This window comes from Hypanus sabinus, chromosome 6 (assembly GCF_030144855.1).
Source record: "Hypanus sabinus isolate sHypSab1 chromosome 6, sHypSab1.hap1, whole genome shotgun sequence".
Lineage (NCBI taxonomy): Eukaryota > Metazoa > Chordata > Chondrichthyes > Myliobatiformes > Dasyatidae > Hypanus > Hypanus sabinus.
Window position 1 is genome coordinate 110,630,687 of NC_082711.1, and position 144,179 is coordinate 110,774,865.

Genomic DNA, 144,179 nt, shown 5'->3' on the forward strand with positions numbered 1-144,179 from the left:
CTCCCCGCCACTGAAACTTTCACCTGAATGCCCATCTGTTTGAGGAAGCGAACAGCCCCGTGCTCAACCCCGCCACGTAAAGAGGAACAGAGTTAATAAAGAGTTCTTGCCTGAATGAGGAGCTGCACCAGAGCTAAAGGGGAAAAATTGCTCAAAGACCGTCAATGAGTGGCAGTTAAGGAGCTGGGACAGTGATCTGTGAGACTTTGCTGAGGCCCCATTGTGATTCGCGGTACACATGGGTGGCATTGTGAAGTCAGCAGTTACTGTGAGTGCCCTGCAGTGCTGTCTGGCAGCCTGAGGTCACGTCCTCACTGGACCAGATAAATCCATAACCAAAGCTTTTTCTCTTCGTTTTGACCCTCCGTCCACACTGAAACGGCGTTTTCCTCCCCTGAAAATGGAGCTTTTCTAAAACACCCTCTAGAGTGTGTACATTTGAAAACGCCACTTGGGCAGGAGTAATGTGGACGGGGTAACCAGAGATTTCCAGTAACGTCATGACATGCTGGAACAGATGGCAGCATTTCATTGTTTTCCTGAACGCAACTCCCACACAACCTAACAATTTCAGAACAGACGCGACGAGACTGAAGCCAGAAGATTTAGAAATGTTCTCACCAAATACTTTGACCCATAACTTACTGAATAAATAAGTATACTTACTTTGCCCTGTTTTCTGTCCTTGCTCGTATGAAGGTGCTATTTATGTAGGTACTTCTCTGACGATAGATGTGTTACAGCCTACTGTAACATTGTATGGAAATACAAGATAACACTGATGCAGACGTGTTTTATACATTTAAGAAGGATTTATTAATGCAACAGAGTTAGTCAGTTTTTCAATGTTCGTCGTCAGCCGGGTCAATCTGTCCGTGAACTCCCTGTCGGTTGTCTCCGTACGCTCCAGTGTTTGTTTTTTTTTTAGTTTTAAGTCCTCCTGCGCGAGAGCCAACAGCTGTCCGGCGTTTGGCAATTTTGTTTTAAGTTTTTCTTGTCTGTAACTGGACAAAAGCAGACTTTCACAGCGAGATTCAACACCAAACATGTCACTGCTTTCTGTCGATGTGTCCTGTGCATGCCCAGTAGGAGGAGATTCACCCAAATACCTGTTTTAATGTGGACAGAGGTATTTTCAAAAACGCTTGGTGTGGACGCCTATCGTTTTTATGCGAAACCGGCGTTTTCAAGATTATCTAGTGGACATAGCCTGAGCCTGGCTCAGCATATCTGCAACTCAAGGAACACACTGCAGAGCCCATCTTTACAGGGAGAAGCCTACCAAGTATTGAAAGGCCTTGACAGAGTGGACACGGAGGAGTTGGGGAGTCTAGGACAAAAGGGCACAGCTTCTGAATGGAGGGATGTCCATTTAGAACCGAGATGAGGAGGAATTTCTTTAGCCAGGTGGTGTCCGAATCTGTGGAATTCATTGCCACAGATGGTTATGGAGGCCAAGTCACTGAGTATATTTACACTGGAGGCTGGCGGGTTCTTGATGAGTCAGGGTGTCAAAAGGTTACAAAGAGAAGGCAGGAGAATGGGGTTGAGAGGCATAAGAAGTCAGCCATGATGGAATGGCAGGGCAGACTTGATGGGCTGAATGGCCTAATTCTGCTCCTGTGTTTTATGGTCTTTACATCCTCACTCCCCGACACCCGCTAACTCTCTGCCTCGCACTCTGAACCCTGAGTCGCCCCATCAGTCAAAGTTCAAATTTGAAATATATTATGAAAGTACGTGCTATCCACTACCATACACTACTCTGAAATTCACTTTCTCGCAGGCATTCCCAGCAGAACAAAGAACTGCAACAGAATCAATCAATAACTGCAGACAAACAACCAATGTGCAAAAGAAGACAAACACCGCAAATACTAAACAAACCAAATTATATCAAGCATCTCTGTCAGAACCCTTCCAGAGCTTCACTGCACTCAAAGAAGAAACTTCTTGGCACTTTTGTTTCTTTGTTTTATAATTATACTTCCTCATCTGTGATTCTGCCACATGAGCACAAAATGCAGGAGGAACTCAACAGGTCAGGCAGCATCTGCAGAGAGAAATAATGAAGGCCTTGGCCTGAAACATCAACTGTTTATTCCTCTCCATAGAAGCTACCTGGCCTGCTGAGTTCCTGTAGCATTTTGTGTGTGTTACTCTGCATTTCCAGCATCTGCTGAATCTCATCTGTTTGTGGTTCTAACACTTCGTGAAAATATCTCAAAGTTTAAAGCAACACACACAAAATGCTGGTGGAACACAGCAGGCCAGGCAGCATCTATAGGGAGAAGTGCTGTCAACGTTTCGGGCTGAGACCCTTCGTCAAGTTTAAAGTAATTTTTTTATATCAAAGTATACCCTGTGCTACCCTGAGATTTATTTTCTTGCAGGCATTTACAGGGAAGTAAATAAATAAAATAGCATTTATGAAAATAAATATAGTTATTTATGAAATAAATACATGTATTTTATGAAACAGAGATCTGCAAAAAGATTTATAAAAAGCAATAGCTCAACATCTATAATCATTCCTACAGGTCTGATCAAAGTGCTCCATTGCCTGGGCCTCTGTAACTGGATCCTTGATGTCCTCACCAGAAGACCACGGTCTGTGCGAATCAGAAACAGCATATCCACCTCGCTGACGCACCTCAACGACGCTCTACTCTCCTTAACCCATGACTGTATGGCTAGGCACAGCTCAAGTGCCATCGATGAATGTTCTGATGATACAACTGCTATTGGAGAAATTTCAGATGGTGACGAGAGGGTGTCCGGGAGCGAGATACACCAGCTGGTCGAGTGGTGCCGCAGCAACGTCAGCAAGACCAAGGAGCTGATGGTGGACTCCAGGAAGGATAAGATGAGGGAACATAGAGGGATCAGAAGTGGAAAGAGTGAGCAGTTTCAAGTTCCTGGGTGCTCACATCTCTGAGGATCTATCCTGGGTCCAACGTATTGATACAGCTGCAAAGGTGGCTACATTTCATCAGGAGTTGGAGGAGATCTGATACGTCATGAAAGACACACAAATTTCTGCCCTGGAGAGCTTTCTAACTGGCTGCATCACTGTCTGGTATGGGGGGAGGGGGCTACTGCACGAGATAAGCTGCAGTCAGCTCCATCGTGGGCACGAGCCTCCGTAGTGTCGAGGACATCTTCAAGGAGTGATGCCTCAGAAAGGCCATCATTAAGACCCCCAACATCCGGGTCATGCCTTCTTCTCAATGATACCATCAGGGAGGAGGTACAGAAGCCTGAAGACACACACTCAATGATTCAGGGGCAGCTTCTCCCCCTCTGCCATCAGATTTCTGAATGGACAATGAACCATGAACACTACCTCACTACTTCCTCACTTCTATTTTTGCACTAGATATTTAACTTAACTGTATGCCAGTGATATTACCCCTGATACTAACTCCAAACACTTTTGAGGCCCCCTGTTGGTCAGGGTTGCCCGGGAATGCTGTGTCCTAGCTCTCTATCTGACAGGACAGTATGAGATGGAGAGCAAGCTGACAGGCTCCCCCTCTTCTTGCAACGGCAGAGACTGATGCAGTTTGGCACCAGCGGTGTTGCAGGAGTTGCCGGTCAGCACTGAACTCAACGCAGGACTGCCTTAGGGACTTCAGCTCCAGATTTTTCCCCCCCTCAGGTTTTACTCCCAAAGCTCTCCCACGAGTGGGTTTAGCCACAAGGCAGCGGAGGTTTAAGATCTGAATTTCTCTTCTCCTGGACGAGCTGCCAGCCTCGGCTGACAGCCCCATCTGCCCGAAGTGACTGGTTTTAAGGCACCAGTGACCTGGCTTTGCCCCTTCTCCCGTCAGTGGAAATGGCTCCGCCGGTCTTGGTAGCTCAGCCACACATGAAGGCCAGGAGCTGGACTTGGTTGTCAGAGGCTATTTGAGGCGCATGCCATTGGGAGCGTTTAGTAGGATGTGGGAGCAATCATCTTTATATTTTGTTTAAAGGAGGTCACCCCTCATGAGGGAATACAGAGCAAAGCTGTCCAGCTCCTCTTGGTAGGACAGGCCCTCTCATCGGTGTAGTTGGAACATTAGGCAGTACACCTTTCCTTTGTCAGTCTACACCTTCCCCTTAGGGAACTTATTCTAGTCTCTCTAGATGGGGAGATGAAACAAGGAAGAAAGAAAAAGAGAGGGAAATTAAGCACCAATAGCAAGGAAAATGCTGAAATCTGTAACAAAGGATGCAGTGTCACGGCCACTTTATTAGGTACACCCGTACACCTGCCCATTAATGCAAATACCTAATCAGCCAATCACGTGGCAGCAGCTCAATGCATAAAAGCATGCAGACGTGGTCAGGAGGTTCAGTTATTGTTCAGACCGAACATCAGAACGGGGAAGAAATGTGATTTAAGTGACTTTGACCGTGGAATGATTGTTGGTACCAGACAGAATGGGTGGAGTATCTCAGAAACTGCTGATCTCCTAAGATTTTCATGCACAACAGTCTCCTGAGTTAATAGAAAATGGTGCGAGCAACAATAAAACACCCAGAGAGCGTCAGTTCTGTGGGGAGAAATGCTCTGTTAATGAGAGAGGTCAGAGGAGAATGGCCAGGCTGTTTCAAGCTGACAGGAAGGTGACACTAACTCAAATAACTACACGTTACAACAGTGGTGTGCAGGAGCATCTCTGAATGTACGTCGAACGTTGAAGTGGACGAGCTGTAGTTGCAGAAGACCACGAACGTACACTCAATGGCCACCTTACTAGGTACAGCCGTGTGCTTTGTCGGTGAGGAGGCTGTGTGTAGGGGTTTGGCACTGATCAGAGCTCAGACCTGAGATAAGACCATAAAACCATAAGGCATGGTAGTAGAGTTATGCCATTCAGCCCATCGAGCCTGCTCTGCCATTCCATCACGGCTGATTAACTATCCCTCTCAAATCCATTCTCCTGCCTTCTCCCCGTAACCTTTGAAGCCCTGACTAATCAAGAGGCTATCAACCATCACTTTAAAAATACCCAATGACTTGGCCTCTACAGCCGTCTGTGACAACAAATTCCACAGATTCACCACCCTCTGGCTAACGAAATTCCTCCTCATCTCCGTTCTAAATGGACATCGCTCTATTCTGAGTCTGCGCCCTCTGTGGCATGGCCTGAAGACTGACAGTGTGATGTTTTTGGCACTGTTATAATAAAACAAACTGCTGTATAAGTATGTGGAACAGCAGAAATGAAAGATGCAAAGTGACAAGTGTGGGATGAGAGTGTGTTTGTGAGCTGGGGAGTGGGGAGGGTGGCAGGGGGCAAGGGGCACGGGGCATTCAGACAGAGTGTACGTGTGCTGGGTGTAGGGTAATGTAATTGGTGGAAATGTACAGAATTCACAGCCACTGACATTGAGTTGGGCTTCACTGTAAGAGGGTGTCGGACGTGATGACATAATTATGTAAAGTACTTTTATCTCACTGTTTTTGGAGTATAATAAATGAGCTGTTATGGTTTTCCTTAAGCTTCAAATGCCTCACATCATTTCATTTGCAAAAGCCTACACTGGTGACCCTGATGCTCCAGGATGATTCCAGAGTTATTCAATGTGTCAGTCAACATGGTTGCCTTGAAACTGCTGGAGTTTTGGGAACAAAATGCCGTCACTTGGTTGAAACCAGCTGAGGCCCAATCTGCGCTGTGAGAAATCACCATGGATAACACCAAGTTCTACTACATGGTAGCGTTGCTCAGAAACTCCACAGCTGTGAGAGTGGCAGGTCTGTTAGAACACCCGCCTGAACATGACAAATACAAATTGCTGAAAACTCACCTTTTACAGACTTCTGGATATCAGAGTCTGAGCACGCCCAACAGTTGCTGTCCCCACCCAGTCTAGGGGATGCTAAGCTGTCGGAGTTAATGTAGCACGTGCTGTCTCTCCTGGGAAATCACCATCCTTGTTTTCGTTTTAAAGAACTCTCCATGCAGCAAATGCCTGATCCAGTTTGCAAAGCCCTCGCTAATGTATCTGCGAAGGACTATAAGGAGCTTGCTAAACCGGCTAACAGTCTACACTCAGCCAAGCAGTGGCACATCATTCCTCCTCTTTTCTCTTCCTTAATAAGCAAGGCCCTCAACATAAGGACCAAAACAGACTACTGAGACCATGCTGAGAAACCGACATCACTGGGTCTGTGTTTCACCACGCTTGCTCGGAAGTGCCAGCACGCCGGGACGTCAGAGGTCAGTGAGCACCCTAGGTTCCAGCTGCCAGGGTCGACTCTTTTCGTCATGGACACCCCTTCAGGACAACATTTCCTGTGTGACGAGGCTGCTCGAGTGAGTGTGCTGCCAGCATCGCCTAATGATGAGAGGGCAAGAAGCAACAAAACCTCACTGGAGGCCGCCAAAGGCAGCACGATCCAGACTTACGAGGCATGACCAGTGACTCTGCTTCAGAGAGAGATGTTATACGTGCGACCATTTTGGCTAAAGTGGCTGGACCTCTGCTCAGTACAGATTTCCAGTCTGCCCAAGGACTGTTGGTTGATCTTAAGAACTGCCGGCTTATGGATGTCAGGGACTTTGGGTGGTCACCCTGATCCCCCAGTAAGTTCCCTGCAATGACCGTCAAGCCCTGACGTGCACCGCTGCACGTGAGTTTACTCGACTGCTGGGTGAATTCCCAGACCTCACCAAGCCCACATTCTCCACTACAGTCCCAAAACACAGGGTTGAACACCACATTCCCACAACTGGCCCACCAGTCCATACCCGCATGTGCAGACAGGACCAGATGAGCTGGTGACCGTGAAGACTGAATTTACCAACGTGGAAAGACTTAGAATTGTACGTCAGTCAAATAGCCCCTGGGTTTCACCCCTCCCTATGGTCCCTAAGTATAATGGTGGTTGTCACCCATGTGGCAATTACTGATGCCTTAACGAGGCATCCTCTGATCGCAGTCCCCAATCGTATCAGGCTCTGGGTTACGATGGTGTTAGGCCGCATCACACTACAGTGTATCACCCAGAGTCCAATGGCCAATGCGAGCAGTTCACCTCCCCCTAAAGGCCACTGTCCCGTGTGTCCTGTTGGGGCTGAGAACAGCTCCAAAAGAGGACCTGCTGTCATCGGCGGCTGTGTTGGTATACGGGCAGCTGTCACCAGTGCTCAGTGGTTTTATTCCTGACTCCCCGATTGCCTGGTCAGCCTCTCAGTGTTAAATTCAGTTCCTCTGCACTGGTTCCTACCTCCCACCTTGGGCTCCTGTTGACCTATGTTTCCATCCGCCATGATGCACAGCTTATGCCCCCTTACGATGGCCGGTTCTGCATCTTGGAATGGAGAGAAAAGACTTCTATCGTAGAGAAGGAGGGCAAGCCTGAATAGGTTTCAGTAGATCGCGTTGGACAAGTTTTGGAGGATTCCATTACCACACCCCTGCGCCTGTCAACACACCTCAGGACGAGCCAGGGGCACCTTCTGTTACTCCACCCACGGAACATGGGACCTGGGCCAGGTGGCTCACCCGAGCTCCAGACAGGCTCACAGTGCTGGTTTGAGTGAATTCTGGGGTGGGGGGAGCTAAGGGTAACAGAATTAGTGGGAATGTACATAATTCACAAGCACTGACATGGAGTTGGAGTTTCACTTTAGGAGGCTGGTCTGACATGATGCTGTAATTATGTAAACAACTTTGACCGCGCTTTGTGTTTTTATTTACTTCCAGCATCTGCAGATTCACTCATATTGACCGCACTTTGTGTTCAGTTTATTGGAGTTCATTAAATGAGTTGTTACAGTTTGTTTTCTAAGATGCCTCATGTTGTTTTATTTGCCAAACCCTACAGTGGCAGGGTGATACGAAGCCTAACAGCCTGGGGGAAGAAGCTGTTACCCAGCCTGACAGTTCTGGTTCTTACACATGTGCTGCCTGATGTCAGGGATTAAAGAGTTTGTTGGAAGGATGACTGGGGGATGGGGCTACTTGACAATACTGGAGACATTCTGTATCCAGCATTTCTGATACACGTTCCATGGGATCAATGATTACCCCTCCACAACTGACTGACTCACTGCCCTTATCTGGTGACTCCTCTCCCCTGCACTCCCCATTCTGGTTCCCCTCTCTTCTCCTTACCTGAACCTCACCTCCCTCACAATCCTCTCCTATCAGATTTCCTTTTCTTCAGTCATTTACCTTCTCCACTTATCACCTCCCAGCTTTTTACTTCATCTCCCTCCCCCACCCACCTGTCCTCTCATCTGGTCTCACCTATCATCTGCTAGCTTGACCTCCATCCCCTCACCCACCTTCTTATTTGTGCTTCTTCTCCCTTCCTTTCCAGTCCTGATGAAGGGTTTCAGTCTGAAACTAGAAGCACAACAGAATCAAGGAAAGACTGGTGTATTTGGTCTTCCTCTGATTCTGTTGTGTTACTGTGAGTGCTCGTAAGGAAATGAATCTCAGGGTTCTATATGGTGACAGATTTAGACTTTGATTTTAAATTTACTTTAAACTTTAAAGTGAACTTTGGTTGTTTATTCTTCTTCATAGATGCTGCCTGACCTGCTGGGTTCCTCCACCATTTTGCATATATTAATCCTAAATATAATACATTCTCCCCCTCATTCAATTATATTCTAGTATGAGTTGTGCAGTTTCCCTGCCCTTTGCAGTTACTTTCTTTGTTACCTCTCTAAAAATGCCCTTGCAATCTCCACAACCACTTCAAGTTCAATTCTCATTCAACCCTACATGAATAGCAAAGTGAAACAGTATTCCTCTGGGGCCAAGGTGCAAACACATTAGCAACAGTGAACAGCACATTGCACATCTGGTTATGATTTCAGAAAACAGACAGTCACAAAAAATAATTTAGCCCAGACCCCTGAGCGTCTGATCTCCAGTTCCTGCATAACTGTGGATTTTGCCAGTCCAGCTTATTCTTCCACTGAGCAAACACTGGATGCAGCACCGAAATGAGGGACTGACCCTACCCAGCACGATTCCACAGTGCCCAGCAAAGGCCTACCCTACCCTACCCTACCCTACTCTACCCTACCATACCATACCATACCCTACCATACCATACCCTACCCTACCCTACCATACCCTACCTTACCCTACCCTACCCTACCCTACTCTACCCTACCATACCATACCATACCCTACCATACCATACCCTACCCTACCCTACCATACCATACCCTACCCTACCCTACCTTACCCTACCATACCATACCATACCCTACCCTACCATACCCTACCCTACCCTACCCTACCATACCATACCCTACCCTACCCTACCATACCATACCATACCCTACCCTACCATACCATACCCTACCATACCATACCCTACCCTACCATACCCTACCCTACCCTACCCTATCCTACCTTACCCTACCATACCATACCATACCCTACCCTACCATACCATACCCTACCCTACCCTACCATACCATACCATACCCTACCCTACCATACCATACCCTACCATACCATACCCTACCCTACCCTACCATACCATACCCTACCCTACCCTACCCTACCTTACCCTACCATACCATACCATACCCTACCCTACCATACCCTACCCTACCCTACCCTACCATACCATACCCTACCCTACCATACCATACCCTACCATACCATACCCTACCCTACCCTACCCAGCACTACTCCACAGTGCCCAGCAAAGGCCTACCCTACCCTACCCTACCATACCATACCCTACCATACCATACCATACCCTACCCTACCCTACCCAGCACGATTCCACAGTGCCCAGCAAAGGCCTACCCTACCATACCCTACCCTCCCATACCCTACCCTACCTACCATACCATACCCTACCCAGCACGACTCCACAGTGCCCAGCAAAGGCCTACCCTACCCTACCCTACCCTACCATACCATACAATACCATACCCTACCCTACCCTACCCTACCCTACCCTACCCAGCACGATTCCACAGTGCCCAGCAAAGGCCCCTGCTCACTCTCTCAGCCAACAGGCTACTGTGTCCAAGGTGACCCCATGGCCAAGGCCTAGTCCTTGCCACAACAGAGGCAATGCAGCTCCCCTGCCATCAGTCAGACCAATGGATGAACTTGCAGTATTCTATATTACTAATGTCTGTTGGTAACCTCCTTATGACCTCACTTCCCCTAGAAACTCTGACCACTGTCACCAACATCCTCCTTCCCTGAAGTACTTCACCACCCTCCTCCAGCTGCATGACCACTAAGACCTCCCATTCACTGGACATCTTCCCAGACTCCCTAACCTTCCCGGCAACTCTGTTCCCAGACTCCCTATCCTTCCCAGCAATGCTGTTCCCAGACTCCCTAACCTTCCCGGCTATGCTGTTCCCAGACTCCCTATCCTTCCCGGCAATGCTGTTCCCAGACTCCCTAACCTTCCCGGCTATGGTGTTCCCAGACTCCCTATCCTTCCCGGCAATGCTGTTCCCAGACTCCCTAACCTTCCCGGCTATGGTGTTCCCAGACTCCCTAACCTTCCCGGCTATGCTGTTCCCAGACTCCCTATCCTTCCCGGCAATGCTGTTCCCAGACTCCCTATCCTTCCCGGCTATGCTGTTCCCAGGCTCCCTAACCTTCCCGGCTATGCTGTTCCCAGACTCCCTAACCTTCCCGGCAATGCTGTTCCCAGGCTCCCTAACCTTCCCGGCAATGCTTTTCCTGGACTCCCTAACCTTCCCGGCAATGCTGTTCCCAGACTCCCTAACCTTCCCTGCAACGCTGTTCCCAGACACCCTAACCTTCCCGGCAACTCTGTTCCCAGGCTCCCTAACCTTCCCTGCAATGCTGTTCCCAGACTCCCTAACCTTCCCGGCAATGCTGTTCCCAGACTCCCTAACCTTCCCTGCAACGCTGTTCCCAGGCTCCCTAACCTTCCCGGCAATGCTGTTCCTGGACTCCCTAACCTTCCCGGCAACTCTGTTCCCAGACTCCCTAACCTTCTCGGCAATGCTGTTCCCAGACTCCATAACCTTCCCGGCAACGCTCTTCCCAGACTATCTAACCTTCCCGGCAACTCTGTTCCCAGACTCCCTAACCTTCCCGGCAACGTTCTTCCCAGACTATCTAACCTTCCCGGCAATGCTGTTCCCAGACTCCCTAAACTTCCCGGCAACTCTGTTCCCAGACTCCCTAGCCTTCCCGGCAATGCTGTTCCCAGACTCCCTAAACTTCCCGGCAACTCTGTTCCCAGACTCCCTAACCTTCCCGGCAATGCTGTTCCCAGACTCCCTAACCTTCCCAGCAACTCTGTTCCCAGAATCCCTAACCTTCCCGGCAACTCTGTTCCCAGACTCCATAACCTTCCCGGCAATGCTGTTCCCAGACTCCCTAAACTTCCCGGCAACTCTGTTCCCAGACTCCCTAACCTTCCCGGCAATGCTGTTCCCAGACTATCTAACCTTCCTGGCAATGCTGTTCCCAGACTCCCTAAACTTCCCGGCAACTCTGTTCCCAGACTCCCTAACCTTCCCGGCAATGCTGTTCCCAGACTCCCTAAACTTCCCGGCAACTCTGTTCCCAGACTCCCTAACCTTCCCGGCAATGCTGTTCCCAGACTATCTAACCTTCCCGGCAATGCTGTTCCCAGACTCCCTAAACTTCCCGGCAACTCTGTTCCCAGACTCCCTAACCTTCCCGGCAATGCTGTTCCCAGACTCCCTAACCTTCCCGGCAACTCTGTTCCCAGAATCCCTAACCTTCCCGGCAACTCTGTTCCCAGACTCCATAACCTTCCCGGCAACTCTGTTCCCAGACTCCATAACCTTCCCGGCAATGCTGTTCCCAGACTCCCTAACCTTCCCAGCAACTCTGATCCCAGGCTCCCTAACCTTCCCGGCAACTCTGTTCCCAGGCTCCCTAACCTTCCCGGCAACGCTGTTCCCAGACTCCCTAGCCTTCCCAGCAACTCTGTTCCCAGGCCCCCTAACCTTTGTGGCAATACTGTTCCCGAACTCCTTAACCTTCTCTCCAATTTGTCTAGGAATGTTCTCAGTCATCCAGGTCATTATATGTCAAGCAGCAGCAAATCAAGTCAACTGGACTCATTGTGTTGTCTGGAAGATGTTTCTCCACTCATCCAAGAGGCTTCTTCAGTTTGATCTATGGTGGGTAGTTTTCTGGTTTATAAACTCTGTGAGTTGTTTAAAGGTATAGCAACCACATGAGTTTCATTAAGAGTCATTAGTCTCATCTTTACATGAATGTAGGTGTGAACTGTTGTGGAGATACTGGAGTAGAGATGTTAGGACTGTCTTGTACGTAGCTGATTGGTGGTGTCGGGCCCCACCCCTGGGTTTTCCAGTTTGACGAAGATGGCTTCTTTAACCCCTCTTTTAAACCACCTGCCCTCCCTGTCCAAAATGTGCACATTGTTATCACCAAAAGAGGTCTCTTGTCCTTTAGGTGTTGATATACAGTTGGGTCTTGACCGGAGGTGTTAACCCTCCAGATGCCCAGATTCCCTTCATTTATTTGAGCACTTTGCACATAATCAGAGCAGGAGACTGCTGCCAAACTGTTTCTAACTGGTGTCAGACTTGTGCACCTGTGTGGCTGTTAAACATAACACTGTGTTTAGAGAAAACAGTTTCCAAATAGCATCAATTGAATCTGCTTGTGTTCAAACAGCAATGGTTTTTGTCACTGACTGTAGGTGAGAAATAATCAGAAAGGCAATTCAGAACGGTTCTGCTCACTGCGATTTCAATCATTCAGGCTTGGAGATGCCAGAAACAGCGAAACGATTTCACTACTTCAACAAGTTAGAAAGTATGAAGAAATTGAAGGTATTGGCAATCATCTTAAATGTTACAAAGAAAATGAAGATTTGGAGGATGCAATTATCAAAAGCATTGTATGAAGGCAGTCCATTATCTAACTAGGTTTTATTCACTTACGGTCAATCAAAAGAATATGACAGTGGATAAATTCTTCCGTCGGTAAGTATTAGGAACTAATATGTACAGCATTTTTTATAGTACAACAGTACTATTGGTAGTGTTCTAATTTGTTCTGTATTTCATTTAAATACATAATTTGTTATTCAGTTTGTCTTTTTGTTACCTTTTTAACTATTTCCATGAAACTCCAGCTAATTGGGTCACCTATTTAATTGGGCCATAATGTACTAGTCCTGATGTGTCCCAATTAACTGGAATCCACTTTATTTCAACAACAATGAGCGTATAGATGTTCAGCTATAAGCCTCATAAGATATTTCCTGGAATCATAAAGCTATTTCCCTATGCATTAGTAGTTTTATTTTCTATTTTAAGTTTTATGTGCTTTTTCATGACTCAGCAGTACGAGGAAGCCTCGAGGTTCGAGATGTGTTCACACGGGAGTTTTTGAATTGTTTTTTTTATTTACAGCACTACCCAGCAACCGCGATTTTACCTTGAGGAAAACAAAATACAGGAGCGGTTGGGCGATATCTGTGGAGGGAGTATCGGAGTATGTGTCCCCAGATGCTGCAGGAACAACTGAGTGTTTCCGGCTTTGTGGCTTTTTTCTGATTTCTAGCACATTGAGATAAATTCAACTGGACAGGAATATTTTCGGGTGGTAAGGCTCTGCTTTGATGTTTTCATTGAATGACTTCCTGTTGCCAATGACCTCAGTTGGTCATAAATAGTCAAGTAAATGAAAATATAGTCTCGGTGGCCACTTTAGCAGGTACACCTGCTCATTAATGCAAATATCTAATCAGCCAATCACGTGGCAGCAACTCAATACCTAAAAGCACACAGGCATGGTCAGGTGGTTCAGTTGTTGTTCAGATCAAACATCAGAATGGGGAGGAAACAGGAGAATGATTGTTGGTGCCAGACGGGGTGGTTTGAGTATCTCAGAAACTACTGATCTCCTGGGATTTCCACACACAACAGTCCCTGGAGTTTACAGAGAATGGTGTGGGAAAAAAAATAAAATTCAGTGATTCGCAATTCTATGGGCAAAAATGCCTTGTTTATGAGGGAGGTCAGAGGAGAATGGCCAGATTGGTTCCAGCTGATAGGATGGTGACAGTAACTCAAATAACCACATATTACAAAACAGTGGTGTGCACAACAACAGCAGAAGACCGTGACCGTACACTCAATGGTCACTTTATTAGATACAGGAGGGACTGAATAAAGTGGCTGCAGAGTGTACTTTTTCGACCTTCCTTCCGTTGTTTTGATAGGCTGCAGATCACCCTCACTATGAGTTTAATCTTTAGTTTCTGGAAACCACATGGAAGTCCTTCAGGATTGGCCACCTATGTGGAACTTTCTGCATGTCATCCCAATTTGTGTGGAGCCCCTCCCTTACCAATCCAGGCTGATCTGCAGTTTGCAGGATGGCGTTGACTTCCCCCAGCGTGAAAAGAGGGATCGATGCACCCCACACCGAATGAGGCCTTTTTGGTCCTGTTGAAATGGTGGGTTGAACCAGCATCCGTATCGTGCTCTATGAAGTTCCAGTTAGACCACATTTGGAATATTGTGCTCAGTTCTGTTTGCCTCGTCGTAGGAAATGATGTGGAAGATTTAGAGGGGGTGCAGAGGAGATTTACCAGGATGTTTCCTTTGTGAATATGTGAGGCTTTTCCTCCTTATATTCAGCCACTGAGATTCACACCTGGATGTCTGGGCCTGGCATAATTTTTGCTCTATAAACACAAAAGATAGAGTGACTGCCTAAGTAAGAATTCACTCCAGTAAGATTCAAGATTCAAGATAATTTATCACGTGTACATGAAAGCATGTTGGTGAAATTCATCATTTGCATTAACAAAGTGTCACCACACATTACAGCACCAACATAGCATGTTCTCCGTGCTCAGCAGAACAACGCAGAACACAGCAAGCAACAGAACAGCAACCGCAAGACAAGCCCCTTTTCTCCTGCACACTCACCCACATACTCTTTTGGACCCCAGTGGACTTGCAGAGATTCACAGACCCATGGTGCTGGCCCACTGGCCTCGACTTCCAATCGATCCTTGGGCCTCAATACCTGGCAATAACCACAGCAGCTGCCGCCAACTCCAGACTCGGCGATGATGGCCTGAACACCAGCTCTCAAACTCCAGAATCACTGATGATGGGATCCTGAACACATGGCCTCAAACTTCAGACTTGCCGATGATGGGACCCCGAACACCAGACCTCAGACTCCAGACTCGCCAATGACAGGACCCCAAACACTCGGCCTTAAACTCTAGTGTCGACTGCATGAGGCAATCATTGGCAGGACTAAAATATGAAAGATTTTTTTGGAAAATATAGTTTGGAAATGGTGAATTGAAGAAAAATAATCTGGGACACAAATCTACGAGTTATTAAATGAAGCAAGTTAATATTGTTTATTTCTAGACTGATCCACATGAAGAGCAGAAATAATATATTACAAGTTACAAATTTTCAAATAGACCACACTTGGAACTTTGGGAACAGTTCTGGACTCCATTTTATAAATAAGAAATGTCCCAGAGAGGGTGAGAAGTGGACCTCAATTTAAGTTTATAGATTTAATTTAGAGATACAGCACAGTAACAGGTCCTTCCTGGCCCAACGAGCCCCCACTGCCATGTGACCAACTAACCCACTAACCTGCACATCTTTGGAATGGGGAGGAAACCCACATGGTCACAGGGAGAACATACAAACCCTTTACAGACAGTAAAGACAGAGGCAGGAATTGAACCTGGGTCACTGGCCCTGTAATAGCGCTACTCTACCTATCATGCTGCCCCTAATGAGGATGAATGATTGGTTATAACCTTCCTGAGAGACTGATTAAAGGCTGATTTTGTCTCATAAATGGAAGTCTGGGATCTGAACTAAAGGAGGGCTTTGAGTTTGTGGAAAGATTTAATCAAGTAGGCTTAGGGAAGAAGATTCCAAATGTGAGGCGATTTAGTTTCAGGGAACATTAAAAGGGAACACACAATGAAGAACATGGAACTTACCAGCAGTGGAGAAGAGGTGGGATTAAGGGAAAGTTCAGAAACATAAAGGAGACAGGAACTGAATTATGGGCTTATTATCAGAAGTAGAAATAGTGAGCAGGTTCAATTCCTGGGTGTCAACATCCCTGAGGATCTGTCCTGATGCAATTACAAAAAAGGAGCTATATTTCACTAAGAGTTTGAGGAGATTTGGTTTGTTACCAAAGATGCTCACAAATTTACACAGAGGTACCACGGAGAGCAGATTAACTGGTTGCATCCCTGCCCAATGGAGGGGCCACTGCACGGGATCAAGGGAAAAGCTGCAGAAAGTTGTAAACTCAGCCAGTTCTATCATGGGCATCACCCTCCCCAGCATCAAGAACGTCTTCAAAAGGTGATGCTTCAAAAAGGCGGCATCCATTATTAAGGACTCCTATCACCCAGGACATACCCACTTCTCATGTCTACCATCAAGGAGACCTGAAGACACACACCCAAAGATTCAGGAACATCTACTTCACCTCCGCCATCAGATTTCTGAATGGACAATGGACCCATGAACACTACCTCAGTAATTCTTCCCTCTCTTTTTGCACTACTTATTTAACGTAATGTAACTTTTAAAAATATGTACTTATTGTAATTTCTAGTCTTTATTATAATGCATTGCAATGCACTGCTGCCACATAACAACAAATTTCACAACATATGCCAGTGATGCAAAGCCTGATTCTGATTCAAGGACCACGCAGAATGTGGAACTTATCACCCCTGGTGAACAGATGGGTTTAAGAGGATGTTTGAGAAATAGAAGGGAGAGAGGAATAGGAGGACATTTTAGGGAGACAAAGGAAATAAGGACAGTTGTGGACGGAACATTCTAGTAGGTCCTTTTCCTGTGCCATGCATTCCACATAATCATAAACACATTAGATTCCGCAGATGTTGGAAATCCAGAGCAACACACACAGCATGCTGGAGGAAGTCCGTAGGTCCTGATGAAAGCTCTCTGCCTGAAACTTCAACTGTTTATTCCTCTCCCAACTTCCGACTTCCCCTAGTGTTTTGTGGCTGTCACTCCATGCAGCATTAGCTCTTCTGTGAGAAGTTCAGAAGGGGCTGCCCGTTGCTTATCCAAGTTGTGCTGTAGAACTGCAAAGCTTCTGGAAGTATCTCAGATTTTTAAAAAAATGATGCGGCAAGGCAGTTTGTTTGACCAGAGAATGGATCCATGAGGAGGTGCTGCGAGAGAGTGTGAGATGTTGGAGATGCACCAGACTGGTGGGACCATTGCACGCCTTGTGTAGGTGGGCCGCATGAACCATCCCGTCAGTGCGAGCACAGTAAACAGACAAAGTCCAAATCATCAGAAGAGCAGAACCCACAATGGTAGATATATTTACAAGCCCGCAGAGGGTGAGGGTGGAGGCTTCCTCGCAGTGGGGTGGGGGGCGTTGGCGGCATCAGGCTCAATCGCCGTATGACTTGTAGTTGTTGCAGATGTGGCAGTAGAGCGTCATGGCAAAGGACATGCCAAGAACCTGCAACACAGAACATACAACGGTACAGCAGGTGAACAGGCCCCCCAGCCCACCGCATTGTGCCAAACCAATTAAATGGCCAATTAAACTGATCCTTTTTGTCTACGCCATATCCCTGTTCTTCCATTTTCCTCTTTGCCTATCTAAATGTCTCTTAAAATTACCTAATGTTTCTGTCTCTACCATCACCTCTGGCAGTGCATTCCAGGTGTAAGTACGTATATAACTGCATGACTTTTGCCTGTCGATACCAACCTTCTACCCGATCGGTCTCCAGTTTCACTGACCTGCACCTCTGGTGTATTTAATTGCATTTGATCCCAGCCCCCCATGATCCATCACTCAGGCTGGGGAATGCAGGTCATTGTTCAGATATTTGTCCTCCACTTTGGAGGGATGGTGAGAGGCTGATCAGGACTGGTGGCGGCAACAGTATCGAAGGAGATTAGATGATCAACACCTTTTTATTTTGTGGAAACTAAGTCTTCTGTTCTCCTTTCTAAACAGCTTCTCTCTAACTTTGATAGAAGGACTAAAGGCACAGACTATTTTCTAAATGAGGAGATCAGAAATCGGAGGTGCAAAGGGACTTAGGAGTATGTGCAGAACTCTTTAAAGTTCTAGTTGTAGTCTCACCTAGTCTCAGGGGAAAAAGCATGCTTGCATTTGGTCTAATGTTACCCCTCATAATTCATAAATGGAAGGATTCCTTAAAGGTTAATTTGCAGGTTGAGTTGGTGGTAAGGAAGGCAAATGCAATGTCAGTATTCATTTCAAGAGGACTGGAATATAAACACGAGAGTGTAATGCTGATGCTACATAAGGCATTAGTCAGATCACACTTGGAGTATTGAGAGTAGCTTGAGGCCCTTATCTAAGAAAAGGTGTGCCGACATTGGAAAGTGTCCAGAAGTTGTTCATAAGAATAATTTTGGAAATGAAAGGTTAACATACGAGGAGAGATTGACAGCATTTGCTGGAACTGAGAGGAATGAGAGGGAATCTCACTGAAACCTATTGAATGTGAACTTGGCCTTTTCTCCTTGCAGCAATGGAGGATGAGAGGTGACCTGATAGAGGTGTATAAGATGATGAGAGGCATTGATCATGTGGATAGTCAGAGGCTTTTTTCCAGGGCTGGAATGGCTAGCACGAGAGGGCACAGTTTTAAGGTGCTTTGAAGTCAGTACAGAGGAGACGTCAGGGGTAAGTTTTTTTATGCAGAGAGTGGTGAGTGTGTGGAATGAGCTGCGGGTGACTGTAGTGAAGGAGGATGCGATAGGGTCTTTTAAGACTCCTGGATAACTACAAGGAGCTTAGAAAAATAGAGGGCCATGGGTAACCTAGGTAATTTCTAAGGTAAGGACATGTTCCACCCAGCAAACATGTGCGGCAAACACTGTTTCAGATTCTTAGACCACTGGGATCTGTTTTGGGGTAAGGATGAATTGTACAATACCAGTGAAAATCCACATTTCAGTGAGATTCATCAAAGGCATTTAATATTGCTTAATGAAGGAACGTGTGTCAATTTACAAAGGAGACAGGTTGTACCTTAACAGGCGGGGGACCAGCATTCTGGCAGGCAGGTTTGCCACTGTTACACGGGTGTGTTTAAACTAAGTAGTGGGGGGAGGGAGGGGATGAACTGGAAATATAAGGATGGAGTTAAAGGGAAAGAGAGAATAAGAAAAGTTAAGAAAGTCAACAGAATTAACGGGGCAGAAAGCTCAGGAAGGGATCGGAGAGTATGGCCAAGTGCAGTAGGGATCGGTGAGAGAAGTGAGGGGAGTAATGGATTAAAAGTATCATATATGAATGCACGAAGCATAAGAAATAAAGTGGATGGGCTTGAGGCTCAGTTGGAAATTGGCAAGTATGATGTTGTGGGAATAACAGAGACATGGCTGCAAGAGGACCAGGGCTGGGAAATGAATATTCAAGGATGTACGTCCTATTGAAAGGACAGACAGGTGGGCAGAGGGGGTGAGGTGGCTCTGTTGGTGAGGAATGAAATTCAGTCCCTTACAAGGGGTGACATAAAATCAGGGGATGTAGAGTCAGAATGGATAGAACTGAGAAATCGTAAGGGCAAAAAAACCCTAATGGGAGTTATCTACAGAGTCCCAAATAGCCTGGACATAGGATGCAAGTTGAATCAAGAGCTAAAATTAGCATGTCGCAAAGGTAATGCTACGGTTGTAATGGAGGATTTCAACATGCAGGTAGACTGGGAAAATCAGGTTGGTACTGGACCCCAAGAAAGGGAGTTTGTGGAGTGCCTCTGAGATGGATTCTTAGAGCAGCTTGTACTGGAGCCTACCAGGGAGAAGGCAATTCTGGATCTAGAATTTTGTAATGAACTGGATTTGATAAGGGAACTCGAGGTAAAGGAGCCATTAGGAGGCAGTGACCATAATATGATAAGTTTTAATCTACAATTTGAGAGGGAGAAGGGAAAATCGGAAGGGTCAATATTACAGTTGAATAAAGGGGACTATGGAGCCATGAGGGAGGAACTGGCCAAAGTTGACTGGAGAGGTATCCTAGCAGGGATGATAGTGGAACAATAATGGCAGATATTTCTGGGAATAATACGGAAGGTGCAGGATCAGTTCATTCCAAAGAGGAAGAAAGATCCTTAGGGGAGTAAGGGGTGGTCATGGCTGACAAGGGAAGTCAAGGACAGTATGAAAATAAAAGAGAAGAAGTATAACATAGCAAAGATGAGCAGGAAGCCAGAGGATTGGGAAACTTTTAAGGAGCAACAGAAGATAACGAAAAAGGCAATACGGGTAGAAAAGATCAAGTACGAAGGTAAACTGGCCAAGAATATAAAGGAGGATAGTAAAAGCTTCTTTAGGTATGTGAAGAAGAAAAAATTTGTTAAGACCAAAGTTGGGCCCCTGAAGACAGAAACGGGTGAATTTATTATGGGGAACAAGGAAATGGCAGACGAGTTGAACAGGTACTTTGGATCTGTCTTCACTAGGGAGGACACAGACAATCTCCCAGATGTAATAGTGGCCAAAGGAACTAGGGTAACAGAGGAACTGAAGGAAATTCACATTAGGCAGAAAATGGTGTTGGGTAGACTGATGGGACTGAAGGCTGATAAATCCCCAGGTCCTGGATGGTCTGCATCCCAGGGTACTTAAAGAGGTGGCTTGAGAAATCATGGACGCATTGGTAATTATTTTCCAATGTTCTATAGATTCAGGATCAGTTCCTAAGGATTGGAGGGTAGCTAATGTTATCCCACTTTTTAACAGACAGACAGACAGACATAGTTTATTGATCCCGAGGGAAAATGGGTTTCGTTACAGCCGCACCAACCAAGAATAGTGAAGAAATATAGCAATATAAAACCATAAATAATTAAATAATAATAAGTTAATCATGCCAAGTGGAAATAAGTCCAGGACAAGCCTATTGGCTCAGGGTGTCTGACACTCCGAGGAAGGAGTTGTAAACTTTGATGGCCACAGGCAGGAATGACTTTCTATGACACTCAGTGTTGCATCTTGGTGGAATGAGTCTCTGGCTGAACGTACTCCTGTGCCTAACCAGTACATTATGGAGTGGATGGGAGTCATTGTCCAAGATGGCATGCAACTTGGACAGCATCCTCTTTTCAGACACCACCATCAGAGAGTCCAGTTCCACCCCCACAAAATCACTGGCCTTACGAAAGGAGGGAGAGAGAAAACAGGGAATTATAGACCGGTTAGCCTGACATCAGTGGTGGGGAAGATGCTGTAGTCAATTATAAAAGATGAAATAGCGGCACATTTGGATAGCAGTAACAGGATCGGTCCGAGTCAGCATGGATTTATGAAGGGGAAATCACTCTTGACTAATCTTCTGGAATTTTTTGAGGATGTAACTATGAAAATGGACAAGGGAGAGCCAGTGGATGTAGTGTGCCTGGACTTCCAGAAAGCCTTTGATAAGGTCCCACATAGGAGATTAGTGGGCAAAATTAGAGCACATGGTATTGGGGGTAGGGTACTGACATGGATAGAAAATTGGTTGGCAGACAGGAAACAAAGAGTAGGGATTAACGGGTCCTTTTCAGAATGGCAGGCAGTGACTAGTGGGGTACCGCAAGACTCAGTGCTGGGACCGCAGCTGTTTACAAAATACATTAATGATTTAGATGAAGGGATTAAAAGTAACATTAGCAAATTTGCAGATGACACAAAACTGGGTGGCAGTGTGAAATATGAGGAGGATGTTTGGAGAATGCAAGGTGACTTGGACAGGTTGGGTGAGTGGGCAGATGCAGTTTAATGTGGATAAATGTGAGGTTATCCACTTTGGTGGCAAGAACAGGAAGGCAGATTACTATTTGAATGGTGTCAAATTAGAAAAAGGGAAAGTACAACAAGATCTAGGTGTTCTTGTACATCAGTCAATGAAAGTAAGCATGCAGGTACAGCAGGCAGTGAAGAAAGTTAATGGTATGTTGGCCTTTATAACAAGGGGAGTTGAGTATAGGAGTAAAGAGGTCCTTCTGCAGTTGTACAGGGTCCTGGTGAGACCACACCTGGAGTACTGTGTGTAATTTTGGTCTCCAAATTTGAGGAAGGACATTCTTGCTGTTGAGGGAGTGTACCATAGGTTCACGGTGTTGAATCCCATGATGGCAGGACTGTCATATGTTGAAAGATTGGAGCGACTGGGCTTGTATACACTGGAATTTAGAAGGATGAGAGGGGATCTGATTGAAACATATAAGATTATTAAGGGATTGGCCACGCTAGACACAGAAAACATGTTCCTGATGTTGGGGGAATCCAGAACCAGAGGCCACAGTTTAAGAATAAGGGGTAGGCCATTTAGAACAGAGTTCGAGTTGAGGAAAAACTTTTTCACCCAGAGAGTTGTGGATCTATGGAATGCTCTGCCTCAGAAGGCAGTGGCCAATTCTCTGTATGCTTTCAAGAAAGAGTTAGATAGAGCTCTTAAAGATAGTGGAGTCAAGGGATATGGGGAGAGGGCAGGAATAGGGTACTGATTGTGGATGATCAGCCATGATCACAGTGAATGGCAGTGCTGGCATGAAGGGCCAAATGGCCTACTCCTGCACCTATTGTCTAAAAACAGCAGTTACTTACCCCAAACAGTAAGGCTTATCAACACCTCCACCCACTAACACTGCCGTTTACACTCCCAACCACCATGACTTTATCATTTCCTGTCAATCAACCGATGTACAGACTCTCCTGTGCCTAGTGTTACTTTATGCACAATCAATCTACGTATATAAGCTATCTTATGTATTTCTATTTATCGTTTGTTTATTATTGTGTTTTTTATCTTATTGTGCTTTTTTGTGTTGCATGGGATCTGGAGTAACCATTATTTTGTTCTTTACATTTGTGTACTGGAAATGGCACAAAACAATCTTGAATCTTGAATTTAACCCTTCATTCCCGCAAGCTGTGACAGCTTTACCTGGATTATTGACGCACAGATGACAGCAATTCCAACAACTAGGAAGTTTGACTCAAACCATTCCCGGACCAGGTCGTAACAACCCTGTGAATCAGAAGCACAAGGATTTCAGAAGTTGCCTTTCCTCAGCCAACAGCGTCTGCAAAACCCCTGAGATCATCTAGAGAGAGCAAACAACCTGACAGGAAAGTCAAACTGTGCAGTTTTTTTTGCAGGTATAAGAACTCAGAATCAGGTTTAATATCACTGGCATATGTCATGAAATTTGTTGTTTCGTGGCAGCGGTACATTGCAAAACATAATAAAAACTGTAAATTATGATAAATATATGCATATAATAAATTAAGTAAGTAGTGCAAAACAGAGCACTGGTGGAGGGGAAGATCCTCCTATAAACATGCATGTTAGAGTCCTTATCGAGGGACTCGCAGTGGAGCAGATGAACGGTTTCCTGAGCGTCAATATCCTGAGCTCTACACATTGAAGCAACACCAAAGAAGGCTCTGAAGTACCTATATTTCATTCATAGTGTGAAGACGATTGGAATGTCACCAAAGGTGACAGCAAATTTCTACAGATGTGTCATGGAAAGCATTCTAATTGATTGTATCCACCATCTGGTATGGAAGCTGCAATGCACAAGAGCACAAGAGGCCGTAGACTCAGCCAGTCCCATCATGGGCACAATTCTACCCACCACCATGGACATCTCCAAATGGCAGTGCCTGAAGAAGATGGCTTCTATCATGAAGAAGTATCACCACCCAAGACATCACTTTTTGAAAGAGTGCTATCTGTCTCTCCTTTGTTAATGAGAGAGAGAGCGAGAGAGAGAGAGAGCCTGTGTAGACTGTGGTCTCTCTTTGGGGGCTTTGCTGTGGGAGGTGGGAATGATGATGCTTTATGCAAGAATAATTTGGGGGAGGGAGCTTCAGGGTTCTTACATCTTTTTTTCTGTCAGTTACTCTTTGGGGGGAGGGTTTCTTCTATTTCGAGGATGTCTGCGGAGAGTAAGGATTTCAGGTCCATTTCATTTCTCTGAAATGAAATAGACCTATTGAAAACTATTAATTAGGCCATTCAGACCAATGAGTCTGCTGCACATGCCCTCTTCTCATTAATACCAACGGGGATGAGGTACACACTAAACATACACACTCAATGTGTTAGGAACAGCTTCTTCCCCTTCACCATCAGTCTTCTGAACAGTCAATGAACCCACGTACACTACATCCTTACTCCTCTTTAGCTCAATTTATTGTAACTTATAGCAATTTTTATGTACTGCATTGTACTGCTGCCACAAAACAGCAGATTACAAAAGTTAAGTCAGTGACAATAAACTGATTTAGCTCTTTACTCTCCCAGCCTAGTAATTAAATGCCTTAACTCTTCCTTAAGTTTTGTAAGATCAGACAATAGTTTGAAAGCACCACTCATCTGATACTCATTGGCTTGTCACAGAGGCACAAAGCTGGTCCAAACCCAGAAGAGATCATTCGTTCTTCTCACCTTGGAAAAATAGTTCTCGGAGTTGCAGGATTGGTTTGCACAACAGGATTTGGGGATGTTATTGCCCCAGTCTGAAGAGTTCACAACGCCACAGCACTTCAACTAAGAGGAGACAAGATACAACAAAATCAGGGTGACAATAGTATGTGGTTAACTGGATCAGCAAATTTGCAAGGTTGGGGTGTAGTAGACAGCGAGGAAGACGACCAGAGCTTGCAGTGGGTGCCGGACCAGCTGGAAAAATGGGCTGAAAAATTGCAGATGGAACTTAATGCAGACCAGTGTGAGGTACTGCAGTCTGGTAGGACCAACCAGCGTAGGTCTCACACAGTCAATGGCAGGGCACCGATGAGTGTGGTAGAACACAGGGTTCCAGGAATACAGATCGATAATTCATTAAAAGTGGCAACAGAAGTAGATAGGTTTATAAAGAAAGCTTTTGGCACCTTGGCCTACATAAATCAATACACTGAGTACAGGAAATGGGATGTTCTGTTGAAGTTGTATAAGACCTTGGTAAGGCCTAAGTGTGTTCAGTTTTGATCACCTACCGACAGAAAAGATATAAATAAGGTTGAAAGAATACAGAGAAAATTTACAAAGATGTTTCTGGGACTTGAGCTGAATTATAAGGAAAGGTTGAATAATTTAGAGTGCTATTGCTTGGAATGTAGAAGATTGAGGAGAGATTTGACAGAGGCATACAAAATTGTGAGGGGTATAGATAGGGTAAATGCAAGCAGGCTTTTTCCACTGATTTAGGTGGGACTACAACCACAGGTCATGGGTTAAGGGTGAAAGGTGAAATACTTAAGGGGAACATTATGGGAAACTTCACGCACAGGGCGGTCCAAGTGAGGAATGAGCTGCCAGCACAAGTGGTGAATGCGAGGTCGATTTCTGTAATCAAGAGAATTTTGGATAGGTACAAGGATGGGAGGGATATGGAGGACTATGGTGTGTCAATGGGAATAGAGAAATTAATAGTTCAGCATGGACTAGAAGTTACCCTCACACAAAGAGCTGTACACTTCACAACTTCCTCCGATGCGTGCTCTTGACTAACTTAAGTTCATTCCTGTATTTATTCTAGCTTTCAACCTAGTACAGCATTTATGCCCACAATTGCCACTGCCAGAGAGTCTCTCTTCTTGCCGTTGCCACCATGAAGAAAGTACAGGAGCCTCAGGGCTCACACTATCGGATTTAGGAACAGTTATAACCCCTCAACCATCAGGCTCTCGAACCAGAGGGGATAACTTCACTCACCCCAACACTAAACTGTTCCCATAACCTATGGACTCACTTTCAAGGATTCTTCATCCCATGTTCTTGATGTTTGTTGTTTACTTATTTACTGGGTTTTTTTCTGTTTGTGTTTGCGTAGGTTGTTGTCTTTTGCATCTTGCTGTGTGCATTTTTCATTAATCCTATTGCATGTCTTGGTATGCAGTGTGAAAAAATTAATCTCAGGGTTGTATGTGCTGACATATGTACTTTGATAATGAATTGACTTTGAACTTTGGTGGTAGGGACAGATACATTAGAAACATTTTAAGAGATTCGTAGATTGGCACATGGATGCTTATGCCATCATGTTGGAGGCTATCTAGATAGAATATGAGGTGTTGCTCCTACAGCCTGAGAGTGGCCTCATCGTGGCAGTAAAGTAAGCAAAGGACTGACGTGTTGGAGTGGGGATGGGAATAGGAATTAAAACGATGTTGATAATCTTCTTGCATTGTCACTGACTTGCCAGTTAGATATTGGAGGGAGTTTTCCTGTTGCACCCACATTCACTCTAAGTTTTGAGGAAAATCCCTGGGGAATTTGCAGGTTAACCATAGGTACTCCAATTGTAAGCGGACTGTACAAATGTTGAAATTGACTACACTTATTAAAGGTAAAGCTCTTTATTTGTCACATGCACCATCAAAAAATACAGTGAAGGGTGTCACATGTGTCAAATGAAATCAGCAGGGATTGTGCTGAGGTACTCCCGTGTTACGGGTGCCATCATAATGTGCCCACAACTCATTAAAACTAATATTCACTAAACATCTTTGGAATGCTGAAGATCAGAATCTAATGCATTCCCTAACCAAAGCAACACCCCAGACCCTTAACATCCCCTAAAGGTCCACCCATTCCCTGAACAACACCCCATTAACCCTCAGCACCCCTACTAAACAGCTTCTGACCCTAGCCCCTTCTACTTGCACCCCGCACATATATAGTTCTAGGCAAAGTCACGACCCCAAAAACACTGCCCACGCTTCCACACACAAACATTCAACAATACCTAACACCCATCTCCCACTCTTCAGAAGAGAAAGAAAATTGTGTTGAACCAGGTTAATGAAAGTGTGGGCCAGATCGAAGTGGCCACGTCCATTGATACTGAATCTCCAGTAATGACATTGATAAACAAACAAGGGATCATTTTCCCAATGCCTGCATATTTAGCGCCCTGACCCAAACGCTAATGCCATTAACAGTTAACTGCTAACTATAATCCTAACCAGAGCTTCAACCTACGTCAGAAACGGCCATCGTGGTGGAACTCTTTCACAGCACTGCCCAGAGGAATGGCTCTTAGAAGAGTAGTGCAACAGCCTGCAGAATGAGGCAACGACAGAAAGGTGAGAGAGAGAGAGTGCTGGTTCGAGGGAATGGAGGGATATGTGAGAGAGTCAGAGGATTCTGAAGGGAAGTTCTGGAGGCAGTGCCCTCATGGTAGGGAAACACGGCAAAGGGTACTTGTGGTGCAGCTTGGTGCCGCTCAGCGTGAGCACGGTCATGTTCCTCACCAGGGGAAGGGTCCTAGCATGTGACCAGGAGGCATTGAACCACTGCATGCCTCATGCCTCAATGGTGACTGCTCACCAGGACCTCATCTCAAGGTTTTCAAGCTGGTCTTGACTTGCAACAGGAGTATAGTTGAGATTAATTTCATCATTGCAAATCAGACTCCCCTCCACAGACCCAGTCCAGAGACCCTGTCCACACTTCCCCCTTCTCCACGGACCCTGTCTACACATCTTCCCATCTCCACGGATCCTGTCTACACGTCTTCCCATCTCCACGGAACTGGTCTACACTTCCCCATTCTCCACAGACCCTGTCTACACATCTCCCTTCTCCACGGACCCTGTCTACACATCTCCCATCTCCACAGACCCTGTCTACACATCTTCCCAACTCCACGGACCCTGTCTACACATCCCCTATCTCCACGGACCCTGTCTACACGTCTTCCCATCTCCACGGACCCAGTCTACACTTCCCCCTTCTCCACAGACCCTGTCTACACATTTCCCTTCTCCACGAACCCTGTCAACACATCTCCCTTCTCCACGGACCCTGTCTACACATCTTCGCATCTCCACGGAACTGGTCTACACGTCTTCCCATCTCCACGGACCCTGTCTACACGTCTTCCCATCTCCACCGACCCTGTCTACACTCCCCCCTTCTCCACAGACCCTGTCTACACATCTCCCTTCTCCACGGACCCTGTCAACACATCTCCCTTCTCCACAGACCCTGTCTACACGTCTTCCCATCTCCACGGACCCTGTCTACATGTCTTCCCATCTCCACGCACACTGACTACAAGTCTTCCATTCTCCACGGAACCGGTCAACACTTCCCCATTTTTCACAGACCCTGTCTACACATCTCCCTTCTCCACGGACCCTGTCAACACATCTCCCTTCTCCAAGGACCCTGTCTACATGTCTTCCCATCTCCACCGACCCTGTCTACACTCCCCCCTTCTCCACGGTCCCTGTCTACACTTCCCCCTTCTCCATGGACCCTGTCTACACTTCTCCCTTCTACATGGACCCTGTCTACACTTCTCCCTTCTCCGCGGACCCTGTCTACACGTCTTCCCATCTCCATAGACCCTGTCCACACTTCCCCCTTCTCCACGGACCCTGTCTACACGTCTTCCCATCTCCACGGAACAGGTCTACACTTCCCCATTCTTCACAGACCCTGTCTACACATCTCCCTTCTCCACGGACCCTGTCTACACGTCTTCCCATCTCCATAGACCCTGTCCACACTTCCCCCTTTTCCACGGACCATGACTACACGTCTTCCCATCTACATGGACCCTGTCTACACGTCTTCCCATCTCCACCGACCCTTTCTGCACTTCTCCCTTCTCCATGGACCCTGTCTACACTTCTCCCTTCTCCACGTACCCTGTCTACATGTCTTCCCAACTCCACCGACCCTGTCTACACTTCCCCGTTTTGCACGGACCCGTCTACACATCTCCCATCTCCACAGACCCTGTCTACACATCTCCCATCTCCACAGACCCTGTCTACACATCTTCCCATCTCCACAGACCCTGTCTACACGTCTTCCCATCTCCACGGACCCAGTCTACACTTCCCCCTTCTCCACAGACCCTGTCTACACATTTCCCTTCTCCACGAACCCTGTCAACACATCTCCCTTCTCCACGGACCCTGGCTACACATCTTCGCATCTCCACGGAACTGGTCTACACGTCTTCCCATCTCCACGGACCCTGTCTACACGTCTTCCCATCTCCACCGACCCTGTCTACACGTCTTCCCAACTCCACCAACCCTGTCTACACTTCCCCCATCTCCACAGACCCTGTCTACACATCTCCCTTCTCCACGGACCCTGTCAACACATCTCCCTTCTCCACGGACCCTGTCTACACGTCTTCCCATCTCCACAGACCCTGTCTACACATCTTCCCATCTCCACGGACCCTGTCTACAGTTCTTCCCATCTCCACGGACCCTGTCTACACATCCCCCTTCTCCACGGACCCTGTCTACACATCTCCCTTCTCCACGGACCCTGTCAACGCATCTCCCTTCTCCACGGATCCTGTCTACACGTCTTCCCATCTCCACGGACCCTGTCTACACCTCTTCCCATCTCCACGGAACCTGTCTACACGGCTTCCCATCTCCATAGACCCTGTCCACACTTCCCCCTTCTCCACGGACCCTGTCTAAACGTCTTCCCATCTCCACGGAACAGGTCTACACTTCCCCATTCTCCACAGACCCTGTCTACACATCTCCCTTCTCCACGGACCCTGTCAACACATCTCCCTTCTCCACGGACCCTCTCTACACGTCTTCCCATCTCCACGGACCCTGTCTACATGTCTTCCCATCTCCACGGACCCTGTCTACACGTCTTCCCATCTCCATAGACCCTGTCCACATTTCCCCCTTCTCCACGGACCCTGTCTACACATCTCTCATCTCCACTGACCCTGTCTACACATCTTCCCATCTCCACGGAACCTGTCTACACGTCTTCCCATCTCCACCAACCCTGTCTACACTTCCCCCTTCCCCACGGATCCAGTCTACACTTCCCCCTTCTCCACGGACCCTGTCTACATGTCTTCCCAACTCCACCGACCCTGTCTACTCTTCCCCCATCTCCACGGACCCTGTCACACTTCCCCGATCTGCACGGACCCTGTCTACATGTCTTCCCATCTCCACGGAACTGGTCTACATGTCTTCCCATCTCCACGGACCCTGTCTACACATCTTCCCATCTCCACGGACCCTGTTTACACTTCCCCCTTCTCCACGGACCCTGTCTACACGTCTTCCCATCTCCACAGACCCTGTCTACACGTCTTCCCATCTCCACGGACCCTGTCTACACGTCTTCCCATCTCCGCGGACCCTGTCTACACGTCTTCCCATCTCCACCGACCCTGTCTACACTTTCCCCATCTGCACGGACCCTGTCTACATGTCTTCCCATCTCCACCGTCCCTGTCTAAACTCCCCCCTTCTCCACGGACCCTGTCTACACTTCCCCCTTCTCCATGGACCCTGTCTACACGTCTTCCCATCTCCACGGACCCTGTCTACATGTCTTCCCATCTCCACGGACACTGACTACACGTCTTCCATTCTCCACGGAACCGGTCAACACTTCCCCATTCTTCACAGACCCTGTCTACACATCTCCCTTCTCCACGGACCCTGTCAACACATCTCCCTTCTCCAAGGACCCTGTCTACATGTCTTCCCATCTCCACCGACCCTGTCTACACTCCCCCCTTCTCCACGGTCCCTGTCTACACTTCCCCCTTCTCCATGGACCCTGTCTACACGTCTTCCCATCTCCACGGACCCTGTCTACATGTCTTCCCATCTCCACGGACTCTGTCTACACGTCTTCCCATCTCCACGGACCCTGTCTACACTTCCCCCTTCTCCATGGACCCTGTCTACACTTCTCCCATCTCCACAGACCCTGTCTACACATCTTCCCATCTCCACGGACCCTGTCAACACATCTCCCTTCTCCACGGACCCTGTCTACACGTCTTCCCATCTCCACGGACCCTGTCTACATGTCTTCCCATCTCCACGGACCCTGTCTACACGTCTTCCCATCTCCACCAACCCTGTCTACACTTCCCCCTTCTCCACGGATCCAGTCTACACTTCCCCCTTCTCCACGGATCCAGTCTACACTTCCCCCTTCTCCACGGACCCTGTCTACATGTCTTCCCAACTCCACAGACCCTGTCTACACTTCCCCCATCTCCACGGACCCTGTCACACTTCCCCCATCTGCACGGACCCTGTCTACATGTCTTCCCATCTCCACGGAACTGGTATACATGTCTTCCCATCTCCACGGACCCTGTCTACACATCTTCCCATCTCCAAGGACCCTGTCTACACTTCCCCCTTCTCCACGGACCCTGTCTACACTTCTCCCCTCTCCGCGGACCCTGTCTACACGTCTTCCCATCTCCTCGGACCCTGTTTACACTTCCCCCTTCACCACGGACCCTGTCTACATGTCTTCCCATCACCACGGACCCTGTCTACAGTTCTTCCCATCTCCACGGACCCTGTCTACACTTCTCCCTTCTCCATGGACCCTGTCTACACTTCTCCCTTCTCCGCGGACCCTGTCTACACGTCTTCCCATCTCCATAGACCCTGTCCACACTTCCCCCTTCTCCACGGACCTTGTCTACACGTCTTCCCATCTCCACGGACCCTGTCTACATGTCTTCCCATCTCCACGGACACTGTCTACACGTCTTCCATTCTCCACGGAACCGGTCTACACTTCCCCATTCTCCACAGACCCTGTCTACACATCTCCCTTCTCCACGGACCCTGTCAACACATCTCCCTTCTCCACGGACCCTGACTACACGTCTTCCCATCTACATGGACCCTGTCTACACGTCTTCCCATCTCCACCGACCCTGTCTACACTTCCCCCTTCTCCATGGACCCTGTCTACACTTCTCCCTTCTCCACGGACCCTGTCTACACGTCTTCCCATCTCCACGGACCCTGTCTACACGTCTTCCCATCTCCACGGACCCTGTCTACACTTCTCCCTTCTCCAAGGACCCTGTCTACACTTCTCCCTTCTCCACGGACCCTGTCTACACGTCTTCCCATCTCCACCGACCCTGTCTACACTTCCCCCATCTCCGCGGACCCTGTCACACTTCCCCCATCTGCACGAACCCTGTCCACATGTCTTCCCATCTCCACGGAACTGGTCTACACGTCTTCCCATCTCCACGGACCCTGTCTACACATCCCCCATCTCCACGGACCCTGTCTACACGTCTTCCCATCTCCACGGACCCTGTCTACACATCTCCCTTCTCCACGGACCCTGTCTACACGTCTTCCCATCTCCACGGACCCTGTCTACACGTCTTCCCATCTCCACGGACCCTGTCTACACTTCCCCCTTCTCCATGGACCCTGTCTACACTTCTCCCTTCTCCAAGGACCCTGTCTACATGTCTTCCCATCTCCACCGACCCTGTCTACACTCCCCCCTTCTCCACGGTCCCTGTCTGCACTTCCCCCTTCTCCATGGACCCTGTCTACACTTCTCCCTTCTCCAAGGACCCTGTCTACATGTCTTCCCATCTCCACCGACCCTCTCTACACTCCCCCCTTCTCCACGGTCCGTGTCTACACTTCCCCCTTCTCCATGGACCCTGTCTATACGTCTTCCCATCTCCACGGACCCTGTCTACATGTCTTCCCATCTCCACGGACCCTGTCTACATGTCTTCCCATCACCACGGACCCTGTCTACAGTTCTTCCCATCTCCACGGACCCTGTCTACAGTTCTTCCCATCTCCACGGACCCTGTCTACACATCCCCCTTCTCCACGGACCCTGTCTACACATCTCCCTTCTCCACGGACGCTGTCAACGCATCTCCCTTCTCCACGGATCCTGTCTACACGTCTTCCCATCTCCACGGACCCTGTCTACACCTCTTCCCATCTCCACGGAACCTGTCTACACGTCTTCCCATCTCCATAGACCCTGTCCACACTTCCCCCTTCTCCACGGACCCTGTCTAAACGTCTTCCCATCTCCACGGAACAGGTCTACACTTACCCATTCTCCACAGACCCTGTCTACACATCTCCCTTCTCCACGGACCCTGTCAACACATCTCCCTTCTCCACGGACCCTCTCTACACGTCTTCCCATCTCCACGGACCCTGTCTACATGTCTTCCCATCTCCATGGACCCTGTCTACACGTCTTCCCATCTCCATCGACCCTGTCCACATTTCCCCCTTCTCCACGGACCCTGTCTACACATCTCTCATCTCCACAGACCCTGTCTACACATCTTCCCATCTCCACGGACCCTGTCTACACGTCTTCCCATCTGCACCAACCCTGTCTACACTTCCCCCTTCTCCACGGATCCAGTCTACACATCCCCCTTCTCCACGGACCGTGTCTGCACATCCCCCTTCTCCACGGACCCTGTCTACATGTCTTCCCAACTCCACCGACCCTGTCTACACTTCCCCCATCTCCACGGACCCTGTCACACTTCCCCCATCTGCACGGACCCTGTCTACATGTCTTCCCATCTCCACGGAACTGGTCTACATGTCTTCCCATCTCCACGGAACCTGTCTACACATCTTCCCATCTCCACGGACCCTGTTTACACTTCCCCCTTCTCCACGGACCCTGTCTACACGTCTTCCCATCTCCACAGACCCTGTCTACACGTCTTCCCATCACCACGGACCCTGTCTACAGTTCTTCCCATCTCCACGGACCCTGTCTACAGTTCTTCCCATCTCCACGGACCCTGTCTACACATCCCCCTTCTCCACGGACCCTGTCTACACATCTCCCTTCTCCACGGACGCTGTCAACGCATCTCCCTTCTCCACGGATCCTGTCTACACGTCTTCCCATCTCCACGGACCCTGTCTACACCTCTTCCCATCTCCACGGAACCTGTCTACACGTCTTCCCATCTCCATAGACCCTGTCCACACTTCCCCCTTCTCCACGGACCCTGTCTAAACGTCTTCCCATCTCCACGGAACAGGTCTACACTTCCCCATTCTCCACAGACCCTGTCTACACATCTCCCTTCTCCACGGACCCTGTCAACACATCCCCCTTCTCCACGGACCCTCTCTACACGTCTTCCCATCTCCACGGACCCTGTCTACATGTCTTCCCATCTCCACGGACCCTGTCTACACGTCTTCCCATCTCCATAGACCCTGTCCACATTTCCCCCTTCTCCACGGACCCTGTCTACACATCTCTCATCTCCACAGACCCTGTCTACACATCTTCCCATCTCCACGGACCCTGTCTACACGTCTTCCCATCTCCACCAACCCTGTCTACACTTCCCCCTTCTCCACGGATCCAGTCTACACTTCCCCCTTCTCCACGGACCGTGTCTGCACATCCCCCTTCTCCACGGACCCTGTCTACATGTCTTCCCAACTCCTCCGACCCTGTCTACACTTCCCCCATCTCCACGGACCCTGTCACACTTCCCCCATCTGCACGGACCCTGTCTACATGTCTTCCCATCTCCACGGAACTGGTCTACATGTCTTCCCATCTCCACGGACCCTGTCTACACATCTTCCCATCTCCACGGACACTGTTTACACTTCCCCCTTCTCCACGGACCCTGTCTACACGTCTTCCCATCTCCACAGACCCTGTCTACACGTCTTCCCATCTCCACGGACCCTGTCTACACGTCTTCCCATCTCCACGGACCCTGTCTACACGTCTTCCCATCTCCATGGACCCGGTCTACACTTCTCCCTTCTCCGCGGACCCTGTCTACACGTCTTCCCATCTCCACGGACCCTGTTTACACTTCCCCCTTCACCACGGACCCTGTCTACATGTCTTCCCATCACCACGGTCCCTGTCTACAGTTCTTCCCATCTCCACGGACCCTGTCTACACTTCTCTCTTCTCCATGGACCCTGTCTACACTTCTCCCTTGTCCGCGGACCCTGTCTACACGTCTTCCCATCTCCATAGACCCTGTCCACACTTCCCCCTTCTCCACGGACCTTGTCTACACGTCTTCCCATCTCCACGGACCCTGTCTACATGTCTTCCCATCTCCACGGACACTGTCTACACGTCTTCCATTCTCCACGGAACCGGTCTACACTTCCCCATTCTCCACAGACCCTGTCAACACATCTCCCCTCTCCACGGACCCTGACTACACGTCTTCCCATCTACATGGACCCTGTCTACACGTCTTCCCATCTCCACCGACCCTGTCTACACTTCCCCCTTCTCCATGGACCCTGTCTACACTTCTCCCTTCTCCACGGACCCTGTCTACATGTCTTCCCAACTCCACAGACCCTGTCTACACGTCTTCCCATCTCCACCGACCCTGTCTACACTTCTCCCATCTCCACGGACCCTGTCTACACTTCCCCGTTTTGCACGGACCCTGTCTACACATCTCCCATCTCCACAGACCCTGTCTACACATCTTCCCATCTCCACGGACCCTGTCTACACGTCTTCCCATCTCCACGGACCCAGTCTACACTTCCCCCTTCTCCACAGACCCTGTCTACACATTTCCCTTCTCCACGAACCCTGTCAACACATCTCCCTTCTCCACGGACCCTGTCTACACATCTTCGCATCTCCACGGAACTGGTCTACACGTCTTCCCATCTCCACGGACCCTGTCTACACGTCTTCCCATCTCCACCGACCCTGTCTACACTCCCCCCTTCTCCACAGACCCTGTCTACACATCTCCCTTCTCCACGGACCCTGTCAACACATCTCCCTTCTCCACAGACCCTGTCTACACGTCTTCCCATCTCCACGGACCCTGTCTACATGTCTTCCCATCTCCACGCACACTGACTACATGTCTTCCATTCTCCACGGAACCGGTCAACACTTCCCCATTTTTCACAGACCCTGTCTACACATCTCCCTTCTCCACGGACCCTGTCAACACATCTCCCTTCTCCAAGGACCCTGTCTACATGTCTTCCCATCTCCACCGACCCTGTCTACACTCCCCACTTCTCCACGGTCCCTGTCTACACTTCCCCCTTCTCCATGGACCCTGTCTACACTTCTCCCTTCTCCATGGACCCTGTCTACACTTCTCCCTTCTCCGCGGACCCTGTCTACACGTCTTCCCATCTCCATAGACCCTGTCCACACTTCCCCCTTCTCCACGGACCCTGTCTACACGTCTTCCCATCTCCACGGAACAGGTCTACACTTCCCCATTCTTCACAGACCCTGTCTACACATCTCCCTTCTCCACGGACCCTGTCTACACGGCTTCCCATCTCCATAGACCCTGTCCACACTTCCCCCTTTTCCACGGACCCTGACTACACGTCTTCCCATCTACATGGACCCTGTCTACACGTCTTCCCATCTCCACCGACCCTTTATGCACTTCTCCCTTCTCCATGGACCCTGTCTACACTTCTCCCTTCTCCACGTACCCTGTCTACATGTCTTCCGAACTCCACCGACCCTGTCTACACTTCTCCCATCTCCACGGACCCTGTCTACACATCTCCCATCTCCACAGACCCTGTCTACACATCTTCCCATCTCCACAGACCCTGTCTACACGTCTTCCCATCTCCACGGACCCAGTCTACACTTCCCCCTTCTCCACAGACCCTGTCTACACATTTCCCTTCTCCACGAACCCTGTCAACACATCTCCCTTCTCCACGGACCCTGTCTACATATCTTCGCATCTCCACGGAACTGGTCTACACGTCTTCCCATCTCCACGGACCCTGTCTACACGTCTTCCCATCTCCACCGACCCTGTCTACACGTCTCCCTTCTCCACGGACCCTGTCAACACATCTCCCTTCTCCACGGACCCTGTCTACACGTCTTCCCATCTCCACAGACCCTGTCTACACATCTTCCCATCTCCACGGACCCTGTTTACACTTCCCCCTTCACCACGGACCCTGTCTACATGTCTTCCCATCACCACGGACCCTGTCTACAGTTCTTCCCATCTCCACGGACCCTGTCTACAGTTCTTCCCATCTCCACGGACCCTGTCTACACATCCCCCTTCTCCACGGACCCTGTCTACACATCTCCCTTCTCCACGGACCCTGTCAACGCATCTCCCTTCTCCACGGATCCTGTCTACACGTCTTCCCATCTCCACGGACCCTGTCTACACCTCTTCCCATCTCCACGGAACCTGTCTACACGGCTTCCCATCTCCATAGACCCTGTCCACACTTCCCCCTTCTCCACGGACCCTGTCTAAACGTCTTCCCATCTCCACGGAACAGGTCTACACTTCCCCATTCTCCACAGACCCTGTCTACACATCTCCCTTCTCCACGGACCCTGTCAACACATCTCCCTTCTCCACGGACCCTCTCTACACGTCTTCCCATCTCCACGGACCCTGTCTACATGTCTTCCCATCTCCACGGACCCTGTCTACACGTCTTCCCATCTCCATAGACCCTGTCCACATTTCCCCCTTCTCCACGGACCCTGTCTACACATCTCTCATCTCCACTGACCCTGTCTACACATCTTCCCATCTCCACGGAACCTGTCTACACGTCTTCCCATCTCCACAGACCCTGTCTACACGTCTTCCCATCACCACGGACCCTGTCTACAGTTCTTCCCATCTCCACGGACCCTGTCTACAGTTCTTCCCATCTCCACGGACCCTGTCTACACATCCCCCTTCTCCACGGACCCTGTCTACATGTCTTCCCAACTCCACCGACCCTGTCTACACTTCCCCCATCTCCACGGACCCCGTCACACTTCCCCGATCTGCACGGACCCTGTCTACATGTCTTCCCATCTCCACGGAACTGGTCTACATGTCTTCCCATCTCCACGGACCCTGTCTACACATCTTCCCATCTCCACGGACCCTGTTTACACTTCCCCCTTCTCCACGGACCCTGTCTACACGTCTTCCCATCTCCACAGACCCTGTCTACACGTCTTCCCATCTCCACGGACCCTGTCTACACGTCTTCCCATCTCCGCGGACCCTGTCTACACGTCTTCCCATCTCCACCGACCCTGTCTACACTTCCCCCATCTGCACGGACCCTGTCTACATGTCTTCCCATCTCCACCGTCCCTGTCTAAACTCCCCCCTTCTCCACGGACCCTGTCTACACTTCCCCCTTCTCCATGGACCCTGTCTACACGTCTTCCCATCTCCACGGACCCTGTCTACATGTCTTCCCATCTCCATGGACCCTGTCTACACGTCTTCCCATCTCCACGGACCCTGTCTACACTTCCCCCTTCTCCATGGACCCTGTCGACACTTCTGCCATCTCCACAGACCCTGTCTACACATCTTCCCATCTCCACCGACCCTGTCTACACGTCTTCCCATCTCCACTGAACCGGTCTACACTTCCCGATTCCCCACGGACCCTGTCTACACATCTCCCTTCTCCACGGACCCTGTCTACACAACTTCCCATCCCCACGGACCCTGTCTACACGTCTTCCCATCTCCACGGACCCTGTCTACACTTCCCCCTTTACCACGGACCCTGTCTACACATCTCCCATCTTCACGGACCCTGTCTACACGTCTTCCCATCTCCACCGACCCTGTCTACACTTCCCCCATCTCCACGGACCCTGTCACACTTCCCCGATCTGCACGGACCCTGTCTACATGTCTTCCCATCTCCACGGAACTGGTCTACATGTCTTCCCATCTCCACGGACCCTGTCTACACATCTTCCCATCTCCACGGACCCTGTTTACACTTCCCCCTTCTCCACGGACCCTGTCTACACGTCTTCCCATCTCCACAGACCCTGTCTACACGTCTTCCCATCTCCACGGACCCTGTCTACACGTCTTCCCATCTCCGCGGACCCTGTCTACACGTCTTCCCATCTCCACCGACCCTGTCTACACTTCCCCCATCTGCACGGACCCTGTCTACATGTCTTCCCATCTCCACCGTCCCTGTCTAAACTCCCCCCTTCTCCACGGACCCTGTCTACACTTCCCCCTTCTCCATGGACCCTGTCTACACGTCTTCCCATCTCCACGGACCCTGTCTACATGTCTTCCCATCTCCATGGACCCTGTCTACACGTCTTCCCATCTCCACGGACCCTGTCTACACTTCCCCCTTCTCCATGGACCCTGTCGACACTTCTGCCATCTCCACAGACCCTGTCTACACATCTTCCCATCTCCACCGACCCTGTCTACACGTCTTCCCATCTCCACTGAACCGGTCTACACTTCCCGATTCCCCACGGACCCTGTCTACACATCTCCCTTCTCCACGGACCCTGTCTACACAACTTCCCATCCCCACGGACCCTGTCTACACGTCTTCCCATCTCCACGGACCCTGTCTACACTTCCCCCTTTACCACGGACCCTGTCTACACATCTCCCATCTTCACGGACCCTGTCTACACGTCTTCCCATCTCCACCGACCCTGTCTACACTTCCCCCATCTCCACGGACCCTGTCACACTTCCCCCATCTGCACGGACCCTGTCTAAACGTCTTCCCATCTCCACGGAACAGGTCTACACTTCCCCATTCTCCACAGACCCTGTCTACACATCTCCCATCTCCACGGACCCTGTCAACACATCTCCCTTCTCCACGGACCCTCTCTACACGTCTTCCCATCTCCACGGACCCTGTCTACATGTCTTCCCATCTCCACGGACCCTGTCTACACGTCTTCCCATCTCCATAGACCCTGTCCACATTTCCCCCTTCTCCACGGACCCTGTCTACACATCTCTCATCTCCACAGACCCTGTCTACACATCTTCCCATCTCCACGGACCCTGTCTACACGTCTTCCCATCTCCACCAACCCTGTCTACACTTCCCCCTTCTCCACGGATCCAGTCTACACTTCCCCCTTCTCCACGGACCGTGTCTACACATCCCCCTTCTCCACGGACCCTGTCTACACGTCTTCCCATCTCCACGGACCCTCTCTACACGTCTCCCATCTCCACGGACCCTGTCTACATGTCTTCCCAACTCCACCGACCCTGTCTACACTTCCCCCATCTCCACGGACCCTGTCACACTTCCCCCATCTGCACGGACCCTGTCTACACGTCTTCCCATCTCCACGGAACCGTTCTACACTTCCCCATTCCCCACGGACCCTGTCTACACATCTCCCTTCTCCACGGACCCTGTCTGCACGTCTTCCCATCTCCACGGACCCTGTCTACACGTCTTCGCATCTCCACGGACCCTGTCTACACTTCCCCCTTCTCCATGGACCCTGTCTACACTTCCCCCTTCTCCATGGACCCTGTCTACACGTCTTCCCATCTCCACGGACCCTGTCTACATGTCTTCCCATCTCCATGGACCCTGTCTACACGTCTTCCCATCTCCACGGACCCTGTCTACACTTCCCCCTTCTCCATGGACCCTGTCGACACTTCTGCAATCTCCACAGACCCTGTCTACACATCTTCCCATCTCCACCGACCCTGTCTACACGTCTTCCCATCTCCACTGAACCGGTCTACACTTCCCGATTCCCCACGGACCCTGTCTACACATCTCCCTTCTCCACGGACCCTGTCTACACATCTTCCCATCCCCACGGACCCTGTCTACACGTCTTCCCATCTCCACGGACCCTGTCTACACTTCCCCCTTTACCACGGACCCTGTCTACACAACTCCCATCTCCACGGAACCTGTCTACACGTCTTCCCATCTCCACCGACCCTGTCTACACTTCCCCCATCTCCACGGACCCTGTCACACTTCCCCCATCTGCACGGACCCTGTCTACATGTCTTCCCATCTCCACGGAACTGGTCTACATGTCTTCCCATCTCCACGGACCCTGTCTACATGTCTTCCCATCTCCACGTACCCTGTCTACACATCTTCCCATCTCCATGGACCCTCTCTACACTTCCCCCTTCTCCATTGACACTGTCAACACATCTCCTTTCTCCACAGACCCTGTCTGCACATCTTCCCATCTCCATGGACCCTGTCTACACATCTTCCCATCTCCACGGACCCTGTCTGCACATCACTCATCTCCATGGACCCTGTCTACACATCTTCCCATCTCCATGGACCCTGTCTACACATCTCCCATCTCCACGGAACTGGTCTACACGTCTTCCCATCTCCACGGACCCTGTCTACACGTCTTCCCATCTCCACGGACCCTGTCTACACATCTTCCCATCTCCATGGACCCTCTCTACACTTCCCCCTTCTCCATTGACACTGTCAACACATCTCCTTTCTCCACAGACCCTGTCTGCACATCTTCCCATCTCCATGGACCCTGTCGACACATCTTCCCTTCACCACGGACCCTGTCTACACTTCCCCCTTCACCACGGACCCTGTCTACAATTCCCCCTTCTCCACGGACCCTGTCTACACTTCCCCCTTCTCCACGGACCCTGTCTACACGTCTTCCCATCTCCACGGATCCTGTCTACACTTCCCCCTTCTCCATGGACCCTGTCTACACATCCCGCATCTCCACGGACCCTGTCTACACCTCCCGCATCTCCACGGACCCTGACTACACGTCTTCCCATCTCCACGGACCCTGTCTACACATCCCCCATCTCCACGGACCCTGTCTACACGTCTTCGCATCTCCACAGACCCTGTCTACACGTCTTCCCATCTCCACCGACCCTGTCTACACTTCCCCCATCTGCACGGACCCTGTCTACATGTCTTCCCATCTCCACCGTCCCTGTCTAAACTGCCCCCTTCTCCACGGACCCTGTCTACACTTCCCCCTTCTCCATGGACCCTGTCTACACGTCTTCCCATCTCCACGGACCCTGTCTACATGTCTTCCCATCTCCATGGACCCTGTCTACACGTCTTCCCATCTCCACGGACCCTGTCTACACTTCCCCCTTCTCCATGGACCCTGTCGACACTTCTGCCATCTCCACAGACTCTGTCTACACATCTTCCCATCTCCACCGACCCTGTCTACACGTCTTCCCATCTCCACGGAACCGGTCTACACGTCTTCCCATCTCCATAGACCCTGTCCACACTTCCCCCTTCTCCACAGACCCTGTCTACACGTCTTCCCATCTCCACTGATCCGGTCTACACTTCCCGATTCCCCACGGACCCTGTCTACACATCTCCCTTCTCCACGGACCCTGTCTACACATCTTCCCATCCCCACGGACCCTGTCTACACGTCTTCCCATCTCCACGGACCCTGTCTACACTTCCCCCTTTACCACGGACCCTGTCTACACATCTCCCATCTCCACGGACCCTGTCTACACGTCTTCCCATCTCCACCGACCCTGTCTACACTTCCCCCATCTCCACGGACCCTGTCACACTTCCCCCATCTCCACGGACCCTGTCTACACGTCTTCCCATCTCCACAGACCCTGTCTACACATCTTCCCATCTCCATGGACCCTCTCTACACTTCCCCCTTCTCCATTGACACTGTCAACACATCTCCTTTCTCCACAGACCCTGTCTGCACATCTTCCCATCTCCATGGACCCTGTCTACACATCTTCCCATCTCCACGCACCCTGTCTGCACATCTCTCATCTCCATGGACCCTGTCTACACATCTTCCCATCTCCATGGACCCTGTCTACACATCTCCCATCTCCACGGAACTGGTCTACACGTCTTCCCATCTCCACGGACCCTGTCTACACGTCTTCCCATCTGCACGGACCCTGTCTACACATCTTCCCATCTCCATGGACCCTGTCTACACATCTTCCCTTCACCACGGACCCTGTCTACATGTCTTCCCATCACCACGGACCCTGTCTACAGTTCTTCCCATCGCCACGGACCCTGTCTACACATCTCCCTTCTCCACTGATCCTGTCTACACGTCTTCCCATCTCCACGGACCCTGTCTACACCTCTTCCCATCTCCACGGAACCGGTCTACACGTCTTCCCATCTCCATAGACCCTGTCCACACTTCCCCCTTCTCCACGGACCCTGTCTACACGTCTTCCCATCTCCACGGAACAGGTCTACACTTCCCCATTCTCCACAGACCCTGTCTACACATCTCCCTTCTCCACGGACCCTGTCAACACATCTCCCTTCTCCACGGACCCTGACTACACGTCTTCCCATCTCCACCGACCCTGTCTACACTTCCCCCTTCTCCACGGACCCTGTCTACACGTCTTCCCATCTCCACGGAACAGGTCTACACATCCTCATTCTCCACGGACCCTGTCTACACATCTCCCATCTCCACGGACCCTGTCTACACGTCTTCCCATCTCCACCGACCCTGTCTACACTTCCCCCATCTCCACGGACCCTGTCACACTTCCCCCATCTCCACGGACCCTGTCTACACGTCTTCCCATCTCCACAGACCCTGTCTACACATCTTCCCATCTCCATGGACCCTCTCTACACTTCCCCCTTCTCCATTGACACTGTCAACACATCTCCTTTCTCCACAGACCCTGTCTGCACATCTTCCCATCTCCATGGTCCCTGTCTACACATCTTCCCATCTCCACGGACCCTGTCTGCACACCTCTCATCTCCATGGACCCTGTCTACACATCTTCCCATCTCCATGGACCCTGTCTACACATCTCCCATCTCCACGGAACTGGTCTACACGTCTTCCCATCTCCACGGACCCTGTCTACACGTCTTCCCATCTCCACGGACCCTGTCTACACATCTTCCCATCTCCATGGACCCTGTCTACACATCTTCCCTTCACCACGGACCCTGTCTACATGTCTTCCTATCACCACGGACCCTGTCTACAGTTCTTCCCATCGCCACGGACCCTGTCTACACATCTCCCTTCTCCACTGATCCTGTCTACACGTCTTCCCATCTCCACGGACCCTGTCTACACCTCTTCCCATCTCCACGGAACCGGTCTACACGTCTTCCCATCTCCATAGACCCTGTCCACACTTCCCCCTTCTCCACGGACCCTGTCTACACGTCTTCCCATCTCCACGGAACAGGTCTACACTTCCCCATTCTCCACAGACCCTGTCTACACATCTCCCTTCTCCACGGACCCTGTCTACACCTCTTCCCATCTCCACGGAACCGGTCTACACGTCTTCCCATCTCCATAGACCCTGTCCACACTTCCCCCTTCTCCACGGACCCTGTCTACACGTCTTCCCATCTCCACGGAACAGGTCTACACTTCCCCATTCTCCACAGACCCTGTCAACACATCTCCCTTCTCCACGGACCCTGTCTACACGTCTTCCCATCTCCACGGACCCTGTCAACACATCTCCCTTCTCCACGGACCCTGACTACACGTCTTCCCATCTACACGGACCCTGTCTACACGTCTTCCCATCTCCACCGACCCTGTCTACACTTCCCCCTTCTCCATGGACCCTGTCTACACTTCTCCCTTCTCCACGGACCCTGTCTACATGTCTTCCCAACTCCACAGACCCTGTCTACACGTCTTCCCATCTCCACCGACCCTGTCTACACTTCTCCCATCTCCACGGACCCTGTCTACACTTCCCCGTTTTGCACGGACCCTGTCTACACATCTCCCATCTCCATAGACCCTGTCTACACATCTTCCCATCTCCACGGACTCTGTCTACACGTCTTCCCATCTCCACCAACCCTGTCTACACTTTCCCCTTCTCCACGGACCCTGTCTACACTTCCCCCTTCTCCACGGACCCTGTCTACACTTCCCCCCTCTCCACGGACCCTGTCTACACGTCTTCCCATCTCCACGGATCCTGTCTACACTTCCGCCTTCTCCACGGACCCTGTCTGCACGTCTGCCATCTCCACGGACCCTGTCTACACGTCTTCCCATCTCCACCGACCCTGTCTACACTTCCCCCTTCTGCACGGACCCATTCTACACTTCCCACTTCTCCACGGACCCTGTCTACATGTCTTCCCATCTCCACGGACCCTGTCTACACTTCCCCACTTTACCACGGACCCTGTCTACACGTCTCCCATCTCCACGGACCCTGTCTACACGTCTTCCCATCTCCACGGAACCTGTCTACACGTCTTCCCATCTTCCACGGACCCTGTCTACACTTCCCCCTTCTCCATGGACTCTGTCTACACTTCTCCCTTCTCCACCGACCCTGTCTACACATCTCCCATCTCCATAGACCCTGTCTACACATCTTCCCATCTCCACGGACCCTGTCTACACGTCTTCCCATCTCCACCAACCCTGTCTACACTTTCCCCTTCTCCACGGACCCTGTCTACACTTCCCCCTTCTCCACGGACCCTGTCTACACTTCCCCCCTCTCCACGGACCCTGTCTACACGTCTTCCCATCTCCACGGACCCTGTCTACACTTCCCCCTTCTCCACGGACCCTGTCTGCACGTCTGCCATCTCCACGGACCCTGTCTACACGTCTTCCCATCTCCACCGACCCTGTCTACACTTCCCCCTTCTGCACGGACCCTTTCTACACTTCCCCCTTCTCCACGGACCCTGTCCACATGTCTTCCCATCTCCACGGACCCTGTCCACATGTCTTCCCATCTCCACGGACCCTGTCTACACTTCCCCACTTTACCACGGACCCTGTCTACACGTCTCCCATCTCCACGGACCCTGTCTACACGTCTTCCCATCTCCACCGACCCTGTCTACACTTCCCCCATCTCCACGGACCCTGTTACACTTCCCCCTTCTCCACGGACCCTGTCTACATGTCTTCCCAACTCCTCCGACCCTGTCTACACTTCCCCCATCTCCACGGACCCTGTCACACTTCCCCCATCTGCACGGACCCTGTCTACATGTCTTCCCATCTCCACGGAACTGGTCTACATGTCTTCCCATCTCCACGGACCCTGTCTACACATCTTCCCATCTCCACGGACACTGTTTACACTTCCCCCTTCTCCACGGACCCTGTCTACACGTCTTCCCATCTCCACAGACCCTGTCTACACGTCTTCCCATCTCCACGGACCCTGTCTACACGTCTTCCCATCTCCACAGACCCTGTCTACACATCTTCCCATCTCCATGGACCCTCTCTACACTTCCCCCTTCTCCATTGACACTGTCAACACATCTCCTTTCTCCACAGACCCTGTCTGCACATCTTCCCATCTCCATGGACCCTGTCTACACATCTTCCCATCTCCACGGACCCTGTCTGCACACCTCTCATCTCCATGGACCCTGTCTACACATCTTCCCATCTCCATGGACCCTGTCTACACATCTCCCATCTCCACGGAACTGGTCTACACGTCTTCCCATCTCCACGGACCCTGTCTACACGTCTTCCCATCTCCACGGACCCTGTCTACACATCTTCCCATCTCCATGGACCCTGTCTACACATCTTCCCTTCACCACGGACCCTGTCTACATGTCTTCCCATCACCACGGACCCTGTCTACAGTTCTTCCCATCGCCACGGACCCTGTCTACACATCTCCCTTCTCCACTGATCCTGTCTACACGTCTTCCCATCTCCACGGACCCTGTCTACACCTCTTCCCATCTCCACGGAACCGGTCTACACGTCTTCCCATCTCCATAGACCCTGTCCACACTTCCCCCTTCTCCACGGACCCTGTCTACACGTCTTCCCATCTCCACGGAACAGGTCTACACTTCCCCATTCTCCACAGACCCTGTCTACACATCTCCCTTCTCCACGGACCCTGTCTACACCTCTTCCCATCTCCACGGAACCGGTCTACACGTCTTCCCATCTCCATAGACCCTGTCCACACTTCCCCCTTCTCCACGGACCCTGTCTACACGTCTTCCCATCTCCACGGAACAGGTCTACTCTTCCCCATTCTCCACAGACCCTGTCAACACATCTCCCTTCTCCACGGACCCTGTCTACACGTCTTCCCATCTCCACGGACCCTGTCAACACATCTCCCTTCTCCACGGACCCTGACTACACGTCTTCCCATCTACACGGACCCTGTCTACACGTCTTCCCATCTCCACCGACCCTGTCTACACTTCCCCCTTCTCCATGGACCCTGTCTACACTTCTCCCTTCTCCACGGACCCTGTCTACATGTCTTCCCAACTCCACAGACCCTGTCTACACGTCTTCCCATCTCCACCGACCCTGTCTACACTTCTCCCATCTCCACGGACCCTGTCTACACTTCCCCGTTTTGCACGGACCCTGTCTACACATCTCCCATCTCCATAGACCCTGTCTACACATCTTCCCATCTCCACGGACCCTGTCTACACGTCTTCCCATCTCCACCAACCCTGTCTACACTTTCCCCTTCTCCACGGACCCTGTCTACACTTCCCCCTTCTCCACGGACCCTGTCTACACTTCCCCCCTCTTCACGGACCCTGTCTACACGTCTTCCCATCTCCACGGATCCTGTCTACACTTCCGCCTTCTCCACGGACCCTGTCTGCACGTCTGCCATCTCCACGGACCCTGTCTACACGTCTTCCCATCTCCACCGACCCTGTCTACACTTCCCCCTTCTGCACGGACCCATTCTACACTTCCCACTTCTCCACGGACCCTGTCTACATGTCTTCCCATCTCCACGGACCCTGTCTACACTTCCCCACTTTACCACGGACCCTGTCTACACGTCTCCCATCTCCACGGACCCTGTCTACACGTCTTCCCATCTCCACGGAACCTGTCTACACGTCTTCCCATCTTCCACGGACCCTGTCTACACTTCCCCCTTCTCCATGGACTCTGTCTACACTTCTCCCTTCTCCACCGACCCTGTCTACACATCTCCCATCTCCATAGACCCTGTCTACACATCTTCCCATCTCCACGGACCCTGTCTACACGTCTTCCCATCTCCACCAACCCTGTCTACACTTTCCCCTTCTCCACGGACCCTGTCTACACTTCCCCCTTCTCCACGGACCCTGTCTACACTTCCCCCCTCTCCACGGACCCTGTCTACACGTCTTCCCATCTCCACGGACCCTGTCTACACTTCCCCCTTCTCCACGGACCCTGTCTGCACGTCTGCCATCTCCACGGACCCTGTCTACACGTCTTCCCATCTCCACCGACCCTGTCTACACTTCCCCCTTCTGCACGGACCCTTTCTACACTTCCCCCTTCTCCACGGACCCTGTCCACATGTCTTCCCATCTCCACGGACCCTGTCCACATGTCTTCCCATCTCCACGGACCCTGTCTACACTTCCCCACTTTACCACGGACCCTGTCTACACGTCTCCCATCTCCACGGACCCTGTCTACACGTCTTCCCATCTCCACGGAACCTGTCTACTCGTCTTCCCATCTTCCACGGACCCTGTCTACACTTCCCCCTTCTCCATGGACCCTGTCTACACTTCTCCCTTCTCCACCGACCCTGTCTACACGTCTTCCCATCTCCACAGACCCTGTCTACACGTCTTCCCATCTCCACCGACCCTGTCTACACTTCCCCCATCTGCAGGGACCCTGTCTACATGTCTTCCCATCTCCACGGAACTGGTCTGCACGTCTTCCCATCTCCATGGACCCTGTCTACACGTCTCCTCATCTCCACGGACCCTGTTTACACTTCCCCCTTCTCCACGGACCCTGTCTACATGTCTTCACATCTCCACGGAACTGGTCTACATGTCTTCCCATCTCCACGGAACTGGTCTGCACGTCTTCCCATCTCCATGGACCCTGTCTACACGTCTCCTCATCTCCACGGACCCAGTCTACACTTCCCCCTTCTCCACAGACCCTGTCTACACATTTCCCTTCTCCACGAACCCTGTCAACACATCTCCCTTCTCCACGGACCCTGTCTACACATCTTCCCATCTCCACGGAACTGGTCTACACGTCTTCCCATCTCCACGGACCCTGTCTACACGTCTTCCCATCTCCACCGACCCTGTCTACACTCCCCCCTTCTCCACAGACCCTGTCTACACATCTCCCTTCTCCACGGACCCTGTCTATACGTCTTCCCATCTCCACCGACCCTGTCTACACTTCTCCCATCTCCACGGACCCTGTTTACACTTCCCCCTTCTCCACGGACCCTGTCTACACATCTCCCTTCTCCACGGACCCTGTCAACACATCTCCCTTCTCCACTGATCCTGTCTACACGTCTTCCCATCTCCACGGACCCTGTCTACACCTCTTCCCATCTCCAAGGAACCGGTCTACACGTCTTCCCATCTCCATAGACCCTGTCTACACGTCTTCCCATCTCCATAGACCCTGTCCACACTTCCCCCTTCTTCACGGACCCTGTCTACACGTCTTCCCATCTCCACGGAACAGGTCTACACTTCCCCATTCTCCACAGACCCTGTCTACACATCTCCCTTCTCCACGGACCCTGTCAACACATCTCCCTTCTCCACGGACCCTGTCTACACGTCTTCCCATCTCCACGGACACTGTGTACACGTCTTCCCATCTCCATAGACCCTGTCCACACTTCCCCCTTCTGCACGGACCCTGACTACACGTCTTCCCATCTACACGGACCCTGTCTACACGTCTTCCCATCTCCACCGACCCTGTCTACGCTTCCCCCTTCTCCATCGACCCTGTCTACACTTCTCCCTTCTCCACGGACCCTGTCTACATGTCTTCCCAACTCCACAGACCCTGTCTACACGTCTTCCCATCTTCACCGACCCTGTCTACACTTCTCCCATCTCCACGGACCCTGTCTACACTTCCCCGTTTTGCACGGACCCTGTCTACACATCCCCCATCTCGACAGACCCTGTCTACACATCTTCCCATCTCCACGGACCCTGTCTACACGTCTTCCCATCTCCACCAACCCTGTCTACACTTTCCCCTTCTCCATGGACCCTGTCTACACTTCCCCCTTCTCCACGGACCCTGTCTACACTTCCCCCTTCTTCATGGACCCTGTCTACACGTCTCCTCATCTCCACGGACCCTGTTTACACTTCCCCCTTCTCCACGGACCCTGTCTACATGTCTTCACATCTCCACGGAACTGGTCTACATGTCTTCCCATCTCCACGGAACTGGTCTGCACGTCTTCCCATCTCCATGGACCCTGTCTACACGTCTCCTCATCTCCACGGACCCAGTCTACACTTCCCCCTTCTCCACAGACCCTGTCTACACATTTCCCTTCTCCACGAACCCTGTCAACACATCTCCCTTCTCCACGGACCCTGTCTACACATCTTCCCATCTCCACGGAACTGGTCTACACGTCTTCCCATCTCCACGGACCCTGTCTACACGTCTTCCCATCTCCACCGACCCTGTCTACACTCCCCCCTTCTCCACAGACCCTGTCTACACATCTCCCTTCTCCACGGACCCTGTCTATACGTCTTCCCATCTCCACCGACCCTGTCTACACTTCTCCCATCTCCACGGACCCTGTTTACACTTCCCCCTTCTCCACGGACCCTGTCTACACATCTCCCTTCTCCACGGACCCTGTCAACACATCTCCCTTCTCCACTGATCCTGTCTACACGTCTTCCCATCTCCACGGACCCTGTCTACACCTCTTCCCATCTCCAAGGAACCGGTCTACACGTCTTCCCATCTCCATAGACCCTGTCTACACGTCTTCCCATCTCCATAGACCCTGTCCACACTTCCCCCTTCTTCACGGACCCTGTCTACACGTCTTCCCATCTCCACGGAACAGGTCTACACTTCCCCATTCTCCACAGACCCTGTCTACACATCTCCCTTCTCCACGGACCCTGTCAACACATCTCCCTTCTCCACGGACCCTGTCTACACGTCTTCCCATCTCCACGGACACTGTGTACACGTCTTCCCATCTCCATAGACCCTGTCCACACTTCCCCCTTCTGCACGGACCCTGACTACACGTCTTCCCATCTACACGGACCCTGTCTACACGTCTTCCCATCTCCACCGACCCTGTCTACGCTTCCCCCTTCTCCATCGACCCTGTCTACACTTCTCCCTTCTCCACGGACCCTGTCTACATGTCTTCCCAACTCCACAGACCCTGTCTACACGTCTTCCCATCTTCACCGACCCTGTCTACACTTCTCCCATCTCCACGGACCCTGTCTACACTTCCCCGTTTTGCACGGACCCTGTCTACACATCCCCCATCTCGACAGACCCTGTCTACACATCTTCCCATCTCCACGGACCCTGTCTACACGTCTTCCCATCTCCACCAACCCTGTCTACACTTTCCCCTTCTCCATGGACCCTGTCTACACTTCCCCCTTCTCCACGGACCCTGTCTACACTTCCCCCTTCTTCATGGACCCTGTCTACACTTCTCCCTTCTCCACCGACCCTGTCTACACGTCTTCCCATCTCCACAGACCCTGTCTACACGTCTTCCCATCTCCACCGACCCTGTCTACACGTCTTCCCATCTCCATAGACCCTGTCCACACTTCCCCCTTCTCCACGGACCCTGTCTACACGTCTTCCCATCTCCACGGAACAGGTCTACACTTCCCCATTCTCCACAGACCCTGTCTACACATCTCCATTCTCCACGGACCCTGTCAACACATCCCCCTTCTCCACGGACCCTGTCTACACGTCTTCCCATCTCCACGGACCCTGTCAACACATCTCCCTTCTCCAAGGACCCTGACTACACGTCTTCCCATCTACACGGACCCTGTCTACACGTCTTCCCATCTCCACCGACCCTGTCTACACTTCCCCCTTCTCCATGGACCCTTTCTACACTTCTCCCTTCTCCACGGACCCTGTCTACATGTCTTCCGAACTCCACAGACCCTGTCTACACGTCTTCCCATCTCCACCGACCCTGTCTACACTTCTCCCATCTCCACGGACCCTGTCTACACTTCCCCGTTTTGCACGGACCCTGTCTACACATCTCCCATCTCCACAGACCCTGTCTACACATCTTCCCATCTCCACGGACCCTGTCTACACGTCTTCCCATCTCCACCAACCCTGTCTACAATTTCCTCTTCTCCACGGACCCTGTCTACACTTCCCACTTCTCCACGGACCCTGTCTACACTTCCCCCCTCTCCACGGACCCTGTCTACACGTCTTCCCATCTCCACGGACCCTGTCTGCACTTCCCCCTTCTCCACGGACCCTGTCTGCACGTCTGCCATCTCCACGGACCCTGTCTACACGTCTTCCCATCTCCACCGACCCTGTCTACACTTCCCCCTTCTGCACGGACCCTTTCTACACTTCCCCCTTCTCCACGGACCCTGTCTACACGTCTTCCCATCTCCACGGACCCTGTCTACACTTCCCCACTTTACCACGGACCCTGTCTACACGTCTCCCATCTCCACAGACCCTGTCTACACGTCTTCCCATCTCCACGGAACCTGTCTACACGTCTTCCCATCTTCCACGGACCCTGTCTACACTTCCCCCTTCTCCATGGACCCTGTCTACACTTCTCCCTTCTCCACCGACCCTGTCTACACGTCTTCCCATCTCCGCAGACCCTGTCTACACGTCCCCTCATCTCCACGGACCCTGTTTACACTTCCCCCTTCTCCACGGACCCTGTCTACATGTCTTCCCATCTCCACGGAACTGGTCTACCCGTCTTCCCATCTCCTCGGACCCAGTCTACACTTTCCCCTTCTCCACGGACCCTGTCTACACTTCCCCCTTCTTCATGGACCCTGTCTACACTTCTCCCTTCTCCACAGACCCTGTCTACACGTCTTCCCATCTCCACCGACCCTGTCTACACTTCCCCCTTCTCCATGGACCCTGTCTACACTTCTCCCTTCTCCACGGACCCTGTCCACATGTCTTCCCAACTCCACAGACCCTGTCTACACGTCTTCCCATCTCCACCGACCCTGTCTACACTTCTCCCATCTCCACGGACCCTGTCTACACTTCCCCGTTTTGCACGGACCCTGTCTACACATCTCCCATCTCCACAGACCCTGTCTACACATCTTCCCATCTCCACGGACCCTGTCTACACGTCTTCCCATCTCCACCAACCCTGTCTACACTTTCCCCTTCTCCACGGACCCTGTCTACACTTCCCCCTTCTCCACGGACCCTGTCTACACTTCCCCCTTCTTCATGGACCCTGTCTACACTTCTCCCTTCTCCACAGACCCTGTCTACACGTCTTCCCATCTCCACAGACCCTGTCTACACGTCTTCCCATCTCCACAGACCCTGTCTACATGTCTTCCCATCTCCACCGACCCTGTCTACACTTCCCCCATCTGCAGGGACCCTGTCTACATGTCTTCCCATCTCCACGGAACTGGTCTGCACGTCTTCCCATCTCCACGGACCCTGTCTACACGTCTCCTCATCTCCACGGACCCTGTTTACACTTCCCCCTTCTCCACGGACCCTGTCTACATGTCTTCCCATCTCCACGGAACTGGTCTACATGTCTTCCCATCTCCACGGAACTGGTCTACACGTCTTCCCATCTCCACGGACACAGTCTACACTTCCCCCTTCTCCATGGACCCTGTCTACATTTCTCCCTTCTCCACGGACCCTTTCTGCATGTCTTCCCAACTCCACAGACCCTGTCTACACGTCTTCCCATCTCAACCGACACTGTCTACACTTCTCCCATCTCCACGGACCCTGTCTACACTTCCCTGTTTTGCACGGACCCTGTCTACACATCTCCCATCTCCACAGACCCTGTCTACACATCTTCCCATCTCCACGGACCCTGTCTACACGTCTTCCCATCTCCACCAACCCTGTCTACACTTTCCCCTTCTCCACGTACCCTGTCTACACTTTCCCCTTCTCCACGGACCCTGTCTACACTTCCCCCCTCTCCACGGACCCTGTCTACACGTCTTCCCATCTCCACGGACCCTGTCTACATATCCCCCTTCTCCACGGACCCTGTCTGCACGTCTGCCATCTCCACGGACCCTGTCTACACGTCTTCCCATCTCCACCGACCCTGTCTACACTTCCCCCTTCTCCACGGACCCTGTCTACACGTCTTCCCATCTCCACGGACCCTGTCTACACTTCCCCACTTTACCACGGACCCTGTCTACACGTCTCCCATCTCCACGGACCCTGTCTACACGTCTTCCCATCTCCACGGAACCTGTCAACACATCTTCCCATCTCCACGGACCCTGTCTACACGTCTTCCCATCTCCACGGAACCAGTCTGCACGTCTTCCCATCTCCACGGACACTGTCTACACGTCTTCCCATCTCCACCGACCCTTTCTACACTTCCCCCTTCTCCATGGACCCTGTCTACATTTCTCCCTTCTCCACGGACCCTGTCTACATGTCTTCCCAACTCCACAGACCCTGTCTACACGTCTTCCCATCTCCACCGACACTGTCTACACTTCTCCCATCTCCACGGACCCTGTCTACACTTCCCCGTTTTGCACGGACTCTGTCTACACATCTCCCATCTCCACAGACCCTGTCTACACATCTTCCCATCTCCACGGACCCTGTCTACACGTCTTCCCATCTCCACGGACCCTGTGTACACGTCTTCCCATCTCCATAGACCCTGTCCACACTTCCCCCTTCTCCACGGACCCTGACTACATGTCTTCCCATCTACACGGACCCTGTCTACACGTCTTCCCATCTCCACCGACCCTGTCTACACTTCCCCCTTCTCCATGGACCCTGTCTACACTTCTCCCATCTCCACCGACCCTGTCTACACTTCCCCCTTCTCCACAGACCCTGTCTACACGTCTTCCCATCTCCACGGACCCTGTCAACACATCTCCCTTCTCCACGGACCCTGTCAACACATCTCCCTTCTCCACGGACCCTGTCTACACGTCTTCCCATCTCCACGGACCCTGTGTACACGTCTTCCCATCTCCATAGACCCTGTCCACACTTCCCCCTTCTCCACGGACCCTGACTACACGTCTTCCCATCTACACGGACCCTGTCTACACGTCTTCCCATCTCCACCGACCCTGTCTACACTTCCCCCTTCTCCATGGACCCTGTCTACACTTCTCCCTTCTCCACGGACCCTGTCTACATGTCTTCCCAACTCCACAGACCCTGTCTACACGTCTTCCCATCTCCTCCGACCCTGTCTACACTTCTCCCATCTCCACGGACCCTGTCTACACTTCCCCGTTTTGCACGGACACTGTCTACACATCTCCCATCTCCACAGACCCTGTCTACACATCTTCCCATCTCCACGGACCCTGTCTACACGTCTTCCCAACTCCACCAACCCTGTCTACACTTTCCCCTTCTCCACGGACCCTGTCTACACTTCCCCCTTCTCCACGGACCCTGTCTACACTTCCCCCTTCTTCATGGACCCTGTCTACACTTCTCCCTTCTCCACCGACCCTGTCTACACGTCTTCCCATCTCCACAGACCCTGTCTACACGTCTTCCCATCTCCACAGACCCTGTCTACATGTCTTCCCATCTCCACCGACCCTGTCTACACTTCCCCCATCTGCAGGTACCCTGTCTACATGTCTTCCCATCTCCACGGAACTGGTCTGCACGTCTTCCCATCTCCGCAGACCCTGTCTACACGTCTCCTCATCTCCACGGACCCTGTTTACACTTCCCCCTTCTCCACGGACCCTGTCTACATGTCTTCCCATCTCCACGGAACTGGTCTACATGTCTTCCCATCTCCACGGAACTGGTCTACACGTCTTCCCATCTCCACGGACACAGTCTACACTTCCCCCTTCTCCATGGACCATGTCTACATTTATCCCTTCTCCACGGACCCTGTCTACACATCTTCCCATCTCCACGGTCCCTGTCTACACGTCTTCCCATCTCCACCAACCCTGTCTACACTTTCCCCTTCTCCACGGACCCTGTCTACACTTTCCCCTTCTCCACGGACCCTGTCTACACTTCCCCCCTCTCCACGGACCCTGTCTACACGTCTTCCCATCTCCACGGACCCTGTCTACATATCCCCCTTCTCCACGGACCCTGTCTGCACGTCTGCCATCTCCACGGACACTGTCTACACGTCTTCCCATCTCCACCGACCCTGTCTACACTTCCCCCTTCTCCACGGACCCTGTCTACACTTCCCCCTTCTCCACGGACCCTGTCTACACGTCTTCCCATCTCCACGGACCCTGTCTACACTTCCCCACTTTACCACGGACCCTGTCTACACGTCTCCCATCTCCACGGACCCTGTCTACACGTCTTCCCATCTCCACGGAACCTGTCAACACATCTTCCCATCTCCACGGACCCTGTCTACACGTCTTCCCAACTCCACGGAACCAGTCTGCACGTCTTCCCATCTCCATGGACCCTGTCTACACGTCTTCCCATCTCCACCGACCCTTTCTACACTTCCCCCTTCTCCATGGACCCTGTCTACATTTCTCCCTTCTCCACGGACCCTGTCTACATGTCTTCCCAACTCCACAGACCCTGTCTACACGTCTTACCATCTCCACCGACACTGTCTACACTTCTCCCATCTCCACGGACCCTGTCTACACTTCCCCGTTTTGCACGGACCCTGTCTACACATCTCCCATCTCCACAGACCCTGTCTACACATCTTCCCATCTCCACGGACCCTGTCTACACGTCTTCCCATCTCCACCAACCCTGTCTACACTTTCCCCTTCTCCACGGACCCTGTCTACACTTTCCCCTTCTCCACGGACCCTGTCTACACTTCCCCCCTCTCCACGGACCCTGTCTACACGTCTTCCCATCTCCACGGACCCTGTCTACATATCCCCCTTCTCCACGGACCCTGTCTGCACGTCTGCCATCTCCACGGACCCTGTCTACACGTCTTCCCATCTCCACCGACCCTGTCTACACTTCCCCCTTCTCCACGGACGCTGTCTACACTTCCCCCTTCTCCACGGACCCTGTCTACACGTCTTCCCATCTCCACGGACCCTGTCTACACTTCCCCACTTTACCACGGACCCTGTCTACACGTCTCCCATCTCCACGGACCCTGTCTACACGTCTTCCCATCTCCACGGAACCTGTCTACACGTCTTCCCATCTTCCACGGACCCTGTCTACACTTCCCCCTTCTCCATGGACCCTGTCTACACTTCTCCCTTCTCCACCGACCCTGTCTACACGTCTTCCCATCTCCACGGACCCTGTCTACACGTCTTCCCATCTCCACGGACCCTGTTTACACTTCCCCCTTCACCACGGACCCTGTCTACATGTCTTCCCATCACCACGGACCCTGTCTACAGTTCTTCCCATCTCCACGGACCCTGTCTACACATCTCCCTTCTCCACGGACCCTGTCAACACGTCTTCCCATCTCCACGGACCCTGTCTACACCTCTTCCCATCTCCACGGAACCGGTCTACACGTCTTCCCATCTGCACGGACCCTGTCTACACGTCTTCCCATCTCCACGGAACAGGTCTACACTTCCCCATTCTCTACAGACCTTGTCTACACATCTCCCTTCTCCACTGACCCTGTCAACACATCTCCCATCCCCACGGACCCTGTGTACACGTCTTCCCATCTCCATAGACCCTGTCCACACTTCCCCCTTCTCCACGGACCCTGACTACACGTCTTCCCATCTACACGGACCCTGTCTACACGTCTTCCCATCTCCTCCGACCCTGTCTACACTTCCCCCTTCTCCATGGACCCTGTCTACACTTCTCCCTTCTCCACGGACCCTGTCTACATGTCTTCCCAACTCCACAGACCCTGTCTACACGTCTTCCCATCTCCACCGATCCTGTCTACACTTCTCCCATCTCCACGGACCCTGTCTACACTTCCCCGTTTTGCACGGACCCTGTCTACACATCTCCCATCTCCACAGACCCTGTCTACACATCTTCCCATCTCCACGGACCCTGTCTGCACGTCTTCCAATCTCCACCAACCCTGTCTACACTTTCCCCTTCTCCACGGACCTTGTCTACACTTCCCCCCTCTCCACGGACACTGTCTACACGTCTTCCCATCTCCACGGACCCTGTCTACACTTCCCCCTTCTCCACGCACCCTGTCTGCGCGTCTGCCATCTACACGGACCCTGTCTACACGTCTTCCCATCTCCACCAACCCTGTCTACACTTCCCCCTTCTCCACGGACCCTGTCTACACGTCTTCCCATCTCCACGGACCCTGTCTACACTTCCCCACTTTACCACGGACCCTGTCTACACTTCCCCCATCTGCAGGGACCCTGTCTACATGTCTTCCCATCTCCACGGAACTGGTCTGCACGTCTTCCCATCTCCACCGACCCTTTCTACACTTCCCCCTTCTCCATGGACCCTGTCTACATTTCTCCCTTCTCCACCGACACTGTCTACACTTCTCCCATCTCCACGGACCCTGTCTACACTTCCCCGTTTTGCACGGACCCTGTCTACACATCTCCCATCTCCACAGACCCTGTCTACACATCTTCCCATCTCCACGGACCCTGTCTACACGTCTTCCCATCTCCACCAACCCTGTCTACACTTTCCCCTTCTCCACGGACCCTGTCTACACTTTCCCCTTCTCCACGGACCCTGTCTACACTTCCCCCCTCTCCACGGACCCTGTCTACACGTCTTCCCATCTCCACGGACCCTGTCTACATATCCCCCTTCTCCACGGACCCTGTCTGCACGTCTGCCATCTCCACGGACCCTGTCTACACGTCTTCCCATCTCCACCGACCCTGTCTACACTTCCCCCTTCTCCACGGACGCTGTCTACACTTCCCCCTTCTCCACGGACCCTGTCTACACGTCTTCCCATCTCCACGGACCCTGTCTACACTTCCTCACTTTACCACGGACCCTGTCTACACGTCTGCCATCTCCACGGACCCTGTCTACACGTCTTCCCATCTCCACGGAACCTGTCTACACGTCTTCCCATCTACCACGGACCCTGTCTACACTTCCCCCTTCTCCATGGACCCTGTCTACACTTCTCCCTTCTCCGCCGACCCTGTCTACACGTCTTCCCATCTCCACGGACCCTGTCTACACGTCTTCCCATCTCCACGGACCCTGTTTACACTTCCCCCTTCACCACAGACCCTGTCTACATGTCTTCCCATCTCCACGGACCCTGTCAACACGTCTTCCCATCTCCACGGACCCTGTCTACACCTCTTCCCATCTCCACGGAACCGGTCTACACGTCTTCCCATCTGCACGGACCCTGTCTACACGTCTTCCCATCTCCACGGAACAGGTCTACACTTCCCCATTCTCTACAGACCTTGTCTACACATCTCCCTTCTCCACTGACCCTGTCAACACATCTCCCATCCCCACGGACCCTGTGTACACGTCTTCCCATCTCCATAGACCCTGTCCACACTTCCCCCTTCTCCACGGACCCTGACTACACGTCTTCCCATCTACACGGACCCTGTCTACACGTCTTCCCATCTCCTCCGACCCTGTCTACACTTCCCCCTTCTCCATGGACCCTGTCTACACTTCTCCCTTCTCCACGGACCCTGTCTACATGTCTTCCCAACTCCACAGACCCTGTCTACACGTCTTCCCATCTCCACCGATCCTGTCTACACTTCTCCCATCTCCACGGACCCTGTCTACACTTCCCCGTTTTGCACGGACCCTGTCTACACATCTCCCATCTCCACAGACCCTGTCTACACATCTTCCCATCTCCACGGACCCTGTCTGCACGTCTTCCAATCTCCACCAACCCTGTCTACACTTTCCCCTTCTCCACGGACCTTGTCTACACTTCCCCCCTCTCCACGGACCCTGTCTACACGTCTTCCCATCTCCACGGACCCTGTCTACACTTCCCCCTTCTCCACGCACCCTGTCTGCGCGTCTGCCATCTACACGGACCCTGTCTACACGTCTTCCCATCTCCACCGACCCTGTCTACTCTTCCCCCTTCTCCACGGACCCTGTCTACACTTCCCCCTTCTCCACGGACCCTGTCTACACGTCTTCCCATCTCCACGGACCCTGTCTACACTTCCCCACTTTACCACGGACCCTGTCTACACGTCTCCCATCTCCACGGACCCTGTCTACACGTCTTCCCATCTCCACGGAACCTGTCGACACGTCTTCCCATCTTCCACGGACCCTGTCTACACTTCCCCCTTCTCCATGGACCCTGTCTACACTTCTCCCTTCTCCACCGACCCTGTCTACATGTCTTCCCATCTCCACAGACCCTGTCTACACGTCTTCCCATCTCCACCGACCCTGTCTACACTTCCCCCATCTGCAGGGACCCTGTCTACATGTCTTCCCATCTCCAAGGAACTGGTCTGCACGTCTTCCCATCTCCACGGACCCTGTCTACACGTCTCCTCATCTCCACGGACCCTGTTTACACTTCCCCCTTCTCCACGGACCCTGTCTACATGTCTTCCCATCTCCACGGAACTGGTCTACATGTCTTCCCATCTCCATGGAACCAGTCTACACGTCTTCCCATCTCCACGGACCCTGTCTACACGTCTTCCCATCTCCACCGACCCTTTCTACACTTCCCCCTTCTCCATGGACCCTGTCTACACTTCTCCCTTCTCCACGGACCCTGTCTACATGTCTTCCCAACTCCACAGACCCTGTCTACATGTCTTCCCATCTCCACTGACCCTGTCTACACTTCCCCCATCTCCACGGACCCTGTCTACACCTCCCCCATCTCCACGGACCCTGTCTACACGTCTTCCCATCTCCACGGACCCTGTCTACATGTCTTCCCATCTCCATGGACCCTGTCTACACGTCTTCCCATCTCCACGGACCCTGTCTACACTTCCCCCTTCTCCATGGACCCTGTCGACACTTCTGCCATCTCCACAGACCCTGTCTACACATCTTCCCATCTCCACGGACCCTGTCTACACGTCTTCCCATCTCCACGGAACCGGACTACACTTCCCGATTCCCCACGGACCCTGTCTATTCATCTCCCTTCTCCACGGACCCTGTCTACACATCTTCCCATCTCCACGGACCCTGTCTACACGTCTTCCCATCTCCACGGACCCTGTCTACATTTCCCCATTTACCACGGACCCTGTCTACACGTCTCCCATCTCCACGGACCCTGTCTACACGTCTTCCCATCTCCACGGACCCTTTCTACGCGTCTTCCCATCTCCACCGACCCTGTCTACACTTCCCCCATCTCCACGGACCCTGTCACACTTCCCCCATCTCCACGGACCCTGTCTACACGTCTTCCCATCTCCACGGAACTGGTCTACACGTCTTCCCATCTCCATGGACCCTGTCTACACATCTTCCCATCTCCACGGACCCTGTCTACACATCTCTCATCTCCATGGACCTTGTCTACACATCTTCCCATCTCCTTGGACCCTGTCTACACATCTCCCATCTCCACGGACCCTGTCTACATGTCTCCCACCTCCACGGACCCTGTCAACACATCTCCCATCCCCACGGACCCTGTGTACACGTCTTCCCATCTCCATAGACCCTGTCCACACTTCCCCCTTCTCCACGGACCCTGACTACACGTCTTCCCATCTACACGGACCCTGTCTACACGTCTTCCCATCTCCTCCGACCCTGTCTACACGTCCCCCTTCTCCATGGACCCTGTCTACACTTCTCCCTTCTCCACGGACCCTGTCTACATGTCTTCCCAACTCCACAGACCCTGTCTACACGTCTTCCCATCTCCACCGATCCTGTCTACACTTCTCCCATCTCCACGGACCCTGTCTACACTTCCCCGTTTTGCACGGACCCTGTCTACACATCTCCCATCTCCACAGACCCTGTCTACACATCTTCCCATCTCCACGGACCCTGTCTGCACGTCTTCCAATCTCCACCAACCCTGTCTACACTTTCCCCTTCTCCACGGACCTTGTCTACACTTCCCCCCTCTCCACGCACCCTGTCTGCGCGTCTGCCATCTACACGGACCCTGTCTACACGTCTTCCCATCTCCACCGACCCTGTCTACACTTCCCCCTTCTCCACGGACCCTGTCTACACTTCCACCTTCTCCACGGACCCTGTCTACACGTCTTCCCATCTCCACGGACCCTGTCTACACTTCCCCACTTTACCACGGACCCTGTCTACACGTCTCCCATCCCCACGGACCCTGTGTACACGTCTTCCCATCCCCATAGACCCTGTCCACACTTCCCCCTTCTCCACGGACCCTGACTACACGTCTTCCCATCTACACGGACCCTGTCTACACGTCTTCCCATCTCCTCCGACCCTGTCTACACTTCCCCCTTCTCCATGGACCCTGTCTACACTTCTCCCTTCTCCACGGACCCTGTCTACATGTCTTCCCAACTCCACAGACCCTGTCTACACGTCTTCCCATCTCCACCGATCCTGTCTACACTTCTCCCATCTCCACGGACCCTGTCTACACTTCCCCGTTTTGCACGGACCCTGTCTACACATCTCCCATCTCCACAGACCCTGTCTACACATCTTCCCATCTCCACGGACCCTGTCTGCACGTCTTCCAATCTCCACCAACCCTGTCTACACTTTCCCCTTCTCCACGGACCTTGTCTACACTTCCCCCCTCTCCACGGACCCTGTCTACACGTCTTCCCATCTCCACGGACCCTGTCTACACTTCCCCCTTCTCCACGCACCCTGTCTGCGCGTCTGCCATCTACACGGACCCTGTCTACACGTCTTCCCATCTCCACCGACCCTGTCTACTCTTCCCCCTTCTCCACGGACCCTGTCTACACTTCCCCCTTCTCCACGGACCCTGTCTACACGTCTTCCCATCTCCACGGACCCTGTCTACACTTCCCCACTTTACCACGGACCCTGTCTACACGTCTCCCATCTCCACGGACCCTGTCTACACGTCTTCCCATCTCCACGGAACCTGTCGACACGTCTTCCCATCTTCCACGGACCCTGTCTACACTTCCCCCTTCTCCATGGACCCTGTCTACACTTCTCCCTTCTCCACCGACCCTGTCTACATGTCTTCCCATCTCCACAGACCCTGTCTACACGTCTTCCCATCTCCACCGACCCTGTCTACACTTCCCCCATCTGCAGGGACCCTGTCTACATGTCTTCCCATCTCCACGGAACTGGTCTACATGTCTTCCCATCTCCACGGAACTGGTCTACATGTCTTCCCATCTCCACGGAACTGGTCTACACGTCTTCCCATCTCCACGGACCCAGTCTACACATCTCCCTTCTCCACGACCCTGTCAACACATCTCCCTTCTCCACGGACCCTGTCTACACATCTTCCCATCTCCACGGACCCTGTCTACACGTCTTCCCATCTCCATGGAACCAGTCTACACGTCTTCCCATCTCCACGGACCCTGTCTACACGTCTTCCCATCTCCACCGACCCTTTCTACACTTCCCCCTTCTCCATGGACCCTGTCTACACTTCTCCCTTCTCCACGGACCCTGTCTACATGTCTTCCCAACTCCACAGACCCTGTCTACATGTCTTCCCATCTCCACTGACCCTGTCTACACTTCCCCCATCTCCACGGACCCTGTCTACACCTCCCCCATCTCCACGGACCCTGTCTACACGTCTTCCCATCTCCACGGACCCTGTCTACTTGTCTTCCCATCTCCATGGACCCTGTCTACACGTCTTCCCATCTCCACGGACCCTGTCTACACTTCCCCCTTCTCCATGGACCCTGTCGACACTTCTGCCATCTCCACAGACCCTGTCTACACATCTTCCCATCTCCACGGACCCTGTCTACACGTCTTCCCATCTCCACGGAACCGGACTACACTTCCCGATTCCCCACGGACCCTGTCTATTCATCTCCATTCTCCACGGACCCTGTCTACACATCTTCCCATCTCCACGGACCCTGTCTACACGTCTTCCCATCTCCACGGACCCTGTCTACATTTCCCCCTTTACCACGGACCCTGTCTACACGTCTCCCATCTCCACGGACCCATTCTACACGTCTTCCCATCTCCACTGACCCTTTCTACGCGTCTTCCCATCTCCACCGACCCTGTCTACACTTCCCCCATCTCCACGGACCCTGTCACACTTCCCCCATCTCCACGGACCCTGTCTACACGTCTTCCCATCTCCACGGTACTGGTCTACACGTCTTCCCATCTCCATGGACCCTGTCTACACATCTTCCCATCTCCACGGACCCTGTCTACACATCTCTCATCTCCATGGACCTTGTCTACACATCTTCCCATCTCCTTGGACCCTGTCTACACATCTCCCATCTCCACGGACCCTGTCTACATGTCTCCCACCTCCACGGACCCTGTCAACACATCTCCCATCCCCACGGACCCTGTGTACACGTCTTCCCATCTCCATAGACCCTGTCCACACTTCCTCCTTCTCCACGGACCCTGACTACACGTCTTCCCATCTACACGGACCCTGTCTACACGTCTTCCCATCTCCTCCGACCCTGTCTACACTTCCCCCTTCTCCATGGACCCTGTCTACACTTCTCCCTTCTCCACGGACCCTGTCTACATGTCTTCCCAACTCCACAGACCCTGTCTACACGTCTTCACATCTCCACCGATCCTGTCTACACTTCTCCCATCTCCACGGACCCTGTCTACACTTCCCCCTTCTCCACGGACCCTGTCTACACGTCTTCCCATCTCCACGGACCCTGTCTACACTATCCCACTTTACCACGGACCCTGTCTACACGTCTCCCATCCCCACGGACCCTGTCTACACGTCTTCCCATCTCCACGGAACCTGTCGACACGTCTTCCCATCTTCCACGGACCCTGTCTACACTTCCCCCTTCTCCATGGACCCTGTCTACACTTCTCCCTTCTCCACCGACCCTGTCTACATGTCTTCCCATCTCCACAGACCCTGTCTACACGTCTTCCCATCTCCACCGACCCTGTCTACACTTCCCCCATCTGCAGGGACCCTGTCTACATGTCTTCCCATCTCCACGGAACTGGTCTGCACGTCTTCCCATCTCCACGGACCCTGTCTACACGTCTCCTCATCTCCACGGACCCTGTTTACACTTCCCCCTTCTCCACGGACCCTGTCTACATGTCTTCCCATCTCCACGGAACTGGTCTACATGTCTTCCCATCTCCACGGAACTGGTCTACACGTCTTCCCAACTCCACAGACCCTGTCTACATGTCTTCCCATCTCCACTGACCCTGTCTACACTTCCCCCATCTCCACGGACCCTGTCTACACCTCCCCCATCTCCACGGACCCTGTCTACACGTCTTCCCATCTCCACGGACCCTGTCTACATGTCTTCCCATCTCCATGGACCCTGTCTACACGTCTTCCCATCTCCACGGACCCTGTCTACACTTCCCCCTTCTCCATGGACCCTGTCGACACTTCTGCCATCTCCACAGACCCTGTCTACACATCTTCCCATCTCCACGGACCCTGTCTACACGTCTTCCCATCTCCACGGAACCGGACTACACTTCCCGATTCCCCACGGACCCTGTCTATTCATCTCCCTTCTCCACGGACCCTGTCTACACATCTTCCCATCTCCACGGACCCTGTCTACACGTCTTCCCATCTCCACGGACCCTGTCTACATTTCCCCCTTTACCACGGACCCTGTCTACACGTCTCCCATCTCCACGGACCCTGTCTACACGTCTTCCCATCTCCACGGACCCTTTCTACGCGTCTTCCCATCTCCACCGACCCTGTCTACACTTCCCCCATCTCCACGGACCCTGTCTACACATCTCCCATCTCCATGGACCTTGTCTACACATCTTCCCATCTCCTTGGACCCTGTCTACACATCTCCCATCTCCACGGACCCTGTCTACATGTCTCCCATCTCCACGGACCCTGTCTACACGTCTTCCCATCTCCACCGACCCTGTCTACACTTCCCCCTTCTCCACGGACCCTGTCTACACATCTCCCATCTCCACAGACCCTGTCTACACGTCTTCCCATCTCCACGGACCCTGTCTACATGTCTTCCCATCTCCATGGACCCTGTCTACACGTCTTCCCATCTCCACGGACCCTGTCTACACTTCCCCCTTCTCCATGGACCCTGTCGACACTTCTGCCATCTCCACAGACCCTGTCTACACATCTTCCCATCTCCACGGACCCTGTCTACACGTCTTCCCATCTCCACGGAACCGGTCTACACTTCCCGATTCCCCACGGACCCTGTCTACACATCTTCCCATCTCCACGGACCCTGTCTACACTTCCCCCTTTACCACGGACCCTGTCTACACGTCTTCCCATCTCCACGGAACTGGTCTACACGTCTTCCCATCTCCATGGACCCTGTCTACACATCTTCACATCTCCACGGAGCCTGTCTACACATCTCCCATCTCCATGGACCCTGTCTTCACATCTTCCCATCTCCATGGACCCTGTCTACACATCTCCCATCTCCACGGACCCTGTCTACACGTCTCCCATCTCCACGGACCCTGTCTACACGTCTTCCCATCTCCATGGAACTGGTCTACACGTCTTCCCAACTCCACAGACCCTGTCTACATGTCTTCCCATCTCCACTGACCCTGTCTACACTTCCCCCATCTCCACGGACCCTGTCTACACCTCCCCCATCTCCACGGACCCTGTCTACACGTCTTCCCATCTCCACGGACCCTGTCTACATGTCTTCCCATCTCCATGGACCCTGTCTACACGTCTTCCCATCTCCACGGACCCTGTCTACACTTCCCCCTTCTCCATGGACCCTGTCGACACTTCTGCCATCTCCACAGACCCTGTCTACACATCTTCCCATCTCCACGGACCCTGTCTACACGTCTTCCCATCTCCACGGAACCGGACTACACTTCCCGATTCCCCACGGACCCTGTCTATTCATCTCCCTTCTCCACGGACCCTGTCTACACATCTTCCCATCTCCACGGACCCTGTCTACACGTCTTCCCATCTCCACGGACCCTGTCTACATTTCCCCCTTTACCACGGACCCTGTCTACACGTCTCCCATCTCCACGGACCCTGTCTACACGTCTTCCCATCTCCACGGACCCTTTCTACGCGTCTTCCCATCTCCACCGACCCTGTCTACACTTCCCCCATCTCCACGGACCCTGTCACACTTCCCCCATCTCCACGGACCCTGTCTACACGTCTTCCCATCTCCACGGAACTGGTCTACACGTCTTCCCATCTCCATGGACCTTGTCTACACATCTTCCCATCTCCTTGGACCCTGTCTACACATCTCCCATCTCCACGGACCCTGTCTACATGTCTCCCATCTCCACGGACCCTGTCTACACGTCTTCCCATCTCCACCGACCCTGTCTACACTTCCCCCTTCTCCATGGACCCTGTCGACACTTCTGCCATCTCCACAGACCCTGTCTACACATCTTCCCATCTCCACGGACCCTGTCTACACGTCTTCCCATCTCCACGGAACCGGTCTACACTTCCCGATTCCCCACGGACCCTGTCTACACATCTTCCCATCTCCACGGACCCTGTCTACACTTCCCCCTTTACCACGGACCCTGTCTACACGTCTTCCCATCTCCACGGAACTGGTCTACACGTCTTCCCATCTCCATGGACCCTGTCTACACATCTTCACATCTCCACGGAGCCTGTCTACACATCTCCCATCTCCATGGACCCTGTCTTCACATCTTCCCATCTCCATGGACCCTGTCTACACATCTCCCATCTCCACGGACCCTGTCTACACGTCTCCCATCTCCACGGACCCTGTCTACACGTCTTCCCATCTCCATGGAACCGGTCTACATGTCTTCCCATCTCCACGGACCCTGTCCACCCTTCCCCCTTCACTACGGACCCTGTCTACAGTTCTTCCCATCTCCACGGACCCTGTCTACACATCTCCCTTCTCCACGGAACCGGACTACACGTCTTCCCATCTCCATAGACCCTGTCCACACTTCCCCCTTCTCCACGGACCCTGTCTACACGTCTCCCATCTCCACGGACCCTGTCTACACGTCTTCCCATCTCCATGGAACCGGTCTACATGTCTTCCCATCTCCACGGACCCTGTCCACCCTTCCCCCTTCACTACGGACCCTGTCTACAGTTCTTCCCATCTCCACGGACCCTGTCTACACATCTCCCTTCTCCACGGAACCGGATTACACGTCTTCCCATCTCCATAGACCCTGTCCACACTTCCCCCTTCTCCATGGACCCTGTCTACACTTCTCCCTTCTCCACGGACCCTGTCTACATGTCTTCCCAACTCCACAGACCCTGTCTACACGTCTTCCCATCTCCACTGACCCTGTCTACACTTCCCCCATCTCCACGGACCCTGTCTACACCTCCCCCATCTCCACGGACCCTGTCTACACGTCTTCCCATCTCCACGGACCCTGTCTACATGTCTTCCCATCTCCATGGACCCTGTCTACACGTCTTCCCATCTCCACGGACCCTGTCTCCACTTCCCCCTTCTCCATGGACCCTGTCGACACTTCTGCCATCTCCACAGACCCTGTCTACACATCTTCCCATCTCCACGGACCCTGTCTACACGTCTTCCCATCTCCACGGAACCGGTCTACACTTCCCGATTCCCCACGGACCCTGTCTATTCATCTCCCTTCTCCACGGACCCTGTCTACACATCTTCCCATCTCCACGGACCCTGTCTACACGTCTTCCCATCTCCACGGACCCTGTCTACATTTCCCCCTTTACCACGGACCCTGTCTACACGTCTCCCATCTCCACGGACCCTGTCTACACGTCTTCCCATCTCCACGGAACTGGTCTACACGTCTTCCCATCTCCATGGACCCTGTCTACACATCTTCACATCTCCACAGACCCTGTCTACACATCTCCCATCTCCATGGACCCTGTCTACACATCTTCCCATCTCCATGGACCCTGTCTACACATCTCCCATCTCCACGGACCCTGTCTACACGTCTCCCATCTCCACGGACCCTGTCTACACGTCTTCCCATCTCCATGGAACCGGTCTACACGTCTTCCCATCTCCATAGACCCTGTCCACACTTCCCCCTTCTCCACGGACCCTGTCTACATGTCTTCCCATCACCACGGACCCTGTCTACAGTTCTTCCCATCTCCACGGACCCTGTCTACACATCTCCCTTCTCCACGGATCCTGTCTACACGTCTTCCCATCTCCACGGACCCTGTCTACACGTCTTCCCATCTCCACGGAACCGGTCTACACGTCTTCCCATCTCCATAGACCCTGTCCACACTTCCCCCTTCTCCACGGACCCTGTCTACACGTCTTCCCATCTCCACGGAACAGGTCTACACTTCCCCATTCTCCACAGACCCTGTCTACACGTCTTCCCATCTCCACCGACCCTGTCTACACTTCCCCCTTCTCCATGGACCCTGTCTACACTTCTCCCTTCTCCACGGACCCTGTCTACATGACTTCCCAACTCCACAGACCAGAGTCTACACGTCTTCCCATCTCCACCGACCCTGTCTACACTTCTCCCATCTCCACGGACCCTGTCTACACTTCCCCGTTTTGCACGGACCCTGTCTACACATCTCCCATCTCCACGGACCCTGTCTACACGTCTTCCCATCTCCACCGACCCTTTCTACACTTCCCCCTTCTCCATGGACCCTGTCTACACTTCTCCCTTCTCCACGGACCCTGTCTACATGTCTTCCCAACTCCACGGACCCTGTCTACACTTCCCCCTTTACCACGGACCCTGTCTACACGTCTCCCATCTCCACGGACCCTGTCTACACGTCTTCCCATCTCAACGGACCCTGTCTACATTTCCCCGTTTTGCACGGACCCTGTCTACACATCTCCCATCTCCACGGACCCTGTCTACACGTCTTCCCATCTCCACCGACCCTTTCTACACTTCCCCCTTCTCCATGGACCCTGTCTACACTTCTCCCTTCTCCACGGACCCTGTCTACATGTCTTCCCAACTCCACGGACCCTGTCTACACGTCTTCCCATCTCCACCGACCCTGTCTACACTTCCCCCTTCTCCACGGACCCTGTCTACACATCTCCCATCTCCACAGACCCTGTCTACACATCTTCCCATCTCCACCGACCCTGTCTACACGTCTTCCCATCTCCACCGACCCTGTCTACACTTCCCCCTTCTCCACGGACCCTGTCTACACTTCCCCCTTCTCCACAGGCCCTGTCTACACGTCTTCCCATCTTCATGGACCCTGTCTACACTTCCCCCTTCTCCACGGACCCTGTTTACACGTCTTCCCATCTCCACGGACCCTGTCTACACGTCTTTCCATCTCCATGGACCCTGTCTACACTTCCCCATCCTCCACGGACCCTGTCTACATATCTTCCCATCTCCACGGACCCTGTCTACACTTCCCCCTTCTCCACGGACCCTGTCTACACGTCTCCCATCTCCACGGACCCTGTCTACACTTCCCCCTTCTCCACGGACCCTGTCTACACGTCTTCCCATCTCCACCGACCCTGTCTACACTTCTCCCATCTCCACGGACCCTGTCTACACTTCCCCGTTTTGCACGGACCCTGTCTACACATCTCCCATCTCCACGGACCCTGTCTACACGTCTTCCAATCTCCACCGACCCTTTCTACACTTCCCCCTTCTCCATGGACCCTGTCTACACTTCTCCCTTCTCCACGGACCCTGTCTTCTTGTCTTCCCAACTCCACAGACCCTGTCTACACTTCCCCCATCTCCACGGATCCTGTCTACACGTCTTCCCATCTCCACTGACCCTGTCTACACGTCTTCCCATCTCCACGGAACAGGTCTACACTTCCCCATTCTCCACAGACCCTGTCTACACGTCTTCCCATCTCCACCGACCCTGTCTACACTTCCCCCTTCTCCATGGACCCTGTCTACACTTCTCCCTTCTCCACGGACCCTGTCTACATGTCTTCCCAACTCCACAGACCAGAGTCTACACGTCTTCCCATCTCCACCGACCCTGTCTACACTTCTCCCATCTCCACGGACCCTGTCTACACTTCCCCGTTTTGCACGGACCCTGTCTACACATCTCCCATCTCCACGGACCCTGTCTACACGTCTTCCCATCTCCACCGACCCTTTCTACACTTCCCCCTTCTCCATGGACCCTGTCTACACTTCTCCCTTCTCCACGGACCCTGTCTACATGTCTTCCCAACTCCACGGACCCTGTCTACACTTCCCCCTTTACCACGGACCCTGTCTACACGTCTCCCATCTCCACGGACCCTGTCTACACGTCTTCCCATCTCCACGGACCCTGTCTACATTTCCCCGTTTTGCACGGACCCTGTCTACACATCTCCCATCTCCACGGACCCTGTCTACACGTCTTCCCATCTCCACCGACCCTTTCTACACTTCCCCCTTCTCCATGGACCCTGTCTACACTTCTCCCTTCTCCACGGACCCTGTCTACATGTCTTCCCAACTCCACGGACCCTGTCTACACGTCTTCCCATCTCCACCGACCCTGTCTACACTTCCCCCTTCTCCACGGACCCTGTCTACACATCTCCCATCTCCACAGACCCTGTCTACACATCTTCCCATCTCCACCGACCCTGTCTACACGTCTTCCCATCTCCACCGACCCTGTCTACACTTCCCCCTTCTCCACGGACCCTGTCTACACTTCCCCCTTCTCCACAGGCCCTGTCTACACGTCTTCCCATCTTCATGGACCCTGTCTACACTTCCCCCTTCTCCACGGACCCTGTTTACACGTCTTCCCATCTCCACGGACCCTGTCTACACGTCTTTCCATCTCCATGGACCCTGTCTACACTTCCCCATCCTCCACGGACCCTGTCTACATATCTTCCCATCTCCACGGACCCTGTCTACACTTCCCCCTTCTCCACGGACCCTGTCTACACGTCTCCCATCTCCACGGACCCTGTCTACACTTCCCCCTTCTCCACGGACCCTGTCTACACGTCTTCCCATCTCCACCGACCCTGTCTACACTTCTCCCATCTCCACGGACCCTGTCTACACTTCCCCGTTTTGCACGGACCCTGTCTACACATCTCCCATCTCCACGGACCCTGTCTACACGTCTTCCAATCTCCACCGACCCTTTCTACACTTCCCCCTTCTCCATGGACCCTGTCTACACTTCTCCCTTCTCCACGGACCCTGTCTTCTTGTCTTCCCAACTCCACAGACCCTGTCTACACTTCCCCCATCTCCACGGACCCTGTCTACACGTCTTCCCATCTCCACTGACCCTGTCTACACGTCTTCCCATCTCCACCGACCCTGTCTACACGTCTTCCCATCTCCACTGACCCTGTCTACACTTCCCCCATCTCCACGGACCCTGTCTACACCTCCCCCATCTCCACCGACCCTGTCTACACTTCCCCCTTCTCCACGGACCCTGTCTACACATCTCCCATCTCCACCGACCCTGTCTACACGTCTTCCCATCTCCACCGACCCTGTCTACACTTCCCCCTTCTCCACGGACCCTGTCTACACTTCCCCCTTCTCCACAGGCCCTGTCTACACGTCTTCCCATCTCCACGGACCCTGTCTACACGTCTTTCCATCTCCATGGACCCTGTCTACACTTCCCCATCCTCCACGGACCCTGTCTACACGTCTTCCCATCTCCACGGACCCTGTCTACACTTCCCCCTTCTCCGTGGACCCTGTCTATACTTCTCCCTTCTCCACGGACCCTGTCTACACGTCTTCCCATCTCCACGGACCCTGTCTACACTTCCACCATCTCCACGGACCCTGTCTATAGTTTTCACTTCTCCAAGGACTGTGCAATTTCTCACTTGTCCACACACTATCTCCCAGGCCTCGGAGCAAGCACACCAGTAGGTTCTCTGATTGACCAGAACGCTATGTTTTGACCATGTTTTAATAATGAACCAATTCGAATTCCATTCCCTAGGTCCTGCACTGTCTAACCAGGGTAAGGCAGGGTTCCTGCTACACATCTTTTTAGGGCAGGACACAGTTTAGTGATGGATTACAATTGCAGCCCCACCCCCCACCGAAGCTGGCCACTCTTGTGGCAACTTTAGCTTACATTTCCTTGGATTTTATCCCACAGTTCTGTGTTGTTACTTGTTTGAAGTTTATCCAGTGCCTTCTTCATGTCTTCTTCGATGTGTCTGTCGATCTGCAGGACAGAGACAAGATGGTCATGGGGTGACTGGCTCTTTCATTACGTATGTGTGAAACCATCATCAACCATACAGTGCACACTGTTGCAGTGGGTTCAACAGTGAAGTGAGTGGGCAGTCCCTATGCACCACATGGACACAAAGGTGACTGGTCAGGCAGAGTTGGGTCACAGAGTGAATTGTCAGAGAGCGACGGGACAGAGAGTAATAGGATGAGGTTGGAATGATGAGGTGGAGAATGATGGGGTTTCACAAGTAATGAGGTGTGTCTGCGGACAGTGATAGACTGGGACAGAGAGTGGTGTCGAGGGAATGAGGAGGTTATCTGGCCCACTGCACAGTCCCAGAAGTGGATAGGTCAGATCCAGAGTCCCAGAGGAGGGCAATAAATTAAGCTAAAACACAGCCATGACTGAAATGACACTGAAGGGGTAGTCCATCGTGATCTGCCGTGTTAATGCATGAACACATGCCTAAAATCCAGCTGCAGTTGCCTTTGGTGCTAGTGGATTTCCACCATCGATTACTTGTGATTGTTTGGCCACATGGGAGAACATGGCCACTGTGCTGTACCCCAATTACTTGGTATGCCTCCACCCCTCAGACGTACCTGTGCCTCATAGACAAAGAGGATGATGGCAGCCATGACTTCAAACAGAAGGATCAGGAGCAGTATGATGAAGAACTAGAGAGACAAGAGAAATGGGCAGGACCGTTAGTGTCAATTTCACCCTCTCTGAACGTGGCGACACTTTCATTGCAGCAGCCAGGATCTCCCAGTGGTCGCTCATTTTAATTCTACTTCCCGTTCCCACTCTGACACGTCTCCTCGACTACACCACTCGCAGGTTGGAGAAGCCACCTCTCACATTCCATCTGGGTAGCTTCCAACTTGACAGCACGAACATCTGCTTTTCTACCCTTCCCATAACTTCTCCCCTTCCCTCTCCTCTTTTTTCCCATTCCCCATTCTGGCTCCCCTCAAACCCTCTCTTCTCCTCACCTGCCCAACACCTCCCGCTGATGCCTCTCCTCCTTCCCTTTCTGCCACGGTCCACTCTCCCATCAAGTTTCTTCTTCCTCCTCCCTTTACCTTTTCCACCTATCATCTTCCAGCTTCTCACTTTGTTCCCCCTTCCCCACACCCACCCACCATCCCCCTCCCCTGGTCTCACCTATCACCTGTCAGCTTGTACTCCTCCCCTCCACCCACCTCCTTATTCCGACTTCTTTCCAGTCTGGAAGAGGGGCCTCAGCCTGAAACATCAGCAGTTTATTCCTCTCCACGGATGCTGCCTGACCTGCTGAGTCCCTCCTGTGTTTTTTGTGCGTTGCCCTGGACTTCCAGAAGCTGCAGAATCTCTTGTGTTTATCACCTCCTTTGCCCACACGCATCCCGTTTCCAGCCTCCTTCACATGCGTGTGCATGCAAACTTTTACACCTCTGTAGTGTGCACATGCATGATGCATGCCCAGGAAAGAAAGAAAGAAAGAAAGAAGTGTGTGTGTGTGTGTATGTGTGTGTGTGTGTGTGTGTGTGTGTGTGGTGTGTGTGTGTGTGTCTGTGTGTGTGTGTGTGTGTGTGTGTGTGTGTGTGTGTGTGTGTGTGTGTGTGTGTGTGTGTGTGTGTGTGTGTGTGTGTGTGTGTGTGTGTGTGTGTGTGTAAGACGACCAGCACTTGCCGAGGGATCTGGACCAGCTGGAAAATTTGGCTTAAAAACAGTGGACGGGATTGAGTACAGACAAGTGTGAGGCGTTGCAAAGTAGGGTCATGGTGGGCAGTTGGGCCCTGAGCAATGCAGTAGAACAGAGGGATCTGTGAATACAGATCCATTACTCCTTGAAAGTGGGGTCACGGGTAGATTGGGTTGTGAAGAAATCTTTTGCCATATGCGCTTCATAAATCAGAGTATTGAGTCCAGGAGTTGGGATGTTGTGTTGGAGTTGTATAAGACATTACTGAGGCCTAATTTGGAATATTGTGTGCAGTTCTGACTATTTACCTACAGGAAAGAATCAATGAGATTGAAAGATACAGAGAACATTTACAAGGATTTTGCTGGGACTTAAGATTTGATAGAGGTATACAAAATTATGAGGGGTGTAGATAGGGTAAATTCAAGCAGGCTTTTTCCACTGAGGCTAGGTGATACTAGAGGACATAGGGGAAGGGTGAAAGGTCAAATGTTTATGGGGAAACTTCATTACTCAGAGAGTAAGTAGTGAGAGCCTGGAAGAAGCTGCCTTCACAAGTGGTGGATGCAGGTTCAATTTCAACACTGAAGAGAAATTTGGATATGGGATGAGTACGAGGTCAATGGTCCGGGTGTGGGTTGATGGGACTTGGCAGAATAATAGTTCAGCCTGGGTTAAACGTGCGGAGGGGCCTATTTCTGAGCTGAGGCTTTTCTGTGGCTGCAAGCACCAGTCACCTACAAATGACTGAGCTGTGGAACATCAAGGAGTGCAGGGGCACTGCGTGCGTCAGGGATGAGGGTCAACCACTGATCCACGAAACGGCGGTTAAAACCGAGGCCTGTACCCGGCTGGAAGCACGAGAAGTGTTTATTCCTCATATTCGCTGGGAATACACTAAATCCTGTTTCTAGTAGATCTTCTGAACTGTGATCGATGCAGTCCGCTGCCTCTACTTTCCTTTTTTGCGGATGTAATCTGAATGAACCGGTGTGGTTGTGATCTCCTGGGGGACCGGGGGAACTAGACGACAATGCAGTCCAGGCCCGATGGCGGGAGGCGAACCCGTGGTCAGATCCATTACTCCGCACCGATTAAAGTCCTCGAGGGCCGAGAGTGGAAAGCAGACATCTATCTGCCTGCGTTTGAGCGTTGTCCCTCTCTCCGGTTAGGTAGTGGGTGCGGGAGCGCCGGATCGAGCGCAGTTCTCTCCCTGCCGCCATCACTCCCTTCGCCACAAAACTGACCGGGCTCACCTCCGGGGGGGGGGGGGGGGGGCGGGGGGTATCTGCAGCCGCGGGCTCACCTCCGAGGGGTGGGGGGTATCTGTAGCCGCGGGCTCACCTCCGGGGGGGGCGGGGGGTATCTGCAGGTGTGGGCTCACCTCCGGGGGGGTGGGGGGTATCTGCAGCCGCGGGCTCACCTCCGGGGGGGCGGGGGGTATCTGTAGCCGCGGGCTCACCTCCGGGGGGGGCGGGGGGTATCTGCAGGTGTGGGCTCACCTCCGGGGGGGTGGGGGGTATCTGCAGCCGCGGGCTCACCTCCGGGGGGGCGGGGGATTTCTGCAGCCGCAGGCTCACCTCCGGGGGGGGCGGGGGGTATCTGCAGCCGCGGGCTCACCTCCGGGGGGGCGGGGGGTATCTGTAGCCGCGGGCTCACCTCCGGGGGGGCGGGGGGTATCTGCAGGTGTGGGCTCACCTCCGGGGGGGGTGGGGGGTATCTGCAGCCGCGGGCTCACCTCCGGGGGGGCGGGGGATTTCTGCAGCCGCGGGCTCACCTCCGGGGGGGGCGGGGGGTATCTGCAGCCGCGGGCTCACCTCTGGGGGGGGCGGGGGGTATCTGCAGGCGTGGGCTCACTTTCAGGGGCTCTGCAGTTCATGTTCCAATGTTTTTGTTTACTTTTTATTTACTATTTACACAAGTTGTCTTCTTTTGCAGAAAAAACTGGATATGTAGCAGTGCTGTGTTTTTTCAGTGAATTCAATTGTGTTTCTTTGTTTTATGAGTGCCTGCAAGAAGAGGAATCTCAAGGCTGTATATGATACACATATGTTGATAACTAATTTAAACTTTGGATTTGATGGCAGGTAGACTGGTACCACTAGTGCATAGGGCAGTTTTATCTCCCCATCTGCTGCAGTGCAGTTCCTCTGACTCTAGTATTCTGTTTCTCAAAGCTGAGGCTAAGTTGCCACGATCACTGAAACACGGCGTCCTCACTTCCCACTCTATTCCTGCGTGAAGGGCATCGAACAGCGCTTACCGACAGGAGGAGGCATTTGTTTTCCTTGATGGAGCCCGTGCAGCCCAGGAATGCCACCACCATTGTGATACAGCCCACAATGATGAGAATGTTTGCCACAGAGAGCGACGGCACACTGGAGAATAGCAAACTGACCATCTGCATGTTCAGCATGTAGATTCCCAATCCCATGATGACACATCCACAGATCTGGAACAGAGAGGGAAGACTGTTTCTCCGTTGCATAGCAGAAAATCACATCACAGCACAGAAGGTGGCCATTCAGCCCACGGAGTCCATGGTGACCATCAGTCACCCCTGTAGAGTAATCCCCCACTGATCCCATCATTTTTTCCTCATCCACTCCCTCCAGGCCCCGCCATTCACTCCTAGGCCGATTAACCTATTGACCAGCAAGCCTTTGGATTGTGGGAGAGCACCGGTGCACCTGGGGAAGCCCACACAGTCACAGGGAGAGCGTGCAAACTCCACACAGACAGCCGCTGAGGTGAGGTTCGAGCTGGTGTCTCTGGAGTTGAGGCAATGACTCTGCCTGATGGGTCATTGTGACACTAAGAACATGAACACTGAACACAACATAGAACACAGACATTACAGCACAGTATAGCACCTTTGGCCCACAATGCTGTGTCAACCTTTTAATCTTTCATTCTAACCCTTCCCTCACACACAGCCCTCCATTTCTCTATCACCCCTGTACCTATCTAAGAGTTTCTTAAATGTCAGTAATGCATTTGCCTCTACCAGCACCCTAACAGAGTGTTCAATGCAGTCTCTGTAAAAGACCTACCTCTGACATCCCCCAACCCCCTCTATATTTTCTTCCAGTCACCTTAAAATGATGCCCTCTGGTATTAGCCATTTGCTCCCTGGGGAAAATGTATCTGGCTGTCCACTCGATCTATGCCTCTTATCATCTTGTACACCTCTATCATATCACCTCTTGTCCTCCCTCACTCCAAAGAGAAAAGCCCTACCTCACAAAACCTATCCTCATAAGATATGCTCTCTAACCCAGGCAGCACCCTGGTAAATCTCTACTGCACCCTCTCTAAAGCTTCGACATCCTTCCTATAATGAGGTGACCGGAACCAAATGCAGTACTCCAAATGTGGTCTAATCAGAGTTTTACAGAGATGCAACATTACCTCACGGCTCTTGAACTCAGTCCCACAACTAATGAAGACCAACAAAATACAGGCATCTTACCAGTACAGCTCTGCACAAAATGACATCAAAATTACCCTTCAGCCTCCACACAGGAGTCGTCCTTCTCTCAGTGCTACCTAAGTGGTGCACCTCACCCACCTTCTCCTCCCCCTGCCCCCTCCCTCTGATCCTTCCCCTTTCTCTAAACCCACCCGCTGCTCCTCCAACAGCAGGACTGACTGTAAAAGGATGGCTCCGCTTCACTGTTCATTGGCCAGGCTTGAGGCAATGGGAATGTGTGGAATGAGGGAGAAAATGAATCCTGAGATTCAGCAGAGGAGCCAAAGGTATTTTAATTAAAATTCAATCAAAGCTTTGTTCTCTTTGGAGTGAAGGAGGATAAGAGGCAACTTGACAGAGATGTATAAGTGGCATAGATAGAGTGGACAACCAGAGACCTCTCTCCGGGGTGGAAATGGCTAATATGATGGGGCATAATTTTAAGGTGATTGGAGGAACGTATAAGGGAGATGTCAGAGAGCGGTGCATGTATGGAACGCACTGCCAGGGTAGAGGCAGATATTTTAGGGACAATTAAGAGACTCTTACACGCAGTAGGCAGATGGATGATAGAAAAATGGAGGGCTCTGCTGGAAGGAAGGGTTAGATTGATCCAAGGGGACCTTGCTCTTTGGATCCAGAATTGACTTGCCCACTGAAGGCAAAAAGTGACAGATCATATTCTGTATGGAGGTCAGTGACCAATGGTGTGCCTCTGGGATCTGTTCTGGGACCCCCTACTCTTTGTGGTTTTTATAAATGACCTGGATGAGGAAGTGGATGGATGGGTTAGTACATTTGCTGAAGACACAAAGGTTGACGGTGTTGTGGGTAGTGTGGAGGGCTGTCAGAGGTTACAGCGGGACATTGATAGGATGCAAAACTGGGCCGATAAGTGGCAGATGGAGTTCAACCCAGGTAAGTGTGAGGTGGTCCATTTTGGTAGGTCAAATATGATGACAGAATGTAGTATTAATGGTAAGACTCTTGGCAGCGTGGAGGATCAGAGGGACGTTGGGGTCCGAGTCCATAGAACACTCAAAGCTGCTCTGCAGGTTGAATCTGTGGTTAAGAAAGCATAGGCCTTCATCAATCATGGGATTGAGTTTAGGAGCAGAGACGTAATGTTGCAGCCATATAGGACCCTGGTCAGACCCCACTTGGAGTACTGTGCTCAGTTCTAGTCGCCTCACTATAGGAAGGATGTGGAAGCCATAGAAAGGGCGTAGAGGAGATTTACACAGATGTTGCCTGGTTTGGGGAGCATGCCTTCTGGGAATAGGTTGAGTGAACTTGGCCTTTTTTCCCCTGTGGTGAGATGGACAACCACTAATGTTTGGTTTGAGCTGTTCTCCAATCTTGGCAATCCATTGGCAAGTGTTTCATTGCCCTACAAGGAGACATCATCAGTGCGTTGTTAATTTGTGGTGTGTCCTCCTGATGCTTGGCCTTTATTTACGTATCAATCAGCTGATTGGTCGATTACAGAAACTCAATTGTGAGGTAGGGAGGGGCTCTTGTTACTGATTGGCTGCGTGGCAAACACTGGAGTGCCATGGTCTGGAATTTTTGCCTGCATTGGCTTTTAAATGGGATTGAGATATCGATGCATGTTTACAGATTTGTTCACGGAAAGCCGGGCTTCTTGGAATTCTCTTGTGTGCCATGTGTTTGCTTGTGCAGTGACTTTCACTGCTGCCCAGTCAAATTTGTGCCCCTCTTGATCTTCATGGGTGGAGACCAAGGAGAGTTGGTTCCTGCTGCTTTGCAACCCGTGGATAATTTCCTTCCAGTTTGGCTGACATCGTACTTGCTCCAGTCCACACATTGGATATTGTATTGTACTTGTCATGTTCTATAGGTCTGTAGTGCATTCTCCTCAATGTTACTGTTGGTTCATGCATGACCAAAATTCTATGTTCTCAGAGCAATCGGGCTGTCATTTTCGAGATATTACAAGTTTCTAGAAGGACAAATGTTACTGGGAGAAGGCAGGAGAATGGGGTTGGGAAGGATAATGAGTCATCTATGATGGAATGGCAGAGCAAACTTGATGGGCTGAATGGCCTAATTCTACTCCTATGTCATATGGCTCCAGATTAAGGATGCAAATTGGGGATGCTGTTGTAGCATAGCAGTTAGTGTGACACTATTACAGCTCGAGGTGTTGGAATTCTGAGTTCAATCCCAGTGTCCTCTATATGGAGACTGTACGTCCTCACCGTAGAATGCTTGTGTTTTGTCCTGGTGCTCTGGTTTCCTCCCACATTCCAGAGAGGTACCGGGTAGGTTAATTGGTCATTGTAAATTGTCCTGTGGTTAGGCTAGGGTTAACTTGTGGGTTGCTGGGCCAGGACACGGGATACAGAGTGAAGGGAGGGTGACACGACTCTGGGTCAGCAGGAGGGGTGGAATGCTGGCTAACTGTGCCTGTGGGACATTAGTTACACTATTGTAGATGCACACAGCATCTACTCGAGTTGAGTGTGGGGTTGTCTATTGGTAGGCCCTCAGAACTCTATTCAGGCCAATCCAGGATCCACATATTCTGATAGGTTTCCTTAAAGGAGAACGCCTGTGTGTGTGATCTTGCTTAACATGGGGAAGGTGAAGCACGGGCTGCTACCACACGGCCCTTGATAGATCGGGGTCAGGGTCCAGTGGCATGGAGTGCAAGACAACTGAGGGTCCTTCACCCGCCTTCACTGGCGTGATGTGGCATCACCTTCTGCCAGCTCCACCACTGAGGCCTTCGTTGGATTGCTGGAAGCTCTCCCTTCACCTTTCCACCATGGGTGACCCTACCAGGAGCTAAGCTCCAGGAACCATCGATCTCGGGAACTCACCAGCCCCTCCACCATGGCAAGGTGACAATCGTCAAAGAGGGATCGGCAGTAATGGTGTCTGGGGCTCTCCTGTGACTCGAAACAATGTAGGGTAACAACCCCTCACTGCACGGGGTGAATTATTACATTCAACTGCAGAGTTTGTTTTTCCTGTGAGGATCATTCCAGTACTCACCCAAAATAGCAGGTTGAATGCAAACAGCATATACTTCAGTGTCTTTAAACATCCGAAAGCCATCCTGAAAGCTTCTCACCTGCGGCAGAAAAGCCCAACGTTATTCCACATCCCATCAAGGCATAATGCCGGTTCTTCAGGACACACCTCATCTTTGTAAATAAGACCCAGTCCCAGCAACATTGCACAGTTACAGATTCATAGATCACTACAGCACAGGAACTGGCCCACTTGACCTTGCTGACCTATATCATTTGGCCAGAATATGGGTGACCCTTTCACTGGCCACCAGTCCACCTTCCCCATCACCATAACAATCGAAACTTAATCTATTTACACTCAGTGGCCACTTTATTAGGTACTTCATGTAAAGTGTTCACTGAGTGTATGTTCATGGTCTTCTGCTGCTGTAGCCCGTCCACTTCAAGGTTCAACATGTGCATTCAGAGATGCTCTTCTGCACACCACTGTTGTAGCGCCTGGTTATTGGAGTTACTGTCTCCTTCCTGTCAGCTTGAACCAGTCTGGCCATTCTCCTCTGACCTCTCTCATTAACAAGGCATTTTCACTCACAGAACTACCACTCACTGGATGGTTTTTTGTTTTTCACACCATTCTCTGTAAATTCTAGAGACTGTTGTGTGTGAAAATCCCAGGAAGTCAGCAGTTTCTGAGATACTCAAACCACTCTGGCAGCAAAAAACTTTGCACGGTTTAAGTCATTTAGATCAAATTTCTTCCCCGTTCTGAGGTTTGGTCTGAATAACTGAACCTCTTGACCACATCTGCATGTTTTTACACATTGAGTTGCTGACACATGATTGGTTGATCAGAAGTCTGCATTAACAAGCAGATGTACCCAATAACATGGCCACTGAGTACAGGTCTGAGTGCATACAATAGTCTTGCATGTTAACTGTATAGTTTCCATTGCCTGCCTCGCTTCCATGATGATCTGGAGGAAAACCGTGCTGAAGGCCGGGTGCATGACCAAAGGGGACATTGACGTTAAAAGTAAGACAACAGTTGCAAGACCAGGAAACCACCAGGTCTCTAAGCTGATATTCATCCCCCCACCCCCACCCGGTCCCCAAGTGAAATCATCCAGTCACAAACATCATTGCTGCTTGTGTGGGCTGAGCATTCATTTGCCACTGCATTTCCAAAGACAACAGCAAATCAGAAAAGGAAACTCATTTGCTGTGAAGTACATCGACCCACCTTAGAATGGCAAGGATTGATCTAGAAAGACAGTAGTATGAGAAACAAATTACTCAGAAATGACATAAAGAAATGGAATGATTGAACAAGCAAGTGGTGATATAATCTCGTGCATTAGCAGACTCTGGCTGTGTTGCAAACTGTTGTCAGAATGTGCCCACATCCTGTTGTTCACTTCCTGATACAGGACACTGTGCACTTCATCAGACGCACACAAACACAAACCTGAAGCACCTTCAAAAGAGTTGACAAGTTATTTATTCTCTCAGTTTCAACTGACTACACACACACACACATGTAAACCTATATATGCACTAACATACAGATACACACACGTACACCTACACATCTCCCCCCCCCCATATGCACACTCATTCACACATACAAAGACACACACACTGCCCATGACACACTGGAATATCCACATTCACAAGGAAGCCTTAAGAATATTCTTGAACGTTAGAACACAAGAAATAGGAGCAGGAGTAGGCCATTGGCCATCAAGCCAATAAGGTCGTGGCGGATCTGACCATGAACTCAGCTCCACCTTCCTGCCTTTTCCCCCATTGCCCTTAATCCCTCTGCTACGTAACAGTCAATCTAACTGTGTCTTCAATATATTTAATGAGGAGTTTCTGCTTTCCCACAATTGGAGACATGCCGTTTGCTGATGATGCAGCAGTCACAACACACACGCCACAAAAACCTCCAGAGTTTGATGGATCACTTCTCCCAGTCTGCAAGGAATTTGGTCTGGCTATCAGCCTGAAAAAGATGAGTGTCTTGGGGCAAGACATGGAGCCACCACCAGTCATTACCATTGATAACTACAAACTGGATGTTGTCCATCAGTTCACACACCTGGGGTCCATCATCAGCAGCAACCTCTCCTTGGGCACAGAAATCGGCAAGCAGATTGGGAAGGGTGCACCAACTCTTGCTGCCTCACCACACGAGTCTGGGAGAATTCCAAACTCTCAGTCAAAACGAGGATGGCAGTGTACGGTGCTTGCTTCACCAGCACACTGCTGTAGGGCAGTGAGACCTGGACAGCACATGCTAAGCAGGAGAGGAGGCTCAACACCTTCTATTTAAGGTGTCTTTGTCACAGTTTGGGCATCTCCTGGAGAGGCAGAGTACCCAATACTGAGGTTGTCTCTCGCGCCGGCCCCCTGGCGTGTACACCCTGCTCAGCAGCGCAGGCTGTGCTGGTTTGGTCACGTCTGCTGCATGCAGGATGGCCGTGTTCCCAAAGACATCCTCTAGTCAGGCAAGGAAAAATTCCTGAAAGTGGCTGAAGACAAATGGGCCCACAAAGAGGAACGCTGGATCTCCTGCACAGATGGGACCACTTACGGACGCAACTTTTGCAACAGAGGTTGCCACTCTCACATTGGTCTTGTCAGCCTTAGACAGCACTGAACCAACAATGTAGGTAACATGGTCAACTTTGACCAATGGAGGGCCACAGAATCTACAGCTTCCCTGGACAGAGAACTCCACAGATTCACTACTCTCTGGGAAAAGCAGTTCCTGCTCATATCCATCCTAAATCTATTTCCCTGAATCTTGAGACCATGTCCCCTAGTTCTTGTCTCACCATCCATTCCTTTCATAAGTTGCCAGGCTGTATCACTACATAAGAATTGCAAAATACCGTGGTCACCACCGTAGCATAGCAGTTGGCACAATGTCATTACAGCTCAGAGTGGAATGAAGTTTGGAGTTCAATTCCATTGCAGTCTGTACATCCTCCCCGTTAACCATGTGGGTTTCCTCCAGGTGCTCTGGGTTCCTCCCACAATCCAAAAATATACTGGTCAGCAGGTTAATTGCTCATTGTAAATTGTCCTGTGACTAGACTAGGGTTAAATGGGTGGGTTGCTGGGTGGCATGGCCTGTTCCACACTATATCTCAAAATAAAATAAAAGATTGTTTTATATCTGTCTGTAAGAGTTCCTCTCATCCTTTCGAATTATGTGAGAATGCTGTTCTTGGACTACAGTTCAGCATTCAACACCATAGTTCCATCCAAGCTTGATAAGAAGCTCAGAGACCTCGGCCTTAACCCTGCCTTGTGGAGCTCGATCCTGGACTTCCTGTCAGAATTCTGGCAGGTGGTAAGACTGGATTCCCTCACCTCTGCCCCTCTGACCCTCAACACAGGAGCCCCTCAGGTCTGTGTCCTAAGCCCCCTCCTTTACTCTCTCTATACCCATGACTGTGTTGCCACCCATGCTCCAATCTGCTAATTAAATTTGCTGACGATACTACATTGGTTGGCCTAATCTCAAATAATAATGAGACAGCCTACAGAGAAGAAGTCATCATCCTGACACAGTGGTGTCAAGAAAACAAGCTCTCCCTCAATGTCCCAAAAGCAAAGGAGCAGGAGGAATGGAGACAGGCTAACCCCTATTGACATCAATGGATCTGAGGTTGAGAGAGTGAACAGCTTTAAGCTACTCAACGAAAACACAACAGTGCCTCTTTCACCTAAGATGGGTGAAGAATTTTGGTCTGGGGCACAATTGAGAGCATCCTGACTGGCTGCATCACTGCCTGGTATGGGAACTGTACTTCCCTCAATCGCAGGACTCTGCAGAGAGTGGTGCAGACAGCCCAGTGCATCTGTAGATGTGAACTTCCCACTTTTCAGAACATTTACAGAGACAGGTGTGTAAAAAAGGGCCTGAAGGATCATTGGGGATCAGAGTCATCCCAACTACATTCCAGCTGCTACCATCTGGGAAATGGTACCACAGCATAAAAGCCAGGACCAACAGGCTCCAGGACAGCTTCTTCCACCAGGCCATCAGACTGATTAATTCACACTGACACAATTGTATTTCTATGTTATATTGACTGTCCTGTTGTACATACTATTAATTTCAAATTACTCTAAATTGCACATTTAGACGGAGACGTAATGTAAAGATTTTACTCATCTGTGTATAGGATGTAAGTAATAATGTCAATTCAACTCAATTCCAGCAAGTACAGTCCAAGGTGACTCAATCTCCCCTCAAAGGCCAACCCTCTCATCCCAGGAATGGACCTGATGAACCTCCTCTGTACTACCTCCAAAGCCAGTGTATCATTCCTTAAGTAAGGAGGCTAGAATCCAGTGCAGCCTCACCAGCAGTCGTCCCGCTTTGTCTGTCTGAACTGAGTGGAGTGTGTGCTTTGGGAATATGGTGCGGGCTGTCTGTCGAAGGTTTTCAATTACAGCCTCAGTTCTGGAGCTGTCACCTTGGATGGTAACACTGACATAGTGCAATGTAATATGTGGCTGAGTAGTCAGATTCTAGAGAGGACTATTCTGGCCAATTGATTTACGAGGGGCCCGGAGTTCAGTGGAGGGAGGGTGCCTGGCTATACTATTTATTGCACCCCGCACTGCCTGGAAGGAGTTTGTGCATTCCCCCTGACCCCATGGGTTTCCTCTGGATTCCTCCCACACTCCAACGATGTACGGGTTAGGGTTAGTGAGTTGTGGCAGTGCTCCGTTAGTGCTGGAAGCATAGCAACACTTGTGCGCTGCCCCTACAACAATCCTCGCTGATTTGATTTGACACCAGCGATGCATTTCACTGCATGTATCAATGTACACGTGACAAATAAAACGAATCTAGCCCAGTCTCATTCAAAGAGGCCAGTTGCAGCCAGTCTTGATGAAGGGTCTTGGCCTGAAGCGCTGACTGTTTATTCATTTCCGCAGATCCTGCACTGACCTGCAGCATTCTGTGTGTTTTACTTCAGAGGCAAGCTCTTATTTCAGCCATTATTTATTAGATGCAGAGTTATGGCTTCCACCAAGAAAAACGTGCATGCATATGAGCCTCTTGCCAGTTATGAGAGGAGTCTGGAGAGAGCTCGCCTTGTTTTGTTTGCAGTGGGGAAGGTTGAGGGACAAACTGACAGACACATACAAAATTAGGAGGGGCTTAGAGTTAATACTTGGAAGCACTGCCCTGGCATAGAAGTGCCACAACCGTAAGAGGGCATAGTTCAAAGTTCAAAGTAAATTTATGAGCAAGATATGTAAATGTTGCCATATATTACCCTGAGATTTGTCTTGCTGCAGGAGATTACAGGGATAAAAGAAACAAAATAGATTTTTATGGGAAATTACACATACGGATAATGTGCAAAGGAAGTCAAACAGTGAAAATAAATATAACACTGAGGACACGAGTTGTAGAGGCCTTGAAAGGGAGCCTGTGGGCTGTGGAATCTAGTCAGAGTTGAGGTGAGTGAAGTTATCCACACTAGTTCAGGAGCCTGATGGTTTTAGGTTAATAACTGTTCCTGAACCTGGTGGTGTGGAACCTGAGGCTCCTGTACCTCTTGTCCGATGGTGGCAGCAGGAAGAGAGCATGGTCTGGAATGTGGAGGCCCTTGATGGTGGATACTGCTTTCTTGTGGCAGTGGCCTTTGTAGATATGCTCAATGGTGGGGAGGGCTTTTCCTGCGATGGAATAAGCAGTGCCTACTAGCGACTTAGGTAAGGGAAGGTTAGAGGGAATCTGGAACACACTGCTGAGGGGGTGGTGGAGGCAGAGACTCACACAACATTTAGCAAGTATATGAAAGAGCACTTGAATTGTCAAGACTAGTAGGCTGCAGATCAAGCACTGCTGAATGGCATTGATGGTGAGCATGGACATGATGGGTTGAATGGCCTGTGTGTACTTGCTAGCTGACTCAACACTCAGTGGCCACTTTATCAAGTTTAGGAAGTACCCTAAAAGATACTGTGATCTTGGTTTTCTGTTGCTGTAGCCTGTCCATTTCAAGGTTTGATGTGTTGTGCATTCATAGATGCTCTTTTGCACACCAATGTTGTAATGCATTGAGTTGCTGTCACCTTCCTGTCAGCTTGAACCAGTCTGGCCATTCTCCTCTGACCTCTCTCTCTCATTAAAAAGGTGCTTTCACTCACAGAATTGCCACTCATTTTTTGTTTTTTTTTGCACCATTCTTTGTATATTCTAGGACTGTTGTGTTTGAAATCCCAGGAGATTATCACTTTCTGAGATACTCAAACCCATCTGGCACCAACAAAGTCAATAGATCACATTCCTTCCCCATTCTGATGTTTGGTCTGAACAACTGAACCTCTTGACCATGCCTGCATACTTTTATGCATTGAGTTTCTGCCACATGATTGGCTGATCAGATATTTGCATTAATGAGCAGGTGTACAGGGGTACCTAATGATGTGGCCATTGAGTGTAGAATTCGATATTGCTGCCATGATTGATGGATGCCTGTAAATGACTTCAGATTTTCAGGTATTAACATCTCTGAGCCCAACATATTAAAGTAATACAAAGAAGTCACAACAGTGGCTACATTTCATTAAGAGTTTGAAGAGAATAGGTCTGTCACCAAACACACTCACAAATTTCTGCAGATGTTCTGTGGAAACCACTCTAAATGGCTGCATTACCATCTGATATGGAGAGAACATTGCCCATGATTGGAAAAAGCTGCACACAGTTGTAAACTCAGCCAGCTCCATCACAGGCACCAGCCTCCCAGCAGTGAGGACATCTTCAAAACGCGATGTCTCGGAATGGCGGCATCCTTTGGTAAGGACCCCATCACCCAGGACATGCCCACTTTTCATGGCTACAATCAAGGAGGAGGGACAGGAACCTAAAGGCACACACTCAACTTTTCAGGGATTGCTTCTTCCCCTTCACCATCAGATTTCTGAGTGGACAATGAACCCGTGAACACCAGCTTACTATTTTATCTGGTTTTGAAGAAGGGTCTCAGCCCAAACACTGACTGTTTATTCATTTCTGTAGATGCTGCCTGACCTGCTGAGTTCCTCCAGTATTTTGTGTGTGTTACCTCACTATTTTGCTCTCTTTTTGTCCCACTTCTTACTGCAATTTGTGACATTTTTTGTATATTACATTGTATGATTGCTGCAGAACAACAAATTTCACAACATACGTCCGTGACAATAAACCTGATTCCAGTTCAGAACCCACCACCTTCCTCGGGCAGCTCATTGCAGGCACCTACCATTGTCAGTGTTAAAGCCTACTTTGTAAATCCCTTTTTAACTGTTCAGCCTGCACAGGCAGGCACCTCCCGGTTTGTGTCCAGCTAAAAGAAATCATTTGCCACTTGTTTCCAACTCATCATCTACAGTCTATTTGTACAAACATCAAACCAGCCAGCCTCAGCCAGTTGTTCCAAACCTCCAGCTACCTTGTCATGTTTAACATCTGTTCTCTCTTGTGTTGTGGCTTGTTATTTTGCAGGGTTTTTTTAGTAAAATATAGTTTACTGCTGAAATGTCTCCGCTGTTCTGCTTCTTGGTTAAACCTCTGTGTTCTCTGATATAAACTTTCCCCACTCACCTTAAACCCATGACTGTTAATATTTGACATCTCCACCAGGCTGACTATCTATGTCTCTCTTAATTTTAAATATTCTACAGATCACACCTCAGCCTCTGATGCTCAAGAGAAAACAGCCCATGTTTGTTCAACATCTCCTTAAAGATAATACTCCATAATTCATGCAACATCCTGGTGAAATGTTTTTAGTTTTTTTTCTTATGTGGAATCTGGGTGACATTATCACAGGTTGCTAGACCCTTTAAGAACTAACCACAGTGCTGTCTTTGGCCAATCTGCGTAAGGATGCTAGATCTCCTCCCTGAAGGGCACAAGAGGGTTTTTACAGCAAGCTAGCTGTTGTTGACTATATCAAGGAAATATATTAACTCTAAATGTCTAACAGTGTTTATCTTTCCCAGGTGCAATGGTGGGATTTGAACACTCATTCTGGGATTGTTAGTCTATGTCTAAGACACATTTGTCAGGTGATTTAGAAGCTGTTTCTCCATTGTATCTGAATGAAATAGATCTCCCTCTCTGTATCTGTCTCTCTCTCTCACTGCCTCTCTTTCTGTTTCTCTCTCAGACACTCACTCTCTCACTCTCTCTAGGAAATCCTCGGGAAGCTGTGCTATGTAACAAGACATTTGCAAACCACAATGTATTGCTAGTTGTGTTTCTCAGCTGAAGAGGAACAGGCGTTACTTGCTGACAATGCAGACCCCACCCTGCTTCAGGAACTGCAGCTGTTAACCGATTCCATTCTATACTGTGTCTGGAGAGCTGCCTTGTGGAGATCAGAGATGGGGGTTGGGGGGGGGGGTTGCTGAAAAGGTCCAAGAACACAAGCTCACAAGCTGATTTGTGGAAAAGTCCAGAGACAAGCTGTGGGGATCATGAATGACTCCATCTTGAAGTGGCAAGGAAGACTGAAACGTCGAGGTGAATGCAAAGGGGGTCAGTGTGCTCTGCCCCTTGGTCGGCGGTCACTCTTTACAGAAGGACCGAGTTTGTAGCTTGTGCAGTGTTCTCCTCGTATGCAGATGAAAAGATATTGTCCAATATTGTGAGATTTATGTGATTATTGGACTTTACTTCATATTGGCTTCTTTCAGATTTGCATTGTTTTCTTTCTCGTGGACGAGTGGTAGGTGGGTGGTGATCTGTTAATCTATTGTGAGTAGGAGAAGGGGTTGGGAGCTTTGGTGCTACTGTCATTGTTCTTTTCTGCGAGTGAGGGGGTCGGGGATTGTTATTGTCGCTGTCATTTTTCCTGCAAATGAGAGGGTCAGAGATAGTCAAGGGGTGGGATTGTTATTGTCACACTTTTTTTCTGCGAGGGTGGGGGGATTTTGGGGTCTGCAAAATTTGTTCAGTTTCTGTTTTGTGCTGGGGGTGGGAAGTTGATGTCTTTCCTTTCATCCATGGCCATGGTCTTTCTATATTCCCTGGTTATCTGGAGAAGACAAGTATCAGAGTTGTGTTCATACTTTGACAATATAATGAACATTTGGACCAGTGATGACTCAGCTTCTCATCTGAAGGAAGAGCAAGGCCACACCCTGCTGTCTGACCATCAGAGACTTTTTCCCAGGGTGAAACTGACTAATACCAGAGGTGTAGGAAGGAAAGTATAGGAGGTCAGAGGAGGTTTTCTTTAAATATAAAGACAGGGTGGTGGGTGTGTGAAAAGGGCTGGATTGATCTTAGTTAAAAGGTCAGCACAATATCGTGGGTCGAAAGATTGGTACTGTTCTATGTTCTAAAGACCCCGAACAGTTCCGGATTCGTCCAAATTCCAAACTGTGTATCAAAGCTAACTGGCCCACTGCTCTCTCTTCTGTCCTGTGTCTATTCCAAAGAAGTCTCCACAATTCGGCATTAATTCACAGTAATCTCACTCTTATCTCTTGACCAATGTGTCCATTCCAAACTGGCGCCTTGGTGCCCGTTCCATTTGGAAACAGGCCTTCAGGCCTAGCTGCAGACCAGGCAGCATCTATAGAAAAGAGTAAACAGTCGATGTTTTGGCTTCAGACCGTTCATGCAGTCCTGATGAAACATCGACTGTTTAGCCTTTTCCATAGATGCTGCCTGACCTGCTGGATTTCTCTAGCATTTTACATGTGTTGCTTGGATTTCCAGCATCTGAAGATTTTCTCATCTTCAGCCTATCATTCTGCTTTGCTCCAAAGAGAAAAGGCCCTAGCTAATCCTGCATTAACCCTGTGCTCTTTCTTCAAGTTCAACCTTACAAAGTGAACCACTTCATACTTCTCCAGATTGAAGTCCCTCTGCCTCTTCTCAGCCCAGCTCTGCATCCTGGCAATGTTCTAAGTAATTTTATTACCAGAGAGTGTGTATGCCATTATATACCTCAGATTAATTTTCTTGTGGGTGTTCACAGTAGAACAAAGAAACACAATAGAACCAATGAGAAAGTACAGATAAACAAAGACTTGACAAATAAGCAATGTGCAAGTACAAAGAAAAACAAAGTTTTACACTAGCCACGACACTGCCAACCTTAAGGAGAGAATGGAGCAATGGGGCAGTCTTTGATTCTCGTTATAGAAATGGAATGCAAGAATTAATCCCTCAGCTAATGGCATTCAGAACCCCTCAGTTAATTGGTGAGCTGCTTATTTGGGTCAACACTTCAAGAATGGAAACAAATCAGGAAAATAGCCGGGATTCCCTTCATCTATTTGGGACACTATGCCACTTAACTGGGGCAGGAGACTGTTGCTGAACAGGCGTCAGTTGTATGCACTTGCATGACTGTTGGGTACCACAATCCGCTTAGGGGTAACAGCTTTTAAAATAGTGTGACTTTTGCATGCTAATGTTCAAAAGCAGTGATTTGTGTCACCAACAGTAGATGAGAGATAAGCAGTAAGACAACTCAAAACTGGTTTACTCACCACCGTTTCAAGCATTCAGGCTCAGAAATGCCAAAAATGGCCGGGAGTGAAAATGAAATGATTTCACTACTTCAACAAGTTGGGAACTATGAAGAATTTGAAGGGATTGACAGTCATGTTGAATGTTACAATGAAAATGAATATTTGGAGGATGTAGTTATTGATAGCATTGTAAGAAGGCTACATCATCTACACTTGGTAACCGCGCTGATTTTGTTCATTAACAGAGAAGACAGCAGAGTACTCTGGATAAATTCCTCTGTTGATAACTATGAGGAACAAATGCAGCTTATAGCATTGTAGTAGCATTATTAGTGTTCTAATTTGTTCTGTATTTCATTTAAATACATAATTTATTACTCTTGTTCGTCTTTTTTGTTAAAACCTTTTTAAACTATTTCCATGAAATTTGACTAGTTGGAGCTGCCGCTTAACCGGGTCACAACGTACTGGTTCCAATGAACCAGAGTCCACTGTATTTGTACTTGCAAGTCAAATGCTCGGGGAAGTTCCAGCATCAGGATCTAGAAAGAAAAAACTTGGAAACTGTGAGCCACTAATGAATCATTTGCTGAGTGCACACATCTGAAACTCTAAATGACCCCTGGGAGACCATCTGCCTCTTTCCTATTGCCCTTTCTGAATGACACATTATAGGGCAGACTCGAGCTAACAATACATTACAAGGCAGGGTCTCGTTAAATGACATTATTAGGTAAGCTCTCCTCATGTCCCCTGGGTGACAGTCCCTGCCTCTTTCCTATTGGTTATTCTATAAGTCACAAGAATTTTCCCATTTCCTGTGAAATTTGCCACATCTTTTTTTCACTATTATTATCTTACTTATTTCACCAAGTTGTTATGACTCATGTATGACAAAAATCAGTCATCACCGGAACAAGCAGCACCCTTCATAGCCCTCATGCACGATCACTTTACACGTTACACTTTGCACCAAGCCTATACTGACATGGTCACTGTGCTGCCATGTTTTCAGAAGACCACAAGTACAGGCCCAGAGCCATCAAACGCTCCGCAAATGTTAATCCCACCATTCTTGACAGCATCCTCTGCACCCTCTCCAAACCTAGCACGTCTCCTCCTAGATAAATACCACAAAACTACTCACACTACTGCAAGTGCAGGCTGACAAATGCCTGATAAAGCCTCAGCATTATATCCTTGCATTTTTATTCTGGTCCTCATGAAATGAAGACTAACATTGCATTTGCCGTACTTACTACTGATTCAAACTGCAAGCTAACCATCAGGAAATTCTTCACAAGGATTCCCAGTCCGTTTGCAGTTCAGATTTTTAAGCTTCTCTCCCCATTTAGAAAATAGACTACGTTAGATAGAATAAAGGCAAAGTGCTTGACCATACATTACCTGACACTGTATTCCTCAACACTACCTGCCCCTCCACCTAACTTGGTATCGTCTGCAAACTTGGCCACAAAGCCATCAATTCCATTGTCCAGATCACTGACAACCTATAAAGAAGTGGCCCCAACACCCAACTCTCAAAACCAAAAATGTTTAGCTGTGGCAACATTTGTCAGACCACACTTGGAGTACTGCGTTCAGTTCAGGTTGCCTCATTATAGGAAGGATATGGAAACTTTAGAGAGGGTACAGAGATTTACCAGGATGCTGCCTGGATTGGAGAGCACGTCCTATGCTTTCGAACAGATACCACAGGAATAGACGTTGGGGTGAAAGGGGATGAGAGGTGACTTGATAGAGGTGAATGAGATGCTATGAGACATGGATCAAGTGAAAAGCCAATGTCTTTCCCCAGGCTAGAAATGGCTAATACCAGGGGACATAATATTCCGGTGATTGGAGAGGGGGATGTCAGAGTCAACTTGTTTTTTTAAAAAAACAGAGTGGTGGGTGAGTTGAACATTCTGCCTGGGGTAGTGCTGGAGGCAGATACATTGAGCGGTGGGGTTTGAGAAACTCTTAGAAAGACACATGGATGATAGAAAAATGGAGAGCGGTATAGGAGGGAAGGGTTGAAATAGTTCAAAAAGGTCCCCACAACATTGTAGGCTGAATGCCCTGTACCGTGCTATATCAGGTTAAACCCCTTGCTGTCTAAACCAATGCTGAAAATCAAATGCCCCTACCTTGACAGCCTCTGACAAAACACGTGGAAATCCCCCAGAATCCCTCCTGTGCTGTTCTGCTCCAGAAAAGCCAGGCACAGTTTTGCGAAGCCTGTGGAAACAAGCTCCATAAATTTGCTCACAGGCCCCTCCTTTCTCCCCCCCTCAGTAACAGTGTGGCAAGTGGGAGATGTGGCATCAACCAAACCACCAGGGAAAATGCCCGAATCTGAAATCAGCCCTGGTATCGCAGATAAAGTCAGCAATAGAGTCAGAGTTATACAGTGGGAATCAGGCCTTCAGCCCAACGATAGTGCCCTCCTGGGCTAGCCCTATTCACCCGTGTTGGCCTATGCCTCGCTAACCTTTAACTTGTAAATTTTGCAAGTGTCTGACATCCTTCTTTACACCCATCACTAACACCCTGGCACAGAAAAGCCTACAAAAAAGTAGTGGATACAGCCCAGGCCATCATGGGTAAAGCCCTCCACACCACTGAGCACATCTACATGAAGCATTGTTGCAGGGAAGTAGCGTCCATCATCAAGGACCCCCAACACCCAGGACATGCTCTCTTCTCACTGCTGTCATCAAGGAGGAGGTTCAGGAACCTCAGGGTCCACACCACCAGGTTCAGGAACAGTTATCACCCCTCAACCATCTGGCTCCACTTCACTCACCCCAACACTGAACTGATCCCACAACCTAGGGACTCACTCACATTATTTACTTCTTATTATTTTGTATTTGCACATTGATTGTTTGCCAGTCTTTGTGCACAGTTTTTCATTGATCTTGTTGTGTTTCTTTGTATTTACTATGAAAGCCTGCAAGAAAATGAATCAGGCTTGCATATGGAGACATACAGTACGTACTTTTATAATAAATACTTTCAACTTTGAACCCTCTGTGTGACAATGTTGTTGCTCAGATCCCCTTAAAATCACCCCTCCTCTCTGTTTAAACCTATGCCTGCCAGCTTTGGAATACCTTATGCTGGGGGGGGGGGGGGGTGGTGGGGGGACTGGCCTGCTACCTTCCACCTAATTTTCACTCCTGATGATTTCATATACTTCTGTAAGGTCAGCCTTCAGCCTTCTTTGCTCCTGTGAAACCAGTCCAGTCACTCCTTATATCTCAAGCCCTCCATTCCTGACAACATCCGTGTGGATCTTCCACGCCTGTATTCCTAGCTTAATGCCATCCTTCCTAGAACTAGGCGACTAGGCACACAGTACTCTGAGCACAATCTCAACAAGCTCTTGCCTTATGCTATTGTCACACCACATCCCACCTTAGAGCATTGTTCTCTGAATTAGACCACAAGAATTAGGCCACTCAGCCCATTGAGTCTGCTCCCCCATTCCATTGTGGCTGATTTATCATCCCTCTCAACCCCATTTTCCTTCCTTCTCCCTGTAACCTCTGATGCCATGACTCATCAATAACCTATTAGCCTCAGCTTTAAGTATGCCCAATGAGTTGGCTTCCAAAGCCCTCGATAGCGATGAATTCTATAAATACACTACCATCCAGCTGAAGAAATTCCTTCTCATCTCTGTTCTAAATTGACACCCCTGTTCTGAGGCTGCATCATCTAGTGTTAGAGTCCCCCACTATAGGAAATACCTTCTCCATATCCACTTTTTCTAGACCCCATCATTCTAATCTCCAATGAGTACAGACCCAGAGACTTCATATAACAGCCTTTCAGTTCATTAATTATTTTTGTGAACTTCCTTTGAATTCCCCCTGACGTCAACACATCCCTTCTAAGATGAGGGGCCCAAAACTGCTCACAAAACTCCGAGAGAGGCCTCACCACTGCATTTTAAAGTCTCAACATTACAGCTATGCATTTATATTTAGGGCCTCTTGAAGTGAACTCAAACATTGCATTTGCTTTCCTTACCACCGACTCTACCGGCAAATTAACCTCAAAGAAGCCTGCACAAGAACACCCATGTACCTTTGCACCTCAGGTTTTTGAATTTTCTCTCCAATTAGAAAATAGACTACACTTTAATTTCTTTTACCAAAGTACATGACCATACACTTCCTGGTACTGTATTCTCCTAATCTTCTACAGCCTTCCTGCTCCCTCAACACTACCTATCCACCTATCTTCGTATCATCCAGAACTTTGGCCACTAAGCCATCACTTCTGTTGTTTGAATCGTTGACTTATAATGCAAGAAGAAGCAGTCCCAACATAGACCCCAATGGAACACCACTAGACACTGGCAGACAACCAGAAAATGCTCCCTTTATTCCCACCCTTGCCTCCTGCAGATCAGCCAATGCTCTATCAGTGCTAGTATCTTTCCTGTAATACCATGGGCTCTTATCTTGTTAAGCAGCCTGATGTGTGGCACCTTGTCAAGGGGCTTCTGAAAATCCAAGTACACTAAATCCACCGACTCTCTTTTGTCCATCCTGCTTGATATTTCTTCAAAAGTCTAACAGATTTCTCAGGCAGGACTTTTCCCATGCTGACTTTGGGCTGCTTTATCATGTGCCTCCTAATACCCCAAAACTTCCTCTAGAACAATCAACTTCATCATCTTCCCTTCATTGAGGTAATGGGGTCAGACTAGCTGGACTAAAATTTCCTTTAATCTACCCCTCTACCTTCTTGAATAGCTGAGTGACATTTGCAAGTTTCCATTCCTTGTGTTGGCACTGGCCTCGTGGGCAAGGCATCAGACTAGTAACCTCAAGGTCACTGGTTCGAGCCTCAGCTGAGGCAGTGTGTTTGTGTCCTTGAGCAAGGCGCTTAACAACACATTGCTCTGCGACGTCACCGGTGCCAAGCTGCATGGGTGCTAGTGCCCTTCCCTTGGACAACATCGGTGGCATGGAGAGGGGAAGGCCTGCAGCTTGGACAACAGCCAGTCTCCCATACAACCCTGCCCAGGCCAGTGCCCTGGAAACTCCAGGCGCAGATCTATGGTCTCTCGAGACCGACGGATGTCAGCACCATTCCTCCAGAACAATGCCAGAATTTATTGATCCTTAAAAGATCATTACTGTACTTCTGAAGAACAGTCTACTCATGGATAGTCAACATGGCTTTGTGAAGGGAAGATCGTGCCTCACGAGTCTGATTGAGTTTTTTGAAGAGGTAACAAAAGAAATTGATTAGGGCAGTGGATGTGGTCTACATGGACTTTAGCAAAGCATTTGACAAGGTCCCTCACGAGAGACTCAACCAGAAAGTCATGCGGCATGGGTTAAGTGGAACCTTGCCTGTTTGGATAAAAAAATTGGCTTAAAGGAAGAAAGCAGAGGGTAGTTGTGGAAGGAAAGTATTCTGCCTGGAGGTCAGTGACTAGTGGAATGCCACAGGGATCTGTCCTGGGACCCCTGCTATTTGTGATTTTTATAAATGACTTGGATGTAGAGGTGGAATGATGGGCGAGTAAGTTTGCGGATGACACGAAGATTGGAGGAATTGTGGATGGAGCTGTAGGTTGTTGAAGGTTACAAGTGGATATAGACAGGCTGCAGAGTTGGGCAGAAAAATGGCAGATGGAGTTCAATCCGGACAAGTGTGAGGTGATGCGTTTTGGAAGGACAAACCAGAAGATTGAGTACAGGATTAATGGTCAATTACTTAAAAGTGTGGATAAACAAAAGGACCTTGGGTTCAAATCCATACATCCCTTAAGGTTGCTGCACAGGTTGATAAGGTAGTTAAGAAGGCCTATGAGATGCTAGGCTTCATTAACAGGGGGATTGAGTTCAAGGGTAGAGAGGTCATGTTGCAACTCTACAAATCTCTGGTGAGACCGCACTTAGAGTATTGTGTTCAATTCTGGTCACCTCATTATAGCTATGGAGGGTGCAGAGGAGATTTACCAGAATGTTCCATGGTTTGGAGAACAAGTCATATGAAGCAAGGTTAACAGAGCTGGGACTTTTCTCTTTGGAGAATAGAAGAATGAGAAGGGATTTGATAGATGTCTACAAGATTATGAGAGGCATAGATAGGGTGGATAGTCAGTACCTGTTTCCCAGGGCACCAATATCAAACACCAGAGGGCATATGTACAAAATTAAGGGAGGGAAGTTTAGGGGAGACATCAGGGCAAGTTTTTTTTAAATAAAACACAGAGGGTTGTGGGTGCCTGGAATGACTTGCCAGGGATGGTGGTGGAGGCTAAAACATTAGGGGTATTTAAGAGCCTCTTGGACAGGCACATGGATGAAAGAAAAAGGTAGGGTTATGGGTTAGTGTGGGTTTAGTATTTTTTTTATTAAGGATTATATGGGTCAGCACAACATGGAGGGCTGAAGGGTCTGTACTGTGCTGTAGTGTTCTATGATCTCTTGAGACACCTCGTTCAGAGCCCTGTGGTTCACCATCCAGTCCAGGCAACTTATCTATGCTCACACCTTTCAGATTCCTAAGCACCTTCTGCCTGGGATCTTCACAGTTGGCCAGAACTTCACTCTCTTCTGGAACCCCCCCCCCCCCCCACCACCACCACGAACCTTTTGAAATTCTGGCATACTGCTGGTGTCTTCCACAGTGAAGACCAAGTCAAAATACTTATTCAGTTTTTCTGCCATTTTCTTGTCCCCCATTACTACCTCTCCAGCATAATTTTCGATGGTCTGAAATCCATTCTCACCTCTTTTATACTTTATGGATCTGATATTCTTTTTAATATCAATGGCTACCTTCCTTTCATATTCCATCTTTCCCTTCCTTATGACTTATTTAGATGCCTTCTGTTGGTTTTTAAAAAGCTTCCAATCCTCTAACGTCCCACTAATTTTTGCTCTATTAAATGCCGTCTTTGGTTTTCATGTTGGCTTTGACTTCTTCAGTCAGCAACGGTTGTGTCATCCTGCCTTTAGGATGCTTCTTGTACTTTGGAATGTTAAGGGTGAGAGGTGAAGAGTTTGAGAGGAACTTGAGGGCAAACTTCAGGAGAGCTGTGGGAGTGTGCAACAAGCTGCCGGTAACTTGCATGCGAGCTCGATTGCAATGTTTAAGAGAAGTTCAGCTAAGTATATGGGCGGCAAGGGAATGGAGGGCACTGGTCTGGGTGCAGGCCTAACTAGGCAGTTTAAATCATTTAGCACAGACAGGATGTGCTGAAGGGCCAGTTTCCATGTACTTTTCTATGACTCTATGACATGCTCTCTAATCCAGGTGCATCATGGTATAAATCTTCTCTTCACCCTCTCTAATGCTACCACCTCATTCCTATAATGAGGCGACCAGGACTGAACGCAGTACTCTTGAGTGTCTGAGCTCCTGAACTCTATTCCCCCGCCTAATGAAGGCCAACACACCATTACACCTTCTCAACAAGCCTATCAAACTGTGTGGCAACTTTGAGGGATCTGTGGATGTGGATGGCAAGGTCCCAGGGTTCCCCCACACTGCTAAGAATCCTGCATTAACCACATAATTCTTCCCTCCTATATAAATGCCCCTAATGTATCTGCCTCCATCATCAGCCCAGTAGTGTTCCATGCACCCACCACTCTCTTAAAAAAAAACACCTCTGTCACACCGCCCCCCCTTATACTTTCCTCGAATCACCTGGAAGTTACGCCCCCAGATGCCTTTAACGTTATTGATTGCCATGAGTCCACTCACCTCCGGTTCAACAAATTCATAGAAATATTCTGAATCTGGGAGTAACCCAAGCATGGAGAGAACATGGGAGAGACATCTGCTGGGCTGAAAGAGTTAAGTTGGTGAGTAAGGTTTCAGTGGTTGGGAACATATGGAGAAGCTAACACTGTTTCCCTGAGAGATTCTAAGGCTAAGGGGAAATTTTACGGCAGCATGCCGAGCTCCGAAGGGTTCTGGTGGTGAAGCTGTTGGGAGGAGAGAGGGAAATCTGCAGTTCCTGGAATCTGGAACAACAGACTCTCGCAGCATCTGTAGGGGGAAAGGAATTGTTGACACTTCATGTCAAAGCCTTGCATCAGAACTGAGGGGGGACAACACAGAACACAGAGCAGCATGATGCAGGAGCAGCCCCCTTTGGGCCCACAACGCTGTTCAATGCTCAAAGTAAATCTATGATCACAGTACGTATGTCGCTGTACACTACCGAGATTCATTTCCTTGCAGGCATATCGGTTTGCTTCTGCCAAACTAATTAAACTAGTAATTAACTAATCTCTTCTGCCTACACAATGTCCGCATTGCTCCATTCTCTGTATATTGATGTGACTATCTAAGAGCACTGTTGTATTTATCTCCACTGCCACCCCAGGCAGGACATTCCATGCACCCACTTGCCCCTCAGTCCGTGAGCTTACCTCCCTCACCTGCAACACATGCCCTCCAGCAAGAGATATTTCAACCCATGGGTAAAAGATAGCAGATCCCTGCTCTAGATATGTTTCTCATAACCTTACAAACGCAGAACACAGTGCTGTACAGGCCCTTCAGTCCACAATGTTGTGCTAACCTTTTGACCTACTCAAGGATCAATCCAACCATTCTCTCCCACATAACCCTCCATTTGTCTATCATTCATGTGCCTGTCCAGGAGTTCTTTAACTGCCCCTAACGTATCTGCCTTTACCACCATACCCGACAGGGTGGTCCATGCACCCACCACTCTGTGTAAAAAAGCTTATCTCTGAGACCCCCACTATACCTTCCTCCAGTCTCCTTAAAGGTATGAACCATGGAAAACCACTTACTCATGTGTGCACTTACTCCGGGTGCTCCAGTTTCCTCCCACAGTCCAAAGGTGTACTGTTTGGCAAGTTAACTGGTCATTATAAGCTGTTCGGTGATCAGACTGGGATCAGTAAGTGGTTGGTGATTGGTGGACCAAGCACCTATGGAGGGGAATTGACGGAAGGAAAGCGGGAACCATCAGGTGTGGTGGGGAGTGGGTGATTGGTGGACCAAGCACCTATGGAGGGGAATTGACGGAAGGAAAGCGGGAACCATCAGGTGTGGTGGGGAGTGGGTGATTGGTGGACCAAGAACCTAAGGAGGGGAATTGACGGAAGGAAAGTGGAATCCGCCAGGTGTGGTGGGGAGTGGGTGATTGGTGGACTAAGCACCTATGGAGGGGAATTGACGGAAGGAAAGTGGAATCCTGATCAAGTGTTTTGGCCCAAAGTGGCGATAGTTTACCCCCCCCCCGTCCATAAATGCTGTCTGTGTTGCTCAGGATTTCCAGCACCCCTGGTATTTAGACCTTATCTTGAAACAGATTTAGGAGAAAATTTGGCAAGCGAGTAAAGGAGACTGTGTGTGGAGCGGGATAAGGAATGGACTACTGAAGGCTAGCACACAACGGATGTGATGGCTGCTTCTACACCGTGCCCCGCCTCTTTAGCCCAGCACCTAATTCACCAGTGGTTTATTTCAGGATTCGCCTCCATCTCTCATCCCATTGATTTCACACATCTACTTCTGATGAATGGAAGGATTTGCATTTTCACTGCATGTCTCACCCAGCAAGACAGAGCAAGTGGCTTCACTCCCATTCTTCCTGTATTTCACGGCTATCTGGAGAAGACGAATATCAGTTGTATTGGACACACATACCTTGACAATAAAATGAACCTTTGATGTTCAAAAAGCAACTGTTATTTTTGAACATCCAAGGTGCCAAGCGGGCCTGTTCTGTGCTGTGTCTCAAACAAAATTAAGATACAATAAGCCACAAGGATGTAGACGATTAATTTGTCAGGTTCTTTGGGACTGTAGGGTTGATATGGCAGGTGCCTAGTTTGGATGAAAAAAAAAGGTGGTGTAGCAGTTATTGTGACAGAGTTCAGAGTTCAACTCCAGTGTCTTCTGTAAGGAGCGTTTGTACAGCCTCCCTGTGCAATGTTTGCACTTACTCCAGGTGCTCCAGTTTCCTCCCACAGTCCAAAGGTGTACTGTTTGGCAAGTTAACTGGTCATTGGTGATCGGGCTGGGATTCAGTAAGTGGTTGGTGGGTGGTTGTTCGGTGATCAGACTGGTGTCAGTAAGTGGTTGGTGGGTGGTGCTACTCAAAGGGCAGAAGAGTGTGTTTCGCACAATATCTCTAAATAAAACAAATAAGCTGGAATGTGGGGCAATGCTCCGTACATATCAGTGTGAAAATTGCCAGGTAATCTTTGCAGGAGAAAAAGATTCCACTGCGTCAACAATAATTCCCCAGCTTCTCTTAGGAGAAAAACCACCATGACGTCTTTCTGCAAGGGCGCACATTGGAACTTTAGTACAGAGAGTCATCTGGGGACAGGACAGCGACACTCCTGAGTACCGGAATGAGACGGAGGGAGTGTGGGTAACAGGCTGTTAGATCAGGAATGGGGAAAACACACAATTCCTCAAACTCGACAGTCACAGAACCTGCAGTACAGAAAAGGCCTTTCAGTCCATCAGATACATGCCGAACGATTATTCCACCCTATCTGCACCCAGACCACAACCCTGCATACCCCTCCCACCCATGGACCTATCCAAACTTTTCTTAAGTATTGAAATCACAGCTGCAGCCCACTTCTGCCGGCAGTTCAGTTCACACTTAGACCAGCTCCGAGTGAAGAAACTCCCCCCTTATGTTCACCTTAAATATTTCACTTTCCACACTTAACCCATGATCTCGTCTCACCCAACCTCAGTGGAAAGAGTCCGCTTGCATCCAATTGAGGTGCGACACCGTTGTACCTTAATCACAAAGCCGATTGTTCAAGACCACGTCAAAAAGCCAGTCGAACAGACTCTGCCCAAGAGAATCTCCTCTCCCAGCCTTTGGTGAAGAGTGCTCTAGACTCCCGCTATCCAATCCGTACCTTGCCCGTGACCGCTGTCCCACCAAACTCGATGGAGTGACTCGGAGCCTGGCTGTGCTGGCGGTTCTGCTGCTGGGGTGATGCGTGGGGGAGTGAGGAGTGAGGTCTTATTACAACATCCTCTTGTTTTTAGTTTCACTCAGTTTCCTTTCCTGGTAGCCGAGCAGCAAGGGGAAGTTACAGGGGGTGGTCCATTTCAGTCACTGCAGCGACACAGCAGCACAGCTGATGGCTCTGTGTTCTCCTCGCTGAGCTTGAGGCTTGCAGAGATACATGGCATGAGATCTGGCCCCTTGAGCAAGTAGAATTTTTTTGCTGTATATGTAATTGGGCTCTCTTTACCTAGTTTGAGGACTTATGTGAAGATCTGATCACATTTTAGATCATATTTACGCAGAAATAAAGAAAATCCTACAGGGCCCACAAACTTTTTTAGCACCGCTGTACAATAGACCACAAGATGTGGGAGTAGAATTAGGCCATTCAGCCCATTGAGTCTGCTCCACCATTCTATCATGGCTGATTTATTATCCCTCTCAAGTCCATTCTCCTGCTTTCTCAATTTTTGATAGACCGATCAATCAAGAACCTATCTACCTCCACTTTAAAAATCCACAATGACTTGGCCTCCACAGCTGTCTCTGACAATGGATTCCACAGGTTCACCACCCTCTGGCTAAAGAGATTCCTCCTCATCTCTCTTCTAAAGGGATGTCTCTCTATTCTGAGGTTGTGTCCTCTGGTCATAGACACTCTCACTCTCAGAAACAGCCTCTCCACATTCACTCTATTTAGGCCTTTCAGTATTTGACACATTCCAGTGAGAAAGCCCATCATTTTTCTAACCTCCGAGTACAGGCCCAGAGCCATCACTGCCGTGATGCTTGGTTTAAAGAATTTACACTTGTTGCATTCTGCACTGAGCCCATAATCTTCTAATCTTTTTAGCACTGCCTAGAGATTTTAGAGATGATCCTTGTAACTAGGTAACAGGTAACACCGGATGCCTGGGCAGCCTTGCAGAACCTGTTCCACAGATGCTACTCTAAAAATAAGCCAATTATAATGATAAAGCCCTTTGAGAGTGTTTACAGTGAAAAACCACTTTGGACTCTTCTTACATCTCAATCTGGAGATAGGCCCTAGTTAATTCCATGTTGCTGAAGTGTTTCTCTCCAGAAAGGTTTGCAAAGATAGCCTCTATGGCACTGCTTTACTCTCTTCTTCCATTCCCAATCCTTCCTCTCCTCTTACCCCTTTTCTTTTCACCAACCATCACATTCCTCCAGTCCTCCTACTTCTTCCTTTTTTCCCAGGGTCCACTCTCTTCTCCTGTTGGATTCCTTCTTCCTCAGCCCTTTACTTCTTCCACATATCACTGGCCAGCTTCTCACTTCACTCCCCTCTCCCACCCACTCACCTGATTGCTCAACTATCAGCTGCCAGCTTGTACTCCTTCCCTCTTCCCTGACCCTTTACTCTGGCACCACCTCCATCCCTTTCCAATGCTGACGAAGAGACTCAGACAGAAACATTGACTATTTGTACCTTTTCAGAGTTGCTTCCTGACCTGCTGAGTTCCTCCAGCATGTGCATGGGTTTGTCCTCTGTTTGTATATTTCCAGGTGCTGTACTTCTTCAACAGAAGAACAATTTTCATGACATCTGTCAATGGCAGTAACCCTCATCCTGAATCCCCAGGTGCCCATGGACGATAATGGTGGATGGTCCAATTCCCCAGGTGCCCATGGGCGATAACGGTGGACATTCCAATTGCCCAGGTGCCCATGGACAATAATGGTGGACATTCCGATTCCCCAGATGTCCATTAATGACAGGTTTGTACATTTTACTCATTTTTTGAGCCAGTGTGTCCATACCAACAACTATTTTATGATTCCTCTTCAAAAACCACGACCATGATTGTCGCCATTTGGGAGTTGGTTGAAGAGATGAAGAGTACATACCAGCAGCTTTGAAGAGAGGAACAACGAGAAGTGAATTGAGCCAAATGAGGAAGCTCGGGCAGTATGTTCTTGGTTTTCAGGGCTGTGGAGAGTGCAACTATTATTAACAATGTTACTTACAGACAAATGTGAAGAACCGGTATTAGAGGTGACATACGCATCACAGAAACTGCCAAGTTCCTTTCTTGTTAATTTGTCACATAAAGTTCTATGAATAGACGTGCTGTTTTTTTTAAATTTAAAGATTTAGAGATACAGTACAGTAAGAGAGCCATCTGGCCCAATGAGCTCACATTGCCCTTTTAGAGTCATAGGAAAGTACAGCACAGAAACAGGTCTTTAGGCTGTGTCGAGCCATTTCAACTGGCCTCTCCCATTGACCTGTGCACAGACCCTCACCCTCCATATGCCTACCATCCATGTACCTACCCAAATTTGTCCTAGATGTTGAAATAGAGCTCACATAAATCAGTTGGCACTGGCAGCTCATTCCACACTCTGAGCGAAGAAATTTCCCCCCATATTCCCCTTAAAAACAACTTTTAACCTTTAACCCTTAAACAATGACTTTTAGTTGTAGTCCTACCCAAGCTCAGTGGAAAAAGCCTGTTTGCATTTACCCTTTCTATGCCTTTCATAATTCTGCACACCTACATTAAATCTCCTCTCAGTCTAATCTATGTTCCAAGGGAATGAAGCCCTAACCTATTCAATCTTCCCTTATGACTCAGGTCCTCCAGACCTGGCAACATCCTTGTTAATTTTCTCTGCACTCTTTCAATCTTATTTACAATTTTCCTGTAGGTAGGGGACCAAAACGACACACAATACTCCAAATTAAGCCTCACAGTCTCTTTTACAAATTCAACATAACATCCCATCACCTGTACTCAATACTTTGATTTAAGAAGGCCAATGTGCCAAAAGCTTTCTTTATGCCCCAATCTTCCTATGACACTGCTTCTAATGAATTATGGACCTGTATTCCCAGATCCCTTTGTTCTACAGCACTGTTCGGTGCCAACCACTTAATGTGCAAGACGTACCCTGTGTGGTCCTACCAAAGTGCAAGACCTCACACTTGGCTGCATTAAATTCCATCTGTCATTTTTCAGCCCTTTTTCCAGCTGGTCCAGATCTCGCTGCAAGCACTGATGGGCTTCCTCACTAACCACTACACTCCCAACAGCGATCCCTGCACCCGCCAGACAGAGAGGCAACTCACAAATCCAACATCTAATCCAATTTACTACCTCATCCTGAATGCTGAGGAACTGAATCTACTTACTCAACCTCCCACACAGGACCTTGTCAAACACCTTACTGAAGTCCATGTGGGTAACATCCACTGCCTTGCCTTCATCCACTTTCCTGAAAAACTCTAAGATTGGTTGGACATGACCCACCACACACAAAGCTGCCATTGTGCGAATGAAGTCACTGGAGCAAAGTACTGGCAGATACAAAGCAGATTCTTTTTTTGATAAAACAAGGTACAGCAGGCATCGTACGGAGACACTTTCGATGGAAAGGTCTGCTGGCCCAACGTGGGGCTTGATATTTTATGTGCTGAACATCAAAGGACCATTCCATATTTACAATGTATGGACAATGCTTTCTTTGAAACTGCACATACAGTTCAGGCCTCCCAATTCACACCCATACCACAGACATCCAAATGAATTTTCCTCAGCACTGTCTGGACTGGGATTCACAGCTTCTAGGACTCCATTGTTCAGACCTGCACTCAGGTATTCACAATTTACACTCAGACCTGAAGACTGGTGGCCAAAGTCATTTGTCAAATGTAAATGTGCTGAACCTATAATTAATTTTTTTTAAAAATATAATTGCTCTAGCAAAGCAACACTGACCATCCCTCATCAGCCCCTGTCTAATACTCAGACCTGGTCCCTTGGAGCATCTCCAAGAAATTTCCCACCATTGACATCAGGTTCACCAGCCTATAGTTTCAAGGTTTATTTTTAGAGCAGAACATTAGCTATCCTCCAATCCTCCAGCAACTCACCTATCACAAAGGATGATTTAAATAACTCTGCTAGGGCCCCAACAATTTCTGCACTTGCCTCCCACAGGGTCTGAAGGAACACCTTGTCAGGCCCTGGGAATTTACCCACCCTAATTTTCCACAAAACAGCAAACACCACCTCCTCTGTAATCTGTATAGGGTCCATGAAGTTCATTGCCTCACTTCTATAGACTGTGTCCGTCTCGTGAGTGAATACCTACAAAAACCTACCAAATGGCAAAAACTATAGTGTTGAAAGGACTGGAAAAGATGGATAGAGAGAGGGGTGGGGGTGTCTGGAACTAGTGGGCACAGCCTCAAAATTGAGGGTCAACCCTTTAAGATCAGAGTTAAGGAGGAATTTCTTTTAGCCAGAGAGTAGTAAATCTGCGGAATGCTCTGCCACAGATTGCGGTGGAGGCCAAGTCCGTGGGTATGTTTAAAGCAAAAGTTGATTGGTCAGGACATCAAAGGTTATGGTGAGATGGCAGGTGTATGGGGTTGAGTGGGTTCTGAGATCAGACATGGAATGGCCCAATTCTGCTTCTGACTTATGGTCTAAATACAGATGCAAAAAGAAAATCCAAGATCTCCTCCACCTGTAATCCAGACTAATTACCATTCTGGTCTTCCAGAGGACCAATTTTGTCCCTTCTATCCATTTGCTCTTAATCCATCCGTGGAATCCCCTAGGATTCTCCTTCACCTTTCCTGCTAGAGAAACCTCAAGCCTTCCTTTAGCCATCCTGATTTCTTTCTCGCGTGTTTTCTTGCATTCCTTGTACTCCATAAGCACCTCACCCGTTCCTACCCATGTGACCAACCCATACAGCTTCAGACTGAGTGAAGGACCCGACGCACCCGGAGGAAATTCACGCAGTCGTGGGGAGAACGTAAATAAACTCCTTACCGACAGCAGCAGGAATTGATCCCCCATCTCCCTGTGAGAAATCTAAAATAAAAGCTGATCATGCTAGGGTAATGTTGGAGAAATACTGGTGGTACTGGCTGAGAGGGGTATGAAGGCATATTAATCATGGCTCATCATTTCATTTAGAGATTCAGCACAGTGACAGGCACAATGAGCCCCCACTGTCCAATTACAGCCGTGACTAATTAACCTAATAACCGGTATGGCGTTGGACTATGGGAGGAAACTGGAGCACCCGGAGGAAACCTACACAGACATGGGGAGAATGTGCAGTCTTGTTACAGATAGTGATGGGAGTCGAACCAGAGTAGCTGGTACTGTAATAGTGTAACACTAACCGGGCCGCCTCCAGGGAAATGAAAGGGAATGTAGACTCCAGAAACCATTTCCATTATCCAAGGCTGATCAAAGTAGAGGAAATAGCAAGAGGTTTAGAGGGATGTTTTCACCGAGGGAGAGGCAAGTAACGAACCACTGCTGGAGAGAGTGGGAACAGCGGAACTACTAATGGCATTGGTCTACACGACTCCCGAGTTGACAAGGTATAGAAGATGGGACCAGTACAGATGGCTGCATGTTGGTTGGTAGTGGTGCGATTCAGGGACACTAGCATATTACTCTGCTCTGTGCAATGTCTCCACATCCATTACAACTATTACAGATTGGGGCACTCCAGAGGCTGGAGTTCAATTCCAGTGCCATTCCCCAAGGAGTCTCTTTACATGGAATGCATGTGTTTCCTCTGGGATCTCCAGTTAACTCCCACGGTCCAAAGACGTGCAGGTCAGTACGTTAATCGGTCACTGTAAATTATCCCGTGATTGGCCGAGGGTTGCTGAGAGCACAGCTTGAAGGGCCAGAAGGGCCTACTCCACAGTGTATCAACAAAGAAATAAAATATGTGGGTTGGGGATTGTTATTGTTGCTGCTTTTTCTGCGGGGAGGAGGTTAGTGCTTTTTTGGAGTCAGTGAATTTTATTTCTTTTCTTTCTCATGCTGGGGATGGGGGGTGGGATTTAGTAGCTTTTCATCAGTTCCCATGGTCTGTCTGTATTCCCTGGCTACCTGGAGAAGATGAATATCAGAGTTGTATTCTATGTGCGTACTTTGACAATAAACTGAACCTTTGAACATTTGATCTAAACCCCTCAATCTCATGTCATTCTCTATGCTCCAGGGGCTAATGTCCTAACCTATTCAATCTTTCCCTGTAACTCAGGTCCTCTAGTCCCAGCAACATCCTTGTAAATTATTTTCCACACTCTTTCAATCTTATTAATATCATTTTTGTGGGTAGCTGACCAGAACTATACACAATACTCCAAATTAGGCCTTACCAAAGTCTTATGCAACCTTAACATAACATCCTAACTCCTGGATTCAATACTTTGGTGAATTAATACCAATGTTTCAAAAAAAAACAACTTACTTATAACCGCTTCAAACTTTGTCTTTAAATCCTGGTGGGATAATATGTCCACTTCACTCTTAGAGGATTACCTGCAATGCCAGAGATGATCTTTCAGCCATTGAGACACGTATCAGGGAAGCAGGCCTTTTGGCCCATCAAGCGCACACTTGCAGATATATACGACATTATTCCCGAGATTAATGCTCCCTATCCCAGGCCAGCATATTGATGCAATCACAAAGGAGGCATAATATTAGCTATAGTGCTATAGACACCACCCCCACCCCAGAAGGTTTCATGTTTTATTGTTTTACAGCATTGAATCACAGTGGATTTAATGCGATTCTTTTGATACTGATCACCAGAAAAGGACTCTTTTCATGTCAAAGTGAACACAAATTTCTACAAATTGGTCTACATTTACTAAACACAAAATAATTGATTGCATAATTACTCACCCTCTTCAAGTCATTATTTAGCAGATGTCCCTTTGTCAGCAATTACAGCCTTGGGCCTGTGTGGATTGGTCTCCATTCACTTTGCACATCAGGCCACTGCAATCTTTTTCCCCCATTCTTCTTTACAAAATTGTCAAGTTCTGGCAGATTGCATAGGGATCATGAGTGAACAGCCCTTTTCAAGTCCAGCCACAAATCTTCAATTGGATTGAGGTCTAGACTCTGACTTAACCACTCCAGGGCAATAAACTTTGTCGTTTTTAAGCCAATTCTGTGTGGCTTCAGATTTATACTGCAGGTCATTTTCTTGTTAGTAAACCAATCTTCTCCCAAGTCACAGTTCTCTTTCAGACTGCATCAGGTTTTCCTCCAGGATTTCCCTGTATTTTGCTGCAATCATCTTACCCTCTCCCTTCACAAGCCTTCCAGGGCCTGCTGCAGTGAAGCATCCCCACAGCCTTGTGCAGCCATCGCTATGCTTCACAGCAGAGACAGTGTTTTTGATAATGTGCGGTGTTTGGTCTGATGGCTAAAAAGCTCAATTTTGGTTTCATCAGACCATAGAACCTTCTTCCAGCTGACTTCAGAGTCTCCCACATGCCTTCTGGCAAACTCTAGCTGAGATTTCATGTGATTGTTTTTTCAACAGTGGCTTTCTCTTTGCCACTCTCCCATAAAGCTGTGACAGGTGAAGCACCCGGGCAACAGTCTCTCCCATCTCAGACACTGAGACTTGTAACTCCTCCAGAGTTGTCATAGGTCTCTTGGTGGCCTCCCTCATCAGTTCCCTTCTTGCACGGTCACTCAGTTTTTGAGGATGGCCTGCCCTCAGCAGATTTACAGCTATGCCATATTCTTCTCAGTTCTTGACGATTGACTTAACTGTACTCCAAGGGATATTCTGTGACTTGGAAATTTTCTTGTATCCATCTCCTGACTTGTGCTTTTCAATAACCTTTTCACAGAGTTGCTTGGGGTGTTCTTCTGTCTTTGTGGTGTAGTTTTTGCCAGGATACTGACTCACCAGCAGTCAGATCTTCCTCCTCGTCCATCATCATCCACACTGTTGCATTACTGCCAAGCAGTTAGACCTTCCACATACTGGTGTATTTTTACTACCATCAATTGAAACACCTCAACTACACACAGGTGATCTCCATTTAACTAATTATGTGACTTCTAAAACCAATTGGCTGCACCAGCGATGATTTGATGTGTTACATTAAAGTGGGCGAATACTTGTGATATCAACTATTTTGTGTTTTATAATTGTAAGTAATTTAAATCACTTTGTAGAGATCTGTTTTCACTTCGACAAGTCTTTCTATTGATCAATGTCAGAAAAAGCCAAATTAAATCTACTGTGATTCGATGTTGTAAAACAACAAAACATGAAAACTTCCACGGGGGTGTGAATAGATTTTATAGGTACTGTATATTCCATTAGGAGTTTGAAAAGAATAGGTTTGTCACCAAAGACACTCACAAATTTTCATGGATGTACCAGGGAGAGCATTCTAACTGGTTGCATCACTGTCTGGTATGGAGGGGCCACTGCACAGGATCAGAAAAAGCTGCAGAAAGTTGTAAACTCAGCCAGCTCTGTCATGGACACCTTCAATAGTTGATGTGTTGAAAAGACAGCATCCATCATTAAAGACCCCCGTCACCCAGGACCTGCCTCTTCTTATTGCTACCATCAGGGAGGAGGTACAGGAGCCTGAAGACCCACATACAATGTCTTAGGAACAGAGTTTTCCCCTCCATCCTCAGATTTCTGAATAGATTACCATCTCGACCAGCTGCATCACTGTCTGGTATGGGAATTGCAAGAACCTGCAACAGACTGCCGAGAGGATCACTTGGGTCTCTCTTACACCCTTCAGAGATACTTATCGTATGCAGAGCCCTTGGCATTGTCAGTGATCCCTCTCATCCGTCCAACAATCTCTTTGGCCCCATACCATCAAGCAGGAGGTAGCATAGCATTAGAACATGGACAGCTTCTTCCTCAGCCCGTAGGACAACTGAACTCCCTGCCACTGCCCAGGTCTCATCACGTATGAAGCACCAGTAGCATTATACTGTTTACTTTTTAACTTATGGTGACTATGCAGCTTATTAATGTATTTGTGGTAATATTACTGTATGTGTTATGTGAGTGAGTTATATATACTGTGCTGTGCACCTTGGTCTGGCGGAATGTTGTCTCATTTGGTGGTATATATGTGTACAGTGAATGATAATTAACTTGAACTTCAGCTTGAACTCATGTATATTATCTCACTATTTTTAAACTTTTTATTCTTTTCTGCACTACTTATTTAATTTATTTTTAATATAGTTCTTATTATAATTTATAGGATTATTTATGCCTTGCATAATAACGCACCACCGAGCAACAAATTTCACAACATGCGTCTGTGATAATAAACCTGATTCTGATGTAGTCGGAATCCTCTCTGTGCAGTTACAGCGGCCAATTAACATCCCCCATGCTCCCAGCTCTTTAGGATGTCAGGGGAAGCTCAAGTAATTTCAGGGGGAATGTGCAAACTCCATGCCAGCTGTGCCCAAGGTAAGATTGACCCCGTGTCTCCAGCACTGTGACCCAACACTCTGCGAGGCATGCCACTGTGCAGAGGATGGAGAAACTGTGGTATGTTGTAACAACAGGGAAGTCCAGCGGAAGTTTCCGATGAAAACACATAATTTTTTGAAAGGTTTTGGTAAATAAAGCAAATATGTGTTCACTCAGCGACAGGGTATGTAGACAAAGATTTATGATATTTGTTCAAAGTACAAAGGAGGACAATTTGTGCAAGTATACATAATTAATAATGAATAAATAAATAAATAGATTGTCATGAGGCTCTGCGGTGAGCCATGAGTGTTGGGCTTTGAAGTTTCCTGAGCACCTATATTTACTAACACAAGGTAAACTGCAGATGCTGTGGTTAAAGCAACATGTACAACAAGGGTCTCGGCCCAAAACGTTGGCTGCTCGTTTCTACAGATGCTGCCCGACCTGCTGAGTTCTCCCAGCTTGTTGTACGTGTTGCTTTCACCTATATTTACTAAATGTTGTCTTAATTAGAGTCATTAAGCCCTGGGAGTTTCTGCTTAATCTGGTCAAGTTAATTGTGGCTGGCATGGGTTTTGTGCATTCTGTGATTATTTAAAGCGGACTCCGAATTAGCACTCCTTGCAGGGTCCTCGTGTTGAGAATGGATTTGTCTCGCAGAGTCACTCAGTTGTGCCATCAATGTCCTGTGGAATTCCTATGTATAACCTCTTGTTCTGTCTCTACATGGGAGACTGCCATTTTCCACACATGGGATCAGTCATTGCCAGCACTCACCGTGACAGAGCTCCATGGATAAGTACATCAATAAACCTACAAATACTGAGAATATATTAGTTGTAGAGTCCTTGAAAGTGGTTCTGTAGGTTGTAGAATCAGTTCAGAGTTGAAGTGAGTGACGTTATCTCCTCTAGTTCAGGGGTCTGATGGTTGAGGGGTAACAGCTGTTCCTGAGCCTGGTGGTGTGAGCCCTGAAGCTCCTGTACCTTATTCCTGATGTCACCAACAAGAAGGGAGCCTGGCCTGGATAGTGAGGTCCTTGATGATGGATGCTGCTTTCCTGCAGCAGTGCTCTGTGTAGATATGCTCTGTGATGGGGAGGGCCTTACTGTGATGGACTGGTCTGTAACCACTACCTTATGTAGGAGATTCTCTTCCTGGGCATTGGTGTCTCCATACCAGGCTGTGCTGTATGACAGAAACAGAGGAGCAGAGGTAAGGAGACTTCTTTACATGTGGTCAGTAACTAAAATCCAAAACCATAATGACATCTCAAAGTTGATAACTAGAAAAGATATATTTGGCCAGAACATGAGGAAAGAACAGACATTTGAGAGCAATGCATACAAAATACTGGAGGAACTCAGCAGGTCAGGCAGCATCTGTGAAGATTAATGAACATTTCGGGATGAGACCCTTCATCAGGACTGGAAAGGAAGGGGGAAGACAGCAGAATAAAAAGGTGGGGGGAAGGTGAGGGAGGAGTTGGATCGGGTAGACTGGGAACACAGGCTATATGGTGGATGGTTGAAGAACAGTGGAAGAACTTCAAAGGGATTTTTCACGGTGCTCAACAAGTGTATTCCAGTTAAAAGTAGGAACAGTGAGGGCGGGGAGAGCCGGCCTTAGATAACTAAAGAAATAAAAGAAGACATCAAACTAAAAGCTTGTGCATACAAAGTCGAAAAGAGTAGTGGGAAACTGGAAGAGGGGTAAAATTTTAAAAACAACAAAGCACCACTAAGCAAGCATAAAGGGAGGCTGGGTTATGAAAATAAGCTAGAACAAATAAAAGAACAGATAGTGCAAGTTTTTATAATTATATAAAGCAGAAACGGGTGGTTAAAGTGAATGTAGATCCCTTGGAGGACATGAAGGGGGAATTGATATTGGGTAATGAGGAAATGGCAGAGGCTTTGAATGACTATTTTGTGTCGGTCTTCATGGTGGAGGACACATCTAACATGCCAATGAGAGATGTTATGGATGCAATGGGAGGTGAGGACCTCGATACAATATCTATCACTAAAGAGGTGATGCTGAGCAAACTTGTGGGCCAAGTTAGACAAGTCCCCTGGTCCTGATGGAAGGCATCCCAGGTACTGAAAGAAATGGCAGAAGTTATAGTAGAGGCTTTGGTGATGATTTACCAAAATTCGCTGGACTCTGGGCAGCTCCTGGCAATTGGAAGACAGCAAATGACTTGCCACTGTTCAAAAAAGGATATACTGTAGGCAAAAGGCAGCTAACTATAGGCCAGTTACATCTGTAGTTGGGAAAATGTTTGAAGTTATCATTAAAGAAGAAATAGCGAGGCATCTAGAAATAAAAGGACCCATCAGACAGACATGGCATAGATTCAGCAAAGGCAGGGCTTGTTTGACACACTTACTGGAGTTCCTTGAGGATATAGCGAGCACTGTGGATAGAGGGGAACATTATTTACTGGATTTTCAGAAGGCATTCAATAAAGTGCCACACAAAAGGCTTAACCGTAAGACAAGGATGCCTAGAGTTGGGGTGATGTATTAGCATGGATAGAGGATTGGTTAACTAATAGAAAGCAGAGAGTTGGGATACATGGGTGTGACTCTGGTTGGCAATCAGTGGTGAGCAGTGTTCCGCAGGGGTCGGTGCTGGGCCTGCAACTGTTCAAGATATGCGTTAACAATCTGGAAGAGGGGACCGAGTGTAGTGTATCGAAGTTTGTTGATGACATTAAATTGACTGGAAAAGTAAATTGTGCAGAAGATATGGAGAGCCTGCAGAGAGATATAGATAGGTTAAGTGAGTGGGCAAGGGTCTGATAGATGGAGTACAATGTTGGTAAATGCAAGGTCATCTACTTTGGTAGGAAATGGAAGAGTAGATTACTACTTAAATGGTAAAAAATTGCAGTATTGCCATTGCCCTCATTGGTTGGCCTTCGTTGCTAGAGGGATTGAATTTAAGACCAGGGAGGTTATGCTGAAACTATACAGGGTACTGGTGAGGCCACACCTGGAGTACTGCATGCAGTTCTGGTCTCCTTACTTGAGGAAGGATATACTGTCTTTGGAAGCTGTGTGAAGGAGGTTCACCAGGTTGATTCCAGAGATGAGGGGGTTAGGCTGTGAGGAGAGATTGAGTCACCTGGGAGTGGACTCACTGGAATTCAGAAGAATGAGAGGAGATCTTATAGAAACATATACAATTATGAAAGGGATAGATAAGATTGAGGCAGAAAAACTGTTTCCACTGGAAGATGAAACTAGAACTAGGGGACATAGCCTCAAGATTCAGGGGAGCAGATTTAGGAAAGTGATGAGGAGGAACTGTTTTTCCCAGAGAATGATGAATCTGTGGAATTCTCAGCCCAATGAAGCAGTGGAGGCTACCTCAGTAAATATGCTTAAGACAGGGCTGGATAGATTTTTACATAGTAGCAGAATTAAGGGTTATGGGGAAAAGGCAGTTGGAGATGAGTCCATGACCAGATCAGCCATGAATGGCAGAGCAGACTCGACGGCTGGATGGCCTACTCCTGCTCCTATTTCTCATGTTCTTATGTTATGAGAAAAGGAAGGAGGAAGAAAACCAGAGGGAGATGATGGGCTGGTGAGGAGAAGAGATAGGAGACCAGAGAGACATTTGAGACCGGCTACATATCCGTCTATACAAGCGTAGAAGTTGAGAATCATTCTGTGCTGGGTGTTTCTATAAAGGAGTAAGTTTCTGGTAATATTTTGTGAGTAAGAAAACCAGCTTCCCATATGCCCAAAATAGTTTGTGTGTCTACAGAACTCTTAATAACTCTTCTGCAAATGATACAAAACCTAATGGAAACATTTTCTACTTTGGCCCAGTACAACACCTACTGGAGATGTGTGAAAGTTGTGCAAGGTGGGGACTGTACTGAACTTCTCTTTTCTATTTTAACCATCTCACTGGCTCCGTTTCACCTTGGCCCATTTTGTTTCCTTGCAACCACTCTACATCTGCTGAGGGCTCTTCACTCAGCTTCACTTGCCCCATCACTGAACTGTTCCCACAACATATGGTTTCACTTTCAAAGACTCTAAATCTCATGTTCCCCATATTTATTGCTTATTTATTATTATATTTTTTCTTTTTATTTTTATACACACAGTTTATTGTCTTTGAAAGATCAAAGTAAAAAGTAAATTTATTAACGAAGTACATATGTCACCATACACAACACTGATGTTCATTTGCTTGTGGGCATTCACAGTAGATACAAGAAACACAATAGAATGAATGAAAGACCACACACAGCAGGACGGACAAACAACCAATGTGCAAAAGACATCAAACTGTGCAAATACAAAAAAAGTAATAAATAAATAAACAATAAATATTGAGAACACGTGATGAAGAGTCATTGAAAGTGAATCCATAGGTTGTAGAAACAGCTCAGTGATGGGATGAGTGAAGTTATCCTCACTGGTTCAAGAACCTGATGGTTGAGGAGTAATAACTGTTCCTGAACCTGTTGGTGTGAATCCTGTGGCTCCTCTTCAAGATGGCAACAGCGAGAAGAGAGCATGACCTGAATGGCAGGGGGTCCTTGATGGTGGATGCTGGTTTCTTGCGACAACACTCCGTGTAGATGTGCACTGTGGTGGGGAAGACCTTACTGTGATGGACTGGGCTGTAACCACTACTTTATGTAAGAGTTTCTCTTCCTGGGCGTTGGTGTTTCCATACCAGGCCGCTTCATATGACAGAAACAGAAAAGCCGAGATAAGGAGACTTCTTTACACACAGACAGTTACTATAATCCTAAACCATAATGACACCTCAAAACTGATAATCGGAAAAGATATATTTGGCCAGAACACGGGGAAAGATCAGACATTTCAGAGTGACACACACAATAAGCTCAGCAGTTCAGGCAGCATCTATGGAAATTAATGAACAGTTTGGGCTGAGATCCTTCATCAGGACTGAAAGGGAAGGGGTAGACACTAAAATAAAAGGTGGGGGGAGGTGAAGGAGGATAGCTAGAAGGTGATAGGTGAATCCAGGTGGGTGGGAAGGGTAAAGGGCTGGAGAGGAAGGAATCTGATAGAAAAGGAGAGTGGGCCATGGGAGAATAGGAAGGATACAGAGGGAGGTGATGGGCCGGTGAGGAGTTGTAAGAGGCCAGAGAGACATTTCAGACCAGCTACATATCTATCTGTACAAGCACAGAAGTTGAGAATCATTCTGTGCTGGGTGCTTCCATAAAGGAGAAAGTTCCTGGTAATATTTTGTAAGTGGGAAACCAGCTTCCCATATGCCCAAAATAGTTTGTATGTTATTAACTCTTCTGCAAATCATCATCGTCATCAGGTGCCACGTCCAGTTTGAGCTTTGACTGTCATGGCCCAGACACTCTTGTTTCGGGTCAAGTGGATCAATTCATTGGTATTCATTTCCAGTTCTCTGGCTGCCGTCTCCATCATCATTTGTCTTTGCCTTCCACTTGCTTTCTTCCCTTCAATCTTTCCCATAATTACCACGCATTCTAACTCCTCTTTCCTAATCACATGTCCAATGAAGTTACGTTGCCTTTTCGTGATCGCATACGTTATTTCTCTTTTCGTGCTTGCTCTGTTCATGACATCCTCGTTAGATATTTGTTTTGTCCAAGTGATACCAAACCTAATGGAAACATTGACTGCTTTGGCCCTGTACAGACACCTGCTGGAGATGTGAGAAAGTTGTGCAAAGTGTTCAAACTTCTCTTTTCTATTTTAACCATCTCACTGGGTCCTGTTTCACCTTGGCCCATTTTGTTTCCTTGCAACCACTCTACATCTGCTGAGGGCACTTCATTCAGCTTCACTCGCCCCATCACTGAACTGTTCCCACAACATATGGTTTCACTTTCAAAGACTCTTCATCTCATGTTCCCCATATTTATTGCTTATTTTTTTCTTTTTATTTTTATACGCACAGTTTATCATCTTTCAAAGATCAAAGTAAAAAGTAAATTTATTAACGAAGTACATATGTCACCATACACAACACTGATGTTCATTTGCTTGTGGGCATTCACAGTAGATACAAGAAACACAATAGAATGAATGAAAGACCACACGCAGCAGGACGGACAAACAACCAATGTGCAAAAGACATCAAACTGTGCAAATACAAAAAAAGTAATACATAAATAAATAAACAATAAATATTGAGAACACGTGATGAAGAGTCATTGAAAGTGAATCCATAGGTTGTAGGAACAGCTCAGTGATGGGGTGAGTGAAGTTATCCCCACTGGTTCAAGAACCTGATGGTTGAGGAGTAATAACTCCTCCTGAACCTGGTGGTGTGAGTCCTGGGGCACCCATACCTTTTTCTTGATGGCAGTAGCAAAAAGAGAGCATGGCCTGGGTGGTGGGGGTCCTTGATGGTGGATGCTGGTTTCCTGTGACAGCGCCCCGTGTAGATGTGCTCAGTGGTGGGGAAGACTGTACTGTGATGGACTGGGCTGTAACCACTACTTTTGTAGGATTTTTGTTAGAGGGCATTTGCTTTTCCAAGCCAGCAGTGATGCCTCAGGACAACACCCCACATTTATAGAAGTTTCTTGAAGTTTTAGATGCCTGCCGAATGCTGGCAAATATCTCAGAGGGGCTGCCTTGCTTTCTTTACAGTGACACCCGTGTGCTGGCCCCAGTACAAACCCTCTCTCCTCCCCACCTCTGACTCCACCCCCCCCCCCACCCATTCCTACCGATCAGGACGGGCTCGTGGGCCTCTGGTTTCCTCCTCCTGAACTCAATAATCAGCTCCTCATTCTTACTGACAGAGGTTGTTGTTGTGACACCCCTGAGCCGGATTTTCAATCTCCCTCCAATATGTTGATTTGTCACCACCTCTGATTTGGCCATTGACAGTGGTGTCCTCAGCAAACTTGAAAATGGCTTTGGACCTGCGCTTAACCACACAGCCTGAAGTGTATAGTGAGTAGAGCAGGGCCTTGTGGTGCACCTGTGCTGATGGAGACTTTGGAGGGGATGTTGTTGCCAATCCGAACTGACTGAGGTCTGCAAGAGAGGAAATTGCGGCCAACAAGGAGGTATTGAGGTCAAAGTCTTCAGCCTATTGATTAGTTTTGAGGGGATGATTGTATTGAATGTGAAACTGTAGTTGTTAAAGAGCATTCTGACCTATGCATCTTTGCTGTCCAAGTGTTCCAGAGCCGAGAGAAGAACCAATGAAATGGCATCTGCTGTGGATATTTTGTTCTGGTGTGCCAATTGGAACAGATCCAAGTCACTTGTCAGGCAGGATTTGATGTGTTTCATCACCAACCTCTCAAAACACTTCACTTCAGTGGATGTAGGTGCTACTGGATGACAGTCATTGGGGCAGGCTGCCACGTTCTTCTTAGGCACTAGTATAACTGAAGGTGGGTATCTTGAACTACTGAAGTGAGAGGCTAAAGATATTGGTGAATACTCCTGCCAGCTGATCAGCACAGGTCTTTAGTACTCAGCCAGGTGCCCTGTCTGGGCCAGATACCTACTGTGGGCTCACCCTCCTGAAAATGATTTCACATCAGTCACAGGGCTATCAGGGGCTGTGGGAGTTTCTGAAGGTTCCTCCACATTTCGATGGTTGAAGTGAGTGTAAAAGGCGTTGAGCTCATTTGGGAATGAAGCCTTATTGTTACCTTTGTCAAGTAGCACACACAAAATGCTGGTGGAACGCAGCAGGCCAGGCAGCATCTATAAGGAGAAGCACTGTCGATGTTTCAGGCCGAGACCCTTCGTCAGGACTAACTGAAAGGGAAGATAGTAAGAGATTTGAAAGTGGGAGGGGGAGGGGGAAATGCGAAATAATAGGAGAAGACCGGAGGGGGAGGGATGAAGCTAAGAGCTGGAAAGGTGATTGGCGAAAGTGATACAGAGCTGGAGGAGGGAAAGGATCATGGGACGGGAGGCTGAGGGAGAAAGAAAGGGGGAGGGGAGAACAGGCAAAGAGTGATGGGCAGAGAGAGGAAAAAAAAGGAAGGGGGGGATAAGTAAATCAGGGATGGGGTAAGAAGGGGAGGAGGAGCATTTACAGAAGTTAGAGAAGTCAATGTTCATGCCATCAGGTTGGAGGCTACCATCAGCCGGTATATAAGGTGTTGTTCCTCCAACCTGAGTTTGGCTTCATCTTGACAGCAGAGGAGGCCATGGATAGACATATCAGAATGGGAATGGGACGTGGAATTAAAATGTGTGAACATATCAGAATGCGAATATCCATGGCCTCCTCTACTATCAAGATATCCATGGCCTCCTCTACTGTCAAGATGAAGCCACACTCAGGTTGGAGGAACAGCACCTTATATACTGGCTGGGTAGCCTCCAACCTGATGGCATGAACATTGACTTCTCTAACTTCCGTTAATGCCCCTCCTCCCCTTCTTACCCCATCCTTGATATATTTAGTTTTTTATCCCCCCCTCCCTTTTTGTTCTCTCTCTCTGCCCATCACTCTGCCTGTTCTCCATCTCCATCTCCCTCTGGTGCTCCCCTTCCCCTTTCTTTCTCCCTAGGCCTCCCGTCCCATGATCTTTTCCCTTCTCCAGCTCTGTATTCCTTTTGCCAATCACCTTTCCAGCTCTTAGCTTCACCCCACCCCCTCTGGTCTTCTCCTATCATTTCACATTTTCCTCTCCCCCTCCTACTTTCAAATCTCTTACTATCTTCCCTTTCAGTTAGTCCTGACAAAGGGTCTCGGCCTGAAACGTCGACAGTGCTTATCCGTATAGATGCTGCCTGGCCTGCTGTGTTCCAGCAGCATTTTGTGTGTGTTGCTTGAATTTCCAGCATCTGCAGATTTCCTCGAGTTACCTTTGTCGCTTGGCTTCACTTTGTAGGAGGTGACAGCAATCAAGCCTGGCCGCAGCTGCTGAGCGTCTGTCTGCGATTCCCGTTTGGTCTGGGATTGCCACTTTGCACGTGAGGTAGCTTTTCAGACCTCTTGTATCTCAGCAGATTACAGATCTCATGGTTCATCCAGGGCTCCTGGCTGGGGAAGAGCCTGAACGATTTTGTGGGGACACACTCGTTCACTCATTTTTATAAAGTCTGTGGCAAGCGTGGCATATTCATTCAGATCCTCCGATGAGCCCTCGAACAGGGTTAAGTTCACTGACTCAAAGCTGCTCCCCGCCACCTTTTTGTTGACCTATTTTCCGGAGCTTTTCTCTTCAACCTCTGCCTGAATGCAGGTTGGAGATGGACAGCCAAGTGATCTGATTTATGGAAGTGCAGTCGGGGCACAGAACGGTAGGCATTCCTAATCGTAGTAGTGGCTGAGTGTGTTGGGAGCCCTGAAGCTGCAGGTTATATGCTGATGGGAATTGACCAGGGATTTCTTCAAGCAAGCCTAGTTCTGCACATTGTTTGTTTGTCTGGTCTTTAATTGTGTTTTTTGGTATTTACTGTAACTGCCCAACAGAAACAGAATCTCAGGGTGAGATATATGTACTTTGATAATAAATTTACTTTGTGTGTCAAATTCCAGCACTTACCACTCTGAAGCACTAGCAGAATTTTTGAAAAATTTGTAATCTCAGCAAGTCCCGAAAAAGAATTCTGTGCTTTCCCGATGCTTAAAATGAAGTGTCATGTTCCCTGAACTCTTCTCATTTCCTCTCAACAGGCAGATTGGCTGACTGAAAGGTAATGCTTCAACCACTGCTGTGTACTGTACACTCGATCGCTGTGTTTGTCTGAGCTGTTGACACCTGTACATGCCTCAGTATTTATGAGTAATTTTGATTGTGAAAGTGTGTGGTGGGTGAGTATATGTGTATCTGAATATGTGCATTGTATGAGTTTTGTTTTTGCAATCTGTTACTATAGGTACTCTCTCTGGCTCTGTGCCTGCGCTTGCCTGCATGTAAGTGTGGGGAACTATGTATTCTGCCCTGTGTTAGTGTGCATCATCCATCAGTAAGGACCCCCCATCACCCAGGGCATTCCCTCTGCTCATTGCTACCCTTAGAGAGGAGGTACAGGAGCCTGAAGACACACACTCGGTGTTTCAGGGGCAGATTCTGCCCCTCCGCCACCAAATTTGACATGGTAATGAAGCTGATTCTGATTCTGATCAAGGGCGCTTGGTACTGGAGCAGCACAGTGACTCGGGGATTAGAGGAGATACAAGAGAGCCTGCAGTCCAGAGTAGCAAACGATCTACTGGAGACAGTCAGTATCTGTGGAGGGAAACGGACAGTAACAGTACAGCACAGTACAGACTCTTCGGCCCAGGACCTTTTAACCGACTCTAAGATCAATCTAACCCTCCCTCCCACAAGGCCTTCCACTTTTCAATCATCTATGTGCCTCTTGAAGAGTCATAAAGTACGGCACAGAAACAGGCCCTTCAGTCCATCTAGTCCATGTTGAACCACTTAAACTGCCCACTGCTATTCACCTACACCGGGACCATAGTCCTCCATACTCCTACCATCCATGTACCTATCCAAACTTCTCTTAAACATTAAAATCAAGCTTCAAGCACCACTTGTGCTGGCAGCTCATTCCACACTCACATGACCCTCTGAGTAAAGAAGTTTCCCCTCATGTTCCCCTTAAACATTGTACCTTTAATCCATGATCTCTGGTTATAGTCCCATCCAACTCTAGTGGAAAAACCTGCTTGCATTTGCCCCATCTAAACCCTTCGTAATTTTATATACCTCTATCAAATCTCCCCTCGATTTTTTGTTCCATGGGATACAGTCCTAACCTATTCATTCTTCCAGTCTCAACTCAGGGCATCCAGACCCAGCAACATCCTTATAAATTTTCTCTGTATTCTTTCAACCTTGTTAACATCTCTCCTGTAGGTAGGTGACCAGAACTGCAGACAGTACTCCAAATCAGGTCTCAGCAATCTCTTATACAACTTCAACATAACATCCCATCTCCTGCTCTCTATACTTTCATTTACGAAGGCCACTGGTCCAAATGCTTTCTTTATGACCCTATCTATATGTGACGTCTCTTTCAATGGATTATGAATCTGAGCTCTCAGATCCCCTTGTTCTACGACACTCCTCAGTGCCCTACCATTCACAGTGTAAGACCTACCCTGGTTGGTCCTTCCTTGCACTTGTCTGCATTAAATTCCATCTGACCATTTTTCCAGCTGGTCCAGAAGCCACTGCAAGCCATAACCATCTTCCTTACTGTCCACTGTACCCCCAATCTTGGTGTCATCTACAAATTCGATGATCCAGTTAACCACGTTATCATCCAGACCATTGATACAGATGACAAACAACAACAGACCCTGTGACACTCCACTAGTCAGAGAGGCAACCATCTACAACCACTCTCTGGCTTCTCCCACAAAGCCAACGTCTAATCCAATTAACAACCTCATCTTGAATGCCGAGTTACTGACCCTTCCTGACCGAGCAGGAACTTACTAAAGTCCTAATAGACAACACTTTGCCTTCATCAACTTTCCTAGAAAAACTCTATAAGATTGGTTAGACACGACCTATCACACACAAAGCCATGCTGACTATCCCTGATCAGTCCCTCCCTATCCAAATATTCATGTATCTGGTCCCTTAGAATAACTTCCAAAAATTTTCCCATTACTGATGTCAGGCTCACTGGCCTATAATTTCCTGGTTTATTTTTAGAGTATTTTTAAACATCAGAACGGCATTAGCTATCCTCCAATCCTCCGGTACCTTTTCTGTCGCTAAGGATGATTTAAATATCTCTGCTAGGGTCCCGGCTATTTCAACACTTGCCTCCGACAGGATCTGAGGGAACACCTCGTCAGGCCCTGGGAAATTACCCACCCTAATTTGCCTCACCTCCTCCTCTGTAATCTGGATAGGGTGTGTGAAGTTGATGCTGCTTTGCCTCACTCCTATGGACCCTGAGTCCGTCTCCTGAGTAAATACAGATGCAAAAGAAAATTAAAATCTCCCTCATCTGATTTGGCTGCACAGATGGATTACCACTCTGATCTTCCAGGGGACCAATTTTGTCCCTTGCAATCCTTTTGCTCTTAACGTATCTGTGGAATCTTCTACGGGCAACCTCGTGCCTTCTTTTAGTCCTCCTGATTTCTTTCTTAAGTAGTTTCTTATACCCTATAAACATTTCATTTATTCCAACCTGCCTACATCTGCTATGCACCCCCTTTTTTCCCTAACCAGGGCCTCAATATCTCTTGAAAACCAAGATGCCCTACACCTGTTATCTTTACCTTTTATTCTGACTGGCACATACAAGCATTATACTCTCAAAATTTCACTTTTGAAGGGCTCCCACTTGCCAGAAAACAACCTGTCCCAATCCACACTTTCCAGATCCTTTCTGATTCCATCAAAACTGGCCTCTCTCCAATTTAGAATCTCAACCCACAGACCAGTCCGACCCTTCTGCTTTGAAACTAATAGGGTCACTTGATACAAATTGTTCCCCTACACACACTTCTGTCACCTGCCCTGTCTCATTCCCTAATAGTAGATCAAGCCTCTTGTTGAGACTGATTAAGGTAATTTTCCTGAACACATTTGACAAACTACAATACTCCTTGCATTGAGATTTACACAGCTCAGAACATTAGTCGCACCATGCTTAACCTTTTGACTCCTGCCTTTTGTCTGGGGATTTACTAACATCTGTCTCCACAACCTCTCCACTATCTGTTCTGGCACTCTGATTCCCACCCCCCTGCAACCCTAGTTTAAACCCCACCGTGCAGCATTAACAAACCTTCCTGCTGGGATATTAGTGCCCCTCCAGTTCAAGTGCAATCTGTCCCCTTTGTACAGGTCCCACCCTCCCTGGAAGAGAGCCCAATGATCCAAAAATATTACACCATCCCTCTTACACTAACTTCTTAGCCACATGTTAAACTGGTTAATCATCCTAGTTCTGGCTTCACTGGCATGTGGCATGGGCAGCAATCCTGAGATCATAATCCTGGAGGCCCTGCCCTTTAACTTAGCACCTAACTCCCTAAATTCACTTTGCAGAACCTCGTCACTCTTCCTATCCTTGTCATTGGTACTTACACAGACCATGACCTCCAACTATTCACCCTCCCATTTAAGAATGCTGAGGATTTGCTCCAAGGTGATCCGGACCATAATATCTGGGAGGTAATATACCATCTGGGAATCTCATTTCTGTTCTGCTAACTAACGAAACCCCTATCATCACAATTTGCTGCTTCTCACCCCTTCCCTTCTGTGTTGCAAAGTCAGAGACCTGACCACTGTGACTTTTCTCTGCTGGGTCATCCTCCCCAACAGTATCCGAAGTGGTATCCCAGTTGAGGGGTTGGCCACAGGGGTACTTTGTACTGGCTCCTTAAACCCTTTCCCCTTCCTGACTGTCACCCAGTTTCCTAAGTCCTGCACCTTGGTTGTGACTACCTCTCTGTACGTCCTATCTCTCACCCCCTCTGTCTCCCGAATGATCAGGAGTTTGTCCAGTTCCAGCAATGTTAGAAGCTGCAGCTGGATGCATTTCTCATAGCTGTAGTCATCAGGGACACTGGAGCTCTCCCTATCTTCCCACATCCTGCAAAAGGAGCATTTAACTATCCTGCCTGCATCTCTACTGTCCTGACTCAGCAAATATAAGGAAGGAAGAACAACAAACTGCTGGGGGTGGGAGAGACAAAACTCTACCTACAGCTTTTTTTGCCTTCTCTCACTCAAGCCTCTCCTTGCTGAAGCCTCCAAACCTCCACTCTAACTCTGACCACTATAGTGATGGCTGCTCTGTCAATGGCTCCTCCGCTTGCCCCTGCCTTCCTATAATCTGTTCTTGCCGATCAATCCCAAACACTGATTGGCCACTGCTTAAAGCTCCAAACAGCTGACAGTCTCTGCCTTTTCTGAGCAAATCTGAGTGAACTATGTCTTCTCTCCGATTGGGCAATGCTCAAGGTTTTAAAAAATGTACTTAATGTATCTAACACTGTCCCTGGAAGCAAGGTTCATGCATCCACCTATCTCTGTGAAAAAAAACTACTTCTTACACCACCCCCCCCAACTATACTTCCCTCCAGTCACCATGAAATTATGCCCCCTGGTAGTAGCCATTTTTCTGCCCTCTCTGTGTGACTGTGTGGTTGTATGTCTCTGTGTCTGCATGCGTGTGTGCGTGTGTCCCCATTTGTGTCTGGGCTTAGTAGACCTGCAGTCACCCTTTGGCATGGCAGTTGTGGGATGTTTAATCCCTACTGGGATGAAGTCCTCAATTCCCACAGACATTCAATGACGATTTGGTACAAATTCCTCATGTGCAGTGACCATTGGGATTGTACACTTAAGTAAATTCCCTGTATGTTTCAGGTTTATAACAGGAAGACTGTGGACACGCGGCATGCAGTGTGCTTTAGGGCTTTCATTCTCTGATTTCTTGTTCCAGTAGAGGAAATGAAAGGGCTGATTATTTTCTAAGCGGAGAAAAATACAAAAATGGGAGGTGCAAAGGAACTTGAGAGTCCTTATACAGGATTTTTTTGCAGGTTGAGTCTGTGGTGAGGAAGGTAAATGCAATGTTAGCATTCATTTCAAGAGAACCTAAAATATAAAATATTGAACATAAAAGCAAAGTTGTAATGTTGAGCCTTTATAAACCCCTGGTGAGGCCTCACTTGCAGAACTGGGAGCAGTTTTGGGCCCTTATCTTAGAAAGGATGTGCTAAAACTGGAGAGGGTTTAAAGAAGCTTCACAAAATTGATTTCAGGATTGAACAGCTTGTCGTATGAAGAGCATTTGATGGCTCTGGGCCTATATTCACTAGAATTCAGAAGCATGAGGGGTGACCTCATTGAAACCTATCGAATGGTGATAGGCCTTGGTAGAATGGATGTGGAGAGGATGTTTCCTCTGGTGGGAGAGTCTAAGACCAGAGGACACAGCCTCAGAATAGAGGCTCCCTGATGTATCTGTCTCTACTACCATCCCTGGCCTGGCATTCCACACACCCATCTCTCTCTGTAAAAAAAAACACCTACCTCTGACATCCTCCCTATACTTTCCTCCAAACACCTATAAAATTATGCCTTCGTGTGTTAGCCATTTCTGCCCTGGGAAAAAGACTCTGGATGTCCACTCTATCAATGCCTCTTATCATCTTGTACACATCTATCATATCACTGCTCGTCTTATTCCTCTACTACCCCTTATCCTCCCCACGACTCCCAACCTTCCCTCCACCCCTCATCCCCCTCCATTCTTCTGATCCCTCATCCTACCCTCAGCCTGCTCTCCCTGAACATCCCAAAACCCCTCTCCCTCCTGAGACCTCCCACTCTTTACCCTCCTCTGACCCCAGCCCCAACCCTTGCCGTATCTTCACCATCTTCTCTGACCTTCCCCTCTCTGAGGCAGAGCGTTCTGTGCTTAGCAAGGGACTCACTTTTGTCCCCCTCCGTCTACACCTCAGTGAGTTCTGTGCCCGGCATGACGCTGAACTCTTTTTCCGTCACCCACGTCTCCGAGCCTACGACTTTAACAAGGATTCCCCTCCCCCTATTGATGACCCCTTCTCCTGTCTTCAACCGTCCTCCTCCTCCCCTCCGGGCCTCCTACCTGCACTCGATCTTTTCATCTCCAGCTGTCGCCGAGACATCAACTGTCTCAACTTCACCACTCCTCTCTCCTGTTCCAACCTCACTCCCTCTGAACACACTGCCCTCCTCTCTCTCCACACTAATCCTAACCTCACCATCAAACCCACAGACAAAGGTGGTGCCGTAGTGGTCTGGCGGACGGACTTCTACCTCAGTGAGGCCAAACAGCAGCTCTCTGACACCTCCTCGTACTTACCCCTGGAACAGGACCCAACCAAAAATCATCAAACCATTGTCTCCCATACCATCACTGCCCTTATCAACTCCGGAGACCTTCCATCCTCAGCCAAAAAACTCATAATTCCCACACCCCGCACTGCTCGGTTTTACCTCCTCCCCAAGATCCAAAAGCCTGACTGTCCTGGTAGACCCATAGTTTCGGCCTGTTTCTGCCCCACCGAACGTATCAGCCAACCTCGACTCCATTTTGTCACCCATAGTTCAGTCCCTCTCCATCTTCATCCGGGATACATCCCATGCCCTCCACCTCTTCAACAACTTCCAGTTCCCCAGTCCCGACCGCTTCATTTTCACCATGGATGTCCAATCCTTATACACTTCAATTCCCCATCAAGAAGGCCTCAAAGCCCTCCGCTACTTTCTGGACAATAGACCTCACCAGTTCTCCACCACCACCACCACACTCCTCAGGTTGGCGGAACTGGTACTCATACTTAATAACTTCTCTTTCGGCTCTTTCCATTTTCTTCAGACCAAGTGTGTAGCTATGGGCACTCGCATGGACCCCAGCTATGCCTGCCTCTTCATGGGTTATGTGGAACAGTCTATGCTCCAAACCTATACTGGTACTGCACCCCAACTTTTCCTTCGATACATTGATGACTACATTGGTGCTGCTTCCTGCACCCATGCTAAGCTTGTCAATTTCATAGACTTTGCCTCTAACTTTCACCCAGCCCTCAAATTCACTTGGTCCATCTCGGACACTTCTCTCCCCTTTCTCGATCTCGGTCTCCATCTCTGGAGATAGACTGTCCTCTGACATCTTTTATAAACCCACTGACTGTCATAACTACCTCGACTTCCCACTCTGCCAAATGTAAAAATGCTATTCCCTATTCCCAGTTCCTCCATCTCCACCGCATCTGCTCCCAGGATAAGGCTTTCCGTTCCAGGACATCTCAAGTGTCCTCTTGCTTTAAGAATCATGGTTTCCCTTCTGCCGTCATCAATGATGCCCTCGCCCACATCTCCTCCATTTCCCGCACTTCGGACCTCACCCCATCCTCCCATCACCACAACAGGGACCAAGTTCCCCTTGTCCTCACCTACAACCCCACCAGCCTCCGGATCCAGCATATTATCCTCCGCAACTTCTGCCACCTTCAACAGGACCCCACCACTAATCACATCTTTCCCCCTCTACCCCTCTCCGCTTTTCGCAGGGATCGTTCCCTCCTCAACTGCCTGGTCCACACGTCCCTCCCCACAGATCTCCCACCTGGCACTTATCCCTGCGAGCGTAAGTGCTACACCTGTCCCTACACCTCCTCTCTTACCACCCTTCAGGGCCCCAAACAGACCTTCCAGGTTAGGCAACGCTTCACTTGTGAGTCTATTGGTGTCATCTATTGCATCCGGTGCTCCCGGTGCAGCCTCCTCCACATCGGCGAGACCCGATGCAGATTGGGGGACCCCTTTGTCAAGCACCTACACTCCGTCCACCACAACAGTCAGGATCTCCCAGTTGCCACCCACTTCAACTCTGCTTCACATTCCCATTCGGATATGTCCGTACATGGCCTCCTCTACTGATATGATGAGGCCAAACTCAGGTTGGAGGAGCCACACCTCATCTACCGTCTGGGTAGTCTCCAGCCTGGTGGTATGAACATTGAATTCTCCAACTTCCAGTAATTCCCTCCCGCTCCCTTCCCCCATCCCACTTTCACTCTGTCTCCTCCTCCAGCTGCCTATCACCTCTCTCATGATTCTGCCTTCTTCTACTACCCATAGTGTTTTCCCCTTACATTCCTTCTTCACCTCTCCTGCCTATCCTCTCCCTGCTTCTCCTCCCCCACCCCTTGATCTTTCCTGATTGGTTTTTCACTTGGCACATCCCACCCTCCCCCCACATTCTTTATGGGCCCCTGCCCCCTCCCTTTTCAGTCCTGACGAAGGCTCTCGGCCCGAAACGTTGACTGCTCATTTCCACGGGTGCTGCCCGACCTGCTGAGTTCATCCAGCTTGTTTGTACGTGTATCATATCACCTCTCATCCTCCTGCACTCCAAAGAGAAAGGCCCTCGCTCACTCAACCTATCCTTATAAGACAAGCTCTCTAATGCAGGCAGCATCCTGGTGAACCTCATGATAACCTGCATCATTCTGTGATGTAATTATTATTTATATTACTTTAATATTATATCATTATTCTGTTGTACTATTATATGTAGTATTCTCATATATTTATTATGTGCTTTTTGTCTTCTTTTGCATGTTAATTGTTTGTCAGTCTTTGTACATAGTTTTCACTGATAATGGTCATAGAGTCATAGAGCACTACAGCTCAGAAACAGGCCCTTTAGCCCATCTAGTGACCATTAATCTGCCTAGTCTGATTGACCCATAACCCCCCCCCCATCCAAGTACTTGTCCAAATTTCATTGTTAACCCATGACCTCTGGTTGTAGTTCCACCCAGCCTCAGTGGAAAAAAGCCTGCTTGCATTTACCCTATCTATACCATTCATCATTTTGTAAATCTCTGTCATATCTCCCCTTAACCTTCTACGTTTGAGGGAATAAAGTCCTAACCTATTCAAACTTTTCCTGTAATTCAGGTCCTCAAGTCCCAGCAACATCCTTGTAAATTTTATCTGCAGTCTTCTTATCTTTCCTGTAGATACGTGACTAAAACTGCACACGATACTCCAAATTAGGTCCCTACATCTTACACAATTTCAACATAACATCCCGTCTTCTGTACTCAATACACTGATTTATGAAAGCCAATGTGACAAAGCTTTCTTCATGACCCTATCTACTTGTGACCACTTTCAAGGAATAATGGACCTGTATTCCCAGATCCCTTTGTTCTACAGCACTCCTCAATACCCTACCGTTGACCATGTTAAACCTACCCTGGCTAACCCTGCCGAGGTGCAATACTTCTCACTGGTCTGCATTAAATTCCACCTGTCATTTTTCAGCCCATTTTCCCAGTGGTCTCAGCACGTGAGTGCAATTATGAAAAAAACCTCTACTTCCTTAGGAGTTTGTGCAGATTTGGCATGACTTTGAGCAACTTCAATAGATGAGAGGTGTATTGACTGGCTGCATCAGAGCCTGGTATGGAAACATCAATGGCCATGAACAGAAAATCCTACAAAATGTAGTAGATTCGGCCCAGTACATCACAGGTAAAGCCCTCCCCACCACTGAGTATATATTCATGAAACACTGTCACAGAAGAGCAGCCTCCGTCTCCTGGAACTCTCTCCACCCGAGTCATGCTCTCTTCTCGCTGCTGCCATCAGGATTGTGGTACAGGAGCTTCAAGACTCACCCCATCACGTTCAGGAACAGTTGTTACCCCTCAACCATCAGGCTCCTGAGCCAAAGGGGAGAACTTCATTCAACTTCACGCGCCCCATCGCTGAAATGTTCCTACAAACTATGGGCTCACTTTCAAGGACTCTTCCATATAACCATATAACAATTACAGCACAGAAATAGGCCATCTCAGCCCTTCTAGTCCGTGCCGAATGCTTACTCTCATCTAGTCCCACCAACCTGCTCTCAGCCCATAACCCTCCATTCCTTTCCTGTCCATATACCTATCCAATTTTACTTTAAATGACAATATCAAACCTGCCTCTACCACTTCTACTGGAAGCTCGTTCCACATAGCTACCACCCTCTGAGTAAAGAAATTCCCCCTCGTGTTACCCTTAAACTTTTGCCCCCAACTCTCAACTCGTGTCCTCTTGTTTGAATCTCCCCTACTCTCAATGGAAAAAGCCTATCCACGTCAACTATATCTATCCCCCTCATAATTTTAAATACCTCTATCAAGTCCCCCCTTAATCTTCTACGCTCCAAAAAATAAAGACCTAACTCGTTCAATCTTTCTCTGTAACTCAGGTGCTGAAACCCAGGTAACATTCTAGTAAATCTCCTCTGTACTCTCTCTAGTTTGTTGACATCTTTCCTATAATTCGGTGACCAGAACTGTACACAATACTCCAAATTCGACCTGACCAATGCCTTGTACAATTTTAACATTACATCCCAACTCCTATATTCAACACTCTAATTTATACAGGCCAGCATACCAAAAGGTTTCTTCACCACCCTATCCACATGAGATTCTACCTTCAGGGAACTATTCCTAGATCATTCTGTTCTACTGCATTTTTCAATGCCCTATCATTTACCATGTATGTCATCTCATGTTCTTCATATTTATTGCTTGCTTGCTTGCTTATTTATTTATCTATTTATTTGTTGTTTGTTTATTTATTTATTATTTTGTTGTTTTGTATTTGCACAGGTTGTTGTCTTCTGCACTCTGGTTGAATGCTCAAGTTGTTGTGGTTTTTCATTAATTCTGTTAGTTATTACTCTATAGATGTACTGAGTATGCCCACAAGAAAATGAATCTCAGGGTAGTACACGGTGACATATATGTACTTTGATAATAAATTTACTTTGAACTTTTATAGTCTTCCTTGCTGTCCACTATAACACGAATCCTCGTGTCATCTGCAAATTTGCTGATCCAGTTTACCACATTAGCATCCAGATCATTGATATAGTTGACAAATAACAATGGACCCAGCACCGATCCCTGTGGCACACCACTAGTCACAGGCCTCCACTCAGAGAAGCAATCATCTACTACCACTTTACTACCTCATCATGAATGCCAAGCAACTGAACCTTCTTGACCAACCTTCTGTGCAGAATCTTGTCAAAGGCCTTGTTAAAGTCCACGTAGACAGCATCCACCGCCTTGCTTCATCAACTTTCCTGGAAAAACTCTATAAGTTTGGTTAGGCACAACCTACCACGCACAAAACCACGCTGACTGTCCCTGATCGGTCCATGTAGATACAGATACAATAAATCCATTTAAGATTTCCGCCATCTTTTGTAGATCCACGTAAAGATTACTATTCTGATCTTCCAGAAGACTGATTTTGTCCCCTGCTATCCTTTAAATATATCTGTAGATGCCCTCAGGATTCTCCTTCAACTTGACTGCCAGAGCAACCTCATGTACCCTTTTAGCCCTCCTGATTTCCTTCTCTTACATTTCTTACACTCCTCAAGTATCTCATTTGTTCCTGCCTGCCCATACCAGCTAGGCATTTCCTTCTTTTTCTTAACCAGGGCCTCAATATCTCCCGAAAAACAAGGTTCCCTAAACCTGTTATCCTTGTCTTTTATTTTTCAGAAACATACAAATTCTGTACTGTCAAAATGTCACTTTTGAAGGCCTCCCATTTACCAAGTACACTTTTGTCAGAAAACAACTTATCCCAATCCACACTTGCATGATGTTTTGTGATAGCATCAAAGCTGACCCTTCTCCAATTTAGAAGCTCTATGCAAGGACAAGAACTATCCTTTACCCCCAATTACCTTGAAACTAATGGCTTTATGATCACTAGATGCAAAGTGTTTTCATATGCAAAATTCTGTCACTTGCCCTGTCTCATTCCCTAAAAGGAGATCTACGAGGGGTGATTGATAAGTTTGTGGCCTAAGATAGAACGAGATGAGTCAAACTTTCTGCAAAATCACTCAGAGTTGAACTGCATGTGTATGTAACGAGAGCTGTATAACTCATCTCCTTCTACCTTACACCATGAACTTATCAATCACCGATGCTGTGGACACTTTCTGGAGGTCCAAGATCCGTATGCTCCACGACCACCGGACTAAGTGCGTAAATGTAGGAGGGGACTATGTTGAAAAACAAATGTGCTAGGTTTTCTAAAGTCTCACACACCTTCCAGTTGGGACTTCTATGCACTGATTAAGGAAATTTTCCTGAACACACTTGACAAACTCTTTCCAATCCAGTAAGAGAGTCCCAGTCGATATGTAGTGAGCACCAGAAAGAATGGTCATCTGTGTAATCACATCTACGGTTTATCACTCTGATATCTCCCCCTTTAACACGAGCACACTGAATATGACATTCGAACTACAGAGCAGTTTATTCAACACACATTTCCAAAAACACCACAGAAAGTGTAATGCAACATCTACATTTATATAGCGCTTTTCTCAGCGTCAGAATTTTCCAAACAACTTTAGGACAAGAAAACAGTTTGAAGTGCGGTCATTTTTATCTGGAGAGAGGTGCAGGAGCCAATTTGCTGGAAGTTGCCCACGATGAGCTAGTCTCCATCCGATGATGAAGGTCAGCCTGTGGAGGTGGGGCAAGCCTCTCACCACCCCCCTCTCCATCACCTTGAGGCAATGATGTCTCTGGACCACTGGAGAATGCTGGCTTGTTCCTGGTTGCTGTCGAACCGTCACAGAGAACCACAGGAGGAAGGGCCGCAGTGAAAGATTCAAGGCTACTTCACAGGTCGAAGGCTCAGCCTCTCCTTCTGTGACTTGTACCAGCATCATCAACCTGCAGAAACTATGTCAATAAGATTGAGAGGGTTCAGAGGAAATTTACGAGGACGTTGCTGGGACTTGAGGACCGGAAATATAGGGAAAGGTTGAAAAGGTTAGGACTTTTTTCCCTAGAATGTAGAAGATTGAGGGTAGATCTAATAGAGGATTGCAAAATCATGAGGGGGATAGAGAGGGTAAATGCAAGCAGGCTTCTTCCACTGAGGTTGGGTGAGACTACAGCTCGAGGTCATGGGTTAAGGGTGAAAGGTGAAATGCTTAAGGTTGAATATGAGGGGGAGCTTCTTCACTCAGAGGGTGGTGAGAGTGTGGAATGAGCTGCCGGAGGAAGTGGTGGGTGCGGGTTCAGAGAAATCTGGATGGGTACATGGATGGGAGGGATCTGGAGGGGCGTGGTCCAGATGCCAGTCAATGGGAATAGGCAGGAAAACAGTTTGGCACGGAGTAGACAGACCGGAGGGCCTGTTTCTGTGCTGTAGTGCTCTGTGACTTTAACAAGACAAAAACCTGTCTGCTCGAAACGGCGTCTCCATGGCTGACTGGGCTTCCACGCTCCTCAGCACCCGATGACGAGGCTGCAGAGGGACCACCCTCCCTTCTCCAGGCTGCACCAGTGGCCGTAGAGCAGGCCCTCAACGCAGTCGTGGGAGCAGTAGCTGCCGGTGTAGTCCACCCGCGAGGTGGGCGAGCAGTAATCCCAGAGCGACAGGTCCCCTCCCAGCTTGTAGCACCAGTAGAACCGTTGCTCCCGCTTGGCGCAGCGGGAGGTGCAGATGCCCCCGGTGTAAGTGTACGTCACCACCTCGCTCGCTGTGAGGTGCCCAGCAGTGAGCAGCAGCAGCAGCAGCAACCAGGGCACCATCCTGCACAGGCTGAGACTGTCTTAATGCCAGCTGTCACCTGTCTGTGGAGCAGATGCAGACGAGAAGAAATACCCATCAGATACTTGGGCCCAAAACGTCGAACATAGACACATTGCCCATTCTATTAGGTATCGCCTGTCTTCAAGAACACTACAGCATAGTACAGGCCCTTTTGTCCACGATGTTGTGCCAGCCTCTTAACCTACCCTTAGATCAATCTAACCCTTCCCTCCTACATAACTCTACACTTTCCTATCATCCATGTGCCCGTTTCAGAGCTTCTTTGTGCCCTTGATATATCGGCCTCCAGAACCGTCCCCAGCAGGGCAGAAGTGTTGCATTCACTGAGTACTCAGCATCGTCAAGGACCAGTAAAACCATAAGGAATTAGGCTATCTGGCCCTTCGACTCTGCTCATGGCTGATCCATTTCCCCTTCAGCCCCGATCTCCCGCCTTCCCCCCGTAATTCTAATCAGGAATCTATCGACCTCTGCCTTAAATACACCTGATGACTTGGCCCCACAGCTGCCTGTGGTAACGAATCCCACAGATTCACCTCTTTCTAGCTGAAGAAATGCCTCCTCATTTCCATTCTAAAAGGATGCCCCTCTATTCTGAAGCTGTGTCCTCTGGTCTTAGACACCCCACCATTGGAAACACCCTGTCTACATCCACTCTATTGAGGCCTTTCACTATTCGATAGGTTTCAATGAGGTCACCCCTCATTCTTCTGAATTCCAGTGAGTAGAGGCCCAGAGCCTCAAACGCTCCTCATACAACTAGCCTCTCAATCCTGAATCATTTTTGTGAACCTCCTTTTACCCTCTCCAATGTCAACACATCCTTTCTAAGATAAGTGGCCCAAAACTGCTCACAATACTCCAAGTGAGGCCTCACCAGTGCTTTGTAAAGTCTCAACATTACATCCTTGCTTTGATATTCCAGTCGTCTTGAAATGAATGCTAACATTGCATTTGCCTTCCTCACCACTGACTCAACCTGCAAATTAAACACCTTAAACTTATGCCCCCGGTGCACAATAATCAGCAAGAACACACTCATAAAAACACACATAGATACAGAAAACTATAGCTTATACAGCACAGACAACATATACATAGTTTACAGCTTCCCAGGTCCCAGGAGGGCACCCAAGGGTGCTGGGCTGGAGAGTGGGGGGGAGAGGATGCTAAGCCTAGAGCTAGTAGGGACAATAGGCAGAATAGTCTCTGCCTTCACTGTGCAATGACTGGGCAAATGCCCTGGACTGACCTGACACCCCCTCCTTCCCATAAACACCTGCCTGCCCGCCCCTTCTCTCCCACCCAGAAAGACTCACTCCGGCAGCCAGCTTCTGCTTGATACTAACCCTCGACCCCCGACACCTGACCCCGGTGCAAACCGGAACCATCAGCCCCCTTGTCGCCCCCTGCTGGACTGGAGGAAACAAAATCACAGGGCACATAACACAGAAACCTCCATACCTGCCCACACCTCCACCACTTTGCCCCCTGCTGGACTGGAGGAAACATGGCATCACCTGTCATCCCTCTGAACCCCTCAATACCTGATACCTGACACTGGCCCAGAAACAAATCCTCCCATCACATCACCCCTACTAGACAGAAGGATACAGTACATCACCACACACCCCACATACACAGAGATGCTCAACACACTTACAAACACATACACAAACTACCCCCCCCCACACACACACACACACACACACACACACACACATCCCCACACACTCGACACATCCCACACCCCACAATCCACACGCTTCATTCACCCTCGACACCACCCACGCAAACCACACATCCCATACACACACCCCACACAAAAATATTGCAGAGATCCCATACACACAACCCCTACACACACCTAAAACAAACCCACCCCTCACAAACCACATACATCCCATGACCCACCTCACACACACCTCCCTGATCCACCCCACACACACCCCTGACCCACCCTGCACACACCCCACAGATTCCCCACACCCCACACAAAACAGACGTACCTCCGACACTCCCACCACACACGACTCCCACAGATCCCCCACACCCATGACATACCCCTTACCCCCAATACATCCCCAAACACACACCCCCGACCCACCCCACAGATTCAAGTTGCTTTTATTGTCATTTCAACCATAAACTGGTTGTCCAGTACACAGTAAAAACGAAACAACCTTCCTCCAGGAACCTGAAGCTACATGAGACACCACAAAACTACGCTAGATTATGTGAGACAGCACAAGGATACGCTAGACTACATAAAATAACATAAAAATTGCACTAGACTACTGACCTACCCAGGACTGCATAAAGTGCACAAAACAGTGCAGGCATTACAATAAATAATAAACAAGATAGAAGGCACAGTAGAGGACAAATTGCAATGTCAGTCTAGACTCTGGGTGTTGAGGAGTCTGATGACTTGGGGGAAGAAACTGTTGCACAGTCTGGTTATGAGAGTCCGAATGCTTTGGTGCCTTTTTCCAGATGGCAGGAGGGAGAAGAGTTTGTATGAGGGGTGCGTGGGATCCTTCACAATACTGTTTTCTTTGCAGATGCAGCGTGTAGTGTAAATGTATGTAATGGCGGGAAGCGAGATCCCGATGATCTTCTCAGCTGACCTCACTATCCGCTGCAGGGTCTTGCGATTCGAGATGGTGCAATTTCCGAACCAGGCAGTGATGCAGCTGCTCAGGATGTTCTCAATACAACCCCTGTAGAATGTGATGAGGATGGGGGGTGGGAGATGGACTTTCCTCAGCCTTCACAGAAAGTAGAGATGCTGCTGGGCTTTCTTTGCTATGGAGCTGGTGTTGAGGAACCAGGTGAGATTCTCCGCCAGGTGAATACCAAGAAATTCGGTGCTCTGAACGATCTCTACCGAGGAGCCGTCGATGTTCAGCGGGGAGTGATTGCTTCGTGCCCTCCTGAAGTCAACAACCATCTCTTTTGTTTTGTTCACATTCAGAGACAGGTTGTTGGCTCTGCGCCAGTCCGTTAGCCGCTGCACCTCCTCTCTGTAAGCTGACTCATTGTTCTTGCTGATGAGACCCACCCCGGTCGTGTCACCGGCGAACTTGATGTTGTGGTTCGAGCTGTGTGTTGCAGCACAGTCGTGGGTCAGCAGAGTGAACAGCAGTGGACTGAGCACGCACCCCTGGGGAGCCCCCGTGCTCAGTGTGATGGTGTTGGAGATGCTGCTTCCGATCCGGACTGACTGAGGTCTCCCAGTCAGGAAGTCTAGGATCCAGTTGCAGAGGGAGGTGTTCAGGCCCAGTAGGCTCAGCTTTCCAAACGGTTTCTGAGGGATGTGTTGAATGATGAACTTCCCCACAATCCTGCCACACCCACCTCACAGATCCCCCACACCCCCAATACATCCCCACATAGACACCCCTCCCAAACAAACCCAAATCCACCTCCCACACACTACAAAAAACACATACCCCACAGACCCCCAACACACACCACACTCACACACCCGATGTACACGCCGCAAACACACACAAACCCCATCCACACACAAACACACCCATGTATCACACGCCATGTACACTACACACAACACACTCCCCTCACTACCCCACACAGCCCCCACCCTCTGAACTGATAGGCCTGATGAGAGAAGGAACCAGAAGACTCAACAGTTGGAAGAGACGTTTATTTGTGTGAAATACTTTGAAATCACTATGAATTTACCAGAGATAGAGAACCAGGCCGGTGCCCACAGGTTTGCTGACTTTCATTGTGACTCAGATGGAGAAGTGGAAGGGTTGTTTAATAAGTTTTCAGATGACACGAAGATAGGGTGGATTTCTGAGTCACGGCTGAATTATTTTCCCTGCCCACCCCATTCTCCTGCCATTCCCTGTGAAAGCCTGATGACCCGGGTATCTATCAACTTCTGCTTAAATTATACCCAGTGATTTGGCCTGCACAACCGTCTGTGGCAATGACTTGCAGCCTCTGGATAAAGAAATTCCTCCTCTTCTCTGTTCTAAACACAAGTCCGCCTGATCTGAGGCAGTCACTCACTTCCCAGAGTCTAAGAGTCGCCCACTGTTGGAACTACCCTCTCCACACCCACTCTACCCAGGCCTTTCAAACTTCAATAGGTACACCCTCATTTTAAACTGCAATGAGTACAGGCCCAGAGCCATTCAACGCTCCTCTTATCTTAACACTTTCATTCCTGGAATCTGTCCAGTGGTAAGAGCCCCAAAGCTGCCCACAGTACTCTCTGCCATCTGACCCATGCCTGATAAAGACTTCCCATTACATCTTTGCTTTTATACTCTAGTCCTCATGAAATGAATGCTAACATTGCATTTGCCTTCCTCACCATCGTGGGGAATTCTCAGCTGACTGTTAATGTCTGCTTTGAGGTCACGCGGCCAAGATGTGACGTAAGACACCAGAATGGAAGGCTGTCCCAACACAGACAGGAGAACATGGTGTAGAGCGGTGAGACAGTCTGGCCAGACAACCGAGTATGTGACAGGACAATGTGGTGTGAGGGTGTCTCAGACCGTGTCCTGTTCCACCGTGACGGGACAGTGTGGTGTGAGGGTGTCTCAGACAGTGTCCTGTTCCACCGTGATGGGACAGTGTGGTGTGAGGGTGTCTCAGACCGTGTCCTGTCCCACCGTGACGGGACAGTGTGGTGTGAGGGTGTCTCAGACAGTGTCCTGTTCCACCGTGATGGGACAGTGTGGTGTGAGGGTGTCTCAGACTGTGTCCTGTTCCACCGTGATGGGACAGTGTGGTGTGAGGGTGTCTCAGACCGTGTCCTGTCCCACCGTGACGGGACAGTGTGGTGTGGGGGTGTCTCAGACAGTGTCCTGTCCCATCGTGATGGGACAGTGTGGTGTGAGGGTGTCTCAGACAGTGTCCTGTCCCACCGTGACGGGACAGTGTGGTGTGGGGGTGTCTCAGACAGTGTCCTGTCCCACCGTGACGGGACAGTGTGGTGTGAGGGTGTCTCAGACCGTGTCCTGTCCCACCGTGACGGGACAGTGTGGTGTGGGGGTGTCTCAGACTGTATCCTGTCCCACCGTGACGGGACAGTGTGGTGTGAGGGTGTCTCAGACAGTGTCCTGTCCCACCGTGATGGGACAGTGTGGTGTGAGGGTGTCTCAGACTGTGTCCTGTTCCACCGTGATGGGACAGTGTGGTGTGGGGGTGTCTCAGACTGTATCCTGTCCCATTGCTGCAGGCTGTGACTGGACTACATGCAGCATTTCTGTTTCGCTTTAGGCGTCTTCACCAAATCCGTTGGCTCCTCTTTGATCTTCTCTTCTTGCTGTTTCAGCAACCTGTGGAGGAATGCATAGTTACTGAGGGACACATCAATTTCATCCTTTTCATTCTCCCCACATCCCCATCAATTTCCCCACGCAACTCACTGGGGAATTGATTGAGTGAGAAAACCCTGGAGAAACAGGCACAAATCACCGGGGAAACAGGCACAAATCAGGGAAACACACACAATTCACGAGGGGAACAGACACAAACCACCAGAGGAACACACACAAATCACCAGGGAAACAGGCATAAATCATCGGGGAAACACACACAAATCAGCCGTGATTCTCAGCGGATCAGGCAACCTCTATGGTGGAGAATCAGCTGTCGACATTTCAGGCTGAGACCCTTCATCAAGACCCATCCTCCAGTATTTTGTGTTTGCATATAAATCTACATGGAGACGACTACCACAACCATACAGTATACACAAGAGATTCTGCAGATGCTGGAAATCCAGAACAACACACACCAAATGCTGGAAGAACTCAGCAGGTCATGCAGCGACTATGAGATGCATAAATTGTCCACATTTCAGACTGGAACCCTTCTTCAAGACTGGAAAGGAAGGGGGAAGAGCCCAGAATAAGAAGGTGTGAGTAGGCTTATTGTGACAATAGAGGAGGTCATGGACCGCCATGTCGGAATGGGAGTGGGGAGTAGAATTAAAGTGAGTGACTTCCAGGTGAAGTGTTGCCCGAATGGGGCGAGGGAGGAGGTGCAGGGACAAGTGTGGCCCTTGCAGGAGATCGGTGGGGAGGGACAACTGGACAAGGGAGTCGCATAGGTAGAACTATGGAAAGGCAAGAGGTTGTGTGTCACAGTAGTGTAGCAGTTAGCACGATGTTAGTACAGCTCAAGTTTAGAGTTCAATATCAGCATCCTCTGTAAACAAGGTTGCGTGTTCCTTCCCCTGTGCCTGTGGGTTTCCTCCAGATGCTCCAGTTTCATCCCACAGTCCCTAGACGTACCAGTCGGTATGTAAATTGGTCATTGTAAATTGATTGGTCATTGAAACAGAGCACAAAACAAATGCAAGAAGAAATCACTGGTAGGCTTGTGACTGAGCATTGAACCCATGTTCAGGGGTTCCTTAAATACTCAATTCTTGGTGCCCAAAACATGACTATCAATTAACGGGAACATCCCAAGCCCTTAAAGAGCCCGCGCCAGCTACCCGAACTCCGGAGAGTTCGAACGGGTAAATCTCAGAAGCTGGCATGCTTGTGAGCGGGTCGAAACAGCACCCTCTCCCCTATGGCTGACTCCTAACGACCCTGGCTGCTTGGTGAGGCGGTGATGGTAATCGTGGATCCAGGATGTCTCTTCCTGGCACCCGGCACCTTTCCTCTGGTCCAAATCCCACCCGGTCCACTAGGTATTGCTGAGCACCTTGGACAGTGTGCAAGTCCAAAAGCCTTTTCACCATGAAGACCTGTTCCCCCTCGATAAGCCTGGGTGGCAGTGGGACTGATGGCGGTGGGGATAAGGGGCAGGTGCAGACAAGTTTTAAATTAGAGATGTGGCAGGTGGGCTTGATCTTTAGGGTCTTGGGGATCTGCAAAGTGTAAGCCACTAGGTTTACTTTCCTCAGGATCTAGTCGGAGAGGCAAATCGTGAGTGGACAGCCAGAACTGTTGCTCAGGCTGTAATGGGGGTCCCAGGCATCTCCTTCAGTTTGCTTCGGTCTCTACTAGAGGCCAGCAAAATCTCTCTTGCCCTCATCCATTTCTCCGTGCAGCGTTGGACAAGATCTTCTGCTGCAGGGACCCTAATCTCGGCTTCTTGTTCTGGAAAGAAAAGAAGAGGATGAGCAAACTGGACCTCAAGTAGTGACACCCCATGTGCTGAATGCTGTAACATGTTGTAGATGATCTCTGCCCACATCAAATGGTCTCACCATTCATCAGGTCTTTCCGAGACCAGGCATCTCAGGGTACGTTCTAAATCTTGGTTGGTCTGCTCTGTCTGGCCATTGGACTGTGAGTGAAACCCAGAGGAAAGGCTTGCTGTTGCCTCTATCAGTTTACAGAAATCTCTCCAGAAATGTGATGAGAATTATGGACCAAGATCCAAGAGAATGTCCACTGAGAATTTGTGGACTCTGAGGACCTGGTCCAGGACAATCTTGGCTGTCTCCGCCGTGGAGATTAGCTTCTCCAAGGCCTGCAATGAACTTTCAGGCTTTCAAAAAAATGATTAACAACCACCACCATGACCAACTTCCTGTTGGATGGTGGAAGACCCATGACAAATCCATGGAATGGGTGGTGGGTGGAGGAGCCTTTGAAGTCAGGTACAGGGCTTCTTGTTCTGGGCACACACCTCACATGCCTGTATGTACTGCTGAACTTCTCTCATCATCCAATCCCTCCTCTTGATAATCCCAAGGGTTCTGACACTCCCTGGGTATTTGTGGTCATTCTTGACGAGTGTCCCCAAGGCAGTACCTGGAACTGGATGGAACTTCAATGAATGGCCAACCCAAAGGACTGTTCCCAGGAATCTCCCACTGTGCTTGGGCCGTGTGAACGAGAGCATCGATTCCCCAGTGAACTGGCGCTACCACCCTGGCTTGGAGAAAATGTTGGTAGGCTGATCCTCTCGTTCTAGTTCATCAGACTGGTGGACATCAGGCTTAGACCCCAGTCAGTAGGTCAAGATGATATTAAACTGGTTAAAAAACACAGACCAGCTGGCCTGCCTGGAATTCAGCCTCTTGGTCTCCTGAATATAGACCCGGTTCTTATGATCAGTCCAAATGGTAAAAGGGTTCTTGGCCTCCTCCAGCCAGTGACACCATTTCGCCAAAGCTAACTTAACCGCAAGAAGCTCCCAATTCCCAATGTCATAGTTCCTCTCTGCCAGGGATAACTGCCTGGAGAAGAATGTGCATGGATGCAGATTACTGTATAAAGTTGATCGATGAGACAAGAGAGCACCTACTCCGATGTCTGAGGTTTTCACCTCCACAATGAAGGGAAGGTCCAGGTTAGGAGAAACCAAGATGGGAGCTGTAGTAAATCATTGTTTAAGCTCTGCAAAAGCAGCCTCTGCTTCAGTAGTCTATAGATTTCTTAGTTAGAGCCATCAGCGGAGCTGCCACTGAGCTGAAGTTCCTGATGAACTTCTGGTAGAAGTTAGCAAACCCCATGAATCATTGGACTTTCCTGATATTGGATGGTGGTGGCTAGTCTCTGACTGCCTGAGCCTTGGTAGGGTCCATCTCAAGATTACCATTAGAGATGATGAAACCCAAAGCTGAAACAGTTGTCATGTGAAACACGGACTTCTCCAACTTGATGTGAAGTCTATGGTCTAGTTGCCTCTTTAAAATGTCCCTGAGGTGAGTGACGTGTTCCTCCATGGAATTTGAGAAGTTTAGGATATCATCCAAGTAGTCGAAGACATACTTATGGAGAGCATCCCGGAGCATGTCGTTTATAAAGGCTTCGGAAATGGCAGGAGCATTTGCAAGGCCGAAGAACATAACCTGGTACTCACAGTGGCCTGTCAGTGTATTGAGTGCCGTCTACCACTCATCATCCTCCCTGAATGAGACCAGATTGTAGACATGTCAGAGGTACAATTTTGTGAATACCCTTGCCCCTTGGAGCATCTTGAATGATGTATTCTTAAGAGGAAGAGGGTAGCAGTTCTTGGTGATAGTGCAGTTTAATCCCCTGTAATCAATGCACAGCCCCAGGCTCCCATCTTTCTTTTATACAAAGAAGAAACCTGCGCTGGCGGATGAGGTGGAGGACTGGAATGAAACCTGTGCAAGGGCTTCCTTTATATACTCCTCAGTGGTGTTTCCCTCTGGTCT

The 144,179-nt window shown here is 49.3% G+C and overlaps 2 protein-coding genes across 3 annotated transcripts in view; both read right to left on the minus strand.

Annotated features, from left to right (window-relative positions):
* Nucleotides 1-15,337: 15,337 nt before the first annotated feature.
* LOC132395752 (leukocyte surface antigen CD53-like) lies at nt 15,338-102,658 on the minus strand. Of its 2 annotated transcripts, none has more exons than XM_059972731.1 (8): nt 102,542-102,658; nt 81,136-81,214; nt 76,906-77,094; nt 73,558-73,632; nt 72,851-72,943; nt 24,472-24,573; nt 22,960-23,043; nt 15,338-17,499 (listed from the first exon to the last, which is right to left on the minus strand). In XM_059972731.1, exons 2-8 carry the CDS (start codon nt 81,196-81,198, stop codon nt 17,428-17,430), a joined length of 678 nt encoding a protein of 225 aa, XP_059828714.1. In that variant the 5' UTR covers nt 81,199-81,214; nt 102,542-102,658; the 3' UTR covers nt 15,338-17,427. The 2 variants fall into 2 exon arrangements, with proteins under 2 accessions (XP_059828714.1, XP_059828715.1); XM_059972732.1 differs by having other exon boundaries at nt 102,417-102,548.
* Nucleotides 102,659-138,704: 36,046 nt separating this feature from the next.
* LOC132395186 (trichohyalin-like) overlaps nt 138,705-144,179 on the minus strand; it is a 252,206-nt gene continuing 246,731 nt past the window's right edge. The window contains 1 exon segment of the mRNA XM_059971479.1: nt 138,705-140,364. Coding sequence (XP_059827462.1) covers nt 140,277-140,364 — 88 coding nt within the window. The 3' untranslated portion in view covers nt 138,705-140,276.

What these genes read in the sequence shown, in the direction of transcription:
- LOC132395752 (XM_059972731.1), bottom strand. Translation starts at nt 81,198, where the DNA reads ATGGCTTTCGGATGTTTAAAGACACTGAAGTATATGCTGTTTGCATTC. An exon ending in CATTCAACCTGCTATTTTGG is followed by an intron (nt 77,095 to 81,135) that starts GTGAGTACTGGA and finishes TCTCTGTTCCAG; the next exon opens with ATCTGTGGATGTGTCATCAT. An exon ending in TCTTTGTCTATGAGGCACAG is followed by an intron (nt 72,944 to 73,557) that starts GTACGTCTGAGG and finishes TCTGTCCTGCAG; the next exon opens with ATCGACAGACACATCGAAGA.